At 41.1% G+C, this 144179-nt stretch overlaps 4 protein-coding genes and 1 long non-coding RNA gene across 21 annotated transcripts in view; 2 read left to right on the top strand and 3 right to left on the bottom strand.

Annotated features, from left to right (window-relative positions):
* PPP6C (protein phosphatase 6 catalytic subunit) overlaps positions 1-20482 on the bottom strand; it is a 28816-nt gene extending 8334 nt beyond the window's left edge. Inside the window, exons 1-2 of the mRNA XM_082467830.1 lie at positions 20275-20482; positions 4418-4513 (exon numbers count right to left, since the gene is read on the bottom strand). Of these exons, the coding sequence (XP_082323956.1) occupies positions 4418-4513; positions 20275-20349 (171 nt within the window). The 5' untranslated portion in view covers positions 20350-20482. The remainder of the gene's footprint in view (positions 1-4417; positions 4514-20274) is intronic.
* A 5069-nt stretch (positions 20483-25551) lies between these two features.
* On the top strand, positions 25552-45141 carry RABEPK (Rab9 effector protein with kelch motifs). 2 transcript variants are annotated; one of them, XM_082467820.1, is made up of 8 exons: positions 25552-25651; positions 26875-26939; positions 30056-30213; positions 34988-35140; positions 39307-39468; positions 42019-42168; positions 44401-44558; positions 44838-45141. In XM_082467820.1, exons 2-8 carry the CDS (start codon positions 26887-26889, stop codon positions 45120-45122), a joined length of 1119 nt encoding a protein of 372 aa, XP_082323946.1. In that variant the 5' UTR covers positions 25552-25651; positions 26875-26886; the 3' UTR covers positions 45123-45141. The 2 variants fall into 2 exon arrangements, with proteins under 2 accessions (XP_082323946.1, XP_082323947.1); XM_082467821.1 differs by lacking the exon at positions 34988-35140.
* Positions 45142-46307: 1166 nt separating this feature from the next.
* On the bottom strand, positions 46308-51059 carry HSPA5 (heat shock protein family A (Hsp70) member 5). 2 transcript variants are annotated; one of them, XM_082467767.1, is made up of 9 exons: positions 50948-51059; positions 50643-50865; positions 50318-50549; positions 49734-49871; positions 49310-49422; positions 48822-49212; positions 48453-48690; positions 47982-48149; positions 46308-47217 (listed from the first exon to the last, which is right to left on the bottom strand). In XM_082467767.1, the coding sequence occupies exons 2-9, from the start codon at positions 50765-50767 to the stop codon at positions 46655-46657; spliced, it is 1968 nt and encodes a 655-aa protein (XP_082323893.1). In that variant the 5' UTR covers positions 50768-50865; positions 50948-51059; the 3' UTR covers positions 46308-46654. The 2 variants fall into 2 exon arrangements, with proteins under 2 accessions (XP_082323893.1, XP_082323892.1); XM_082467766.1 differs by having other exon boundaries at positions 50643-51012.
* Positions 51060-61444: 10385 nt separating this feature from the next.
* Positions 61445-135427, top strand: GAPVD1 (GTPase activating protein and VPS9 domains 1). 15 transcript variants are annotated; one of them, XM_082467724.1, is made up of 27 exons: positions 61447-61614; positions 87638-87855; positions 88653-89496; positions 91032-91118; positions 93060-93194; positions 93341-93530; positions 95647-95727; positions 97192-97352; positions 99596-99725; positions 100822-100947; positions 102912-103085; positions 105314-105454; positions 106511-106645; positions 107109-107228; positions 110913-110990; positions 111120-111490; positions 114746-114833; positions 115822-115902; positions 119295-119417; positions 120632-120761; positions 122865-122974; positions 123668-123827; positions 124854-125041; positions 125876-126089; positions 128108-128180; positions 129452-129649; positions 131396-135427. In XM_082467724.1, exons 2-27 carry the CDS (start codon positions 87671-87673, stop codon positions 131534-131536), a joined length of 4464 nt encoding a protein of 1487 aa, XP_082323850.1. In that variant the 5' UTR covers positions 61447-61614; positions 87638-87670; the 3' UTR covers positions 131537-135427. The 15 variants fall into 15 exon arrangements, with proteins under 15 accessions (XP_082323846.1, XP_082323847.1, XP_082323848.1 ...); XM_082467725.1 differs by lacking the exon at positions 95647-95727 and adding an exon at positions 87343-87369 and having other exon boundaries at positions 119295-119486; XM_082467726.1 differs by lacking the exon at positions 95647-95727 and having other exon boundaries at positions 99596-99662; positions 119295-119486.
* Positions 61635-112992, bottom strand: LOC309663641. Its single transcript, XR_014265383.1, has 3 exons — positions 112869-112992; positions 77364-81031; positions 61635-77033 (listed from the first exon to the last, which is right to left on the bottom strand). It is a non-coding gene; the product is annotated as an uncharacterized lncRNA (long non-coding RNA).
* Positions 135428-144179: the final 8752 nt, after the last annotated feature.

Below are 144179 nucleotides of genomic sequence, written 5' to 3'. Positions count from 1 at the left end.
AAAAGCTGTATAACATAAAGAAAATGCATCATAGCATCATTTCTAATACCAGAAGAAACAACCTTCATGACTAACATAAGGGAATATTAATAAAGTATGATCTACTAATTCACAGACCTGAACCTTAGGCAGTCATAAATAATGATTATAATGGAAACTATGTAGCAAAGTGGGAAAATGCCTAGGGAAAAGGATGGAACACAAAACTATATCTCTAATATAATTATACAATATTGTTATGTAAAAATTGAGTATGTACACACTCAAAGTCAGGAAGGAAACATTAAAAAGTTTTATGAAACAATTGCTTCTATAAAAGTGTGGTGAAAGAGTGAGTGTCCTTAGACTTTACTACTGATGTCTGTAGAAACACATTCTTGAATAAAAGCTTTGTAAGTTTCCATTTAACTTATATATATTTAATGGATGATCAAAAATTCTGCCTTGGGGACCCATAGTTCCTACTCCACATTGGTAGTTTTTTCCAAAATTCTTTAATATAATAAATATTTACTGAAAACATATGCAGACAATTAACCTTGTCATACATTACTGGAAGCCCATCTCATTATTTCACAAATAATTTCTACCATCTATTGTATGTTTTTCATATCACACACACTCTGTAAATGTTCTCATTTTAAAACAAAACCAATCCCGAGAAGTGGATTTTATTCCATTGTTAGAGGCAAGGAAATAGTTGGCTAACTCAGCAGTTTTTAAATTTTCTGGTTTCAGGACCCACTCATAGTCTTAAAAATTACAGGTCCCCAAAAAGCTTTTGTTTATACGTTATATGAATCAGTATTAACCATATTAGAAATTTAAAGTGTAACACATACCTTCATACAGGTATGTGTTACAAAAGGGAGGAGAATTTTAATAACTTTTAGAGATAATGGTACATATTCTTCTTTTAATACATCAAAACTTGACAATAGGTCTCTTCTCAAACTCTGTTAGATAAGTTGGTCTAACACTTTGAGTGGGTAACACGCTGGTTATTTGGAAAATGGAAATGACATTTCTTTATACATCATCAAAAAAATATTTGTTAAATCATCAAAAAAATATTTGTTAATTTCATCACTCACCTCATCAGAAAAGTCTTTTAAGTATCAGAAGCTAGTAGCCTCATGGTGGTAAACTCAAATTTTCTAAAATTCCAATATTTCACTTGAAAACTCAAATTCTGTCATCAGCAACAAATAACGTCAATTGTTTTCCTTGAAGTGACTGGCTCACTTCGTTCACTTTTGCAAAACAGTTGCCAAATACCCGTAGTTTGTCATTCATTCTCTCAAGTAAAAACAGCGTTCCATTAAAAAAAAGAGGCTATTTCAGCAGGAGATGCAAAGAACTGCACAAGTACTTTTCTTTTGAGCAAACCATTTTTCTTTGATATGCAGTAGATGTGCTTTATGGGTACTTCCTATTTCATCAAGGGACTACTCAAAAGATGTTATCTACTGAGGGGTTAAGAGTGCCAATTAATATTACTGCTTCATCAAGGACATTCTTTTTTTTTTTTTTTTTTTTTTATAAATTTTTTTTTTTTTAATTAATTAATTTATTTATTTTTGGCTGTGTTGGGTCTTCGTTTCTGTGCGAGGGCTTTCTCTAGCTGCGGCAAGCGGGGGCCACTCTTCATCATGGTGCGCAGGCCTCTCACTATCGCGGCCTCTCTTGTTGCGGAGCACAAGCTCCAGACGCGCAGGCTCAGTTATTGTGGCTCACGGGCCTAGTTGCTCCGCGGCATGTGGGATCTTCCCAGACCAGGGCTCGAACCCGTGTCCCCTGCATTGGCAGGCAGACTCTCAACCACTGCGCCACCAGGGAAGCCCAAGGACATTCTTAAGTGATACTGGCATTTTATTTTACTGTACATGCATGCATGCTGGTGAAGAATACAATGACAACCAGCATAGGCTGGTGACACTCCCTTGATTCATGCTGAGGCACCAACAGTTTTACCCTCAGTTGATTTTGTGTCATCTTATAGACCTTCAAGGGTCCACAGGCCGTATTTAAAGAACAGAAGAGCTAGCAGAAATGGCTTCTTAAATAGCTGTTATGTACCCAAGCAGGACTTAACTTAAACCAAGCTCTGTCTGACACTGAAGTCTACAATCTCCTCACTAGATTATGCTGTTTCAATGCTTCTCAGCAACTATATGCTTGTCAACATTTCTTATGAGTTTATTTATACTCATAAACCAATCCTGCAATTCCAAAACTGGCCCAAGGGGAAGACAACTGTACAAGTCCCAAAAGATACACCTTACATTTGACTAGTCTGCAGACATTTAGAAGCTCCTCAAGTCCCATGCTTTTGATGAGCAATTGTTTTAAAGGGTCAAGTACAAGAGAAACACGGCTCAATCTGGTGGTAGTCTTAAAATAACATGGGCTGGGAGTTCCCTGGGGGCCTAGTGGTTAGGATTCCAGGCTTTCACTGATGTGGCCCAGGTTCAATCCCTGGTCAGGGAAGTGAGATCCCACAAGCCGTGCAGCCAAAAAATAAATAAATAAATAACATGGGCTATCGGGCACCCAAATGAGTTTCAAATCTCAGCTCTGTCCCTTAGTAGCTGTGCGAATTTGGGGTTAATTCCTCAATCTTTCAACACAGTTTCCTTCTCTACAAAATGATCCTACCTCATAGGAACTTAAAAAAAAAAATTGACATGCAATATGTGAAAAAGTACATTATTAACCTCAAAACACAAGATAAATGAAAGCAAGAATTGTACATTTGACTGAAGGTATATATATCAGTAGAAGTGCAAATTTATTATCTGAATTAATTTTAGCAGTTTGAAGTTGTGTCTAACTTCCTGACCTCTGATTATGACTATAATTCATATTATTAAAAAGTCTTGGGGAATTCCCTGGCAGTTCAGTAGTTAGGACTCTGCACTTTCACTGCCAAGGGCACGGGTTCGATCCCTGGTCGGGAACTAAGATCCCACAAGCCTCATGCTGTGGCCAATAAAAAACCTTGATAACACAGGTAACCCCTCAATTTTAATATTATAATCAAGGGAAAGCATTACTTGGTTTGTTCCAGCTTTTAGAAATATGTTAAGGCACTGCTTATATTAATATCCTTTATGTTAGCAAAATACAAATATTTATTATACTTTTGGAGAGAAGTTACATGGAAATTAAAAAGAACTCCTAAGGTCTACTTTAGAGAACTAGAATTTTAACAGATTAAATATGACATAGTGGGGGCCTCTATTTAGAAGCTGATAACATGCAGATGTCATTTATTATAACCTCACACATCCAGAGAACAGACTGAAAAACCAAAAAGAAAAGAACTAAGTAGTCAAAATAGAACTTTACGGGACATCCCTGCTGGTCCAGTGACTGAGAGTCCGCCTTCCAGTGCAGGGGACGTGAGTTCGATCCCTGGTCGGGGAACTAAGATCCCACAAGCCACGGGGCAACTAAGCCCGCATGCCGCAACTACTGAGCCTGCGCGCTCTAGAGCCCTAGTGCCGCGACTAGAGAGAAGCCGGCAACAAAGGGCCTGCGTGCTGCAACGGAGACCCAGGGCAGCCAAATTAAAAGAATAAAAAATATAACTTTACTCATGGAGCAGCCCTCAAACACAACCAAGCTATACACATTTCTGCTCCTTTAGGCAGTCATAGTTAAGGTCCTGTAGGAATTCATAAATACTATGTTGTTCACAAATATTATGTCTTATGGCCCCAATGCCATTGCATGCACAGAGCAGGCTATGAGTGCTCTGTTCAGCTTTCATTTCCCAGTAAAAAAGAAAAAACTACAAATACAGTTTTCTAACTAGGCTAAACGCTGACAGTAAGAGTCTAAAGATAAGGTGTACCCCTCCTGTCAATGCTCTGAAACTCTTAAAAACAAACACATAAAACCCTAGCAGATGAAAAAATGAACTGTCTTTCTCATCCCATTCCAGCACTGACTTGCTGTAAAATCATGCACCAATAATTTTATCTTTCTGAACTGCTGATATTCTCATTCCCGCTAAGGAAATGATAAATTTTCAATAAAATATGACATTAAGTGAATAGAACAGAAATGAACAGAATGAATAGAAAATTAGTGCCTAATACCAAAGCATCTCCTATCAATCATAATAACTATGAGCAGTCCACATTTGTATTTTATATCTCCCCCTGTCCACAGAGCAATAATGCTTCACTCTTCACTTTCTAAGTGTGATTTCAACAAAGTCCATGAATAATTTGACCACTGCTTTTATTCACTTTAACAGTAACCAGGAATCATTAATGTCACACAGGCTGAGGCACCCTAGCCAACCACCATTTTTTTTTTTTTTTTAATATTTTGCAGCACAACTGGAAACAGACATGGACTATGGACAGACAGTACAAAAGCTAAAAATATCCTCATGAAATTTTACCTGTCCGTGTATGTCTCCACACACTGTTACTGGTGTTGATACTGGCTGGACATTTGACTCTTCCAAGAGGAGGTCACAAACATAGTCACACAGCCGCTGTAAGAAGAGAAAATAAAATGCATCCTTTTATTACAATATTAAAACTAAAGACCACATGCAAAAAAGACAAGAACTAATCCGTGTATTGTTTCACAGGAAAGGAAACTATGATGATTCTGGGATTCGATTTCTGTCAGCTTTCACCTTCCTCTCACAATGCCTATTCCAAAATGCAAACTCCCTGGCTATACAGGTAATAGGTTCTAGAAGACAGAGAGCTTTGCAAGGAACTGTAAAATGATGTTTTTCAACAAAAAATGTAAAAGTCAATAATTTTAACAGGAAAAGGTTTTTATCTGCTAATTTTTAAAGTACATTGCAAACCACGCACTTATCAAATATGACCCAGCAATTGCATTCTTGGCAATGAAAATTTATGATCACGTAAAAACCTGTACACAAATGTCCATAGAAGCTTAATTCATAAAAGCCAAAAACTGGAAATAAATCAGGTGTCCTTCAACAGTGAATAGTTAAATTATGGTACATTCACACCATGGAATACTATTCAGCAATAAAGAGAAACAAACTATTGACACATGACAATCTATATAAATTTCAAGGGATTTATGCTGAGTGGGGAGAAAATAAAAACCCTATCCCAAAAGGTTATATACTGTATGATTCCATTTATACAACATTCTTGAAAAAAAAATTTATAGAAATGGAGACCAGATTAGTGATTGCCAAGGGTCTAGGAGGTAGGGGCAGCAGGAGGAAAGTGCGTATGGTTATAAAAAGGACAACATGTGGACTCCTTGGGGTGATGGAACTGTCTGTACCATGAATGTGGTATTAGATACATGAGACAGATATAACAATACTGCGTAGAACTAAATACACACACAAATGAGTACAAGTAAAACTGGAGAATTATGAACAAGATGGTGGAGTGTTTCAATGTCAATATCCTGGTTGTGGTATTTGTTCCACAAGACGTTACTACTAGAGAAAACTGGGTAAAGGGTACATGGGATCTCTTGGTATTATTTCTTACAATTGCATATAAATCTACAATTATCTCAAAACAGAAAGGTTAACAAAATTAATCGCAAAATGTAAATCTAAAATTTAAGAGTCACTCTACCTTTTAAAAAGAACTCTAGGGAAACTTCCCTGGTGGCGCAGTGGTTAAGAATCCGCCTGCCAATGCAGCAGATACGGGTTCGAGCCCTGGTCCAGGAAGATCCCACATGCTGTGGAGCAACAAAGCCCGTGAGCCATAATTACTGAGCCTGCACTCTAGAGTCCGCGTGCCACAACTGCTGAAGCCCATGCGCCTAGAGCCCGTGCTCTGCAACAAGAGAAGCCACTGCAACGAGAAGCCTGTGCACCGCAACAAAGAGTAGCCCCTGCTCGCCACAACTAGAGAAAGCCCACGCACAGCAACAAAGCCTGAACGCGGCCAAAAATAAATATAAATAAAGAATCTGCCTGCCAATGCAGGGGACACGGGTTCGAGCCCTGGTCTGGGAAGATCCCACATGTCGCGGAGCAACTAAGCCCATGCGCCACAACTACTGAGCCTCCGCTTTAGAGCCCACAAGCCACAACTACTGAAGCCCACGTGCCTAGAGCCCATGCTGCGCAACAAAGAGAAGCCACTGCAATGAGAAGCCTGTGCACCACAACAAAGAGTAGCCCCCGCTCACCGCAACTAGAGAAAGCCTGCATGCAGCAACGAAGACCCAACACAGCCAAAAATTAATTAATTAATTTAAAAAAAAGAACTCTAGGGACTTCCCTGGTGGTCCAGTGGGTAAGACTCCACGCTCCCAATGCAGGGGGCCCAGGTGTGATCCCTGGTCAGGGAACTAGATCCCACGCACATGCCACAACCAAGAGTTTGCATGCCGCAACTAAGAGTTCACATGCCACAACTAAGAAGTCCGCATGCCGCAAGTAAAGAAGTTTGCATGCCGCAACGAAGATCCAGCGTGCCGCAACGAAGATCCAGCGTGCCGCAACTGAGACCTGGCACAGCCAAAACAAATATTAAAAAAAAAAAAAAAAAAGAACTGGGGAGGAAATCTTCCTTCCGAGACCAATTGTACTATAGTCAGAGGCCCTACTAGATTTTATGAAGATCTGCCAAGAAAGGACAAATTAAACTACATGAGTATAATGAAATGATCTTAAACATTAATTAAGGAATCTAAATGCTACAATTTACTTAAATATATGAGAGACACACTTTAACAGTTATAGCTACAACACTTTACACAGAGGCAAGCATAGGAGAGAACTCACAATGGAAGGGGGAAGGAAGAGCAAGAAAAAAGTCCCTCCCCAAAAAATGAGGGGAAATCAAGCTGTTTAAAACATTTTCAAAATAAAAAGGTTTGCTCTTATTCCTAGGATAAGTTCCTGATCTTCAAATAGCACCTCAAAGGCAAGATCATCCTTTTAGCCTGGAGTCCTTCTGGCCCTGAGTAGCGAGCTCCTTCTGTGCTGAATTTCCTACAACCCTCAGATGCTTCAATAAACAATCCTTGGTCCAGATATATAATCCATCCATTATTTGTAAAAGGAACAGATACTGGTGAGTGAAACAATGTTTCTGAACTCAGAGCCTTAAGTTTATCATGAAAGATGGTCTCTAAGGTTCCTTCAGTTCCAGTTTGCATTTGTTTAAAAAAAAACAAAAACAAAAACAAAAAACCTCAGCTTTTTCCTTCCTATGTAGTGAAAAACTCAGTTCTTCCCTATTTTGTGCTTCTTTCCTATGTGTCTCCCTTACTAGTCGCACAGAACACACAGTTTTGACACTCCTGGTCACCAAATGTATGAAGGTTTTTTCTCCCTACAATATGCAATTCTCTGCAACACCAGTGGGGTATCCTACAATTTAACTCAATTCTGACATTATCTACCAGAGATACTGTCAGATCCCACAGGTTAAGGGCTCAGTCCCACAACTCTGCCCCCCCACCAACTCCCCTGCCAATATACACACACACTTCAGACACCAGTTGCAGGCCCAGGTTATCACCTGCGCTTCTAACAACCGGCTGTATATCAGAGGTTCCAAAGATCTCCTCCTTAGGTTTGAATAATTTGCTAGAGCAGCTCACAGAACTCAGGGAAACACCTGCATTTACCAGTTTACTAAAGGATGTGATAAAGGATACTGATGACTTCCAGATTTAAGAGATGTGTCGGGCAAGGTATGGGGAAAGGATGGAAACCACTGATCTTTTTACTATCACCATAGTTTTACCTTTTCTAGAATGTCATATAGTTGGAATCATACATACGTTGTCTTTTCAGGTTGGCTTCTTTCACGTAGTAATACGCATTTAAGCTTCCTTCATGTCTCTTCATGGCTTCATAGCTCATTTCTTTTTAGCGCTGAATAATATTCCATTATCTCAATGTACCAGTTTATTTAACCATTTGTCTACTGAAGGACATCTTGGTTGCTTTCAAATTTTGGCAATTATGAATAATGCTGCCATAAACATCTGTGTATAGGTTTTACAGCGGATGTTAAGTTTTCAACTCATCTGGATAAACACCAAGGAGCATGACTGCTACATCATATGGTAAGGGTGTTTAGTTTGGTAAGAAACTGCTAAATGATCTTCCAAAGTGGCTGTACTGGTCTGCATTCCCATCAACAATGAGTGAGAGTTTCCGTTTCTCTACAGTTTTGCCAGTGTTTGGTGCTGTCAGTGTTTTGGATTCTGGCCATTCTAATAGGTGTGTAGTGGTATTGCCTTGTTGTTGTTTTTTTTGGTTTTGTTTTGTTTTGGTTTTGGCCACACCACGCGGACTGTGAGATCTCAGTTCCCCGACCAGGGATTGAACCTGGGCCCTTGGCAGTGAAAGCAAGAGTCCTAACCACTGGACCGCTGGGGAATTCCCACCTTGTTTTAATTTGCATCTCCCTAATAACATATGATATGGAGCATGTTTTCATAGGCTTGTCATCTATATATTTTCTTTGCTGAGGTATCTGCTCAAGTCTTTGGCCCTTTTTTTTTTGGCTGCGTTGGGTCTTCATTGCTGTGCACGGGCTTTCTCTAGTTGCGGTGCGCAGGGGCTACTCTTCGTTGTGGTGCGAGGGCTTCTCATTGCGGTGGCTTCTCTTGTTGTGGAACACAGGCTCTAGGCATGCAGTCTTCAGTAGTTGCAGCACATGGGCTCAGTAGTTGTGGCACACGGGCTTAGCTGCTCTGCGGCATGTGGGATCTTCCCGGACCAGGGCTCGAACCCATGTCCCCTACATTGGCAGGCGGATTCTTAACCACTGCGCCACCAGGGAAGCCCCTTTGAACCATTTTTAATAGGGTTGTTTGTTTTCCTACTGCTGAGTTTTAAGAGTGTTTTGTTTATTCTGGATAAAAGTCCCTTATCAGACATCTCTTTCACAAATATTTTCTCCCAGTCCGTGGCTTGCCTTCTCATTCTCTTGAAAGCGTCTTTTGCAGAGCAAGGTTTTTTTTTGGTTTTTTAATTTTCTTTTTTTTTTTTTTTTTTGGCCGCGTGGCTTGTGGGATTTTAGTTCCCCGACCAGAGATCGAACCTGGGCCCTCAGCAGTGACAGTGTGAAATCCTAACCACTGGACCACCAAGGAATTCCCATGCAGAGCAAAGTTTTTAATTTTAATAAGCCCAGTGCTTCTCAATTATTTTTTCACGAGCAGTAGATTGTTTTGATTTGTCTGGGTTTTGTTTGGGGGACGGGAACGAGGAATATGTGGTGCTTGTTTAACAACTTCATTGAGATATAATTCACACATCGTAAAATTCACCCCTTTAATGTGTAAAATTCAGTGGTTTTCAGCTGTTCACTGTTGGGCAACCATCACCATAATCAATTTTAGAACATTCTCATCACCCCAGAAAGAAACTGTATACTCATTAGCACTCACCTCCCACCTCCCACAACCCCACCCCACAGCCCTGGGCAATCACTAGTCTGCTGTGTCTATGGATTTGTTCATTCTGGACATCTAGAAATGGTGCCTTTTGTGACTAGCTTCTTTCACTTAACATATGTTTTTAAAGTCCATCCACATTGTAACATGCATTATTTCTTTGTTCTTCTTTATAGTTGAATAATATTCCATTGTATGTATTTACCACATTTTGCTTATCCATTCATCAGCTGCTGAACATTTGGGTTGTTTCCACTATTTGGCTGTAAGAATTTGATTCTGACACACTAAATCTGCAATGCCTATCAGACTTCAAAGTGCCTAAGATGTGCTGTAAACAGCTGACCAAGTGAGTCCTGAATTCAAGGAAAAGGATCCAGGTTAGAGAGACCAATTTGGAGATTGTCAGGAAATATATACTTCAAGTCATGAGACTAGAAGAGACAACTAAAGTGGCTGCTTACAAATAGAGAAAAGGATAAGTTATAAAAATGAGTCTTAATACTTCACACAGAAGTTAGGGACAGAAGGAGAAACCAGCAAAAGGGACTGCTTGATGAAGTACAAAGGAAACCATGAGAGTGTGGTATTATGGAAGTCCGGTGAAGAAAATGTTTCAAAAGAGGAGTAATCAACTATGTTCAATACTGATGGAAGGGGCTTCCCTGGTGGCGCAGTGGTTAAGAATCCGCCTGCCAATGCAGGGGACATGGGTTCGAGCCCTGGTCCAGGGAGATCCCACATGCCATGGAGCAACTAAGCCCATGTGCAACAACTACTGAGCCTGCGCTCTAGAGCCCGCGAGCCACAACTACTGAACCCGCGTACCACAACTACTGAAGCCCACGCACCTAGAGCCCATGCTCCACAACCTGAGAAGCCACCACAATGAGAAGCCGACGCACCACAACGAAGAGCAGCCCCCGCTCGCCACAACTGGAGAAAGCCCGCGCGCAGCAAAGAAGACCCAACACAGCCAAAAATAAAAATAAATAAATAAATTTATAAAAAAACAAAAAACAAACATAGATGAATCTTGAAAACATCATGCTAAATAAGCCAGTCACAAAAGGCCACATAATATTTGGCCAGGGCTTCCCTGGTGGCGCAGTGGTTGGGAGTCCATCTGCCAATGCAGGGGACATGGGTTCGAGCCCTGGTCCGGGAGGATCCCACTGCCGCAGAGCAACTAAGCCCATGCGCCACAACTACTGAGCCTGTGCTCTGGAGTCCGCAAGCCCCAACTGCTGAGCCTGCGTGCCACAGCCACTGGGGCCTGTGCGCCTGGAGCCCGTGCTCTGCAACAAGCACCGCAATGTTAAGCCCACGCACCACAGCGAGGAGTGGCCCCCACTCGCCACAGCTGGAGAGAGCCCACGCGCAGCAATGAAGACCCAACGCAGCCAAAAATAAATAAATAAACAAACAAATTTATTTTTAAAAATATATATATATTGAGTTGGCCAAAAAGTTCCATAACACCTTATGGAAAAACCCGAAGGAACTTTTTAGCCAACTCAATATATGACTCAATTTATCTGAAATGCCTGGAATAGGCAAATCCATGAAGATATAAAATAGATTAATGGTTGCTTAGGGCTGGACTTTGAGGTAAGGGGTAATGGGGAGTTTCTGTTAATGGGTATAGTTTCTCTTTGGGATGATAAAAATGTTCTAACATTGATTATGGCAATGGTTGCACAACTCTGTAAATATATTAAAACACACTGGGGAAAAAACCCCACTGAATTATACACTTTAAAAATTAATTTTATGATATGTGAATTATATCTCATAAAACCGATATTTTTAAATTAATAATATATAGTACCTCTTTAAAAATAATAATTACCACGTTGACCAAAACCACTCAAATCTACTCCTTGTGGATAGAGGTAGCTGTCCTCCCAATCAATTTCAAAAGATCAGTGTTGTACAACATCCTCTTTCTATTATAATCCATTAGACCTGTGATATATAATTTATTATTTGTATAGTAATTAGCTCCCAAAGTTTACAATTACTATTTGCATTTTTTTTGCACCCTAACTCACTTCCATCTAGCTTAAGGGTAGTTCCAAAGAACAAATATGCCATGACTGGCCTGTATTTTTTTATAGTCTTTCATTACCACCTCCCTTCTCAGTCAGCCAGAAAAAAAGAGCACTACTTTTTTTAGGTTAGCCTCATAGAGCAGCAATTTATACTTTTAAATGTACTTTCTGAAACTATACAATTTTTAAAATAAAACAATATAGTGATGTTTTAAAGTACCTATCTCAGGACCTTACCCACCTTTCTTAGGTATAATGCCTTGCTCAATTAATATTTGCGATTTTTTTCAGGTACACTCACCAAACCTCCTCAAAGAGAATTCCACCAAGGTATCTGTAGAAGTGCTTTGCTGTAATTTGTCCAGGAGTGGGCAGAGTTTTCTGTTTGTTGCCAGGAGGCCTGCACTTGTCCCACCCACACTCTTTCAGATTGCACATCTTTTAAGAAGAGGCCTAACCTCCATCAGTGAAGGTCAGGGCCCATACCTAATATATTCTCTGACATAAGCATATATTGTTGATCTCGCCTCTTGCCCACTCTCAGTTACTTGTGAATTTGGGGGCTCCATCAAATTTGGTGTACACCCCTTTAAAGATCAATCATTAGTATGTTACCCAAACAAACCAACCTACTATAAACTCCACCATGAATTAAGCCAGACTGTCCTCTAGAGAGGGCTGTCCTCACCCTGCGTTACACTGCACTCCTTTCCCAATTGCTTTTTCCCAAATTGCACTTTAATGTCATACTATCAACCTGTAGTAAAGGACATTATAGGAAACAGTCCTCTACAGAGCTAGTCATTGCATGGACTATAAACAAGGTGCATAGGATGCTGTGATTAAATAGTTGCCTTCAAGGAGGACTGGGGGAGGAATGTCTCTTTGTTTCTTCCATCAGGGATAGATGTGATTTCCCTGAGAAGCTTACTTTTATCATCTTACAGACTCTGTAAATTTTTTTTAGTTGATCAGTTTCCATCTTTCTGTAGGCTCCTAGAAAGCTTAAGGCCTAATCTCAAAGAAGTAACCCAGTCATCATAGCTTTTATTTTATATGTACTATTCTTACTTTTCCTATTGGCTCCATCTTGGTTTCCTATCTTTATTTTCTTCTTGTCTCATTTTTCTTACTTATTCTGAATATAATTTATCTTGCTATATTGAATGCTTCTTTGTAAACCACTCTATATCCTTTTTAGAACAAAGTGAGTTATCATTTAACATTCTGAAACTAATCACAGCACAGATTCGTGAGGGACTCTATAGTTCTCATTTTGAGTGTTGCAGAATTTGCACCCACATATGACTGGCTCTCCTGGCCCATAATGCCTCCTGGACTGCAAGTCACTTCTGGTGACTGGCCCAAACCCCCAGTGCTGATCTGAAAGTAACAGGAGACCATTAGCTAAAGAACATCACTGTGAAACCCTACCAAAAGCCAGTGAGTGCCTAGCGAACCATGTAAACTACTTAGGCAACGTCTTCAACCCAAGGCCAGGCACGCTAACTTGAGTAAAGTTAACAGCTGCCTCCTATAACTGCCACTTCTGCAGTTCCAACAGAGGACTTAGAGCACTAAGCTTCTAAGCCAAAGCCACTGCCTCTCATCGCTCCAGTTCAGCAGCAGCTTACAAATTCATGTCAAGAACACATAAAAATAAGAAGTCTATGAAATCTCAGTACAAACTCTACATATGTCAGCCAACTACACACACAGTGGCCTCTCAGAGCCCAGTCTTGCCATGGGAGAGGCTCCTGCAAAGCCCTTCAAAGCTTTGTTTGCAGCTTGATTTGTAGGAAGCATGGTTTCTCTTTCTGCCCCAAAGCAGTCACTGAGGCAAGATTCTCAATCTTATCCCAAATATAGGGCAAACTACACCCATTTCTCCCCACGGTGCCTAATTAATTCCTAAGCCTTGAAAAAGTAGAGGTTCATGGACCCATTCTTAGGAGACCCTATTTCCCTTCTCTACCTTTTCCTCAAGATACTTGTTTACAGATCCACTCTATTCTCTGCTCCTGTCTCCCTGTTCTCTCTTGACCCTCAAACACACTGGGTTTTGAATTTCTGTAATTCTTCGTTTAGCTGATCTTGTTATCTGAAACATACTATTTCCTTTACTTACTTTTACATACTGGTATTTATAAAATCTCTTAAGAAATAAAAATCTATCTAAGATTATATTCTACACAGCCTCTGAATAGAGTCTCTACTATAACACAAATCCCTGGGAATGAAGAGTGGGAGCGGGAATCCAAGATGACAATGATATTCACATGCTAACAATCCAGAAGGAAATATCTGTACCTTCAGTAAAAACCAGAGTTTCTGAGCCCTGGCACTGCCGACAACTCTCTGTTGTGGGGGCTGCTGTCCTGTGCACTGTATGATGTTCAGCAACATCTGGCCTCTACACCCCCTAGATAGCTGCGAAAATCTACAAGTGTCTCCAGACATCGCCAAATATCCGCTCAGGGGGCAAAATCACCCCCAGCTGAGAACCACTGGTCTAGACCTTTCTCCTGAGTTTAACACTATTAGAACAATGGCTGGAGCACATTTGGTAATCAATAAATATTTGTTACCCAACAGATCTGTTTATCCAACAGTCTTCTGAACGTTTCTGCCTCAATGTCTTGACTTGGCAGCATCTCAAATTCAGTCTGGCCCAAACCAAACTCCCTTGTATGCCTTAATCTAGTTATTAGTATTTACTAAGTAATCCATGCCAGAAACTAAGAGATTACACTGAACTCTTCTCTCTCTCTCTCAAACCTAGACATAATCTGTCAACAGGTCCTATTATACCATCTTCATTTCCTTTTATACACCACAACCACTTGTCACTGGCTTACTTCAAAAGCTTTTATGTCACGTGGTCTATTGCTTCTATGACATTTTTGTCCCATTCCAATCCAAGGTCCATAATGCTGCTAGAAAATTCCAAAACCCGTCACTGTCCCCCTTAAAAACCTCTCAAGGACACTCCTCTGTCTACTATAGTGTTTCCCAAACTCCATTCAGATATCATCTTTGTGATTTTGTCATATTCTTACTACATACAACAGTGTACCTCTCTAATAGTTTTCTTTGAATCTACTTTTTAGTTAGCCATATTTTAAAAAAATCACAAAGCATGATTTGTTTTTCCCTAAAATATAAAAACATTTCAAAGTGTTTATACATGAACCATCTCAAAGATAAAAATCCAAGTTTATCAGCCTCGTCTTCCATGATTTGGTCTCTGCCTGGCTTCCCTGCACCACCTCGAGCCATACCAGACTACTTCAAGTTGACCAGCCATGTTCTTTCAGATTAAGCTATACCATTGCACACGGTATTTCTTCTGCTTCATGTTCTTTCCTTCCCATCTTGTCTACCTGAAAAAACTCTGCTCATCCTCTCATTGCTCCTCCTTTGTGAAACTATCTGTGGCTCCAGAGTTAGATGCTGCTTCTTCTATGTTCTCTGATATGCTGGACAGCTCTCTATTTTAGCACCTACCACACTATGCAATGATCATTTGTTTACCTCTCTATCTCCCCTACTATATTGAGAGCCCCTCAAAGACAGAGAGAAGTGCCAAATTCTATCTCTAGCATCCACAGGGAATAGTACTTGACACAGGAGACAGTTAAAGAAATGTCTGTTGTAAAGCAGTACGGTTTGATTCAACACACCTTAACTGAGTGTCTATCACATACAAGGCAGTGTTCTAAGACTGTGGAGAATACAAAAATAAACAAGATATGATCCTGGCCCTTAAAGAAGCTTGCAGTCTAATGGTGGAGACAGGCATATTTACTATCATACAAGACAGAACAATACAGTGGTAGTAAAATGGAACAAAAAGTGCTATGGGGCAAAGGTTAGTATAGAACAGAAAGAATGGAAAATATTTTTGGCCTTGCCAAACAGCTTGCGGAATCTTAGTTCCCAGACCAGATATTGAACCTGGGCCATGGCAGCGAAAGCACCGAGTCCTAACCACTGGACCACTAGGGAATTCCAGAATGGAAATTTTAAATAGCAAATAAATTCAGGTATATACTCTGCTGACTCACTGTGGCAAAAGTCACTTAAACCTCATCAAGTCCTGGCTCTGATATTTGTTCTGCCTATCACAGTGATAGAGTGGACATGAAGGTACTCTGAAAACTGTAAGTAGCTGTGTAAATTCTAACCATTACTAATAATTCTGACTGTGGAATCCAGGAGCCCTGTATGGAGAAAGTGACATCTGAGCTAGAGCTAAAAAGGGCATGGAGGGGAATTCCCTGTTGGTCCAGTGGTTAGGACTCTGCACTTTCACTGCTGTGGGCCCGGATTCGATCCCTGGTAGGGGAACTAAGATTCCACAAGCCATTTGGCGCAGCCAAAAAATAAATAAATAAATAAATAAAATTAAAAGGGGCATGAAGGGTATTGTATAGAGGAAGCGTAAGTGGTAGTTATGGATGTGAACCCTGGAGCCAGACTGCCTAGGTCTGAATGCAGCTCCTTCACTTACTTACTAGCTATATGCCTTTGAAAAGTTAATCTGCCTGTGCTTGAGATACCTGTCTGTAAAATGGGGCAAATGTTAGTACCCAACTCACACAGTATTAAATGACTTAATATTTGTGCTATATAAGTATTAAATAAGTAGGTAAAAGAAGGAGACTAAGCAGAAGGAAAGAAGCAGGGAAGTACAAGGCACACTGTCAGAAGAGAGCACTCTAATGTGCTCAGAATGGAAGGTAAAAAGAAAGGTGATTAAGTGGAAAAGTATGCTATTTGCCATCCTAAAAGGCTATTAACTGTATCAGAAAGAGCTCTGCACAAAGAGGCTTTCCAACTTAATTCAATGATTAGCTGGACATCCTCAGGCAGATCATAAACTCTACAAAGCTCAGTTCCCCCTCAGTAAAGTGAAAAGAATACAGAACTAGGCAAACTCTGATTCTCTCTCAGCTCTGAAATTCTAGAAAAGGGTCTGGGGAGTCATTAGAAGTGTGCATTGTCCCATAGGAAACCTACTACCACATGTAGCTATTGAGCACCTGAAATGTGGCTGATCCAAACTGGGATGTGTTGTAAATGTAAAACATATACCACATTTTGTAGACTTAATACAAAAAAAAAGACAAGGTATTATGTTAGTAATTTTATATTGATTGTATGTTGAAATTGGGTTAAATAAAATATTACTAAGATTGATTTCACCTGTTTCTTTTTACTTTAAAAAATTTAACAATTTGAGGCTCACATTTCTGAGCATTTTCTACTGGACAGCACTGCTACAGACTATTTTCAAAAGACCCAAGAGACTGTGACTCTGTAGCCAAAAAGACAAAATGCCAAGCATTATCACAAAGGGTGTCAGAAAGATTATGAATGAAAACACTGAAAAAACTATTCTATAGGCTTCCCTGGTGGCGCAGTGGTTGACAGTCTGCCTGCCAATGCGGGGGACGCGGGTTCGAGCCCTGGTCTGGGAGGATCCCACGTGCCGCGGAGCAGCTGGGCCCGTGGGCCACAACTACTGAGCCTGTGCGTCTGGAGCTTGTGCTCTGCCACAAGAGAGGCCGCGACAGTGAGAGGCCCGCGCACCGCGATGAAGAGTGGCCCCCGCTCGCCGCAACTAGAGAAAGCCCTCGCACAGAAACGAAGACCCAACACAGCCAAAAATAAATAAATAAATAAATAAATAAATAAATAAATAAATAAATAAATAAATAAATAGAATTTAAAAAACAAAACAAACAAAAAAAACTATTCTAGCCCTATAGAAAGCCACAGTCTGTCCCTAACTGCTGTACTGTGTTCATTTTTCCTTGAAATACCTAAAGAAAGATAATATACAAAACCAAACAACTCAGGTAAACAAAATGATCAGTAAGACAGGCAATAAGGTGAGTGACAAGACTAACAGGCTTCAAACCTAGAAGGCTCAAGACTACCATATATGAGAATCTATAAAATCAGATACAGGCTGAATAAGGAGGTACAAAATGCTCTTCACCAAGTCTTAGAAAAAAGCAAGGGAGAATTCTCTGAAGTTTTATGGAGGCATTTCAAACAGAGGTACAATTTTGCAGAGCAGTGGCCTTATATGAAAAACAGAGATGGCTCAGTGGCCTTATATGAAAAACAGAGATGGTTCAGACTAAACATAAAAGTGAGTTCCAAAAAAGATTACAGCAACTATCAATCCATGGAAGTGGTTACTTCTCCCTGTGCTGCATGTCTGAGGTAGACACTAGTATTCTCCCAACCCCTACCATGGAAACTGTCTTCAGTTCCTCAGTTAAAAAAAAAAAAAAAAACTGAACACCAACTCAGTGTGCAACTTCTTTACTTACATGGGACCTTTAAGAACTGTCAAAGAGATCAGACAATCTCCAAGTTACAGAACCTCTCCTATGACAAAATACGTTAAGTGTAAGTATTCAGCAAACCTGTCTTCCATCATTCATTCTTACATTTGGTCAGATATGGAATCTGTGTCTTCTATGATCCTCTCTGAAATTTTTTTAGTGGGTGAGAATCACACGAACTCTTTTTTAAGACATGTTACGCTTTGGTCCACTCACCTTCACATATCACCCTTATTCCTTCAAAACAGTTATGTACATTTGACCCAGGACTAGTGATTTGACCATTTCCAATTTAGATATAGAGAAATAATGATTAGATCTAGAACATCCTATGCATTTATTATTTTATTTAGTATCTCCAACTTCCAGTCAATTTAAAACACAGGTAAATTTCTGTCTATTTTTCTACCAGAACAAATCTTTTCCATAATGATCATTAAGTGGCCCCAATGATTTCTTTTCTTCCTTTGATAGAATATTTTATTTTGGCTTTAAAGCCTCAGAAAAAGTGCTCCTGGAATACTTTCTTGGCCTGCCTAATTTTAGTTTGCACCACATGCCAAGAGGGAGAAACAGAATTAAATTTCTTTAAATACACCAGAGATGCAGCAAAAGAAAATTAATCTGATAAAAACATTTCCAAGACAAAGAAGAAAAGCATCCACTTATATAGAAAAATTCAGAATTTTTTTTTCTAGTAGTTGGTCCAGGGTGGGGAAAAAAATTTACTAGGAAACAGATACACACTAAGTACAGTCCAATTGTGTTGCAAAGGGAAATGAAATGGTTTAATAACTATATTCTCTTAGGTTAGGAAGGAAATCTAATGTTTATCAAACTAAGAGGTCTAAAGAAAATCCAACTGATTTGTCTTTCAAATCATTTCAATATCCAATATCAAGATACATTTCATAATAAGCAATATTTTACTCATTATAAACACAAAGCTTAAAACTGCTTTACATATCCTAAAGAACAGAAAACTCCACATCAATTCACTGACATGCAAAAACCAACTTTAGTTTTCCAATGAACTGGGTCACAATGTTGCGTTTTTTTAAGGAAAAATCCTTGTTTCCTAAAAAGCCATATAGCAGAAAGAAGCTACAAAACTATCGTCACAAGAGCATGAAAGCTACTAATACTGGCTTTGTCCTCATTTTAATTAAATTATCCTGTTAAAAAGGGGAAAATGGACAAGAATGCCTCCCCTATAAAACAGCACATATAATTAACATACAAGTTAGTTACATTCACAACAGCTCCTGTGGCCTTAAACATTTTGCATACTGTTGACTGATGTTAAATATCAACTCCCTGTACCAAGAGATGGCAAAAGAAAAAACCAGTAATATCTTCCTTAAGAAAAAAAAATTCACGGACAAAAATAAATTGCTTTAAACCCACAGCTTAAAGAATAAAAAGAACTCAAAATTATCAACAGTTTACCCACTTACCACACAGCAAATCAAAGTTAATTGAACAAGAACAGGCACTACCACTAACCTGTAAACACTGCTAGTCACCTAAGCACTGGTTTTAACAAACGCATAGAAACACTTGTCAAAAAAGCAGTATCCCAAAGGCTTACATTTCTTTACTCTTACATTCATTCCTTTACCCAAACATAGGTTTACTGTTGCTAGGACTCTGCAGTACAAAGAACGACTCATTTCCTTTGGAAAACCAAAACAATGAAACCTTGAGCTAAGAAGAGACGGGGGGGGGGGGGGGAGCGGGGACAACTTAAAGGACAGAAACGTATTGGTGTTTATTGAGAGTCTGTTACTTTATCCACTTAAAACAGCTCAACGACGTGCTCGAAAACGGGTTCATATTGGAATGAGCAGAAGAAAACCAACACTCCTAAAAAGCAACTGGGAAAAGTCCTCGGGCAGCGGGACGACTTGACGTTCTCTCACCCTACCAGACCGCTAGGGCCCCCGCCTGCCCCTTCCCATCTCCATTCCTCAGTCACCTAAACCCACTGGGGCCGCGTTCCGGGAGCACGCTGCATTCCCTGTCAGACGCCGGCCTCCCCGCGCTCCTGTCACCGCTTCTGAGGGGATGACCGCTGCCACTGCCCGCGGGGGCTCGCGTCAGACTCCGAGACCCGGGGTCAGGGTGAGGGGAGAGGAGTCTTCTAAGCAAAGCCGTGAAGGCTCGAGCCCCGGGGCAGCCCCAAGGCCAGGACGGGCAACCCTGGGGCAGAGGCCGCGACATTCCTTGGGATCCCCGCCGAGGAATTCGGGATGGCATTCGGGGAACTCGGGCTCCCCCCGCTCCCCGCGTGACGCCAAGTCGGAACGAGTCGCCTCGCACCGCGTTAGGCCCTCCACCGTGACGGGACAGGACACCGCCGGGGGTCCCGCGGAGAGAGGAAGGGCGGGCCGGCGGGAGCCCTACTGCCGGAAGGGGGGGAGCCCCGAAAGCAGCGCTCCCGCCCCGGCCAGGCTCACCTTCAGGTCGTTCTCCGGCAGGTATTTGCACAGCCGCGCTATCTCCACATACTTGTCCAAGTCCAGGGGCGCCATTTTAGAAATAACAAGCCCCGACGGCAGCAGCGGCGTCCGCGGCTGTGCTAGCGGCGTCCGCGGCGGAGGCCGAAGCCGGAACCCTCCCTACGTCACGTCCGGCCCGTGAGACGCGTCTACGCAGCGGCGTAAAGCTTGACCCGATTTTCCCCGCTGCTTCGGCACGCCCCACGCTCTCTCCCGCGGAACACAGGCTGCAGGTCCCCAGAGGTCCCTGGGTCCAGGGAGCTGAAACTACTGAGACCCGTAGTTGTTTACCGTGGGGGGGTGCTGGGATTTGTAGTTTTCTATAGTGGCCAGCTACTCTTCTTTTCCTCCCCTTCCCTTCCTCTAGACTTTCACCTCTGAGGACCCAGCGCGGCTTTTCCGATGCAAAATGGCAAAGTAGGTGACACTAGCCATTCCCTGGTTTCTCACTCCGACTCTTGTAAGCATTCTCTCACCAGAATATCTTCACTTAAAAATTGGGTAAGCCTGGGGACTTCCCTGGCGGCCCAGTGGTTAAGACTATGCGCTTCCACTGCAGGGGGCACGGGTTCCTCCCTGGTCAGGGAACTAAGATCCCGCATGCTGCACGGTGGGGCCAAAAAAAAAAAGTTGGGTAGGCCTGGCCGTATAGTAACCTGTTTGCACCTTTCCAAGGCCTTAATAGAAACCTTGCCAAAACCCTTGGCAGAGATGTCAGGCTACCAACTTTCCAGCCTGGAAAGAAAGGAAACAAATATTAAAGCTCTTCTTAGGCCAGGCACTATACAAATGCTGTTTTTCTGTCTAATCCTCATAACGATTGATAGCAAAGGAAGGCTCAGAGAGGTTGAGTAACTTGCCCAGATCTCACAGGCTATAGGCAGGGGAGACAAGACTGGAATAGGTCTGGGTGGCTTAAGTCTACTTCAGTGCGTGTCCCATGAGGGCAGAGAGTTTTTTTGTTGTACCAAGAACAGGATCTGGTACTTAGCACACTTTCAACATTCCTTCACTCAACAGCTATTAATTGAACACTTAACTATATGCCAGGTACAGTTGTAGGTGATTAGGGTATTCTGCAAACAAAATAGAAGAAGATCCCTATCCTCAACCTGTAGCTATATTGCAGTAAAGGAGACAGAACATAAACCATTAAACAATAATATAGTAAATAACTGTAGAGTATATTAGAAAGTGGTGGGCTTCCCTGGTGGCACAGTGGTTAAGAATCCACCTGCCAAGGCAGGGGACACGGGTTCGAGCCCTGGTCCGGGAAGATTCCACATGCTGTGGAGCAACTAAGTCCGTGCACCATAACTACTGAGCCTGTGCTCTAGAGCCTGCGAGCCACAACTACTGAGCCCACGTGCCACAACTACTGAAGCCCGCACGCCTAGAGCCTGTGCTCCACAAAAAGAGAAGCCACTGCAATGAGAAGCCCATGCACCGCAACGAAGAGTAGCCCCCACTCGCCACAGCTAGAGGAAGCCTGCGCACAGCAGAGAAGACCCAATGCAGCCAAAAATAAATAAATAAAATAAATAAATTAAAAAATAAAAGTGGTAAGTGCTAGGGGGAAAAAAAACAGAGCAAGGGAGATGTAGTGATGCATGTTTAGGAATCAACAAGGAGGTGGGGGAGTTAGCCATGCAGTTACTTGAGACAAATTCTAGAGAGGAGCTGATGCAGAGGCCCTAAGATAAAAAGCATGTCTAGAATCTTTGGGAAATGGCAAGAAGATTAGTGTGGTTGGATCAAGGTGAGGGGAGTAGGAGAGGAGATGAGAGAAAAGAACACTGATTTTTACTTTCGATGTAATGGGGAATTATTGCCGAGTCTTGAGCAGAGAAGTAACATGATCTAACTCATTTTAAAAGGGTCGCTCTGGCTGCTGTGTAAGACTGTAGGAGGCAATGATTGCGGCTGAAAGACCGGTTAGGAGACGGTTATATAGTCCAATAGTAGCAGGTGCTCAGTAAATATTTGTTGTTCAAGTGACCCTGGACTGGATCCTCTGGCCCTAAAGTGTATTTTGACAACATGTGGCGAAACTTTATTGAGGTCTCTGGGTGATGTTCTTTGTATTATAACTGTTCTGTAAGTATGAAATTGTTTCAAAGTAAAATTAATTTTTAACAGTCTGTTGCAGAATGGTGCCCACAAGCATAGATTTCTTCATTTATTCAACGAATACCTATGATGTGAATGAGACAGATATGATCCCTGCCCTATGGTACTTACAATCTGATAACAAACATGTAAATGAGGAAAGAATTAATTACAAAGTATGATTAATGGCAAAAAAAGAGAAAAAAAGGGAAAGAAGGAGTGCTGTGAGTAAGAAAAATGGAGTAGAAGAGGCCTACTTTAGGTTGGCAACATAGTGGAGGTAAAGTGTGCAGACTCTAGCACCAAATGGCTAGAGTTCAAGCCCAGGCTCTACTACTCCCTGTGTGACTTTGGCAAAGTTACGTACCCTTTCTGTGCTCCAGTTTTCTCAGTTCCAATGTGGCGATAATAACAGTGCTTGCCTCATATGGAGATGATAAGAATACTTACCTTCTAGGCTTGTACTGAGGTTAAATAGAGTTAATATATGGAAAGGGTTTAAAACAATGTCATGTATAGTGAGTGCAGTGTGTTAGCTCTGAATATTGGGTGAGCAGAAAAGGCCTTTTTGAAGAGGTAACATTTAAGACTTTAGGGGGAAAAAAAAGTATAGGAATAATATGCTCAGAGTTTTTTGGAGGAAAAAAAACCCCAAATGAGGGAAAGATGCTATTGTTGTTTGATTTTTTTTTTTTACAGTCCTCTGAAAAACTGACAATTCACTTTTCATCTTTGAACCTCAGTAACTGGGAATTAATCCTATTCAAATATCGTCTCAGAATTGGGAAGGGAGACAAATAGGGAGATGGATATGAACATTCTTTACAAACAATAAAGTGCTTGAAAGGAAGGTGTCACCAGCATCATTGCTTCCCTTGCTGATAAGTCAGTGAACAGGTAGGTAATGAAGACAATCCCCTTCCAGTGAAAATAGGGGGCAGTCCTCACATTACCAAACTGTCTGGCAGTAAGAAGGTCCCTCCTGCAGACCCACCTCATTCAGTGAACCTCACTCTTGACATTCCCAGTTGGGTGAGTTCTTAGAAGAGATGATAGACACATTGGGTGGTGTGTTACAGAGACAGTGTATAGAGCTTGCTGACTGGAATATGTTCTTAGTCTTCCTCGCACGAAACAGGAGATCTGGGTTCCTGTTCTCCCATTTATGTGGGTTAGTCATTTTAACTTCTCTGGGCCTCAACTTCCAGTTTAAAAATAGATCTCCAAAGTTCTTTCCAGCACTTCCTGAAAAGTGATTTCCAGTCTAAAAGCATAGATCCCACAAGGAAAATTAGTTGCTATTTTGCCCACAAACCTCTTCCAATTTTTCTTGTTTATGTGCAACTCCAGCATGGCACCTTGAAATGGATTTAGCCTAAAGACACAGGGGGTGAGAGAGCATTCTGCATCTGTGAGCAGAAATCTCCGTCTAGATGCACATGGACGTATGGCAGAGCCAACCTGGCCTTAGTTTTCTTTCCTGAAAGAGAGCAGGAAACTCCTCTTTGGCAAACAGTCAGTGGAGATTTTTCCATTAACGTGGGAACTCACAAAGACTCCAGGTCTTTGGAATAGGATATGTGAGCAATAAAAAGAGCTACAGACTGCAAATTCCATCTTGTCAATAAATTTTTGTTACGGTTTCAAGTAGTGAAAAGATTTACCAAGTTCACCTTTCAGCTGTACTATCAAATCCTCTCAACTGCTCCCTCTTTGAGGTGGGTAATTACTATTCCCATTCTAGAGATGAAGAACCTAGAGCTCAGAGAGGGTGAACTTGCCAAATGTCAAGGTTAGATGGTTAGTGCAGGAGCCTGGATGTGAACCCAAGTATGTCTGTCTGCTTCCCACTCTGCTACCATAGCTCTGTGCAGCAGGCGCTCGTGTGGTTTCCTTCCTTAGCTGTTTCCTCCAATTCCTAGGATACAACAACTCAGCCCTCCTGATTGTGCGGTTCTCTGAAACATAGACATAGGTGAGCCAGCTCTCCATTTTCAGGAAAGCCACAGGGAACCTATGGTTATGAAGGAGACCACAGTAATGCAGATGAATACATCTCACTCAGGACTGGTGTCTAGAGTTCATTTACACCTAGGAATAGCATTACATTTTACATACAACCAGCTCTGCGCCAGTCACTGGGCACTAAGCAGTTTATATACATTAGCTCATGTATTCCCCACCATAACCTTGTGACATAAGTCTTATTAGCTCCATTTTACAGACCGGTGACACTGGGGCCCAGAGAAAAGTATCTTCCGCAAAAATAGACTTTCCTTGATGAACTTTTTATTCCTTGCACTTTTTACCAGCGTACCTAGTTATTTGTTTTTCTGTTTAATCTCTCTCTAGTTTGTAAACTCCAGGAGGCCAGGGGCCAGGTTTGGCTGGTTCAGCATAGTGCCTGCTATAGTTACAAACGCTAATTATGGAATAAGTCAGCTCTTTAGGGCGCCAAAGCTTGAACTGGCCTAAAGACTGCACAGGGGGACTTCCCTGGTAGTCCAGTGGTAAAGAATCCGCCATACAATGCAGGGGACGCAGGTTTGATCCCTGGTCAGGGAACTAAGATCCCACATGCAGCTAAGCCTGTGCGCCACGGCTACTGAGCCCGCGTGCCACAAACTATAGAGCCCATGCACCCTGGAGCCTGCACACCACAACTAGAGAGAAAAAACCCGCAGGCCACAACTAGAGAGAAGCACACGGGCCACAACTAAGATCCTCTGTGCCACAACTAAGACCCGACACAGCCAAAAATAAATTAATTAAAAAAAAAATAAGACTGCGCAGGGAAATTTCACACCTAGGAAAGCACCCTCAACTCTCCCTTTCAGAAACCATTCTAACAACCGCTGGAACTGAAAATATCCTAGCTCCTTTAAAGTAGCCCAAGGGATTTGGGTCACCTAACTGGATGCCCAACCTCTGGCATTTCGCTTGTAAGTCGTCTCCAAGTAGCTCTGGCTTACTTACTCAGCCGGGGAGGTAAGGCCCCAGGACGACCCGGCCAGTTCAGCTCTGGAGAAATACACAGCTGGGTCGAACCCGGGACGCTTGGACCCCCTCCCGGCTCCCTTCCAAGGGCGCGCCCTGGTGACCCGGCTCTGGGAGTGGAGAGCGGTTGGCCGCTGCGCTCTTCCGGGGTCTGGAGGAGGGGCGAAGGTCCAAGAACCGCCCCAATTGGGGCGGAGCCACGGCCCAGGACTGGCCTAAGCCGCCGCAGGTAATGCGGTCCGGAGGTGGGGGGGCTCCGGGACCCCGGTTTGAAGCGTTGCCGGGGTGGGGGTGGCTGGGGGGCCGCATCCTTTAAGGGAGTGGAGCTGGGCCGAGTGGAAAGCGCTCGGGAGACCTCCTCTGGCTCCGGCCCACCCACACTGACGGAAAGGAACCATCCTGTTCTCTCCTGACCCTGTCTCCTATCCCCTAGCGCTGCCAAGCGGGGATGGGACTGGGGGATGGACCTGGCAGGGGCGGCTGCTGGAAGTCTCGGTCCAGGTGAAGTTTACTTCACTGAGCTTTAGGCTTTGGGGACAGCAGTTAGTGGCTTAGGCTGAAGATTGGATTTATCCATTCACCTCCCAGAAATCTCATCCATTTTCTTTCTTCATTCACTCATCCCTCATTTCTACTCTATGCCGGGCCGCTTGGTTGGTTCTCTGAATGAATCCGAGAGGCCCAGCTCGCTTGGAATTTATTCTAGTGGCATTTAGTCTAGAATCTAGAGCGTTTTAAATAGATGATTACATTCAGGGTGATCCCTGCAATGACGACAGCTTAATAGATACCTTCAGGTAGAGAATAAAGTAACTTGAGGATGTAAGTGGAAAGCAACAAATCAGGGAAGGTTTCACTAAGGAGGGGACATTTGAACTGGGCTTTGGAGGTTGACTAGGAGTTTTCTAGTTGACCAGAAGGGAAGAGACATTTCAGGTAAGGGAAGCAGCACAGGATGCAAGTTATGAAAGGGCCTGGCATTTTAGGGGTACAAATATAGTAAGAACAGTTCAATATAGCAAGAAATTGTAGAGGTGAGTTCCTGAAAAGAAGATTGAGACCAGAAGGCTTTGAATGTCATGCTGAGGCCAGGATTTATCCTAGAGTTCAGTATTTCTTGGCCTTTTTAAATGTTGTCTTTTGATAAACATAACTACCTTATGACCTCTGAAAATTATTTTGATATATACCCCTTCCCCATGAAAACCATGGACACAGAAAACTTTAGGCAAAAAACAAAAAAACTCTGTAATTGGATTACGAAAGTTGTGTCATAGTTGCCTCCCAAATATAAGTTTATATCAAAAGGTTGGTAATGCTTATTCAAATTAATCAGGCCCTAGAAATTGGTACATCAACAGGAAAATTTTTAAAGAGGCAAGTAACCTGATTTGCTGTGTTTTTTAGGTAGAAGATAATTGTAAATGTCTAAAAAGTACCTTTCTTTCTTAGGCATAGGACACCATGAAGCAGCTGCCAGTCTTGGAGCCTGGAGACAAGCCCAGGAAAGCAACATGGTCCGTAAGGAAGGATTCAAACAGAGAAACACATGAGTTTTTTTTTCATTTATAAGTAGTTTACTAACATATTTGATCATCTATGAAAAAGGGTAGAGTTGAAACTGTCTGCAGTTTCTGGTAATTAGACTCAAACTGTCTGAGAAGATCTTCAGAGGAAAGGTAGTGGGGCAATAATTATCACAGAGCAGATGTTGATCTTATTAAAATCCATTTGCCAGGAAGAGTAAGGCACTGACCATCTGGCATCCTCAGCTCCAACACTGTGTCTTCCCCCAAGCTCTGACTCATTTTTAAGATTTTCAGGGAATTGGATTTGGATTAAACTGGCTTCACTATTTCTTGAGCGCTTGTTCAACCAACCCTTCGTTCAGCAACTAACACTGGCCTGACAGGGCCAGCCGCTGTGTAGGTGATGCAGGTACAAAGGTGAATAGTCTCAGTGTAGTGGGGGAACAGTGACCGGTGCTGAAGCAGGGCTCACAGAGGGCTGTAGAGAGGAGGCAATGCTTCTGCAGGAACTTGGAGGAGAGCCCCTGATCTGGCTTCCCTGTGTCCACTCTTGCTCTCTACGCATCATAAATCTGATCATGGCATTCCCTGGTTTAAAAACCTTTTGTGCCTCTCCATTGGTCTTAGGATAAAAACCAGAGTCCTTAAAATGGCCCACTGGGCCCTGCGTGATCTGTCCCTGCCTGTCTTTCCAACCTCAAGTCCCCTTAGTCAGCCTTTGTTATCTTTCTCTTCCTTTAACGTGGCTTGCACTGTCCCACTCAGGAACTGTATGTGCTGGTCCCTCTACCTGGATCATCCTTTCCCCCCATCTTTTGTCCCTCTCTTTGCCCAGCTAACTTCTACTCATACTTCAGATCTCAGTTCAAATGGGGCTCCTTCAGGAAGTCTTCTTTGACCACTCCTGTCCCCACCTACCTCCCCTTACAGGGTAGGGTCCCCCTGTGATATGTTCTCATACTATATATCCTGTACATATCCTGTACTCCTTTATAACACAACTGAAATGAAATGGATATTTGGAAATTAATCTGTCTAATGTTTTTCTTCCCAACTAGTCTGTCAGTGCTGTAAAGGCAGGGACTTCTTTTGTCTTATTCACCATGTAGCTGGATGGCTGTGAGCTCTTGAATAAGTCATTTAACCTTTCTAAGCCTCAGGTCCTGCGTTGTAAACCTCAGATGATGATAGTAGTACTGTCCCCAGAGGGGTTTTGTGCAAGTTAAGTGAATCCAGGGTTGTAGCGAAGTTAGCAGCATGCATGGTATGTGGTTAGTGGTCATGCAGGTGGTAATGTAGAATGTGTGAATCTGGACATCAGAAGAGAGATCTGGAAAAGAAATAGAGATTTGAAAGTCACTGATGAACATGTACAGTAGATGGGTGGTAATTGAAGCCATCAGTACATATAAAACTGATCAGGCAAGCAAACCTAGACCGAGAAGAAGAGAACCCATGAGGATTGGGAGAAAGCTGGAGGAAAAGGAGTCAGAGAAGGAAACAGAAAGTGCAGCCAGACAGGTGGATAGAGAACCAAAAGGAATGGGTGTGGGGAAGCCAGGGCAGGAGAAAGGTATGAGAAGGAGGGAAGAGCCAAGAGTACCACATGTCAGAGAGGTCAGATAAGACTGGGCCTGAAAAACAGCTACAGAGTTTCCTTTTCCAACCAGAAAGCTTGAAGAAGTGTGCTTTCTCAGTCAGCATTCAGAATAACTTTCCAGAGCAGAATGAATGGATCCTGTATTTGATTTTTTTTTAAATTAATTAATTTATTTATTTATTTTTGGCTATGTTGGGTCTTCATTTCTGTGCGAGGGCTTTCTCTAGTTGCGGCAATTGGGGGCCACTCTTCATCGCGGTGCGCGGGCCTCTCACTGTCGTGGCCTCTCTTGTTGCGGAGCACAGGCTCCAGACGCGCAGGCTCAGTAGTTGTGGTTCACGGGCCCAGTTGCTCCGTGGCATGTGGGATCCTCCCAGACCAGGGCTCGAACCCGTGTCCCCTGCATTGGCAGGCAGATTCTCAACTGCTGCGCCATCAGGGAAGCCCCTGTATTTGATTTTTCAAAGTCCTGGTTTTGGCTTCCATCAGGTCGAGCTTTATGAGTAATCTGGAAAAGCTCTTAAGAATCAGTGAATGGGGCTTCCCTGGTGGCGCAGTGGTTAAGAATCCGCCTGCCAATGCAGGGGACATGGGTTTGAGCCCTCGTCCAGGAAGATCCCACATGCCGCGGAGCAACTAGGCCCATGCGCCACAACTATTGAGCCTGCGCTCCAGAGCCCGCGAGCCACTACTCCTGAAGCCTGGACTCCTAGAGCCCGTGCTCTGCAACAGGAGAAGCCACTGCAATGAGAAGCCCGCGCACCGCAACGAAGAGTAGCCCCCGCTCACTGCAACCAGAGAAAGCCCACGCACAGCAACGAAGACCCAGTGCAGCCAAAAATAAACAAATTAAATTAAAGAAAAAAAAAAGAATCAGTGAATGATGGAGAATATTACATGGCAGAGGGAAGCATCACTGACTAGTGACAAGAGCTTTGGGGCTGTTCTCATGTGATTACACATAAAGCTCTAGCCATCATTAACTGAGTCCTTCCTGCCATGTTACAAGATTGCATCTCATTCTTCACAGCTGAGAACTATTGCTGTCTTCATTTTACAAATGAGGAAAACTAAGGTTCAGAAAGGTAAAGTGACTTCCAAAACGGCACACATCAAGAAAGCACTTGAACTGGGACTTGAACTAGGTCTGTCTGAATTTGCAAATCGTGTTCATAACTACCATCCTGTGCCAGGACACACCATTGGACATTTCTGGGTATCAGTTTCCCCCTCTACCAAATGGGGACAATTACTAGCCCAGGGCATCCCCACTAAGTTAATGTGAGATGAAAGTAGTGACAAAATTGAAAAGTCAAAGGTTATGTGCAAAGGGAAGGTACTGTTCATTAATTAGGAAAATGCTGCTTTGCTGGACATGATTTAAAATGACTGTGTATGTATAAGACCCTTCATTCTGGTGAGACTGTTCCATGAGGAATGCAAAGAACATACCGCTGCATTTATTCTCTGCTCAGGCCTCCTGAATATACCCTCCCTTTGGCAGGTACACCTTGACCCCGGTTGGAGACAGCCCCTGTGCTCGGGTTGGCCATAGCTGCTCATATTTGCCTCCTGTTGGTGATGCCGAGAGAGGGAAGGTCTTCATTGTTGGGGGAGCAGATCCAAACAGGAGCTTCTCAGATGTGCACACCATAGATCTGGGTAAGACCAACAGCTGTGGGGAATTCCCTGGCGGTCCAGTGGCTGGGACTCTGCATCTCCACTGCAGTTTGATCCCTGGTCGAGGAACTGGGATCCTGCATGCCACTCGGCGTGGCCAGAAAAAAGAAAGACCAGCAGCTGCGGAGCACACGCCCTATATGGCCAGAGAGCAGGGCTTTGTGCTGCCGGCCATGACCATTCCTAAGACTATCAGTTCAGACCAGACAGCAGGGTTTTCCTCTGAGAAAATGAACATCACTGAGAGGTCCCTAAGGTCTCAACAGACTCCAGGAATATATCCACCCAACCAAGACCTCCTTGATTTGGGGGAAAGAGTCCATATGGAGCCCTGGATAACCAGCCATTCATTCATCAACTATTTCTCTGGGAGGCATTGATGCCTCCACCTCTTCTATCCACGTAGCCAATTAATCACCAAATCCTAAATATCTCTTTTTTTTAAATTTTTTAATTTTTTTTTAAAATTTATTTTATTTATTATTTATTTTTGGCTGTGTTGGGTCTTCGCTGCTGCGTGCGGGCTTTTCTCTGGTTGCGGCGAGTGGGGGCTACTCTTCGTTGCGGTGCGCGGGCTTCTCACTGCGGTGGCTTCTCTTGTTGCGGAGCACGGGCTCTAGGCGCATGGGCTTCAGTAGTTGTGGTGCATGGGCTTCAGTAGTTGTGGCTCGCGGGCTCTAGAGCGCAGGCTCAGAAGTTGTGGCACACGGGCTTAGCTGCTCCGTGGCATGTGGGATCTTCCCGGACCAGGGCTCGAACCCGTGTCCCCTGCGTTGGCAGGTGGATTTGCACCCCCGGGGAAGCCCGATATCTCTTATTTTCATCCATGTCTGTCCACTTGCGCTGCTACTACTGTAGTCCAAGCATCATTATCTTTCAGCTAGACTGTTACAACAGCCTCCTCACTGGTCTGCCTGCTTCCAAGTTTACCTCCTGTACACTGCATTTTCCTTACTTAGCTGAGTATTTTCTAAAATATAAATCTGATCATGTCACTCCCCAATTTCAGGCTATCCCCAACTTCATTTCTTAGCTCCCCCAAACCCACACTTGCTCCGCTGAATATCCTTCAGTTCCTTGAACTCTTTTGGTCTCCAACCCTTTGCATATACAGTAAATCCCCTACATAAGAATGAGTTCTGTTCCAAGAGCTCATTCGTAAGTCCAATTTGTTCTTTTTTTTCCTTAATTTTTTATTTTTGGCTGAGTTGGGTTTTTTCATTGCTGCGCGTGGGCTGCACGTGGGCTTTCTCTAGTGGCGGCGAGCGGGGGCTGCTCTTCATTGCGGTGCACGGGCTTCTCACTGCGGTGGCTTCTCTTGTTGTGGAGCGCGGGCTCTAGGTGCACGGGCTTCAGCAGTTGTGGCTCGTGGACCTAGAGCGCAGGCTCAGTAGTTGTGGCGCACGGGTTCAGTTGCTCAACGGCATGTGGTATCCTCCTGGACCAGGGCTCGAACCCATGTCCCCTGAATTGGCAGGCGGATTCCTAACCACTCCGCCACCAAGGAAGCCAATCCAATTTGTTCTTAAGTCCGACAAAGTTAGCCTAGGTACCCAACTTTTATAGATAACGCCAGACATGTGAACAAACTTAAGTGATTTGGACATGCAAGTTTGCAACTCAAAGGTTCGTATGTAGGGGACTTACTGTATTGTTCCCTCTGCTTGGAAGGCTCTTCCTTTTCCTTATCATCTGGCTACTATTCATCTGTCGGATCCCAGTTAAATGACACTTTCATCAGGAACGTTGCCCTGATACATCTGCCACTAGTTTAGGACTAGTTTAGGCACTGCCACTGTAAAGGAGAGACTCTTCTGTTTTCCTTCTCTATTCCCATGACTTCTCTCAACACTAGTCTTCCGTACTTCCCTTCTGACTGACAGATGTGTGGGGATTTCCCCCCACACCAAATAATTCTGCAACACCAGCTGGACGTCCTACAACTCAGTTCAGTTCTACCTGGAATTAGCATCCGATTCCACAGGTGAAGGGCTCAGTCCACGAGACTCTCCCTGCTCCCCTTCAGATGCCAATCACAAGTCCACCTGTGCTTCTGACCGACCAACTATAAATGGGAGGTTCCCATGTCACCTGCCTCAGGTTCCATTAATTTGCTAGAGAGGCTCACAGAGTTCAGAAAATAGCCAGATAGAAGAGATGCATAGGGCAAAGTATGTGGGAAGAGGCACTTCGTGCCCTGTCCAGGTGCCCCACCTTTGCAATACCTCCATGAGTTCACCAACCTGGAAGCTCTTGCAACCCCTCCTTTTTTATGGAGGGATAATTGATTAAGTTATGACCATTGGTGATTGTCAACCCTCCGGCCCTCTCCTCTCCCCGGAGTTGGGGGTAGGGGGCACTGTCTGGGGCTGAAAAGTTCTAACCCTGTAATGTCATGGTTAGTTCCCCTGGCAACCAGCTCCCATCCTTAGGGGCTTTCCAAAAGTCACCTCATTAACATAAACTCAGGTGTGGTTGACAGGGGGTTTGTTATCAATAATAAAAGACACCTTTATCAGTCTTATCACTTAGGTCATCACAAGGATTTTCAGAGCTCTGTGCCTGGAAGAGATGAAGACCAAATATGTATTTCTTAGCGTAAATCACAATGACACAACCACTCTCTGTGTTTCCATAGTATCCTGTACTTTCCCATCTTTATCCCCCTTCACAGCCCTTTTCACATGTGATTGTTTGTTGTCTGTCTTCCCCACCAGAGTATAAGCTCCTTGGAAACAGGGAACATGGTTATAATGGCATGGTTATATTGCTTCTCATTGTATCCCCAGCCATTACCACAGTGCCTGGCGCAGAGTAGGTGCTTTATAAGTATTTGGATGAATGAATGAGCGACTACTATGTACCACACAATGGCAGAAGAAAATTGGTGTTTTGTTACATGTTTTTTTGGTTTTTTTTAAAGCTTTTTTTTTTTTTAATTATTAGCACCTTTAATTATTTATTTATTTATTTATTTATTTGTTGGGCTGTGTTGGGTCTTCGTTTCTGTGCAAGGGCTTCCTCTAGTTGCGGCAAGTGGGGGCCACTCTTCATCGCGGTGCGCAGGCCTCTCACTATCGCGGCCTCTCTTGTTGCGGAGCACAGGCTCCAGACGCGCAGGCTCAGTAATTGTGGCACACGGACTTAGTTGTTCCGCGGCATGTGGGATCTTCCCAGACCAGGGCTCGAACCCGTGTCCCCTGCATTGGCAGGCAGATTCTCAACCACTGCGCCACCAGGGAAGCCCTGTTACATGTTTTGTTAGGTCCGTGTGTAACGTTGCTGTCTACTGTTGTTTTTTTTAAAAAATAAATTTATTTATTTTATTTTATTTATTTTTGGGTGCGTTGGGTCTTCGTTGCTGCGCGTGGGCTTTGTCTAGTTGTGGTGAGCGGGGGCTACTCTTCGTTGCAGCGCGTGGGCTTCTCATTGAGGTGGCTTCTCTTGTTGTGGAGCACGGGCTCTAGGCGCGCAGGCTTCAGTAGTTGTGGTGCACGGGCTTAGTTGCTCTGCGGCATGTGGGATCTTCCTGGACCAGGGCTCGAACCCGTGTCCCCTGCATTGGCAGGCGGATTCTTAACCACTGCGCCACCAGAGATGCCCCTGTGTATTGTTTTGATCTCAGTTGTTTACTAACCAAATGTGCAGGAGAGTCTGCATGTAAAACTTGAAGTGGTTTGGCCTCTCTTGATAATCTTGGAAGATCTGACATCAGTACGCCTGTATGTCTACATGGTGACAGTTTTTTGTAACTGAGCTGCCACCTATCAGTGGGGCTCTCATTCTCCAATTTCCTCCAATCCTCTGTAGGCATTTGAATTTCTACACCCTGTACTAGGAAATCAAAGGTAAATTAAATCTCTTTCAGCTCTCAAGAAGCTTGCTGTCTAGTACAGTTACAATTCTGTCGTGACCTATTACTAGCTTTGTGACTCTGGCTAAACCACCTAAACCATCTGGGCTTCAGTGCCCCATAAAATAGGGATAATAACTTGCTTCACTTGGCACTTGTAATGATCTAACAAGATAATGCCTGTAAAGGTCATATGTAAGTGGTTTACTAATTAAAATAACTAATAAGTTAGGTATTAATAGTCTGTGAAATTGTTTTAGCCAGAAGTCATTTACTTGCAGGTAATAGAAACTCTCTTAAACCAGCAAAAAAAAAAGAAAGAAAGAGAATCCAAAGGCAGGAGATTTGGCCTAGCCTCAGGAGAGAGTGGAAGCAAGAATTAGAAAGCTGTCAAAAACCATCTACTTCCTCCCTCACTCTCTGTGGAGAGAGCTGCTTCTTTATGTAGATGTTTCATTCTTCTCTTCCCCATACTTTGGCTTTCTCTCCTTCTCCACACGTGGTAGAAGATGGCCACCCAAACCCAGAAATCTATTTGAATTCCAGATTCTTGGGAGAGAGGATCTGATTGGCCCATTTTGGGTCCAGTGACTACCTTTAACCCTATCAGCTAAGCCTAGAAAGTCAAGGTGTAGTACAACCAAGTCTCCTGGGATCTATCCCTGGGGTTGGGAGAGTGGGGACAGTTCCCGTAGAAGAGGGTTTATGGACGAGTCAGACGTCCCCCCCCCCAAAGTGTCTGATATAAAAATTTTTGGAGGTTGACCACATTCCCTTTAAGTGATCTGATGGTTGTTCACTTATGTTTTTGACCCTTTTCTCCTCAGTACCCTCCCCCAAGTTTGTTAACCAGTATAAGCCATTGGCAGCCCCAATCTAGGAACTGGGTGAAATGTTTTCTAGGAACACACCAGTGGGATTTAGCCACCTCGGAGGGCCTCTTGCCCCGGTACGAGCATGCCAGCTTTGTTCCCTCCTGCACACCTCACAGCATCTGGGTGTTTGGAGGTGCCGACCAGTCAGGAAATCGAAATTGCCTACAAGTTCTGAATCCTGGTAAGTAGCCAAAGGTTATTTATTTACCAAAATGAATAAATAAATCCAATTCCAATTCCTGTACCAAAGCCCATGTGGATTGTACTGACTAATCCATTTAACTTTGCTGACCTCATAGAAAATAGAAATTTTAACTTCTGGCAGAATCTGAAAATAATAGAATTACATTTTGTTTTCCTCGTAACGTGTACAAATTATCCATTTCTTAAAAGTCAAAGCTGGAAGAGACTTTAGAGAAAAGCTATGCCAAGTGGGCAACCCAGGTCTCACAAGGGGAAGTGACTTTCCTAAAGTCACCAGGGAGCCAGGGACTGGGGCAGGCTAGAACCCAAGTCACCTACAGCGGAGGTCTCAAATGGGGGCGATGGTGCCCCCCAGGGGACAGTTGGCCATGTCACACCTCGGGGCAGGGAATCAACTGGGTAGAGGCCAGAGACGCTGCCATACATCCTGTAATGCACAGGAAGGCCCCTCACAATAAAGAATTATATAGTCTAAAATGTCAGTAGTGCCAAAGTTAAGAAACCCTGATCTAGATCCTCCTAGTATGTTTCTTTTAGTCAAAAAGTGCAAAGCTCCTGACTAGTCTCACTGGCAGTTTTACCACAGAGGAAGCAGTTTGGGGACATCACTACTGCGAGGATGTTGCTGAACCACCCATGGGAGGTGGACCTGACTTTTTGTCAGTTAAAAACATTTTTTGTTGTTGTTTTTCTCTTTATAAATATAATTTATATTCATTGTAAAATATTTGAAAAGTGTAAATAAGTGGACAAAAGCCATCCACAATCCTGTGACCTAAGGCTATTAATAACAGTTCTGTGTACTTCCTTTCTGTCTTTTCTCTGCATTTTTATAAACCTGAGATCATCCTATTTCACCACTACGCTCTTGTATCTTTTTCTTTTTAATTTCATAATTAGCACAGAAATAATTCCCTATTAATAAGGCTTTGTTGAAATCATTTTTAATGGCTGCATCACACTTTTTTAAGATTTATTTATTTATTTATTTAATTTATTTTTGGCTGCATTGGGTCTTAGTTGCGGCACATGGGATCTTTCCTTGTGGTGCATGGGCTTCTCTCTAGTTGTGGCTTGTGGGCTTTCTCTCTCTAGTTGTGGCACTCAGGCTCCAGGGCGCATGGGCTCTGTAGTTTGCGGCACGCGGACTCTCTAGTTGAGGTGCAAGGGCTTAGTTGCCCCGTGGCATGTGGGATCTTAGTTCCCTGACCAGGGATCGAACCCGTGTCCCCTGCTTTGTAAGGTGGATTCTTTACCACTGGACCACCAGGGAAGTCCCTCAATTTTTATGACAATACCATAATTCCCCTGGTTTTTTTTTTTAACATATAGATTGTCTTCAGATTTTTATCATTATAAATAACAAAGCAGTGAGCATCTTTGTTCAGAAATCATTGACTGTATTTCAGATTATTGCCTTAGGGGCTTCCCTGGTGGCGCAGTGGTTAAGAATCCACCTGCCAGTGCAAGGTACACGGGTTCGAGCCCTGGTCCGGGAAGATCCCACATGCTGTGGAGCAGCTAAGCCCGTGCGCCACAACTACTGAGCCTGTGCTCTAGATCCCGCGAGCCACAACTACTGGGCCCGCTCACCACAACTACTGAAGCCCGCACACCTACAGCCCATGCTCTGCAACAAGAGAAGCCACCTCAGCGAGAAGCCTAGGCACCGCAACGAAGAGTAGACCCCGCTCGCTGCAAGTAGAGAAAGCCCACAGGCAGCAACGAAGACCCAAAACAGCCAAAAATAAATAAATAAAAAGAAAAAAAAGTTCTTCCATGTTTAAAAAAAAAAAAAATTATTGTCTTAGAACTCATGCCCAGAAATAAAAGAACTAGATAAAACACTGGACTTTAAGGCTTTTAGTACATGCTATCAAATTGCTCTCCAGAAGGATTTTTTTTTTAACTTTTTTTCTTTTTGGCTGCACTGCGTGGCTCGCGGAATCTCAGTTCCCCAACCAGGGATTGAACACAAGCCACGGCAGTGAAAGCCCAGAATCCTAACCACTAGACCACCAGGGAATTCCCTATCCAGAAAGATTTTTTTCAACTTATCCTCTCTCCAACTGTGTTTAATAGTTCTTGTTTCACTCCTGACCAGTATCGAATTTATCATTTTTAAGCACTGCTAATTTGATAGGCAAAAAAAACCCTTGTATCTAATTGTTTAAATATGCATTTTGTTAATTACTAGTAATCTGGACATTTTTCACAGAACAGTCAACTCTTGCCCAGTTCCCTCTATCGATAACAGATTTATTTTTACAACAGCTGGTCTTTGTCGTTTTGGGATAGTAACAGTTCCTACCTTGTTAAGTTTGGCAAGAATTTAAATTAACTCAAATCTGGCACATACTTAATGCTCAATAATTGTTGTTGTGGTTGATGTAGCTATGGTTCGACAGATGGAAATCAGTTTTAGATTGGATGGAGATCAGTTCCTTTGATTTTCAGTGATGGCATCTATTTAAATAAAATACAGTGAGAATTTGGAAAGCTTTTGTCAAAGGAATTGATTTTCCACCAGATCCTTTTTCTCTCCTAGAAAGTATAGTTTGACACCATGCCCAGGAAATATGAAAGATGTAAGTGAATCATTAGTTGCGTTTGTTACTAAGGCGAGTCACTCATCTGGCTTAGGACTCCTTTCGTATTATTTGTGCTAACGTTTGGCTTGGCAGCCACACCATCCCAGGATCTTCTGACCCTGGAGGTTGTGCCCCTTCTAACTCCCCCTAAAATCCAAAAGCTATCCAAGATCTGTAGCTATAGAGACAATTACGTTATGCTTTGTTTTGGGTTTTTTTTTTTTTTTTTTGGCCATGCAGCTTGCGGGTCTTAGTACCCCAATCAAGGATCGAACCCGTGCCCCCTGCGGTGGAAGCGTGGAATCTTAACCACTGGACCACCAGGGAAGTCCCCATTATGTTTTGGATATAGGCTGAGACTTGTTTGGTCTCCAGGCTCATGTTTTGAGTCCCACACATATTACACATGCTTCGTGCGCCACTTTGTATACTGAATGAAGACCTTTACAAAAGGCACAGAATTTCCCAGTCAAGAAATAATTCCTGGGAATTCCCTGGCACTTTCACTGCCGTGGGGTCAGGTTCAATCCCTGGTTGAGGAACTAACATCCCACAAGCCATGTGGCACGGGAGGGAGGGAGGAAGGGAGGGAGGAAGAATTCCTAGTGTGTTGTAGTGGAATAAGTACGGGAGTTTTGACAGATCTGTGTTCAGAGCCCTGCTCTACTACTCACCAACACTGTGACCTGGGAGAAAGGATTTAGACTTTCTGAGCTTCAGTTCCCTCATCTGCAAAGTGGAGATACTTTCCACCCGCCTCCCAGGGTTGACTGAGGATAGTGGGGATGGCAGAGTGCTCAGGGCAATGATTCTGCACAAGGGAGGTGCTCAGTTACTGCTTGTGTTTCTATAAAATTCATGCTTCATTCTGAAAAGAAATAAGCTTCTGTACACCTACCCACGTGGTGAAATTTTATTTTCAAGTCAGAAGAGTGGAAAATACATAGATCTTGGTGGTGTTGAAACAGAATTTGAATCCCAACTCAGCCATTTACTAGCCATGTAACCTTAAATGAGTGACTTAATCTGTCTCTGCTTCAATTCCTTATCTGTAAAATGGGGAAACTAGTATTTATTTAGCACTTACTGTGTAGTAGGGACAATTACTGCTACTACTGAAGCTGTAATAATATTGTCTACTTTCTTTTAGTGGCCACATATCCTGAGAAACTTGGCACATTTAGTTTCTTGCATCTAGTGGGAATGAATTTTAGCAGCTGTTGGGCTCCTCTGAATGGGCACAGGGCAGGGTAGTCAGTCATCAAAGGGGAGTAGGGTTCAGAGAGGATGTTTGAAGGCCTCCAAAAACAAACTGGCCTCATTCTTAATTGTACTTGTGGCTTTTCAATCTTGGGAATTTGGGTCTATCTGGACAAACTCTAAGTATTGCCCCCTACCCCTCCTTGAATTTGGTGGCATGAGATCCCCGCCTAGACCTACACTGTCCGCCTTAAGGATTGGGGTTTGCAAAATGACCTTGCCCAGCCCCAGAGCTGATGTCAGAGGCCCCTCAGCCTGGGTGTTTTAGATACCTACCTTCTCTGTGGACCAGAAACGAGGACTTGGACCACGCCAAAGGTGACCAGCCCACCCCCATCCCCAAGAACATTCCACACGTCATCGGCAACCATCGGAAACCAGCTGTATGTCTTTGGGGGCGGAGAGAGAGGCGCCCAGCCCGTGCAGGATGTGAAGCTGCATGTGTTTGATGCAAGTATGGACTCGGGGGAACCCTGGGGCTGCCACTTACCTGGTCAGGGTTATTACCCCGGCCTGCAGCTTACCCGATGAAGGAAGCAGAGGTTAGAAAATGACAACCTGGCTGTGTGTCTCACTTCTAGACTTCTTCAGTATATCTCTTAGCTGATATCTTCTACCCATAGCAAAATTTGCATTTAAAAAGGAATAATTGATCAATTTTATAAATCTAAACAGTATAGTTTATAAAGCAAAAAAGTAAAATGTTACCCCTTACACCTTTCCTTCCCACTCCCCAGACAGAGGTAAACACTGTTAGCCATTCCTAATGTCTACCTCCAGATTTTCCTGTGCAATTATAAATCATATGCACATGTGTTTATGAACATCTATGAATTTTCTATGGATTTTGAAATTATATAAAAACTTTAAAAAACACACATAGAATTATTAAATTATAAATGTTGGTCTGCCTCTTACTTTTGCAGGTCTAAGGGCAGATCTTAGTACTAGTCGAAAGTATAAACTTTGAAGCCATAGGACAGGGACTCAGGACCAGATCTGACATCTAGTTTCTGTATTACTTTAGACTAATTTCTTAATCTCTCTAGGCCTTAGTTTGCTGATGTGTAAAATAGAGATAGTAATAGTGCCTACCACAAAGAGTTGGAAAGATTAAATGAGATAATGTGATACAGTGCATAGCACAGTGCCTAACACATAGGAAGCACCTAATGAATAATCATTGTATTATCATTATTATTCCTTCATTTAATCACACATCATGGATCTTTCCTAAGTCAGAAATTTCCTTGCAAAGCATATCTTTGTGTGGGAATCCCTATTCATTCAGTCATTTTCCTATTGACTGACCTTTTTGCTGACAGTGTTACAGTGAATATATACATTAATTTCTGCACATGTTACAACAATTTAATATGGACTAGATGCTAAGGAGTGGAATTACGTAGAGTCAAAATGGTATGAACATTTAAAATTGTGAGACCTCTTGCCAAATTTTTGTCTAAGTAGTATTTATTTACATTTCTTCCTCTTACTAGTGGGCATTTATGAATAATACTTTACAAATAGCATGTGACAAAAATAATTTTCATGAGTGTTTTTGCAGCCTTTTTTGAGAAAAGGCAATAAGCAAAATTTCAAACTTACAAAGTTTAAATTAAGAATTAAGACACGTCACAGTATGACTTTATCCAGAAAGAATGGACTGTGTGATTCTTTTAAAGCGGTTTTAAAATTTTAAATAATATTGGTTTTGAATATATAAAACTGTAAGAGAAAAAAATATATACGTATATATATATATGTATATATATAAAATATACTATCACCCCAAAATTGTTAACATTTCAGTACAACTACGGTGTTTTTTTTTTAAATAGCAGAGATAATTCTAGGTGTACTATTTGTATCCTGTATTTTTCACTTAAGCATTTCCCCTGTAATCACAAAGTTTTTTTCAATGTTTTTAATGAATACATAGTATTCTATCATGACTGTAGCAATAACTCACCCATTCACCTGTTGATGGACTTAGGCTATTTCCAGTTCTTCTCCATTACAAACAACGCTGTGGTAAACATATTTAGGCATAAACTTTTTCTGATTATTTCAAATTGTATTCTTTGGAACTCTGGGGGCTCCTTGAACAACCTTCAGGCATGTCACAAATGGTAATTCAGAGATAACTTGTTTGGCAGGCTTTTGTCTCAGATAATTTTTGTAGCACTCCTTTAAGACTTATCTGGTATGTTGAAATGATTGATTTTCCTGAATTCTATATATGTACAATTTTGAAGATATGAAGGGTTTTCAACAGGTAAAATACATCTGCACTATTTGGATCATACCCATATTAATAACTCTCATGTATTGAGTACTTTCTCTGTGCCTGTGCTTTCCATACATTATCTCATTTAATCCACACTTCAACCCTGAGAGGTAGGTATTATCAGGTAGTTTCTCCTCATTTTACAACTACAGAAACTGAAGCTTATAGAATTAACTGGTGCAAGGCCACATAGTTATTCAGTGAAATAACCTGGTTTTAACTCCAAATCCCATCCTCTAACTATTATCCTATACAACCACTTCAGGAAGCCCTGCTAACTTTAAAAGTAGTCTATTTTTTTCCCCACCCTTCCAGCAAATCAATTAAGAATATTGTCTTAAAAAAGAGAAAACTCTGAAGGCCTGTCCCAGAAGAAGTAGACTCATTCTTTTTAACTCTGGGGCCGTTCTAGGTTGAAGAAACTTAAGGGAGGTCTTTTTTTGATTCAAAGCAAGAAGTGGTTCCTTAATGCCCAGTAGAAGGGGCAGGCATATTAGGCAGTGAATTCTCCAGCCCTGGATGTGTACCAGCAGAGGCTGTAAAGGCTGTGGACGGAGGGAGGCCTGGGTTGGGTTGGCAAGTTGCAGTGAATGACCCCCCAGGTCCCTCTCTGCTTGGAGCATCTCTGCTTGCTGGGAGGTGAGGCTTAGTTATATTTCTCGTGTTCTTTCTTCATAGCTTTGTCATCTAATGTCACTGAATTTATTTTTCTAGATACCCTGACCTGGTCACAACCAGAGACACTTGGAAAACCTCCATCCCCCCGGCATGGTCATGTGATGGTGGCAGCAGGGACAAAGCTCTTCATCCATGGAGGCTTGGCCGCGGACAATTTCTATGATGATCTCCATTGCATTGATATCAGTAAGTAGGGTGGAGAGCATGGGGGCTTGTCTGCTTAGGATTAAATAAAATATGCTTTGACTAGAGCCTTGCTCTTGACCAGCCAGCAGAATCTTCACTAGATTCTGTGAAATGTGGCCTGAATAATAATAAGAAATAACAATAAAAGCACGTATTTCTGTTTGCCATGTACCTACCCATTATTTCTTATCCTTCCAACAACCCTGCTCTTTCATTAAAATTCATTATGCTTTGTGTTTCCCGACTGGATTTCTTTCAAGCAATACCCGTTAACCCCATGGATAACTTCTAGAGTGTGTCTGGAGGTGGACAACCAGAACTGTCACGCTAAATTGTTAAAAACACTGAGAAAAGGAAAGTTAGGGATAACATGAGAATTGTCTTTAAGTGTCTGAAGGGCTGATGTGCCCTAGAGAGCCTGGACTCTTTCTGGATCATTCTTGCAGACTATGAGCTCCTTTAGGGCAGGGACTTCGTCTCTTTTTCCGCCAGTATATTTCCAGCATTGAGCACAGTGTCTGGCAGGTCGCGAGTGATGAGTGCATATCTGTTAAGAGTGGACAGATAGGGACTTCTTTGGCGGTCCAGTGGTTAAGACTCTGCACTTCCACTGCAGGGGGCATGGGTTCGATCCCTGGTTGGGGAACTAAGATCCTGTATGCCGCACAGTGCGGCCAAAAAAATTTAAAATATTAAAAAAAAAGTGGACAGATGAACAAATGAATATGTTCTGCGTTGCTCCAGACGACAGGAATTGGAACTATGGGCAGAATGCATGAGAACTGCTGTGCAGTGTATCGGGCTACCTTGCCAAACAATAGGTTCTCTGGTTTGGTGACATCTGAGGCCAGCTGACACTGGCTTGGATTCCTGCATTGCCTAGGATATTTGGCTGGACTGGGTGATTCTACCTTCCAACTCTGAGTTGCTGGACCCCTGCCTTGAACTGACAGATGGAAAATATCTTCACAGAAGCATTCCTTGCAAGCAGTCAAACAGAGTTTTAATGCTTATTTAGTTTTTTCTTTAAAACATTTTTTTTTAATTAAAAAAAATTTTTTTTGGCTGCATTGAGTTTTAGTTGCAGCACATGGGATCTTCATTGCAGCATGTGGGATCTTTCTTTGCAGCGCACGGGCTTCTCTCTAGTTGTGGCGTGTGGGTTTTCTCTTCTCTAGTTGTGATGCACAGCTCCAGAGAGCGTGGGCTCTGTAGTTTGCGGCACGGGGGCTCTCTAGTTGAGGCGCGCGAGCTCAGTAGTTGCGGCGCATGGGCTTAGTTGCATCACGGCACATGGGATCTTAGTTCCCTGACTAGGGATCAAACCTGCATCCCCTGCATTGGAAGGTGGATTCTTTACCACTGGACCACAAGGGAAGTCCCTTAATGCTTATTTTAAAAAAGAAAGTCCTTTTCTCTTGTGCAAGGAACTACTTCCTAACTATTTTTCCTCCTTTCCAACCCAGGTAGTTCTCTAAAACCTAAAATCCAGTGATATCCTGCCTCATTTAAATTCTTGTCTGAAAAGTTGCAACTACCTGCAGAAATAGGTTGGAAATAGGTGCTGAGGCAGCACGTTACAGCATAGAGAACACAGGTTTTGGAGTCAGACCTGAGTACAATTCTAGCTCTGCCACCTGCTAGCTGTGGGATCTCCGAGAAGCCTCTTTCTCTCTCTAATCCTATTTCTTCATCTTTAAGAAGAAAGAAGGTAGGCAGAAGTAATAGCAATTGCATACCGCTATTAAGAGAATGAAGTAAGCAAGATACTTAGTGTCTAGCCAGTACTCACAAAGTTGCTTTCTAAGGAACTGTATTTCAAACATGCACGTGTGTGCACATACAGGCATGCTTGCACACACAAAACACACACACACACACACACTTGGAACCTCACCTACTTCTGGGCTCCTAAATACTTAATGGTGATGGTCACCAAAGACCGGATCACATTCCTCAGTGTGCTCCAAAGACCACCCACATCAGAATCACCTGGGATGCTTGTTAAAATTATAGATCATTGAGCCCCTCCCTCCCTCCCTGGACTAGCCAAACAGAATTTCAGCTCCCCCAAGTGATTTTTGTGCACACCAAACCTTGCTATAGGATCTCTCAGAGCTCTCAGTGAATGAAGTTCAGTGATTGGTTTGCAAACTGCAGGAGTCTGACAGGTTAAGTTTGAAACCACAGTCTAGGCCATGTTGTACCTAAGCACTTTCTATCTCTTGGCAGGTGACATGAAGTGGCAGAAGCTAAGTCCCACTGGGGCAGCTCCCACAGGCTGTGCTGCCCACTCAGCTGTGGCTGTAGGAAAGCACCTGTATATCTTTGGAGGGATGACTCCCACTGGAGCCCTGGGCACAATGTACCAGTATCACATAGGTGAGCAGGTGTTGTTCGCTGTGGGTCTTTAAGCAAATGTGACCATTCTTTGAAAAGTATCACAATGCTTTGGTCTTTCATTTTGGTCCCTCCACATCTAAATCCGAAAGAATGACAACCAGACTTTTAGGGAATGACATCATCAAAGCAGTAACAGTGCCATTAGGGGTTTTTCCCTTTTATTTCCTGTTTCTGTTAGGGCTCAGGTGACACAGCACATCACAGAGCATTTCTGGAAGTTTAACACAGACCCTTTTTTTTTTTTTTTTTCCAAAATGGAAAAGCAGCATTGGACCTTGCTTAAATTTGATACTTTTCTACCCCCTGGACGATTGGACCATTCCATGTGTATCATTCCATGGCCAGTGACATGTACTTCTGAGAAAGAAGATTCAAATTCTTCCACTCTAAACTGTGCTGCCGAGAAAGGGGATTCCACTGAGAAAGGAGTAACCGAAGGTGGTGACTCTCGTGAAGAAAGTCAGACTGACACACTACTCTGTTTTGTGTTTGGTGGGATGAACACGGAAGGGGAAATCTATAATGATTGTATTGTGACTGTAGTTGATTAATAAAACTACATTTTTACTACTTTTAAATGTCAATTACTTTCAGAAAAGTTAAATGAAACCTTACTTGTTTCATACCTCCAATATCTTCTGCACTATATATCCCTTTGGCTTTTACCTACATTGGTAGGTAAAGAGATGAACTGGATAGCCCAGGGCAAAAACCTCTATTATATAAAGGGTTTTACCAGCAATACAACCCAGGTAACTGAGTAATAGATTGGCTGATTGTTAAGACTAGTAATCACAAAAATGTTGCAGAAATCCTAATTGCTAGATACAACAAGCAGCTGTAGAAATTAGGGAGTGGACATTCACAGGTTGAAGTGTTTTTAATATTCATTAGCTGCTCCTCAGAAAGAGGTGCAGACTGTTGGCTTTTGGTATTGAAAGCCACTGGGGACAGGGACAAAGACTGGCCCTTATCTGTCCCCACTACGCCCTATCCCACTGCACACAGCACTGCAGGTCATTTTTAACGTTTGTATGGACGTTGGCCTGAAGACCCTCTGTCCAAATGCTTTTGGGCAACGCAGCAGAGGTCCGGGCCTCAGAGTAAAACTATCACACTGTCAGGTCCGAGTTCCACAAGTTAACCTTTCAGCTGGTTGCCCATCTATAGAATACCTATCCTTGGGCTGAACTGGATTTCATGTTAGCATGATAGCCTGCCCTTTATTGAGCATACTTATTAAACTTTAGTAGGGCTAAATGTAGGTCACCATTCTAGATCCCACTCCTGTACCACTGAGATGGAGACTGACATAGCTGAGGTTCAAAAATACACCTTCACATTCTAAAATTATGAACTGAATCCAGGTGTGTAACGTTATCATCAGTGATCCATCACTCTATCAAATCTCAAAGGAATCCAAGCAGGTATAAAGCATCATCAGCAATAAAAAGCCACCAGAAGTTTTTGAAAGGTAAGGGGAAACAGGAAATTACAATCATGCTCAGGAAAAGTCCACTCTTGGGCACTGTAAGACGGCCCTTGCCTAGTTAAGGATATGGGTGAACCTCCCACCCCTTTTCTTAGATTAGGTTAGGCAGATTTCCAGAAATGACTGAATAAAAAAAAGTGTTTTCCTTACCTCAAAACGCCAAACACTCCCCTCAACCCGAGACTCTAACCTTAAAATAAATGACTAACCTAATTAGAAGCTTATCACAAAACTTAGACCAGTGTAAATAACAAACATTTATTGGTGTCACTTATGGTAGAAAAAAGTTCCTACACCAGATGCACATGACCCAATTGTTAAATAGAACATTTTCAAGGTGAACACAAATCCTAACCCAGCTTTTTTACCCACTTTTGATGATAGCCAATTCTTCCTCGCCCCCCACCCCGAGACATGTGAGCAACTGCTAATGAAAAGCAGTAAACAGCCACTTGGGCTATATAGCATTTTCAACTCCACTCCAAGGTGAAGATTCCAATTACATTCGAGACTTAAGTTCTCTCAATTTTCTCCTAACGAAAGTTCCTGAGTCCAGTTATTTACAATATTACAGCACTAGCAGAGCAGTGTCTACAACTCATCTTTGTCTGCTGGTTCCTCATCACCAGTTGGGGGAGGGCCTGCACTTCCATAGAGTTTGCTGATAATTGGCTGAACAATTTCTTCTAGCTCCTTCTTTTTAGCTTTGAAATCTTCAATGTCAGCATCTTGATGACTTTCCAGCCACTCAATCTTTTCTTCTACGGCTTTTTCCATGGTCTCCTTATCTTCAGAGGAAAGTTTACCTCCCAGCTTTTCTTTATCTCCAATCTGATTCTTTAGTGAGTAGGCATAGCTTTCCAACTCATTTCTGGTGTCAATGCGCTCCTTGAGCTTTTTGTCTTCCTCGGCAAACTTCTCAGCATCATTGACCATCCTTTCAATTTCTTCAGGTGTCAGGCGATTTTGGTCATTGGTAATTGTGATTTTATTTTTGTTGCCTGTACCTTTGTCTTCAGCTGTCACTCGAAGAATGCCATTCACATCTATCTCAAAGGTGACTTCAATCTGTGGAACCCCACGGGGAGCAGGAGGAATTCCAGTCAGATCAAAAGTTCCCAGAAGGTGATTGTCTTTCGTCAGGGGTCGTTCACCTAGAAGTCACACAAAAAAAAATTTGTTAGCTGTTACCGACAAACATTAGTACATCTGGATCCCTATGTTTCAGTCTGTTAGAGCCTGTAGTGTCAAGGGCACTCTATCAACCTAGAAGTGGGTCAGTGTTGGGAAAGGAACAGTGAGTTAAGTTACTAGTAACTCTTAATTGAATTTCATCTATTTTATAGCAGTATGAACCCTTTACTTGTTCTTGTATTTTAATATTTATTTTTTTAATTTATTTATTTGGCTGCGCCAGGTCTTAGCTGCGGCACGAGGGATCTTTTAGCTGTGGCATGCGAACTCTTAGTTTCAGCACGTGGGATCTAGTTCCCCGACCAGGGATTGAAACCGGGACCCCTGCATTGGGAGTGCAGAGTCTTAGCCACTGGACAACCAGGGAAGTCCTTCTTCTTGTATTTTTGAATTTACTGATTTTGGCCATACCGCGCAGCATGTGGGATCTTAGTTCCCCGACCAGGGATCAAACCTGTGCCCCCTGCAGTGGAAGCGTGGAGTCCTAACCACTGGACAGCCAGGGAATTCCCCCAGAAGGTATTTTTAATGGGAAAGAGTGCTAGATAGCTAGATAAGAAATACATTTTAGTACTGGCTCTACCAAACTCAACACTAGTTAAATTAGGGCCCTCCCACCTGAAAATAGCAGATATTTCTTTCCCTAGACATTTCAATGGAGTATGTTAAAAGAAGTCAAGCTCTTCATAAACATACCATGGTATTAACAAATGTAAGCAATTACCTTCATAGACCTTGATGGTAACAGTTGGCTGATTATCAGAGGCTGTAGAAAAGATCTGAGACTTCTTGGTGGGCACCACAGTGTTCCTTGGAATCAGTTTGGTCATGACACCTCCCACGGTTTCAATACCAAGTGTAAGGGGACATACATCAAGCAATACCAGATCACCTGCAAAGTTAAGTTAATAGAGCTAAGTTCTAATTCAGGAGTCACAGGAGCAATTCCAAGCAGACCCCACAAACAACACAACTTCATCTTCTCCATCTTGCCACTTGATTAGGTTCTATACAAAATCATTTAAGAAGCAATGAATTAAATATAGTTGCTAAGGATCTTGAGACTGTGCCAGGTCTTGATCTCACTGTACCCTTTACTAGCTGTGTGAGCTTGCTGCTCATAATCTATTGCTTTCTAAAGCAACAGCTAATTATACTCTGAAGCACTATGGAAGATGCTGTGACACTGACTTACCTGTATCTTGATCACCAGAGAGTACACCAGCCTGGACAGCAGCACCATACGCTACAGCCTCATCTGGGTTTATGCCACGGGATGGCTCCTTGCCATTGAAAAACTCTTTAACCAGTTGTTGAATCTTTGGGATTCGAGTAGAGCCACCAACAAGAACAATTTCATCAATATCAGACTTCTTTAAATCAGAATCCTCCAGCACTTTCTGGACAGGCTTCATGGTAGAACGGAACAGGTCCTAGAATAAGTGACAAATTACTGTGATGATGCCTGTCATACCCAGGTATAATCCAAATACCTAAATGCATTGTCCCAAACTCAGACAGTCTAACTAGATCTCATTAGCAAAGCAAAAAACAATGAACATACCATGTTTAGCTCTTCAAATTTGGCCCGAGTCAGGGTCTCAGAGAAGTCTTCTCCTTCATAGAAGGACTCAATTTCAATTCTTGCTTGATGTTGAGAAGACAGGGCCCGTTTGGCCTTTTCTACCTCACGCCGGAGTTTCTGCACAGCTCTGTTGTCTTTCCGAACATCTTTGCCAGTTTTCTTTTTGTAGAGCTTGATGAAGTGTTCCATGACACGCTGGTCAAAGTCTTCTCCACCCAAATGAGTATCTCCATTAGTGGCCACGACTTCAAAGACACCATTATCAATGGTGAGAAGAGACACGTCAAAGGTTCCACCACCCAAGTCAAACACCAGGATGTTCTTCTCCCCTTCCCTCTTATCCAGGCCATAAGCAATAGCAGCTGCTGTACTGTTAGGAGAATGAGAAAGAAAAAAAATAAATAACTTAGTTAAGTTTACCTTTCCCCATTTGGCAAATATGCCATATTTTTTAATTTAACACTTACGGCTCATTGATGATTCTCATAACATTCAACCCAGCGATAGTTCCAGCATCTTTGGTTGCCTGGCGTTGGGCATCATTGAAATAGGCTGGTACAGTAACAACTGCATGAGTAACCTAAAATGATAACAAAAGATAATTAAACATATTTTATCACACGGCTTAACCTTTATTTAAGTTACAGCCAAGCCATCGCTTTATTAAAATGGGTATAATATATAATTTTATACCCATGGATTTGCAAGCATTAAGTGATAACACATGAAAGGTGCTAGTATTTTGTTTGGCCTACAGTAAAGCACGCAAGTAATTAAAACTGATGCATGGATGTCATTCAGATTTTTAAAACGATGAAAAGCATCAACACAACACAATCAATCAAGAATAGTAATAATAAGACTGCTTGACGTTGTTCTAGAAATACTTACCTTCTTTCCCAAATAAGCCTCAGCAGTTTCCTTCATTTTAGTGAGAACCATGGCAGAAATTTCTTCAGGAGCAAATGTCTTTGTTTGCCCACCTCCAACATCAACTTGAATATACGGTTTAGTTTTCTTTTCAACTACCTATTTTAAAGAATAATTATTTTCAGACGTAGAAGCAATGACACTTTAAACTTTAAAAAGAGGAATGTCTGAGACCCACTTCTTCACCCACAGTTTGGTTTACTTTGGTCCTTTGGAGCTGAATATTCAACGGAAATACTTTAAGGAGTATAGGTGCCTGACAATTACAAGCCTCTTCAGTTTTAACCAGTCTCTTAATGCTAAACTACTGTGAACAGAGTAGTTACACATGAAATTTCTTTGCCAACGAACTTTCTTAAGTTCTGTAACACACTGAAACTATTAAATAAAAATTATAGATACACCACGTCTGTATCTTTTTTGCTTGTCTCTGCACTGTTTTTCAGTAACTTCTTAATCCTAAATACTCCCACCACCCCCCAACTTTCTTTTTTCTTTTCTTTTTTGTCTCACTTTCTATTTAGAAGAGAAAAACCAGGTCGAACCTTGAAAGGCAAGAACTTGATGTCCTGCTGCACAGACGGGTCGTTCCATGTACGGCCGATGAGCCGCTTGGCGTCGAAGACCGTGTTCTCAGGATTGGAGGTGAGCTGGTTCTTGGCTGCATCGCCGATCAGACGCTCCCCTTCAGGAGTGAAGGCCACATAAGACGGCGTGATGCGGTTGCCCTGATCGTTGGCGATGATCTCCACGCGGCCGTTCTTGAACACCCCGACGCTGACGGAAAAACCGAACAGAAGAAATCAGCGATACTCACGGCAGCCCAGGAGGCCACTCCCCATTCTCCCCTTTTCCACAAACCCCACTTACCAGGAGTACGTGGTGCCCAGGTCGATACCGACCACCGTGCCCACGTCCTCCTTCTTGTCCTCCTCCTCTGGCCGCGCCGCGCCGAGCAGCAGCAGCAGCACCGCAGCCACCAGGGAGAGCTTCATCTTGCCAGCACCGTCGTCCACTCACTCAGCAGGCAGGCAGGGTTTCGCAGGCAAACCAGCCACAGGCCGCAACACGAGAGCGCACCGAGGTGCCCGAGCTGAGGACGACACAGCCCGGGGTCAGGAGGAGCAGCGTACAAGGCGAAGGGCAGGTCCGGAACTGCAGGCCGCGGTACCTACCTCTCACACGCACCAAAACCCCAAATCGATGCGCCTGTGAGAGCTCAGTCAGCGTCAATCGCGCTGTTGCCTACTCCGCTTATATAACCTCCCTCCAGCCCCGTCGTGGAGGCTGCCGATTGGCGAAGGCCCTGCTCGTTGGAGGCCGCTGATTGGTCCAGGCCACCAAGCTGGCCGCTGCGGATTCGAAGCGGCCTCCTCCGCAGCTAACGTCACTGCGACGCCCCCTGGGCTGACTCATTGGCTGCTGGGCGCGCCCAACAGCCACCAATGGGAGGCAACATCCGCCCCATGCTCCGGCTCCATTGGTTTAGCAGCTGCCTGTCCGTGACGCGACTTCCCACTCCGAGGCGGTTTCCGTCGGTAACCGCTGAGGTCCCGCCTCCACGCTGGGCCCTAAGGGAGGCGGGAGCCAGTCCGGCGTGCCTGATTCCCCCGAGGCAGTGGGATCTGCGTCCCTTGCTTCTCCCCTACCCGCCCGCCTGCCCTTCCTCCCGAGGGAAGCGGCTCTTCCTCCTCCTCGCCTCCATCCCGTCCCAGGCAGGCAGGTATCAGCGTAGATGGTGTGATCACCTCAGAACAAATTTCTCTGCCCTTCACAGCCACTACGGGTACTAGAGTGTCCAAGCCCCAGGGCCTTCTGTTGCTCACCGGGCCGCAGCCCCCGACTGGGGCCTGGTCTGGGCACTGCCCGGCCGCGAGTCATGGCTCCTACTAGCCAGTTATGTCTCCCCGGCACCCCCTGCCCCGCTATCTTTGTCTATACCAGGCCTCTCCACATTGCCTTGCCCCACGGTAAGTCCCAGGGCAGGCCTGGCCAAAGTAATTGACTCCTAAGTAACTGACTCCGGAGTCCCCTCCCCATGTGGCAGCTCTCCCCTGAAGAGCTTACTAATGCCATCACTCCCACCCTGGGATGTATCATTTTTCTAGCTTGTCACCCCCTGTCTTTCCTCTCCCTGCCCATCATTTCCCACTGTGGATCAGATTATCATTTACAAGGCCTTCCTCATCCTTTTTGGATATGTTTTTACCTTCACTCCTTCTGGAAAAGGTCTGATCTGTGCTTAAACGCATTTGATGGACAAAGACGTCTTGATAATGCCTTACTCTTGTAGCAAAAAGTATAAAGGCTGCTATTTACTTCAGGCTTACTATATGCCAAGCATTAGTCTGTCTCCTGTGCCTTTTGGTCCTTACAGTTCAATACTTGGCATTTCCCATTTTACAGATGAGAAAATTGAAACCAAAAGAGATTAATTAACTAGCTTAAAGTCATAGAGCTGATAAGTGATGGAGTTAGGATATCCAAGTCAGCTTGACTCCGTAGCCAATGCTCTTAACAATTTTTAAAAATGAAGTTCATTTATTCAACAAATCTTTTTGGAGGACCTACTAGAGAAGGGCCAGAGGCCTGACACAAAATATTTTTGAGATGATTACAGAAAATTCATGGGACTTAATCATAGTCAGGAGCTAATGACTCTAGTATTTTTTGCACTTAATGTTTTCTTGAGATTCACTAGTATGAGCAATACTGTGTTCGAATAGCACTGAAACATCTTACACACAGTTGACTAAGATGCTGAGCCTAGGAGTCAGTACTCAAGAATTTTCCTATCTCCTTTAGTGCTCCTCAAGGTTATACTGGTGACTCAGAGTTGACTCCATTCTTACTACAGAAGTTGCATCATCCGTCTCTTTCAACAGGATTTGTATACTGCTGTAACACTGACCCTTCTTTAGGTTACATTAGTCCATTATCAAGATAGAAATCACCATTCCACCACATTACAGCTACGTATAATTTCAAGCAAATTTTCTGTATATATCATAGTCCATATCCATTAAAAACAGAGCTCTTAGTTTCAGCCTCACTCTTGATTGATGGAGTAACCTTTGCAACTCTACTTTTTCTGAGATTTAGAAAAGTAATATCTGGCTAACTGCTAAAGGGAATTGAGTATATTGGTGGTTGTAGTATCTTTTAAGCGTAAAGTATATTAGGTATGTTATATATTATAATATATTGCAAAGTGCAGTCATTTATGGATTGAATAGGAAAGTGCATAGATAAATCTAGTTTGCTGAATCGTAAATGCCAATAATAGTGTCAGTGCCAAGTTATCAATATTTAAATAAGTGCTAGACACTATGCTAAATGTTTTAAGTGCATTATCTCTTTTAATCCTTATGAAAACATTTTTTTAAACCTCTAATTTTAGGGCTAAGGAATCCGAAGCTCCAAGAGGCAAAGAAACTTGCCCGGGAGATCACACAGCTGAGAAGATATGGAGCCAGGATTTGAGCTTTGGCAGTTTAATTTTTAATTTCTGTAGTCTAGGTTGTCATCCTGAGCTTCAGGTTTAGAAGACTTACATATCGTTTTTAGGACATAGAGTAGTTACATAGTTTACAAGTATTTTGATATTGGGCGATAGACAAATGTAGAGTTTATCCAGTAATTTAAACCAGCTCATTTCACTTGTGCTCTTAGGGGTAAGAAAATAGATTTCTATTTCCCATCTGATCTCAGAAAGCTAAGCAGAGTTAGGACTGATTAGGATTGAATGTTATTTAGTCCCCAAATCTTCCTTTCTGAAAGGGAATTAAAGGCATAGAGCAAGAAGGAAAAGGAAAAGTCCTATGTAATTGACAAGTTGAATGTTGATTGACAGGTTGAAGTTCTGATAATTAAGAACTTTTCACATGCTTTGTTGGAGAGAATATTCAACTAAGAGATAGGGCCCATGACCATAGGCAAAAACAACCTCCCAGAACCTCAGTTTCTTCATCTATTGAATGTCGAGGATTTCTGTCCCTGCCTGTCTTAGTGGCTTGTTTCAAGGATCAAATGAGATACTGTATGGGAAAGTTGTAGAATAGTGGTAATGCTATTATTTATCATGTAAATATACTATGAAAATAAATTTTAGAAGCTCTTCAAGAAAACCACCTCTTGAGAGTGAATTTTCAAGATTACTTTCAATGGGAAATAATAAGTTTGGTGATTACACTGAATTTGACAAAGATTTTTGGAAATGCTTTGAAAAGTGCTACATCTAATTACTCTCTTGGGGACTTCCCTGGTGGTCCAGTGGGTGAGACTTTGCGCTCCCAATGTGAGGGGCCTGGGTTCCATTCCTGGTCAGAGAACTAGATCCCACATGCATGTCTCAACTAAAGATCCCGCGGCGAATATCCCACGGTGAAGATCCTGAATGCCGCAGCTAAGACCCAGGGCAGCCAAAATTAAAAAAAAAAAAAAAAAAATCTCTTATATTGGCCACAAAGATGTCTTTTTTATTAAGAGGCTGGGAATAATTCCTTAGCCTTCATTAAATAAGGGAGTGAAAGAAAAGTGTCTCCCTAATACCTGAGCTGGGAGTAATAGGAGGTATGAATCATGTAAGACTTTTTAGTACTTCTGAAAGTGCAATGTGCTATTCAATAAGTTTTTGTCTTCACTTTTAGAAAATGAATTTAATCATTAATAGAGAAACTTCCCCGCCCTTCCCCACACACAAAAGTAACAAACAGGGCTTCCGTGGTGGCGCAATGGTTAAGAATCCGCCTGCTAATGCAGGGGACATGGGTTCGAGCCCTAGTCCGGAAAGATCCCACATGCCGCGGAGCAACTAAGCCCATGCGCCACAACTACTGAGCCTGAGCTCTAGAGCCCGCGAGCCACAACTACTGAGCCCGCGTGCCGCAACTGCTGAAGCCCATGCGCCTAGAGCCCGTGCTCCACAACAAGAGAAGCCACCACAACGAGAAGCCCGCGCACCGCAACGAAGAGTAGCCCCCGCTCGCTGCAACTAGAGAAAGCCTGCGCGCAGCAACGAAGACCCAATGCGGCCAAAAATAAATAAATAAAATAAATAAATTTTAAAAAGAGTAACAATGCATTTTCTGTTCTTCACGTGTTTTTTTGGAGAAAGGTGTTTAGGAGGGCATGTTGTGTCAGTGTGATGGGAAAGATCATGGGGTTTGCAAGCATTAAAAACTGTGAGTTCCAGTTCTGGCACTAACTAGCTATGACTTAGGGCAAGTCACTTAATCTCTCTGAGGCTCTGTTTACTAGTATGTAAAATGGATATAATTCTGCCTCCTCACAAAACTATGATTAAGGTACTTGATTAATTGTAAAGCATTTTAATTTTATACATAAAATGTTAGTTTTAATTTTTCTTCTGTCTTAAGTTTTCCTTTGAAGTAAAATAAGCTACTGAGGATAAAGAGCTACCTCTATAGCTTCTGAGTGATAATATTTGATATATGTCTTAAATTTCTAAATTTTTAAAATAGGAAATATATATGCATGGTGTAAAATTCAATGGGTGCAATATACAATATACAGTGAAAGTAAGTTGGCCTGCCCACCCAGTCCCCAGCCCTGTTACCCTACACTAATGAAGGTTACCACTGTCACTACTTTCTTATGTTGCCTTCTAGAGATGTTTTCTTCATATGCAATGTGTATGTGTGTATCCCTGTTTTGTTTTTTAAATTTTTTTTATAGCCTCCCTGCTTCTTTTTTTTTTTATAATTAATTAATATATTTTTGGCTGCGTTGAGTCTTCATTGCTGTGCACGGGCTTTCTCTAGTTGAGGTGAGCGGGAGCTACTCTTCATTGCGGTGCGCGGGCTTCTCATTGCGGTGGCTTCTCTTGTTGCAGAGAACGGGCTCTAGGCCCATGGGCTTCAGTAGCTGTGGCTCGCGGGCTCTAGGGCACAGGCTCAGTAGTTGTGGCACACGGGCTTAGTTGCTCCGCGGCATGTGGGATCTTCCCGGACCAGGGCTCGAACCCATGTCCCCTGAATTGGCAGGCGGATTCTTAACCACTGCACCATCAGGGAACTCCAAGAAGATGTTGTTCTTAATTATCTTCTAAAAACTTATTTTTTTAAACCTGTCTCTTTTATATCTATATAATTCAATTGGAATTTATTGTTTAATATATGTGAGTTGTATATAGTGTGAGTAAAATTAATTTTTTCCCACATGGATACGCAATTGTCCCAGCACCATTCTTCATAGTAGTATTTTGTTAGCCTCTGTCTTAATTTCTATAGCTATATAGAGCTGGCCCTTGAACAACACAGGTTTGAACTGCATGGGTCCCCACGTGTTTTCAATAGGAAATACTACAGTACTACACAATCTGAGGTTGGTTGAATCTGTGGACGCAGAACTGTGGATACAGACGAACAACTGTAAGTTACATTCAGATTTTCTGCTATGCAGAGGGTTGGTTATTGCCCCTAACCCCACACATTGGTCAAGGGTCAACTGTAATAAATTTTGATATCTGGTAGGACAAGTCCTTCCTTCCACATTACTCTTCTTCAGGAGTGTTGTTGGCTAATCTTGGCGCTTTGTATTTCCATATAAATTTTAGAATTAGCTTATAAAGTTAGCAAAACAAAATTTATTAAGTAAAAAAAGCAGGTTACTCGATAGTATGAGAATACTATACCATTTATTTTTAAAATAAGCTTTACAAAGTATTAAGTTTCTATTTAACTTATTTCTGTATTCTAGAATTTCTTTAATTTGCATGAATTTGGCATTTAAAAATTTGTTATCAGGAGTAAACAATTTCCATTTTGAAATGACAATTTATGATTTATCAGTATGATGAAATATTATGTAGCCATTAACATTGTTGATATCTGATTTTCAAAGAGTATATAAATTGTAAGCATGTTACTTTTTTTGTCTATACCTTTTGTTATTAAAAAAATCTCTGTTTATCTATCAGGAGCTTAACAAGCTTGAAAAACTTTGAGAACTTAAAACCAAGTAATACAAGACAATGAAAAAAGTTGTCAGTGAAAGATGTAAAATATGATTACGTTAAAGATATTTCATACATTATAATTAGTCACGGGCTAAATTCAAATACAGGTAATGCACGAAAGCTTTATGCTCCATTAACATTACAGCTCCTATCAGTCTGGACATCCCTTGCACTGGTAGAAAAATAAGTTTTATAGTAGATTTCATTGGGCTGAAGTGTGAGTTGCATGATTTATGATCCTGTTCTACAGGAAATGATCCTCATTTCCAGTATTCTCAAGTTTTAGGCTTTTATCTGTTGTCCTCGATTTAGCCAATAACGTAAAATTCCTTGGCAGATGTTACAAAACCATACGACTATGTGAATACACTGCCTTAAATCATAAGCTCCATCAGCTTCATAGTAAATCGACCTCTGAGTATCACTATTTCTGAACCTGCCAGTGGGGGCCAGTGCAGGACAACCAAGGGCCCAGAGCATGGAGTAGGGCTGTGACTGGAATCTTGTCCTTTACTTTCAATTGGACTGTTTAAGTGCAAAAAGGACTTTATGAAGGATATTTTGTGCCACCTGTGTATAGGACAGCTTCCATGTCTGTCTCTCTGGATTTTCCAGAGGTTTAGAAAAATTTTCCCATTAAGAAATAACATATAGTTAATTCACATGTATTTTTTGTTATTCAAAATGTGATGAGTCAACCTAAATGTCCATCAACAGGGGATGCTAAATTAACTAGGGTAGATTGTACTATGGAAATATTGTGCAAGGTTCAAAACAATGAGGTAGATTTTTATGTATCTATATGGAAAGATGCCAGGATTTACTATTACATGAAAAAAGCGTTATAGAACGTGGAGCAGTATGTACAGTGTGATTCTATTTGGGTTAAACAACCCGCCACCAAATCTGGGCAGATACCTATCAAATTGACAAGAGTGGCTCCTGGATGGAATTGGGTGGGAATCAAGAGGAACTTTTGACTTATTTGTATTGTATACATTTTAAAAATTTTTATTATTTATTTATTTATTCTTAAAATTTTTATATTGGAGTATAGTTGATTTACAATATTGTGTTAGACTCAGATGTACAGCAAAGTGATTTAGTTATATGTATACATACATCTATTTTTTTTCAGATTATTTTCCCATATAGGTTTTTACACAGTATTGAGTAGAGTTCCCTGTGCTATACAGTAGGTCCTTGTTGATTATCTATTTTATATATAGTAGTGTGTATATGTTAATCCCAAACTCCTAGTTTATCCCTCCCCCCGACCTTTCCCCTTTGGTAACTGTAAGTTTGTTTTCTAAGTCTGTGAGTCTGTTTCCGTTTTGTAAATAAGTTCATTTGTATCATTTTTTAGATTCCACATTAAATGATATCATGATATTTGTCTTTCTCTGTATGACTTACTTCACTTAGTATGATATCTCTGGGTCCATCCATGTTGTGTATTGTATACATTTTTAAGAAAAAGAATTAATATATTACTTGTCAGATTGAAAATAAATTTTATAAAAGAAATGTAAGAAACAAAAAACGACTAAGTTAGCCTTTAGCATTGAATGTTTGCCTGCTGTTTGAGTTTGAACTATGTCAAAGCATAACATTTGTGTTTTGCTTTATGGTAAAAAGCTTTGACCTATATCCTTTGGCTTTATCCTCATAACAACCAGACGGGATAGATAGGGTTGGTGACGTTTCTGTTTTACAGTTGAAAATACAGTCTCAGGGACTTCCCTGGTGGTCCAGTAGGTAAGACTCCGAGCTCCCAGTGCAGGGGGCCCAGGTTCCATCCCTGGTTGGGGAACTAGATCCCACATGCGTGCCGCAACTAAAGAGCCAGACACCCTGTGTGCCGCAGCTAACACCCGGCACAGCCAAAACAAACAAATAAATATTTTTTAAATTTTTAAAAATAAATAAAAAAAGAAAATACAGTCTCAGAGTTCATTCTCTGCTGTACTGGTTTCTATCCATGTTATTGCTATATTTACGTATCACCTAGTTTATAATTTAATTGACTCAGATGAGACACTAAGATTAATCTTTGCACAAGCTGTAGCTATCTACACCCAAGTATGTACTGCTTCAAATTAATTCATTTCCCAAACTGTGTGCCAAATAGATTTAAAAAATTGCACATAGATGAAGTCCTTGTTTTTCTCCCTTTCATCTTGCTCTCTCTCTTCCTAATTTTTATTTCTTCCTGGATATGGCCCTGCTTTTCTTTCTGGTATGGTTTGCTCTCAATTAACTGTCGTATTTCTTTCCTAAGTATAGATGCATAATAACTTAAATGTTACTTTTCCCAGGGGCATGTGTTTTTTAATTAGGATCTCTTGAGGAACAGCCTCCAAATTCAAACGAATGCAGGTATTGGACTAGATGATCTCTGATACTCAGCTCTAACATCCAGGATTCAATGTTTCTAACACTAAAGATAACATTTCAGGGGGCTTTCACGGATGTGAGGAAAAAATATTTTTGTCCAGAAATACTTGCCAAAGACCCCCAAATCACTTGGCATAGCACCTGCTTTCTTGTCTTACCTCCAAGACTGGCTGTGCACAAATGAAGGAAAGAATATTAAAAAAAATTCTGAGTGTGTCACTCCTCTCTGCTTCTGTGGCAGAGTGGTCTGCAGAGTATGAGGTTGAGCGTGTGAAGAACTGAGCTCTGATCAAGATCTGGTATGAATTCTGTGACTATGGACAAGCAATTTCATATCCCTGTATGTCAAGGAAGGCTGAGTGATGTAGTGGAAAGAAAAAGGCTTTGGCCATGGTTTACTGTTTATTCATCCCATTCATTTTTTTTTTTTTAAAGAAGATATGTATTACATCCTAGGTAGTATGGCAGGTTCCAGAGAGACAGTGGTGAATAAGATGGGGTTCTCTGCCCTCAAGGAGTACTATTTATTGAGTGTATTTTCACCTCTTGAGTTCACTTTCCCCTGTGTAAAAGGCATTGAGAAAAATACTTCATATTCCACAAGAATTAACTGTTGTTGTGATCCATTGTTCTAATGTGCAGGTTGTGTTCCTTGGATGTGCTGGCTGGAAAAAAAGATTGAGAACAACTTACCTAGTTCAAGCTCTTCATTTGTGGGTTGACAGAGAAGGGCTCAGAACAACTAATTGACCATCCCAGTGCCCTTTTTACTTACTACACACAGTGTGGTTTCTTCACAACCCTCAAGAGCTTTTTGCAACTTTTGGGGCCCTTTCCTTTCCCCTTAACCTGGCCTGTGTGCTCCAGCCCACTTATAGTACTGTACTCAGTGTTAAGTGAGAGCAAATTGTGAATGCATTAATTTTGCTCAGGCTGGGTTCTTCCTTAGCAATCCTCACGTGCCATTTCTTTCTTCAAATCCAACCATTCAGTAACTCCCAAGTGTTACTTCCTTCTTAAAGGCATGGCCCCTCAATTTGATGAAGACTTTCGCCAGGAATCTGGAGCACTTTGTACCTTAGCTTATTATTATGATCCTTAATCTGTGTGAATTATCCTTTTACCCTAAATTGTAAACCATATCCTGTTGCTTTTTTCATTCCCTTGTTGCTTTGGACAATGTTTTATAACAGAGCTGAGGAATAATCTTTGATCTGATGGAATTCTTGATTCAGTTGAATGGCAATATGATAGCAATAATACCTGACCAGTTTACCATAGAATGCTCTTGTGGTAATAAAACAAGGCTATAAATCTGAGGCAAATTTGGACAATTTTTAAAGATAATACATCAAGGAGGATGACTGAATGGAAAGCAGTCTGGGAGCTGAATCAGATCTGAAATTGTTGCAAAACTGATGCCTTTTTTTTTTTTTTTTTTTTGGTCTGGAGACTCCTAGTGTTGGAGGATATAATCATCGTGTTCAATTTTTTGAAAGACTATCAAGTGGAAAACATTCTATATCGCTCCAGGCAGCATAACAACTAGCAATGGAAGTAAAAGGGAAGTAGATTTTGGTTCAGCAGAAGAACTTTCTAACATTTAACGCTGCCCAACAGTTGACCAGGCCTCCTTACTTAAGGAAGTGAGCACCCTGAAATTTGAACTGTTTGAAATAGAAGTTGGATGACTATCTGGCTGGAGTGTACAAGAGGGAATTCATGCCTGGGCCGGAGGTGGACTAATGATCTTTAAGCTGTCTTCCAATTCTAAGGTTTCTAGGACTGTTCAGCTCAGTTAACTTTATATTTCAATATATCTGAATTGTTTTTATAAAAAATTTTGTATTAGATAAATTGTCAATCGACCTAAAAAACTGTATGGTCAAGTAAAATTTGATAAAAGGAGTGGGAAATCAGGTTTAAGACTGAAAATACAGGTAACACAAAGGCAATTAATGACCCTTTTGACCGAAAGGAAGAAGAGGGGGGTGGGGGGGTGTGTGTTTCAAATGATGTGTTCTGGCCAAGTGACACTTGTTATCTAAAACATAAATGCTCTAAATTGTTTTACTTCACACATACTTGCTCAGCCGGATTATTCACATCCAGCAGTACCGTACGCGGAAGCAAGGGCGAGTGTTTGGTGAACAATTTTCCGGAAGCCGTTTCGCGGTACCCCAGCAGCTCAAGACGGCTCCAGCCTGCAGCGGACTTGGGTGGTAAAAGCGGAAGAAGCACCGCTGGCTGCCGGCCTGAACTACTAGTCCCAGGGGCCCGCGCGGCGCCGCGCACGCGCCATGGCGTGGCGGCAGCGCCGCCGCAGGACGCAGGGAAGCCAACTAGCGAGTGGTGGCGGCGGCGGCGGCGGCGGTGGCGGTGGCAGTTCGCCGCGAGAGCAACGGCTCCGAGGCCGAGTGGCGGTCCTGCGCAGACCTCGGTGCCCTCCTCCGCACGATCTTCTTGGTGAGTGCACGTCGCCGATCCAGCCTCGCGGAGTGCGCGGCTCCTTGCCTGGCGGCCGTGCTGCTTCGGCCTAGGGCCGCAGCCCGCGCTGACGGTGGGCCGCCGGGTCCAGCTGACCCCTGGGCCCTTCCCTGCAGTGAGGGGAGACGTGGGGGTGGGAGCACACGGTTAGGTCCAGGGGAGAGATGTGACGGCGCTCAGGGGCCAGGGCAGCCTGGGGCGGACTGGAGGGAGGGACGCGTGGGGGATGGGGTGGGAAGGGACAGGAGGACCGCGGGGTGGCTTCGGGTGAGAGGCAGAGGCGAGTGACCTGGCAGCCAGGGAACTGAGTATGGAAGGCGAGGAGGAGGTGGAATGTCTTCGGAGTGCCGCTGGTGAAGATGTCTTGCTTCGGAGACTCTTGACAAGCTGGACTCACGGGTCGGGCAGCCCACCTACCAAAAACGTACACACCATACTTGGCATCTTTCCACTTCCTGTTGGAGGTCTGTAAGTGAGGAGCCGTTGGTTGCTTCCATCTCCTTTCCTTCAATTTCGCCTTTTATTGACTGGCAAAATTTAAATGGGTGCTGGATAGGCAAATCATAGAAATGAACAGGGTTCTGTGTATACATCTGCGTAAAAACAGGGAGGCATGGTGGTATGTTCAGATGAGAGCTAGATCAAAGGAGAAATCAGTGTTTTTATTTTAAAATTTGTGGCAAAAATCAGTTAGAACAAGGTTTTGAACTAGAAAGGATTTTTAACCTGGGATTCACCAGTTGGTGGATAGAAATCAGGGGCTCCTTGAACTAGAATGGGGATAAAATCATGTCTTTATTTTTATTACCTGATAACTGTATTATCATTTCCTTCAATTATGAATATAAGCAACAAACCGCAGTAGAATTAGCAATGCCTGTGACTTTGTCACCAATAAAAATTACAGATATTTTTGTGTCATGTTTACAGTTGTTGCAGATATCTCAAAATATAATTTGTGATATACTCCAAGAAACATTTTAAAAATATGATTTATGCTTATAATTTTTTTGAATTATGGTATTACTGGATCCACTGTTAGATCTTGTTACTTAATGTGATAATAAAGGTGTACATATATTGCAATATCAGGGTGTTTTCATTGTTTTGCTAATATTCAGTATAATTAGTTTTTTTTGTAATCTCATATATTTAATTATGCATTTAAAAGCAATCTGAGAAGGGGTCCATAGGCTTTACCAGACTACCAAAGAGACCCATGGCACAAAAAGATTAAGAATTCCTGAAGTAGAAATAAGTTTTGGGGATCTGTAAGTCTGCCTGGAAGAATATTTTTCTCATTAGATAAGAAAAAAGTCAAGGCAGATAGGACGATAGTGTAGATGAAAGAGGGAATTTTGTAATCAGGGAAGTAAGAGAAAAGATTTGACTGGGATCAGAGTAATAGTTTTGAAAGATAGAATAGACCACAGATATTTCTTTCAGGGTACTGGGGCATCGGCAAAATAATCTGAGGAAGAAAGGGAAGTGAGTATTTTGGTCCTTAGATTTTTGTGTTAAGGCATCTCCTAGTTCCAAGTGATTGAAGGGGTTGAGCCCTCCAAGCTCTTGTATAAGCCTGTGAAAGAAAATTTTAGCATGTGCTGGTTTTCTTTAAGTCATGTAGATAGTGTGGCTTTTAAAGGGGTGAGGATAGTCTAATTTTTCTTTTTTTTTTTTGGCTGTGCCGTGTGCGGATTGTGGGATCTTAGTTCCCCAACTAGGGATCGAACCCCGGCCTTGGCAGTGAAAGTGCTGGACTGTCAGGGAAGTCCCCATCTATCCTTAAGTGAAAAACTGCAGGATCTCTCTTCAAGTATATTTTCCTATTGCCATTCTTCTTTTCATATATGATAGAAAGTAAATGTGCAGATTATAGAGTTGAAGAGTTGCTAAGTCATTTTCTTGAAATTCCATTTTAAATTCTTGTAGTTCAGCTTCATTTTGACATCAGACTTCTCACTGACAAATCACTTTTAACATTTTTTCAGAATATTCGTGATTTGAAATTTGCACCTGTTTGTAAAGCACCTGTCAACATCTTGTGTGAGATTTTTTTTTTTCCTCTAAAATAATAGCAGTAATGAAAAACCACTACGGCAGACTATTTCTGGAAAAGATTAAGGGGAGGGTATGGAGAATTGAAGAAGAGTATTTTGTGAAACAGATATTGGTGCCGAAGTAGTTTGTGTTGAATTAAACACACTGTATTACAAATCACTGCCTTGGTGAGGTCTTGCCTGATACTTTCTGGGTCCTTACACTGCCCCCTTGGTCATTCTTTCTCCCCTGCCCCTTTATTTTATTTATAGCACATATCTATCTGGCATATTATTTGTATATTTATTTTATACATAAAGGGTCAGGAAAATTTAGATTGGAGATACTACTACTGAATGAGAGAGTGGGAGACTGGGGAGTGCTATGTGGAGATGCCATTTGAACTGGACCTTCAGTCATAGATGTGATTAGCTGTAGGGATATTGGAGAAAGGCTTTAGGTGCGGGGAACAACTTGAACAAAGACAAGGATGGAGGAGTTTGTAAATCAAATAAACATCTAAGTCAGTCAGCTTGCCTCCCTCCCTCCCTCTCTCCCTCTCTCCTTCTCTCCTTCCATCCATCCATCCATCCATCCAGTGTGTTAGGTCTGTAAAAGGGAAAACGGGAGAAAAGATTATGTATAAAGGTGGCTTGGGACGAACAAAGGCAGAAAACTCTAGGCTCCCCAGGTGATAGTATGTGACCGTTTGCCTCCAGGTGGATCTCTCCCTCCCAGAGCCCACAACAGTGAAATTGCTCACAGGGAACCTGAATTCTATATACTGAAGAACCAGAGAGGCAGCCTGGGGAAATGAAAAGAGTCTGGGCTTTGGAGTCAAATAAATCTAGTTTTGAATTCCTTGTTTGCTGCATGATAGCTGAATGATCATGCAGTAAGTTATTTGACTTTTCTAAACCTGCTTCCTCAGTTGTAAAATGGAGGTGATAAATAGCTATCACACAGGATTAACTCCAAAAATAATAATATATGTAAAGCCTCAGTAACATGGCTTTCACTCAGTAGTTGGTAGTTATCTTTTGGTGTTCCAGCTTTCAACTTGGTTTCGTCCTTTTCCACCTTCATACCACATCCCTGACTTTAAAACAAGCGCTACTCTTCTGGTGCCTTCCTGGCCACTGTCACAGCGTTGTCACTTCCCACTTCACCCAGTTGGCTCCACTGTGAGTTTGTGAGCAGCTTTCCAGTGATGGCACTTAGCAATTTACCAGGTGATGCTGCCTGATAATGGCATTCTGGAAACGGCAACAATATGTATGAACTTTTATTTGGTGAAACTAACAGTACAAAATTTGTCACTCTTTAAACATGATGTGCTTTAGTTTAAATTGGTTTATTTGGAAAAAGTACCCCTGATATTTGCAGAAAATTGAAGCAAAAAGAAATATTCCCAAGTGTAAGATGTTTCACTTTTATTTATTATTATTATTTTTTTAGGAGTGAGTGTATTGGGGAGTTGGTTATACATTACGATTCTCCAAGATAAAGTATGATTTTGGGGGGGGGGCGGGTAAAAGTCTGATATAAGTGGAATCCTTCTTACTTGCTTTGGAAAGACCAAAAAAATTGAAAAAATTTTTTTCTTAAATGATTAAATTTTCCCCTTCAACTTTATGGTTTTTTCACCCACACATTTCCTTCTCTGGAATTAATTTTCTCTTAGGTAAGAAGGATTTCAGTTATGTATTTTTTTACATTTGAACTACCTAAACTTGTGTTTGCATAGAATTATTTGTGACCTTAACTCTTTAATCCTAATCAAGATATTTTCATTTGTAAAGGAACTAGGATCAATACTTTCTGTATTGTGTACACATTTTAGATGAAGCTTTAGACACTAAATTGTTTGATTTCTGGTTTTTAAAACTATAGATAATTAACATTTCCTTCTTTATGTTTACCTATATTTTCTGATTTTTTTAAGTATGTTTCAGTATGTATTATGATTTTGTAAAAATATTTTCAGAAGGGTAGTTCTTCATTGTTTCTAAGCTGAAACCCAGTTTTGAACTCTGCAATGCAAAGGTCAAAAGAAGTGGTGAATGTCTGTTGATACTTCAAGTTCTCATATTTAATATATATAAATGAACAGTTGAGCAAATGTTTAAAAAAAAATACAGACTTCTGAAGGGTCTCTATAATGTATTTTTTCTTTTTTTTTAAGTTTGAAGATGAACCAGATAATTGTTAAGTATTTATACCTGAAAGGAAAATATAACTTAATACTAACACTGTAATTAAATTATGTATATTAAGCCAAAATTATCTTCATATTCACCTTTTTTGTCAGCCATTTTAAGAAGATAAGCCTCTACATAAAACAAATGAAATATTGCCATTTGCAGCAACATGAGTGGACATAGAGAATATTGTACTTAGTGAAGTAAGTCAGAGAAAGACAAATATATGATATCACTTATATGTGGAATCTAAAAATAATGCAAATGACTCTATTTTCAAAACAGAAGCACACTTACAAATATAGAAAACAAACCTATGCTTACCAAAGGGGAAAGGGGATGGGGGGATAAATTAGGAGTATGGGATTAACAGATTCAAACTACTATACATAAAATAGATAAGCAACAAGGATTTACTGTATAGCACAGGGAATTATAGTCAATATCTTGTAATAACCTATAATGGAAAATAATCTGAAAAAAAGATTTATTTATCTAAATCACTTTGCTGTATACCTGAAACTAACACAATATTGTAAATCAACTATACTTCAATAAAAAGAAAAAAATATGTAAGGCTTTAAGCATACTGTAACTGTAAAAACAGGCAAGATGTCTGTTCATTAATCTAAGATGTCTGTCTGAAAAGGTGCTTGCTTGGTCTTGCTCCCATGTAATGCCTGTACACCCACGCAGGAGACTAGTGGGAAGCGTGTCGTCAAACATGTTCAGTTCTTCTTTTTTTTTCCCTTACCTAATTTATGTTTTCAGTTTATTTTCCGTGAATTTTTGAAAGGATTAATATTGGAAAATTTAAAGGACAAATTTAGTTGGGATATTAGCCTATTTCCTTTTTTTCAGGATCAGAACCAAATTATCTTCCCAAGCAATCTAAATTTTATCCAAATACATCTATTTTAAAAGTTTTTAGGACTTAGGCTAAAGTCATCTATTTTCAACCCACTTTGAACTGTCTCCTTTCATTTTCTAACGCAGAACTCTGACCCATTTCTTGATTTTACTTTCACTGTTTATAAATCCTGACTACCTGACAAAAATACATTAGGTCTAAAAGTCATAGCACTTAAGGCACAATTGCAAAATGTTTACAAATATGGATTTCTATGTCAGAAAAGCTTAGGAAAGAATAGATTAATTCTTTTTGCAGACTTTATTTCATCTTTACCTCCTTTAGAACCAAGGAATCTAACTTCGATTTCTCTAAAATAAAGTGCCTTTTAATATCTAATTATTCAAGGGTGTGGTGGGCCAACTTGGATTCTGATGGAACGTAACTTATTAAGTAAGTCTCCCTCTGAGTAAGTTTCTATTCCATCATTCCAAAACATCATAATAACAGTAATGACAGTAATTGCTAACATTTATTGACTTCTATTTATTTTTGAAAAGCTATTTAACTAACAAGATTTTCTTTTTTTTGTTCCAGAAGGTTCCTGTTAGGTAGAACACAGTGATAATAATGCTGTCTGAAGTTTGATAATAAATTTTTTTAAAAAATAAATAAATAAATATATTTTTAAAAACCCACAAACATCCAAAAGGAGGTATCAAATAAACAGTTGGATAGACACATAGATCAGTATCAAAAGATTGATAAAAGGAATGATGCAAAACATCTATGAACATTTTTGCACAATCATAATATAGAGGATAAAAACTGGACACACAAAACGACATTAACGATAGCCTGATCTAAAAAAAAAAAAAATGGTTATGAAGGAACCTAGGAGTAGCACAGATGTAGAGAATGGACTTGAGGACACGGGGAGTGGGAAGGGTAAGCTGGGACAAAGTGAGAGAGTGGCATGGACATATATACACTACCAAATGTAAAATAGATAGCTAGTGGGAAGCAGCCGCAGAGCACAGGGAGATCAGCTCCATGCTTTGTGACCACCTAGAGGGGTGGGATAGGGAGGGTGGGAGGGAGATGCAAGAGGGAGGAGATATGGGGATATATGTATATGTATAGCTGATTAACCTTGTTATAAAGCAGAAACTAACACACCATAAAGCAGAAACTAACACACCATAAATGTTTGTAATTTTATGAAGTACCATTCTGGTAAATGTGATGACATAGACATGTCAATCTGCTGTTTACATGCTTTCCTTAAATTTGAGGGTGTACCCTTGGATCTTGAAACAGGCTTTACCAGTATTACAGCTCAGCAAAAATGCAGCTGAAGCTCCAAGTTCTCTTTCTGCTCTTCTGTTTGGTAGTTTTGTATACCCACTGTATTTATGGAAGAAGCTAAGTTTACGCTGGGGACCAAAGCTTCCTCAAAGCATGTGGGTGGTGAAATCTTCCTCTCAAGAGTTCTAAGCGTCTTAGGTTTTTTTTTAACTATTTGGTTTATCTTGATCTCCAGATTTATATATGTCTTAGAGAGATGTCATTAGAGATTGTTGAATAAGAGGAAATTAGATTTGGTGGTATATAACTTCAGACTAATAAAATTAATGAAGGTTTAAATAATTATGAAAGTTCCTGATATGCATTTCCAGATTAGGTGGACATTTTTGTGTTATTTATTGCCTTTGGGGAAAAAAAAGGATATAATTTTAATACCATTGCAGTTCTCCTTGTTGGTGTGTAGCATGTTATTGTTGAATTATACCTAGAAATTAAGTACTGTGTCCTTTTTGTTGGACTTGAAAATTTCACATTTTTTATTATTCACAGAATTTGTCTGGTTTTGAGTGTTTAAGTAATTGTACTAGTAGATCTTTCAGCAGGGGAGCTCTTAGTGCCAAATTTTTATTATGTTTTCCTTTTTTAAAAAATTTAAATTACTAAAGTAATAAATGTTCTTTGTTAAAAAAAAAAAGAACAACTAAAAACAATGCAAAAATGAAAGCTTTTTTCCCCTGCATGTATATGCATATGCTATATGATTTGGATTTTTTCTTTTTTTCCCCCCCAAATTATAGTTAACACTTGTTCTTGCTAAGTGCTTTACATATGTTAACCTGTTAAACCCTCACAAACTTATGAACATACCCTACGAAGTAAGCTTCAATTTTACATCCATTTGCAGATGAAGAAAGCGAGGCAAGGAGAAGTAATTAGCCAAAGGTTGCTTAGCTAGTGAGCAGCAAAACCGAGATTTGAGCTCAAGTCGTCTTGATCTGGGGTTTGTGTTTTAACACCTGTACTGCCTCTGGGATCTTACCATGCATATCGTTCTGCAGTTTGCTTTCTTCACTTAGTGGTACGTGGTAGATACCTTTCCATGTACCTCTACCTCCTTCTTAATAATTACATAGTATTCCATGGTAGGGGTGTACCATAACTTACTTAATGTCTTTCAAGCTTAATCTTGTTTAACAGTCCCATTAGTAATGATTTCAAGTAATATTTTAAAAAGCCAAGGTTTTTGAATGGAATAGTGAGGATACATTAGTATTTACTAAGTAATGCATATTAGCTGTCCAAGTGTTTTGATATTCTGTCAGTTGTGTGGTCTAATAAAATCTGAGCTTAATCCAGAAGCCATTTATTATGCATGAATTTCACTATTTTTGTGGTTTGTCTTTTTTAGTTCTGGAAAATTAATTAATGTATTGGGGGTAAAATTGACATCTGTATTTTATTTATTCACTTTTGGTAGGGTCTGGAGTTTTGCTGTCATAACAAGAAGTCTTGTACTGTTAATTTGAACTTTGGATACTGTCTGGCTTTATATTATATACTTACATCTTCAAAGTAGTGTGCCTTTCAGTTCCCTGTACTTGTGCCGGGAATAGTTGGTACTAAGTCCATTCTTTTTTCCTACAATGTTTACTTTTGTTTCAAAAATACCAACTAAAGATATTAAAGTATCAGTTGTTTCCATTTTTTTTCCCCTCTCATGATATACGTTTCTTAATTGTGAGGAAATATCTTTTTTGGTACATTAATAATTATTTCAAACATGCTCCTTGGGAAGTTAGTAGATGTTTTCAACTTAAATTTAGTTACTGTTCTTCAGTCATTTTGGAACTAAGTTAGCAGCAGGTTGGCTGATTCCTAACTGGAGCATTGCTCGTCATCATTCGTCACTTATTTACTAATTTTTTAATAAATTCAGACATTGATTCAGCACCTGCTAAATGCCAGTTCCTCTGCCAAGTAATGGGGATACCAAGATGACTATGTCCCTACTTTAGGGAACTTGGAGTTTTGTTGAGAAAACAGCATTTTGTTGCAAATAGTCTATGAGAAAGTATCTGAGTCAAGAGATTGGTAAAGGCTTCTCAGTTTGAGCTGGGCCCTGCTGCCTATGTGGGGCTCAACTGACCACTAAAAGGAGTAGGCATAGGATTCTAAATAGAGGGTATGTGGAAATCCAGTCTGTGACAACGACTCAAAAGTGTCATTAGAATGTCATGTATCCCTATGAGAATGTGGGTCCCTCAGGAGCAGACCTTAACCTGTCCGGTTCCTCAGTGCTTAACACTTCGTAGGTGTTTAATAAACATTTTTTGAATGCATGAGTGAAGGATGTATGTTAAATGAAGCTTACTGTGCTTGTCTGTCCATTTTTTGGAAAAAGATGAGCTCATTATTTTTAATACCTAATGATTTTTAGAGTATGTAATTTAGCAAAACATAAAATGAATAAGAAACTATTCTTGCATTGGAGGAGGTAAGTCTTGTAAGGGGAAACACATTTAGGCAAATCATTGTAATTCAACATGATTATATTTATAAAAAAATATTTGCAAAGGACACCCATCTCTGGTATGAATTGGTTAGGTCCCTTAAAAGTGGTGGGTAATTAAAATAAATCTTCAAATTAAAATTATTTGATTGATAAAATACAGCTAACATTGTAGTAGGTCATTAAAAAATGGCAGTTATGTCCTTTTTTGCCCTATCACATTAGTATAAATAGTACATAAATACTATGATGAAATGTACCTGTTTAATGAACAAAAAAAGTAACTGACAGTTCTGTCAAGGTGTAGGCATCAGTATATAACAAAGTTAACCATGCTTAATCCTTGAGTAACATCATGATTTTTCCCAAATCTGCAAACTGCTTATACTATTGTTTATTTTAAATGTCTTTTTTTTTTTAAATTTGGACACCTTTAAAACTTTTTTTAAAGAAGCTTTATGTTATTACCATAATGAAAGGCTACCATCTCTTGCCCTAAATAGAAAGCAACTTGAATATAATAAAAACAAAGCAATGTTATAAAACCTAGCTTGCTACTGTTTGCAGAAGGTGCTGAGTTTGAGGCCTCTGTCTTTAATTAAAAGGAGAGATTAGCAAGTGTTAGGGAAGTGTTGAAGACAAATTGGCACCTTGCTTAGATTTTCTGCATGATGTAAATAGAAGAACTGAAAGAGACTTTAAAATGGGGTAACTTTCCCACTCAGTGTCATAAGGGAGGAAGGATGCACCCTGTTTGTTGTCAGGAGCAGTTCCCCCAGAGCTTCACAGAGGGAAGAGATTTGGGGGCCGGGCCTTAAAGGAGAAATCCGAGTTCACTTGAAGGTAAGGGAGATCTGAGCCTCTTAAGCCTAGATAATAGCATCTGCAAATGTTGGAGACTTTAGGATATAGTATGGCAGCAACATCTGATTTTGGGGAAGTGGAGAGATGGTGGGAGATGAGATAGGAGTTATAAAAAGAGGGATTTATGGTTGAGAGCTTGATACCCTGTAGCATATTGTTGACATTATCCTGTAAGCAGTGGAGAGTAGCATGACAAGGTTTGTGCTTTAGGAAGATTGCTTCAACAGTAGGAAGGAGAGACCAGGAAGCAGACTATTGAGATGATGAGACTCTAAATAGTTTGAAGGATTGGGAGGAAGATGATAATCTTGAATTTTCCGAACCTTCTCCAATAAAGGGCCATTTTAATCTTATGCGCTCCCACATTGGAAGAAGGCAGATGATATGCTAAGAGTATAGATCACTTTGACAATATTGGTTACTATCTGAGGTTACCTGCCCACAGAAAATCCCAGTTAGCTCATAGAGAAAGAGAGTGAGGTGACCAAGATGTTCTGGAACCAGTTAGGGAACTTGGATCTATTTGGAGATTCGTAGAGTGTAAATTATGGGAAGGGAATGGTACCCATAATTCCTTGTTTTTCCATTGAAAAACTGAATTCCAGAAAGATTATATTAATCACTAGAGATTATATAGCTAGTTTTGAGCTCATTGTATTTTACTTTAGAGTGCTATACCCAGAACTCTGTTAGTACATTTACATCTTTTTAAAAATGTTTATTTATTTATATATATATATATATATATATATATATATATGTGTTTTTTTGTTGGCTGCGTTGCGTTGGGTCTTCGTTGCTGTGTGCGGGCTTTCTCTAGTTGTGGCGAGCAGGGCTACTCTTCATCACAGTGCACAGGCTTCTCGTTGCGGTGGCTTCTGTGTTGTTGTGGAGCACGGGCTCTAGGTGCACAGGCTTCAGTAGTTGTGGTTCGCGGGCTCCAGGTGCACAGGCTTCAGTAGTTGTGGCTCGCGGGCTTAGTTGCTCCGCGGCATGTGGGATCTTCCCAGACCAGGGCTGGAACCTGTGTCCCCTGCATTGTCAGGCGGATTCTTAACCAGTGCACCACCAGGGAAATCCCACATTTAAGTCTTAAAAGATATTTTAGATAGGGACTTCCCTCCTGGTCGGGGAACTAGATTCCGCACACATGCCTCAACAAAGACCCAGTGCAGCCAAAATAAATAAATGAATACTAAAAAAAATTTTTAAAGAAAGATACTTTAGATAGCACCTGCTGTGTGTGTGTGTTTAATTATCAGGGTAATAATCTAGATTAGTCCCTAGTAACTTTTTCTAAACTTTCATATACCCTTTCTTTAGTAGAATTTAGGTCATTTAGTCCTGAAGTCCAACTAAACCTGACTTCCTCAGGCAGTTTGAAACTTTCCAAGAAAGAGGGAGTTGTCCAGCTACTGACTGACATATTAATAGTTGTTGAAAGAGTGGGGTGATTAGAAGAAGTAACCTTGACTGTAAATTAAAGCACTCACTCTTGGGAGGCAAATGGCTTGGTGGGTAAAAGCTGGGTGAACGAGATACACCTGGATTCTAGTCTCAGCTTTGCTAGTTATTAACTTGACCTTGGGAAAATAATTTAATTTCCTCAGTTTCCTCATCTGTAAAAAGTGGCTAAGAATACTTACCTTTCACGAGTGTTACACAGGTTAAATGAGAATGTCCATGTAAAGCACCTGGTTGGTGCCTAGTACATGACGAGCCTGAAATGCATGGCAGTTATTATTGTTTTTGTTTCCTAAGCACCCATATGCTTTACTACCACCAGTCAAAACTCTCCTCTTCAGGCTCAACCATTACTACTTATAATGGCTTTTTTTTTAAAGTTTGATATTAAATGGAAATTAATATAAAAACTGGCTTTTCTTAAACAATTCTGGCTAGGAAATATATTTGCCTTGCTTCAGTTGACCAGGATTTAGTGCAAAATGTAACATAGTTGTGGAAATTTTGTGTCAGGAAGTTTCTGTATTTCATTTCTGATCACAGTGAACTGAAAGATAAAATAGTCTTAGTGTGATAGTTTAAACATCGCAATGTGTTACCAGATATAAATGGGTTCTGGGACATCATGGGATAGCTGCTAATCCTTCTTCTAGATGGTGGTTGTTGGAGACTGATAAATTACAGTGTTCACATGCATTTCTCAAATTTGTATATTTTTTTCATACTGAAAAAAGTTGCTAAATTGGATGCTTGGTTTTAGAATTATGTTATTTATGTAATTTATTTATTTTTTGGCTTTGTTGGGTCTTCATTGCTGCGCGAGCGGGGGCTACTCTTTTTTGCGGTGCATGAGCTTTTCATTGCGGTGGCTTCTCTTGTTGTGGAGCACAGGCTCTAGATGTGCGGGCTTCAGTAGTTGTGGCATATGGGCTCAGTAGTTGTGGCTCGTGGGCTCTAGAGTTGTGGCACACGAGCTTAGTTGCTCCACGGCATGTGGGATCTTCCCGGACCAGGGATCAAACCTGTGTCCCCTGCATTGGCAGGCGGATTCTTAACCACTGCGCCACCAGGGAAGTCCCTGTTTATGTAATTTTAAAAATTTAAATAGACTTTACTTTTTAGAACAGTTTAATTTACAGAAAAACTGAGATGATAGAACAGGGAGTTACCATATACCCAGAATCAAGTGTCTGTTATTATTAACATCTCATATTGATGGCGCATTTGCTACAATTAGTGAGCCAGTATTGATAATTATTATTAACTAAAGCTCATACTTTATTCAGGTTTCCTTAGTTTTTTAAAAAAATGTTTTTATTATATTTTATTTTTAAATTTATTTTTGTCTGCGTTGGGTCTTTGTTGCTGCGCGTGGGCTTTCTTCTAGTTACCGCGAGTGGGGGCTGCTCTTCATTGCGTCGCGCGGGCTTACTCATTGCAGTGGCTTCTCTTGTTGCGGAGCATGGGCTCTAGGCGCGCGGGCTTCAGTAGTTGTGGCGTGCAGGCTTAGTAGTTTTGGCTCACAGGCCTAGTTGCTCTGCGGCATGTGGGATTGTCCCGGACCAGGGCTTGAACCCGTGTCCCCTGCATTGGCAGGCGGATTCTTAACCACTGTGCCACCAGGGAAGCCCTCAGATTTCCTTAGTTTTTACCTGATGTCTTTTTTCTGTTCCAGGATCTCATTCAGGATACCACGTTACATTTAGTTGTCATCATCTCTGTAATTTTTAACCGGATCATCTTAGACACATTAATTTATTTGCAAAGCATGCTTTATTCTCACATTTCAAAGCCATACCTGTGTGTGGCATATTATGTTACTAAAAATGCTCTTTGACTGAAGATAGTTGGTCTTTAATTTCACTTTTAATAAGCCTTTTACAAGTGTAGGTTTCATCATGTTAGCAAGTTGTCTGTCTCACCTCTTTAATTATGACTCTGATATTTCCCACTTATTTTCATGGAAGGGTTCGTTTTGGTCACTTCTGTCATGTGATGACATGGAGTATGTCTCATTGTGTCCTAGTGAAATGATGAAAATTACCCTACCTCTTTTTTTGGGTGGGTGGTACCTGCGCCGCACGGCTTGTGGGATCTTAGTTCCCCGACCAGGGATTGAAGCTGGGCCCTCTGCAGTGAAAGCACCGAGTCCTAACCACTGGCCTGCCAGGGAATTCCCTACCTTACCTCTTTTTAAAAAAAAAAAATTTATTTTTATTTTATCTTTGGCTGCGTCGGGTCTTAGTTGCGGCACGTGGGATCTTTTTTTTTAATTAATTTATTTTTGGCTGCTTTGGGTCTTCATTGCTGTGTGCGGGCTTTCTCTAGTTGCGGCGAGCAGGGTCTACTCTTTGTTGCAGTGCACAGGCTTCTCATTGCGGTGGCTTCTTGTGTTGTGGAGCTTGAGCTCTAGGCACGAGGGCTTCAGTAGTTGTGGCTCGCAGGCTGTAGAGCGCAGGCTCAGTAGTTGTGGTGCATGGGGTTAGTTGCTCCACAGCATGTGGGATCTTCCCGGACCAGGGATCAAACCCATGTCCCCAGCATTGGCAGGCGGATTCTTAACCACTGTGCCACCAGGGAAGTCCCTTGGGATGCTTTTAATTAGAAATTTTCATCAAAGAAAATATGAAACATGATTCTCATTCCATAAAACATTTGAAATAATTTCCCCCTACTTTAGAGTCCTTCTTTTGAGTCACAGGGGTTTGTTCAGGCATAGTTGCTAACATTTATAATATGTGTATCCTCCTTGAAACTTTTAATGTATTTTCTAATTCACACATTTCACCCTATCAGGTTGTGCTTCCTCTCCATGCTCTGTATTACAGTAGGTGTGCTTGCTTATCAGCAGTTGACAGGCTTTTTCTGTAAAAGGCCAGCTAGTAAATATTTTAGGCTTTGTGGGCCATATGGACTCTGGCAACTATCTAGCTATGCAGCATGAGAACAGCCACAGATAATACATAAACAAAGGGGCATGACTGTGTTCCAGTAAAACTTTATTTATACACGTAGGCAACTGGTCGAGTTTGGCCCACAGGCTGTAGTTTGCCAGCCTCTATACTGTTGTTGGAAGGATACAAAAACCCCATGTGCTTCACTCCTTCAACTAAAATCTCCCTGCTGGGCTCTCAGTGATAAGTCTTCATAACATGAGTTGAAAAGCTTAAAATCTGACTTGACATGTATGGGTATAATTGCTTTTATTTTTGTAGAAAATGTGGCAAGTGCAAGTGAGCTTTTAAGAATTTTATAGAATTTCAAAGTCCAATTTTTGACCACTCCAAAAAGAAATTATCTAACTTGGAAAATGCTGGCAAATTTCAGGGAAAAAAAATTTTATTATTGTGAAATGTGCCTAATGTTAATTTAAAAATCCTTTGATTTTACTTATGTTCTTTTTCTCAGAGCACCTTGCGACAGTGCAGTTAGCAAAGATATGTGAGAACTTCTTGTGTTTGGCCGTGGTATTGGGGGTTGGGGATACATAGGTCTAAGAGATGTTCTCATCCTTTGAGGGGACCCTTCATTCTTGCTGGAAGGACAAGATATAGACACTAAAGATGAAAATAGGGAATTCCCTGGCGGTCCAGTGGTTAGGACTTGGCGCTTTCACTGCTGAGGGCCTGGGTTCAGTCTCTGGTCGGGGAACTAAGATCCTGCAAGCTGAACACCTCGGCCAAAACAAAAAAAAAAAAGGTGAAAATAGAAATTAACAGTTCCAATTTAATGGTATGGATAAGCACTGCTTTAAGAGTTCAGAGTTGGGATTTATCACTGGGGGCAGACTATATGGTTGGGAAGGAAGGTTTTATTGAGCCAGGCCTTGGAAATTAGAAGGAGCAAATAAGGTGATATAAATATAAACATGAAGGTGAATTGAAAATTAAAATGAAAAGGCAGATTTGCTGGAACAGGAGGGTTCATATAGGGAAATAGTGTGAGATAGGACTGGAGGTGAGGTGTTAAGGCAAGGTTGGCCCTTAATCATTAGGTTAAGGAGTTTGGAAATTATCCGCTAAGAAGTAAGGAATAAATGTAAATTTTGAGCACTTTTGTTTTTCCTTTAAGTCTTCATGAAACTTCCACATAATATATTTAATGTTTTCAGTACGGTGTGCTTATTTTAATTAGCATCTATTGATAATTTCATAGTGTTTACCTCTTCTTTTTTTAATTTATTTATTTATTTATTTATTTATTTATTTATTTATTTATTTATTTACGGCTGTGTTGGGTCTTCGTTTCTGTACGAGGGCTTTTCTCTAGCTGCGGCAAGCGGGGGCCACTCTTCATCGCGGTGCGCCGGCCTCTCACTATCCCGGCCTCTCTTGTTGCGGAGCACAGGCTCCAGACGCGCAGGCTCAGTAATTGTGGCTCACGGGCCTAGTTGCTCCACGGCATGTGGGATCTTCCCAGACCAGGGCCCGAACCCGTGTCGCCTGCATTGGCAGGCAGATTCTCAACCACTGCGCCACCAGGGAAGCCCTACCTCTTCTTTTCCTGTCCATCAAAGACTACACCTCTGTTCCTCCTGTGTTATTTCTACCTCTGCTTATCATGTTTCTAACGTGAATAGGTTATTGAAATACCTCTTTTTCATTCATATATTCATTCAGCAAATGTGTACTACTGAATGCTCGTGATGTGACGGGTTCTATTCTAGTCAGTGTGAATAGGGCAGGGAAGAAATTAGGCAAAAATCCCTCCTCTTAGGGAGTTTACATTTTCTTGGGGAGATGGACAGTACATAAGATAAATAAGTGAAATGTATAATATGACTAGTGCTAACAAGAAAAACTAAAGCAGGGAGAGGTAGTATGTGTGTGTGGCAGGGCAGGGGTTGGAATTTTAGGTAGGGTGACCAAGAAAGACCTCATTGAAGAAGATGACTTTTTTTTTTTTAAACTTTTGGGTTTATTTATTTATTTATTTTTATTTTATTTATGGCTGTGTTGGGTCTTCGTTTCTGTGCGAGGGCTTTCTGTAGTTGCGGCAAGTGGGTGCCACTCTTCATCGCGGTGCACGGGCCTCTCATTATCACGGGCTCTCTTGTTGCAGAGCACAGGCTCCAGACGCGCAGGCTCAGTAATTGTGGCTCACGGGCCTAGTTGCTCCGCGGCATGTGGGATCTTCCCAGACCAGGGCTCGAACCCGTGTCCCCTGCATTGGCAGGCAGATTCTCAACCACTGCGCCACTAGGGAAGCCCCGAAGATGACTCTTGATAAGACCCAAAGGAAGTGAGAGACCTGGGTGGTGAGCAAGTACAAGGGTACTAGGGTGCAAGTATACCTGGCATGTTGGAGAATATGGCTGGAGCAGAGTGAATGAGGGATCTGGTAAGAGAGTGGTCGTATGTCCTTGTTTATGTCTCTTGTCTCGATGAAATTATTAATAGTGTCCGCTTTCACTCCCAGTAGTGTCCTAGTTTGGATGGTAAGTTGTATGGTCTTCTGGTAATAGGAGGTGAGGTCAGAGAGGTAGGGGGGATGGAGGCAGACCATGGAAAGCCAAGAAAAGAAGCTTTTGGAGGATTTTGAGCACAGGAGTGATGTGATTTGACTTCGGATTTCACAGGCCCACTCTGGCTGCTGTGTTGAGAGTAGGCTGAGAGCAAAAACTGAAGCAGGGAGCCTGAGGAACATCTCTTCTGATGCTTCAGTTTCCTCAGTGAAGTAGGAAGCAAGGAGCTGAGAATAAGGAGAGGGGAAGAGGCTGGAGATTTGAGGAGAGATGGTATGAATTAGTTGCCTGGGAGAGGGGGGGAGTGATGGATGGACTGGGGAAGTAATAGTGTGCGTATCATGCATCAGTAAGGGCTCGTATAGGGTTTGTGATCGTGAGTTTAAAGTGATATTTAGCATGGTTGTGTGTGTTGGTTTTCTCATACACAGGTATAAATTAGGAGTAGGCAGAACATTGTTTTTTTCTTTAAGATTTTTGGATGTGGACCATTTTTTTTTTAAGTCTTTATTGAATTTGTTACAATATTGCTTCTGTTTTGTTTTGGTTCTTTGGCCCTGAGGCCTGTGGGATTTAAGCTCCCCGACCAGGGATCAAACCCACACCCCCTGCATTGGAAGGCGAAGTCTTAACCACTGGATCGCCAGGGAAGTCCCGCATTGGATTTAACTGGGACTGAGGTTTAGTCAAGTGAGGGGGGCAAATTGAGAGTACATTCAGCCAGTGATCATAATGATTGACCATGGGGTTTATGCTAGCTGGGTAAGGAGGGAAGCAGAGACAGGAGGAGAGTGAAGGTTAGCAAAAAAGGTGGTAGGATTAATGGCTTGAAAGTCTTGGTAGGGTCAAATGATCATTGGAGTTTGGGGGTGTTGAAGGAAGGAGAGAGACTATAGTATATGATGGCAACAGGGGTGGGTAGTAGGTCATATAGTCTGATGAACTTGATTAAAGAAAGAAAATTTAGCAAGTTATCTAGTGTTCTGGGTTTATTTAAAATATCTTTTTAAAAAAAATAATTTATTTATTTATTTATTTATTTATTTTGGCTGTGCCGGGCCTCAGTTGTAGCACATGGGATCTTCATTGTGGCATGTGGACTTCTTAGTTGTGGCATGCATGCAGGATCTAGTTCCCCCACCAGGGATCAAACCCAGGCTCCCTGCATTGAGAGTGCAGAGTCTTACCCACTGGACCACCAGGGAAGTCCCCTTACGTAAAATATCTTTACGAGAATGTCTTTGAAGACATTTGGGACCACTGAAGGGTTTAGAAGGTGAGTTCTTACGTAGATCAGGTGGAGCATTACTTTCATGTGTTAATTTTTTTAAGTGAAGCTATATTTGAAGGTTTTAATTTCTGAATTGCATAAATTGGTTCATATTTTGCTATGTCATTGGAAACATTTTATGCATCCTATCTTGAACAGTATTTTGGTTGTAATTAGACTGTGAACTCCTTGAGATTAAGGGACCTGGCTACGTTCCAGCAAAAGTCAATAATGTATTTGTTGAATTAAATTGTATTAAGGCAGCAAGAAGGATACGGTTTGAGAATTTCTAAAGTATTTTCCTCTATCATTTTATAATTAAAAAATTCTAACATACAGAAACTGTTGAAGGGTAGTACAGTGATCACCATATACCCACCAACCAGATTCAACAGTGGTTTACATTTTGCTGCCTTTAAAAAATCTTTTAGTTTTTTTGAGCCATGTACAAGTGAGTTCCAGACATCCTAACAATTTACTTCTACGTACTTTAGTGTGCATCTCTTAAAAATAATTCACCTGTGTAACCACACGATTTCTGAGTCATTCTTGTAGAGATCAGGACTATAATAATAGTGTACTGGCTCTATCACCTCTCACCCCTGTGGCCTTATGTAAGTTACGTAATATCCCTGAGCCTCAGTTTCTTTTGTGGCAAAGTACCTGTCTCAGAGGGATGTTATGAAGATTAAGTGTGTAAAGTTCTTAGAACCATACCAGGCACAATTTTCAGTTTATAAAGTGTTTTCTCATACGATACGAAATTGTGGTGAATAACACCACCACCAACCCTTGTCACCAGAGTTGGAAACTTCTACCTCGCCTTCCCCATGTGTAGGTGTAAGCAAATCTTGTATTTTCTATCTCCAGTATCTCTCAAATTTGTCCTGTTCTTTCCATTGCCGCTGCAACATTTCTTTTTTTGTTTGTTTGTTTTTAACATCTTTATTGAAGTATAATTGCTTTACAATGGTGTGTTAGTTTCTGCTTTATAACAAAGTGAGTCAGTTATACATATACATATATTCCCATATCTCTTCCCTCTTGCGTCTCCCTCCCTCCCACCCTCCCTATCCCACCCCTCTAGGTGGTCATAAAGCACCAAGCTGATCTCCCTGTGCTATGCGGCTGCTTCCCACTAGCTATCTATTTTACATTTGGTAGTGTATATATGTCCATGCCACTCTCTCACTTTGTCCCAGCTTACCCTTCCCCCTCCCCGTGTCTTCAAGTCCATTCTCTAGTAGATCTGTGTCTTTATTCCCATCTTGCCCCTAGGTTCTTCATGACCATATATATATATTTTTTTAAGATTCCATATATATATGTTAGCATACGGTATTTGTTTTTCTCTTTCTGACTTACTTCACTCTGTATGACAGATTCTAGGTCCATCCACCTCACTACAAATAACTCAATTTCGTTTCTTTTTATAGCTGAGTAAATATTCCATTGTATATATGTGCCACATCTTCTTTATCCATTCATCTGTCGATGGACACTTAGGTTACTTCCATGTCCTGGCTATTGTAAATAGAGCTGCAATGAACATTGTGGTGCATGACTCTTTTTTTTTTTTTTGCATGATTCTTTTTGAATTATGGTTTTCTCAGGGTATATGCCCAGTAGTGGGTTTGCTGGGTCATATGGTAGTTCTATTTTCAGTTTCTTAAGGAACCTCCATACTGTTCTCCATAGTGGCTGTATCAGTTTACATTCCCACCAATAGTGCAAGAGGGTTCCCTTTTCTCCACACCCTCTCCAGCATTTATTGTTTGTAGATTTTTTGAGGATGGCCATTCTGACTGGTGTGAGATGATATCTCATTGTAGTTTTGATTTGCATTTCTCTAATGATTAATGATGTTGAGCATTTTTTCGTGTGTTTGTTGGCAATCTGTATATCTTCTTTGGAGAAATGTCTATTTAGGTCTTCTGCCCATTTTTGGATTGGGTTGTTTGTTTTTTTGATATTGAGCTTCATGAGCTGCTTGTAAATTTTGGAGATTAATCCTTTGTCAGTTGCTTCATTTGCAAATATTTTCTCCCATTCTGAGGGTTGTCTTTTCGTCTTGTTTATGGTTTCCTTTGCTGTGCAAGAGCTTTGAAGTTTCATTAGGTCCCATTTGTTTATTTTTGTTTTTATTTCCATTTCTCTAGGAGGTGGGTCAAAAAGGATCTTGCTGTGATTTATGTCATAGAGTGTTCTGCCTATGTTTTCCTCTAAGAGTTTGATAGTGTCTGGCCTTACATGTAGGTCTTTAATCCATTTTGAGTTTATTTTTGTGTATGGTGTTAGGGAGTGTTCTAATTTCATTCTTTTACATGTAGCTGTTCAGTTTTCCCAGCACCACTTATCTTTTCTCCATTGTATATTCTTGCCTCCTTTATCAAAGGTAAGGTGACCATATGTGCGTGGGTTTATCTCTGGGCTTTCTGTCCTGTTCCATTGATCTATATTTCTGTTTTTGTGCCAGTACCATACTGTCTTGATTACTGTAGCTTTGTAATATTGTCTGAAGTCAGAGAGCCTGTTTCCTCCTGCTCCATTTTTCTTTCTCAAGATTGCTTTGGCTATTCAGGGTCTTTTGTGTTTCCATACAAATTGTGAATTTTTTGTTCTAGTTCTGTGAAAAATGCCAGTGGTCTTGCCTATCAACAATTTCTTAGTCTTTCTAAATGTAGTTCCATCCAAACCACCTCATCTTTTTCCTTCCTGCCAAAGTTTATGTTCTCAAATGTAAATTTGTGTTAATCCGTTTAAATAAACTCTTTTCCCATCTCCTACAGTGCAAAGTCCCAGTTTCATTTATTTTTTTTAAATTAATTGATTTATTTATTTTTGGCTGTGTTGTGTCTTCGTTGCTGCGCGTGGGCTTTCTCTAGTTGCAGCGAGCGGGGGCTACTCTTCGTTGTGGTGCGCAGGTTTCTCATTGCGGTGGCTTGTTGCAGAGCATGGGCTCTAGGCATGCGGGCTTCAGTAGTTGTGGTTCATGGGCGGGCTCTAGAGCTCAGGCTCAGTAGTTGTGGAGCATGGGCTTAGTTGCTCCACGGCACGTGGGATCTTCCCGGACCAGGGATCGAACCTGTGACCCCTGCATTGGCAGGCGGATTCTTAACTGCTGTGCCATTAGGAAAGTCCAGTCCCAGTTTCTTAACACTGGCTTCTGTGTACCTTCGGTCTCTGTGGCCTTATCTCATTATATATTTCCTCCCCTACCCCCAGCCTCACTCTTAACATACACAACACATGCCCCCAGACTGTAGCAAGCCATGTGTAGTTCTCTGAATATACTGTGTCACACACTTCTGTGCCTTTGCTTGATTGGCTGCCTGTATCTGGAAGTCTACCCCTACCCATTATCCTCTTTATGTCTGGCAAATACTTATCCCCCACCCCCCATACTTGTCTTTTAAGACTAGGCACAGGTACCTAACTCCTCAGTCATTCCTTCTCTTTTGTCTGTACTCTACGTTGTACAGCCTTCATTCAGCCATAGTATTATACCCATAACATTTTGGGGCAGCCATCTGCTTGCGTGTCTGCCTTGTTCTATTAGATTAGGAAGTCCTTGAGGGCACATACTAGATTTTATCCTTTTTTTGTATCCCTAGTACCTAATATGTTTCTCATGCCAGGCACAAAATAAATGTAGATACTGTGTCCACATTTTATGGATGAAAAAACCCCTGAGGTTCAGAGAATATGCATTATATACCCAAGGTAACAGAACTAATTAATGAAGCATACAGATCTTTTTTTTAAAAATTTTTTGACGTGGACCATTTTTAAAGTCTTTATTGAATTTGTTACAGTATTACTTCTGTTTTATGTTTTGGGGTTTTGGCTGTGAGGCATGTGGGATCTTAGCGCCCTGACCAGGGATCGAACCTGCACCCCCTGCCCTGGACCACCAGGGAAGTCCCCAAAGCATACAGATCTTTAAGAGCCCATTTCAGTACTATTTTCATTAACTGTAATGTTTCTCATAGTTACAGCCATTTGTTCAGTGATTCTGTTCTTAGTCTGTGGATTTAGAGCCCCCTAGAGGATGTTAGAATTCCCTCATGGAAGTCTGCAAAGTCATACGTGTTTTCTTTAGGCTGAGTTAATAAGATTATATATGTATGTATGGCACCAATTTTTTTGAATGTACCCAGATGCTTTTGTGAGTTAATAGTGAATCATCTTGGTGAAGTAGACATATTTAAACCTTTTGAGAGGAAAGCACTCTGAGGGTTTTAATACAGGAGACTTGGAATAATAGCTTTGTATAGTTCGCTAGGGAATTGATAAGGTACAAGAAAGTTTTTAAAGCAGTTAAATTCAAGTTAGATGATAATATCTGAGACTTTTCTAGTCATCAGTAGTTCATTAAAATAAAAGAAAAAATTTTAATTTCTGAAATCAAACTTAATTAAAAATTGTTGAACCTATTTCTTTAAATAAGGTGGCTTTAAATATATTTCCATCTGCTACCATAATGTTCAACTCTTTTTTTTAGTCTTAGCACCAAAAATATTTATTTCATATATATGAACATATTTTCATTGGATCTGTAAACATATTGAGAGTTCTGTGAGCTAGGTTGTCACCTCTTTCAGAATCTGAATTCACTACAAATTGTATTTTATCAATTCCAAATAAATCCATTATGAATCTGATGGGCTGGGACAACTTTTTTTTTTCTAGCTTTATTGAACTATAATTGACATATAACATTGTGTAAGTTTGTCATATAATGATGATTTGGTACACATACATTGCAAAATGTTTACCACAGTAAGGTTAGTTAACACATCCTTCACCTCATGTAATTACCATTTTCTTGTTACTATGGTGAGAACATTTAAAGCTTTACTCTCATAGCAGCTTTTAAGTATATAATCATGTTTAATTCTTTTTAAAAAATTTTTATTGAAGTATAGTTGATTTACAATGTTGTGTTTAATTTCTGCTGTACAGCAAAGTGACTCAGTTATACATATATGTATCCTTTTTCATATTCTTTTTCATTATGGTTTATCACAGGATATTGAATATAGTTCCCTGTGCTATACAGTAGGACCTTGTTTATCCATCCTATATGTAATAGTTTGCATCTGCTAATCCCAAACTCCCAGTCCTTTCCTTCCCCACCCCTAATGTTTAATTCTTAATGAGAAGCATTTTTCTAACTTAATGACTGCTGCCTCGACACAATGTTGTATTCTGCTATTTGGCCCACAAGAGCTTCTGTTGCTGAGATAAAATGTTCGTGGGTCTGGCAGGCATTCTAGCTTCAAGGGTATAGCTTAAATAATAATGCTTTAAAATATGTGTGCTATTTTTATCAGTTTGTTTAGCTACTAGATAAACAAGAATTGTGTGATTTCATTCATTCCTTTGGCAAATACTTATTCAACTCCTGCTGTGAACCAAGCCCTCTCCTCAGCCCTGAAATTAAAGCAGTAAGTCGACAAAACAGACAAATCTTGGCCTTGGCAGCCCTTGCCTTTCAGTGGGGGAGCCATGCTCTAAGCATGATGAACATGCATGTAACAACAACGCGTGCTGGGTTGGGGCAAGTGCTTTAAAAAAAAAAAAAAAAGGCTAGAAGAGGGAATAGGAAGTGATATTTTCTGTTTTAGAATGATTTGTCTCAGAAGGCCTTTCTGAATAGACATTTGAGCAGAGACCTGAATGAAGTAAAGGCACCAGCCTTGCATAGGCATCTGGAGGAATAGCCTTCCAGAGAGAGGGTTCAGCAAATGCAGAGGCTTTGAGGAAGGGGCATGCTTGATCTGTTCAAGAGGAGGCCAGCGTGTCTGGAGCTGTGTGAGCAGGAGTTAGAATGGCAGGAGATGAGGTTGGAGGAATAGCAGGGTTAGATCGTGTGGGACTTTCAGATTTCATTCTAAGTGTAAAATAAGCCTTTGGACAGCTTCTAGTGGGGGAATAAAGTGGTCTGACTTAAATTTAAAGGATGTTCTATGCTATGTAGAGACTCCAGTAGTACAAGAAATGAAGCAGGAGTTCAGTTAGGAAGTAGTGGTTAGAGACCTTTGGGTGAGAGATGATGATGGAGGTGGTGAGATGTGTTTTGAAGAAAGAGTCAACAGGCTATGTTGATTGATTGCAGTGTGAAAGAGAGCAGGCAAGGAAAGTCCAGTGTTGATAAATAGACACGGGACTTTTTTTTTTTTTGTAATTGACAAGGAAATTTAGTTATTTCTGAGATATACATTTTAAAGTAATAACTAGAATTATGACTTATAACATTATACCAGAACATATAAGATTTTTAGAAATTTCATGTAATGTCTGAAACATTTATATTAACATATTTCCATACAAATAACCCAAAGCAAGTTTAGTATTAGTTGTTTTTTTGTTTGTTTGTTTGATTTTTTTTTTATACTGCAGGTTCTTATTAGTCATCAATTTCATACACATCAGTGTATACATGTCAATCCCAATCGCCCAATTCAGCACACCACCATCCCCACCCCACCATGGTTTTCCCCCCTTGGTGTCCACACATTTGTTGTCTACATCTGTGTCTCAACTACTGCCCTGCAAACCGGTTCATCTGTACCATTTTTCTAGGTTCCACATACATGCGTTAATAAACGATATTTGTTTTTCTCTTTTGGACTTACTTCACTCTGTATGACAGTCTTTAGATCCGTCCACGTCTCAACAAATGACTCAATTTTGTTCCTTTTTATGGCTGAGTAATATTCCATTGTATATATGTACCACATCTTCTTTATCCATTCATCTGTCCATGGGCATTTAGGTTGCTTCCATGACCTGGCTATTGTAAATAGTGCTGCAGTGAACATTGTGGTGCATGTGTCTTTTTGAATTATGGTTTTCTCTGGGTATATGCCCAGTAGTGGGATTGCTGGGTCATATGGTAATTCTATTTGTAGTTTTTTAAGGAACCTCCATACTGTTCTCCACAGTGGCTGTATCAATTTACATTCCCACCAACAGTGCAAGAGGGTTCCCTTTTCTCCACACCCTCTCCAGCATTTGTTGTTTGTAGATTTTCTGATGATGCCCATTCTAACTGGTGTGAGGTGATACCTCATTGTAGCTTTGATTTGCATTTCTCTAATAATTAGTGATGTTGAGCAGCTTTTCATGTGCTTCTTGGCTATCTGTATGTCTTCTTTGGAGAAATGTCTATTTAGGTCCTCTGCCCATTTTTTGATTGGGTTGTTTGTTTCTTTAATATTGAGCTGCATGAGCTCTTTATATATTTTGGAGATTAATCCTTTGTCCGTTGATTCGTTTGCAAATATTTTCTCCCATTCTGAGGGTTGTCTTTTCATCTTGTTTATGGTTTCCTTTGCTGTGCAAAAGCTTTGAAGTTTCATTAAGTCCCATTTGTTTATTTTTGTTTTTATTTCCATTACTCTAGCAGGTGGATCAAAAAAGGTCTTGCTGTGATTTATGTCAAAGAGTGTTCTTCCTATGTTTTCCTCTAAGAGTTTTATAATGTCCGGTCTTACATTTAGGTCTCTAATCCATTTTGAGTTTATTTTTGTGTATGGTGTTAGGGAGTGTTATAATTTCATTCTTTTACACGTAGCTGTCCAGTTTTCCCAGCACCACTTATTGAAGAGACTGTCTTTTCTCCATTATATATCTTTGCCTCCTTTGTCATAGATTAGTTGACCATAGGTACGTGGGTTTATCTTCGGGCTTTCTATCTTGTTCCATTGATCTATGTTTCTGTTTTTGTAGACACCGGACTTGAAGGATACATGCAAGGTATTTACAGTGGCTGCCTCTGAGCACTGGCCTTATTAAGAGCTTTTCTCTTTTTCTTCTTTTTTTTTTTTTGCTTATCTGTATTTATCAGTTTTTCTGTACTGAACCTGTAATGCTTCTGTTGTAAAATATATATATAGATAGATTATTTTAAAACTAGAGCTAACCATGATACTAAATGTAGCCTAATATTTAATGTGTTCTCCTACTCCCTTTGATTTTTGGAAAACAATTTAAGTGACATAAAAATTTTTTCTTTTTACTCTAGTGATCAGCCTTTGTACCTTCTCCACATTTGAAGATGGTGAAGCTAGATATTCATACTTTGGCCCATCACCTCAAGCAGGAACGCTTATATGTAAACTCTGAGAAACAGCTCATTCAGAGGCTCAATGCAGATGTACTTAAGACAGCTGAAAAGTTGTATCGTACAGCATGGATCGCTAAGCAACAGAGAATTAATTTGGATCGGCTTATTATAACCAGGTAAAGAAAAGGTTTTGAGGTCTTAAATGTTATGAACCACTATAATTCTGCTTATAGCAGTTAATAACTGCTAACTGCAAATAAACAAATCTATTTCCAACAAAGTGCATGGTTTAAGATATTTTAAATCAGCATCTCAATGGTGAGTCTTTGCTTATTTTGCTTAATTAACCTATTAACCTAAGCACAGTTGTAGAGAATTATAACTTAAGCATTAATATTTTATACCATACCAGTTAATTTTGTATCTTGGCACTATATAACATTTTATTATTGTAGAGAGTAAATTATCTTGTGTTCTGCTTTTCTCCTAATATTATTTAATATATACATTTTCATGTTTTGCTATTGTATATCTACTTTTCAGTTTTAGAAACCTCATTTTTCACTGTGTTAATACCTTATTGTTCTGTTGTTCCAAGAAGCAGTTTTTAAGTCTAGAAATAGTGGTGCTGTGGTATACTGTCGAGAAAAGAAGCCAGACATAGAAGAGTACATACCGTATGAGTCCATGTATATGAAGTTCAAAAAGAGGCAGGACTGATCTTCAATGATAGAAGTCAGAATAATGGTTATTTCTCAGTACTCTTCATTGAACCTGACTTAATATGAAGAATTTGTCCTACTTTTTGGTTTTGACTTTCTTTACACATTTAGATGCTGGTGGTCTAAAAGATTTTAGCAATTCTGAGTGATCTCATTGCCATGACCATCATCAACTCACATTTCCATGTTTTAGTATGGTATATTATTATTGTTGTTAATTTTATTATTTTGCTTGTTTGCTTGTTTTTTAGTGCTGAAGCTTCCCCTGCTGAATGTTGCCAACATGCCAAGATTTTGGAAGATACACAGTTTGTTGATGGGTATAAGCAGTTGGGATTTCAGGAGACTGCTTATGGAGAATTCTTAAGTCGATTAAGGGAAAATCCTCGTCTTATTGCCTCCTCTTTGGTTGCCGGAGAGAAACTTAATCAGGAGAACACACAAAGTGTTATTTACACAGTTTTTACCTCTCTCTATGGCAACTGCATTATGCAAGAAGATGAAAGCTACCTCCTTCAGGTGTTGAGATACTTGATTGAATTTGAACTTAAAGAAAGTGACAACCCCAGGCGACTTTTGAGGAGAGGAACTTGTGCCTTCAGCATCTTATTTAAACTTTTTTCTGAAGGACTGTTTTCTGCCAAACTTTTCCTCACAGCAACTTTACATGAGCCAATCATGCAGCTGCTTGTTGAAGATGAGGATCACCTGGAAACAGATCCAAACAAGCTAATTGAGAGGTTCTCCCCATCTCAACAGGAAAAACTCTTTGGAGAGAAAGGCTCAGATAGATTCAGGCAGAAGGTTCAAGAGATGGTGGATTCCAACGAGGCCAAACTAGTGGCTTTGGTGAACAAATTTATTGGTTATCTCAAACAGAACACATACTGCTTTCCACATAGTTTGAGATGGATTGTGTCACAGATGTACAAAACTCTCTCCTGTGTAGATAGACTGGAAGTTGGGGAGGTCAGAGCAATGTGTACTGACCTCCTGTTGGCCTGCTTCATTTGTCCTGCGGTTGTCAATCCAGAACAGTATGGAATAATTTCTGATGCTCCTATTAATGAGGTGGCAAGATTTAATCTGATGCAGGTATGCTTTTGCTAGGCATTCAGCTTAGAGTCAGTTGATGGGGCAGTGGGAGTGCAAACAGAAAATATGATGACATTATTCATATATTCTTACCATTCCTTTTCCCCAAACTGTCCTAAATATTTGCTTCTTACATTGTGTTGGTTTTTAAATGGAGTCCTCATACACTTGAATGTATAGTTGAATTTGATTTTCTAGAACAAGCCCTTACCCCTTTCCCATGATTTCAAAATCCAGAATGACTGAAAATTGAGTGTCTTTTATACTTCATTTGGTAACAAAACCTAACCTGAACTAACATGAGGCTATTTATAATTGTTAGTTATTCCATTTCATGTTCATGAGTATTCATGTTTTGCTGCAGGAATGTTAATGTATCTGATTATAGGAAGCCAGCCTAAATACTGGACATGTTACATGTATGCAGTAACCAACCTTTCTAAAATCTCCAAATTTTGAAATCTGAAACTCCTCTGGACCTAAAAGTTTCAGAAAGAGGATTTTTGGATCTATGTTAGTGCTTTTTTCCCTAATCATCTGAACTACTGAAATCGTGTTATTATTTCTTAAGGGATTCTTTTAATTATATCTTATCCCCAGAAATACTGTGAGGAAGAGACAGAGTTTATTTGGAATAGAATATGTCTTGTCTTTGGATGATTTTTTTTTTTAATGATAAGCTTTTTTTTCATGATCAGTTCTATCATATTGGGGTGTTTAGAAATTAACTATATAGGCATCCCTGAAATAAAAATTTTTTATCATCTCTGAAACACTAAATTTATTCTTATGATAATGTTGTTATAGTTTTATTTTTGTCATTCCATTGGAGGTTGAATCACATCTTTTCAAAATGAGTAAAAGGCGGGATTGTCCTAGGTATGAAGATGATGCTGTATGATAATAAGTTTCAGCAAAGTGTCTTTAGAGAGAGTGGAGTAACAGTTCACTTTTGGCAGTAAAGAACTGGCTCTGTGAATTAGTATTTACTTTCAAAACAGCTTATGTTCTGAAGGAATTCTTTGCTTTTAAGTATAGAACAAAAATTTACCTTGAGTACTTTATGAACTATAGGGAAAAGTACTTAATAATAACTTGAGATAGTTTGAGTCAGCTTTTACAAATTAATTAAATTTCTAAACACATGAAAAGTACAGCAGCAGAAACAAAGGTGTGTACCTTCATTTCCTAATGTTGTAGTAATGTGCATTAAAGACAAAGCAAAATTTCCTACTTATTCTTTATAACTCAATCTAAATGTAATAAAATATAGTAAAAGCTGACATAGACAAGATGCACATTTTATTTGGTATCCTATTTTGTATGCCTGGTCAGGTGGTGTGAATATTCTTTTTTTTTTTTTTTGAATTTTATTTTATTTATTTTGTTTATACAGCAGGTTCTTATTAGTTATCCCTTTAGTGTGTTAATATTCTTATGAAATAGATTTATAGAATGGAATGGAAGTGCTTTCACAGTGAGGACTGTGTAAGTGTCTACAGCCTATGTCTTCCCACCTCTGCTCTGGGTTGCAGGTTGGCCGCCTTTTGCAGCAATTAGCAATGACTGGCTCCGAAGAGGGAGATCCCCGAACAAAGAGCAGCCTTGGAAAATTTGACAAAGTAAGAGTGAATACTATGTCGTATGAAGTACTGTTGATAGAAAGTTCTGCTAAAGTATTAGTGAACCTAACTATTCTCCTTATTAAATCTTGTCCCTAGGTGATGTGTAAATTAAATACTCTTTTCAATTACCCTTGGTTTGGCTATAGAGGATACAGTGTTGGATCAGCAGCATTTAAAGGAAGATGTCATCTGTATAGCAGATTCACTTTGCTGTACAGCAGAAGCTAACAAAGCATTGTAAAGCAACTATACTCCAATAAAAATTAATTAAGAAAATAAAGGAAGGTGTCATCAAAGATTACTAATTCTCAAAAAATATGTATATAAACACCAATTATACTTCAATTAAAAAAAAAAGATTACTAATTCTCACTTATAGAAATGTTGAGGAGATGCCATTGTAATGAGAGCCAAAGAGCTATTAAGATTATTTTTAAAAGTTTGATTTAGGGCCTTCCCTGGTGGTGCAGTGGTTAAGAATCCACCTGCCAATGCAGGGGACATGGGTTTGAGCCCTGGTCCGAGAAGATCCCACATGCTGCGGAGCAACTAAGCCCATGCACCACAACTACTGAGCCTGCGCTCTAGAGCCCGTGTGCCACAACTACTGAAGCCCGCGCGCCTGGAGACTATGCTCCACAACAGGGGAAGCCACCGCAATGAGAAGCCCGCGCACTGCAATGAAGAGTAACCCCCGCTCACCACAACTAGAGAAAGCCTGCGTGCAGCAACAAAGACCCAACGTAGCCAAAAAATAAATAAAATTTAAAAAAAAACAAACAAAAACGTTTGATTTAAAAAAATTGTCACTAAATCAAGTCTGTGAATGTATGAATCAGCAATAAATGTATAATTTTAAGTGTATTTCATAAGTTAACATAGCATTGTTCAGTTGGTATAACTAAATAAAAATTTAAGGGACTTCCCTGGTGGTCGGTGGTTAAGACTCCACGCTCCCAATGCAGAGGGCGTGGGTTCGATCCCTGGTGGTGGAACTAGATGCTGCATGCCACAACTAAAGATCTCACGTGCTGCAGCTAAAAGATCCCACACGCCACAGTGAAGATTCCGTGTGCTGCAACTAAAGACCCGGCACAGCCAAATACATAAATAAATAAATATTTTAAAAAATAAAAAAAATTTAATTTATCATACTTTGAGTAGGCTGTACATTCAACATAAAATTCAAAGGTTAGATAGTGAAGTTTCCCTTCCACCTCTGATCTCTAACCTTCATTTCCTCCCTAAATGTTCTTCATGTTATCAATCTTTTGTGTGTCCTTCAAGAAGTCTGTATGTATACAAGCAAATTCCTAATATATTTTCCTAATTGTGAATGGTAGGACTGTGTGCACTGTCTGCCTCATGTTTGTTTCATATACCAGAATATCTTGGAGATTATTTTATATCAGTTCATAGAGAGTTTAATTTTTTTAAATGTTAGGTTTAATATAATTTTCAAGAAGAAAAACTTTCTACATGCTTGTCCACCTCAGTCAGAAATTTTGTTCCCTTTATTTATTTATTTTTAATAAATTTATTTATTTATTTATTTTTGGCTGCATTGGGTCTTGGTTGCTGCACGCAGGCTTTCTCTAGTTGCGGCGAGCGGGGGCTACTCTTCATTGCGGTGCGCGGGCTTCTCATTGTGGTGGCTTCTCTTGTTGCGGAGCATTGGCTCTAGGCACACGGGCTTCAGTAGTTGTGGCACGTGGGCTCAGTAGTTGTGGCTTGCGGGCTCTAGAGCGCAGGCTCAGTAGTTGTGGTGCACGGGCTTAGTTGCTCCACGGCATGTGGGATCTTCCCAGACCAGGGCTCAAACCCATGTCCCCTGCATTGGCAGGTGGATTCTTAACCACTGCACCACCAGGGAAGTCCCTGTTCCCTTACTTTAAAGAGGAAGTATTTCACTGTGATTTTTTTCTCCTGTTTCAACAGAGCTGTGTTGCTGCTTTCCTTGATGTGGTGATTGGAGGCCGTGCAGTGGAGACCCCGCCAATGTCCTCCGTTAATCTTCTGGAAGGGTTGAGCAGAACTGTAGTTTATATAACCTACAGTCAGCTTATTACTCTGGTAATGGCTTTATTCTTTAATAGGACTTTCTCAAAAGTCATTTATCTGAACATGGGCAGAGTCATAGATGAGTACATTGTGTGAGAAATATATATTGTGTTTGAAAAATTGATTTCATAAGCTAAATGTCCTTTTACTTTTGCCAGGTGAATTTTATGAAGAGTGTGATGTCTGGAGATCAACTGAGAGAAGATAGAATGGCTCTTGACAATTTATTGGCAAACCTACCCCAGGCAAAGCCAGGAAAAAGCAGCAGTTTGGAAATGACTCCCTACAGTACTCCTCAGCTGTCTCCAGCAACCACTCCAGCAAATAAAAAGAATCGATTGCCTATAGGTAAAGAGAATTTCTCATATTGAGGCTTTCCTTTAAATTTAATATTTCTTTCTTAGCCTTTGTTATTGCTTAGCATTTGGGAATATAGTTTTAAATAATTTGGAAAAGTTCTTCTCTTCATTTTTACTGGTGGTAATTCAATTTTTTTTGGCTGCCTTGGGTCTTTGTTGCTGCGTGAGGGCTTTCTCTAGTTGCGGCGAGTGGGGGCTACTCTTCAATGCGGTGGCTTCTCTTGTTGCGGAGCACGGGCTCTAGGTGCGTGAGCTTCAGTAGTTGTGGCTCACAGGCCCTAGAGCGCAGGCTCAGTAGTTGTGGCGCACGGGCGTAGTTGCTCTGCGGCATGTGGGATCTTCCTGGACTAGGGCTCGAACCTGTGTCCCCTGCATTGGCAGGCGGATTCTTAACCACTGCGCCACCAGAGAAGCCCAGGCTTTAGCTTTATCTAGACATACTTGTCATAATTAGTTGGAATCATGCCACTTACAATATACTTTGTTTACTGTAAGTCATCATTTGAATTATGTAGCCCTGTTCTTTCCACAGAGTTCTAAATAATATAATAAAATAATATTATTTTAGAAATTTCTATCAGTAAAGTTGAAAATATATAGTTATTATTTTTTCATTATTATTATTATTATTTTTATTAATTAATTTATTTATGGCTGTGTTGGGTCTTCGTTTCTGTGCGAGGGCTTTCTCCAGTTGTGGCAAGTGGGGGCCACTCTTCATCGCGGTGCGCAGGCCTCTCACTGTCGCCGCCTCTCTTGTTGCGGAGCACAGGCTCCAGACGCGCAGGCTCAGTAATTGTGGCTCACGGGCCCAGCTGCTCTACGGCATGTGGGATCTTCCCAGACCAGGGCTCGAACCCGTGTCCCCTGCATTGGCAGGCAGATTCTCAACCACTGCGCCACCATGGAAGCCCCTTTTCATTATTATCAATAGCCAGTCTTTTATTGACTGAGTTAAGATCTTTGTTATTTTATAAAATAAGGCAAAACTTCTGTTTTGTCAATTTTAAGAAATAGGTTTAATTAAGCCTTATTTCCTTAGTAAACATTTATCTATAATAAATCTATATAATCTGTAATGATATCTATATAAATCCACAAACAAATTAAGCATATGTATACTATGTACCAGGCACAGGGTAAGCATTTTCTAAATGTTCTTTCACATTTAATTCATGCAAAAAATCGACACAAAAAGTGGTCTGATCACTGTCCTGCAGGCAGGGCACTGTGTTCAACACTGGTGGTACAAAGACCCTTAAGTCATGCCCTTACACTTAGGTTAGTTGCTGATAGTCCAGTTGGGGAGAATGAGAAGAGACCAGTACCCTTCAGTGTACTGAGTGTCTGATGGAGATAAGCATAGAGGGTTATGGGGACACCTAACTCAGCGGTGTGGTGATGCTGTCAGGAGAAGATCCGGGAGCAGGTGAAAGCTGCACTTTCTCTTGGAGGATGAATGGAAGTTAGACAAAGTAAACAAGACACAGAGAGAGTGTTTAGACCAAGGGAGTAGAGTATTTTAGGGCCAACTTTTTAACGGTCATGAGGAGCTCAGCAGCAGTTAGTGGGCATGAATAGTTATTATATTTTATACATTCTGAAGAATGGGATTTCATTTTTAAACTCCCAGGAGCTGATTTGTTAAGAATTGTCAGTTTCTTAAAATTAATCTATCTTACTTTTAACATAATATGGAATAATATTATCAACAGGAATGTGGCATCATATTCTTCAAGTCTTTGGCTTTCATCATCTCAAAATGTCAATTTTCAGAATTAAAAATAGAAAAAAAAAAAGAAACTTGACATTCAATGATTTTTAATATTATAGGCTATTAGCACTTTTTTAACATGAAGAAATAAATGACTTTTGGAAAAACCAGAGATTTTTTTTCCCATGATTCACTCGTATTCTTTCGTTTCTTTTCATCCAGAGTGTCATTCATTAAATAAGAGTATAATGGAAAGTAAATTTCAGATGTTTGCCCAGTATTATTTTGTATAGTCATGTGACCTAGTCATTGAACTTATTTCATATTTTAAAAAATGTGTCCATTATTCAGAGGGTTGATTTTCTTTCTGTTTAATGCTTTCGCAACCCAGGACAACAGTTCGCAGCCATAACTGCCTGGGGTTCCTTAGCCACCAATCTTACTGCTCATATTACTCTAGTAACCCCTTTTGGTGGGTAATAGGCTGTTCCTTTTCTTATGTAACTTCTATTTAAGAAATAGTTTATGAAATTTTGCTCCATGTGCATGTTGCTTTTGCTTTATGTAAATTGGTACATGAATTTTGATTACTTGCATTTTTATAAATTATGAAGTTTGTTCCTTAAGATTCACGTAGTTGTTCATAAAGTTGAAGTTAAGTTTACAATTCAAGAGAAGACAGTGAGGGTCAGCAAAGAGAGGTGTAAGTGAACCTGTTTTAGACTTTTGGAAGTTGATGTGTGCTTTGAGTTTTGAAAGTAAGAGTGATTGATGAACTGATCTACAGCATTGTGGAGAGAACATGATTGTTTATAGTTCTGTCTTCAAGTAGGTCAGCTTTCACCGAAACTGAAGTTGAAAGACTTTTATTATAATTGACTGTTTGTGCTTCATGTCTGCACTTTTATTTGCCCTGAAAGAGTATCTATTTAGTATTCTGGATGTATTGAATCTTATTGTCCTCTGACAAAAACCTGACACTTATCACAGAGGACTAAAGTTCATAGAGAAATTGTCACAAGCTATCTAAATCTTTCAGTTTCCAAAAGTTCTTGTAAGGGAATTCCCTGGCCGTCCAGTGGTTGGGACTCTGTGCTTTCACTACCGAGGGCCCGGGTTCGATCCTTGTTGGGGAACTAAGATCCCACAGGCCGCTCAGTGCAGCCAAAAAACAAAACAAACAAACAAACAAACACAAAAACCCACCAAAAACAAAAGTTCTTGTAAGATCTATAGGATGGATTACTTTAGAAAAAGGTATTACTTATATACTTATAAGTAGGGGAAAAACACCCCCAAGTAATTAGATCCTTCATTAATTTAGAATGTTCCCATAAAGCAGAAAGGAAACTTATATTCAAACAAAGAGAACTCTTCTGCATCTTTAGGAAGAGGTTAATACATTTCAGGAAAAACTGTGTTTTCAAAAACTGATTCTGGTTTTGTCAGCAGTTGCCAACGTGTATAACTTTTTATGGCTATCAGATTTCTATATGAAATTTTCTAATGCTTTTAAGTTTAGTTATTAGTATGGGAGACCTGTGTCAGTTAAATCATTTTGTAGGAGAAATAGTTGAAGATATTATACCTTGAAAAGATAAGGAATAAAGTAATGCTTTTCTTGTCACTCCCAAGTCTTAAATTGATGGGGACGTGTTTGCTGTTCTGCAGGTGTAAACTGTGTGTCACTCCCTGCCAGGTGAACGTGGATCATTGTTTCTGTTGATCAGTTTTGAAGGAGAATTTGTATTAGTCATTAGTAGAGTAGCTGGGAAATATGGGTTGTTTTTTCTTTTTTAATTCATATTCTCACCACTCTTTTTTTGTGCATGTGCAAATGTTCTACATTAATAGAAAATATATTTTTGTATTAATGTGCCATTTTCTTCATTTTGTCTTTTTCTGTAAATTATCTTACTTGAAATTTTTTTATTAGCAACTCGGAGCAGAAGCCGCACCAATGTTCTAATGGACTTACATATGGACCATGAAGGATCAGCTCAAGAAACCATCCAGGAAGTGCAGCCAGAAGAGGTGTTGGTCATTTCCTTAGGAACAGGTCCCCAGCTTACTCCAGGGATGATGTCAGAAAATGAGGTATGACTGTATTGTTACACTTAACTTGTAGCTATTACTGTTAAGAACTTCAGATTCTTTTCTTCTCAGTAAAGGTCCCTTGCTTCTATAAATCAGTATACATTTAACAAATATTTTTCATTATCTTCAGTGGGTCTGCCGTGATACCCCATCAAATGCTCAACTCCCTATGAACAGTTCTGGAGGTCCTTCACATTAATAAGCCTGTGGCACTGTAGTTGGTAACCAGATCCATACCAAAAGGAATTTTCCTAATAGTAGTAGAAGAGGCAGGGAGCCAGGAAACTGTGTGATGGAGATTGAGGAGACTTCTACAGTGACCTGTAGGAAATATTTTATGTTTCTTTTCTTTTTAATGATATAGTAGTGGTATTCCTGCTTTAAAGAGCCAAACAGTATTTAGAAATAATTTCTGTTCTTTGGCTGGTTGGGAAGAAACGGAAGAGATAATTGAAAGGAAAACTAAGTAAAATATTTTAAGGAAATGGGGTTGGGGATATGAGAATCAGTTTTAAGATATTTGTAAACAGAAGAGCTTGGGACAGAAGCAAGAGGAAAGAAGTTTTGACTCTAAACATAGGAGCCTCTTCTCATAGATTGTGACCTCTTGAGAAAGAAGCATTTTCTTACCTTCAGCAGTGCCTGCTTATTATTCGACAAAGCCTATTCCTGGCCTGGGAAGAAGGGACCAGTTATAGTGGTTGATACAGTGATGATGGTGTTTGATTAAGCGGCGTGACTTGTAGGAAAGAGGACCGTCAAAATCCACAACCCTGTCCCCCCACACACATTCAAAGTGAATAAGCTGGCAAAAACTGTCAGAATCAGCTTTTTAGGAACTCTAGAATGTAATAAACTTGTGGCAACCAGGAGAATGCTTAATGAGGAAAAGAACTGCTGTGTTTCAGTAAGAGAGTCTGTGGCATTTTACTCCCCCTGTTACCGTCCCCCGACCCCCACCCCAGTGGCAGCCTCGAAGACAGCCGCCAGCATTCCTGTGCAGGGAAATATCTAGACTGTGGTATGATCCTTTTTGTTTTCGTTAATTCATACCACTCTTGAGGCCTTTAGATGGATTTTTCCTGAAGATTCATTGCACATTGCTCACTCTGATGAGTGTGAAGGTTCAAGTTATCTTAAAAATACAAAATGTAAAATCTTTATGTCTGCATTTAATTTCAAGCAAATAGGGAAAAGATTCTATTTTAAAATGACCTTTTAAAAGCATCACATGAGTAAATATATAGAGCCATTAGAAAACCTTTAATTTACTTACTTAAATGCGGAGTCAAAACAGCACCTTAAGGGTTTGTTGTTTTTTTTTTTGGCTTTGTGTTGTTTTTTCCTTTTAATTGAGGACACTGTTCTTCACATTCCAGCAGCAGCCTAGGAACCCAGTGGCTGTGAGTTCAAGTTCCAGGTGTGCTTAATACATGCTGTGACATCCAGCAAAGCACTCAGTTCTTCATTAAGTTGGAGATACACATACAGAGCTGAGTTATGAGGTTTGTGGGGAGTGAGAAGTAATTGTTATTTGGAAATCATCTAACAGATAGAAAGCTCTGTAAAAAGGCAATCCGCTCTAAGCTAGATGTGGCATAGAAGTCATACTTCGGCTTCTGGTATGGACTTTGTGGCTGTGTGTATGGTGATCAAGTGGAGGTTCTAACTAGGCTGATTAATTCTGGTGCCTACAGAATAATTTGTTTACACGTTTTTTTCCTATTAATTAGTTTATTAACTTTTAGAAAAATGCACACAAAATTAATAGGTCACTTTACTGTGCCAAATGCACATAATGTGCATCTTTTTATTTAATCCTCAACAACTCCATGGCATATATACTGTTACTATCACCATTTTATAGATGAAGAAGATGAGGCTCAGAGAGCTTAAAAAACTTATCCAAGTTTACATAGTTGGCCCATGGCAGAACTGGGAGGACCAGACTGCTGAGTCTGAAGCCTCCGACTCCTGCAATCCTAATCATTGCTCATCGATGTCCAATTGCCTGTTCAGTTGCTGAAACTGGTAGGGTGATGGAAAGACATAGGTTCAGTTCTTCTAACTGGTACACTTTTATCCCAGGGATACTTAAAAACTTGATTGGAGCCCTATAAATGGGTTTTCAGTTAAAAATGATAATTTAATATTAAGATGAACTTAAATATGCATTTGCCATGGTTTGTTTTCTTATCAGTAATCTCTCAGTTGTGATAAACTAATGGCATTTTATTTTTCAGGTCCTAAACATGCAGCTTTCAGATGGAGGACAAGGAGATGTCCCTGTCGATGAAAACAAACTCCACGGTAAACCTGATAAAACCTTGCGCTTTTCCCTCTGCAGTGATAATCTGGAAGGAATATCTGAAGGTGAAGGGTTACTTCATTCGAGGAGTTGTGTGATTCAAGTAATATTTTGTTTTGTGTTCTTTAAAGGAGCCTTAAAAATTACAATTATGCCACCTGTGCCTCTCACTGAGGAGAGTAATGAAGTTTTCCTCTAATGATCTTGAACAGTTGGCTGTAAAGATTGTTTCTTTGAATAAAATTGAGATTGCACAAGACCTTTGGTCACATAAAATGGAGACGATCTAAGTCTGCATTGAAACTTGAATAATACCAAGTTTTATTTCACTAGTATTAACATATACCAAAGCTTGTAGAGCTCCTTTAGAGGGATATAATGCATGTCTAAATGGAAAAAAATGGACTCACTAGTATTTCAGGGTGTTGTGTATACTGCTAATGTTTTAATGAAGCAGAAAGATACAATGGAAGTAGGATAGGAATAAAAAAGAAAATTAAAAGGCAAGATTGTAAAGTGAGAATATGTTACTCCATGTGCTAGGACAAGCTTTTTTAATGAAAAAGTTTCAATTTGACTAACATTTTAAAATAAACATAAATGGTAATAACTTTTCCTTTATTTCTCACTTTTGAAAACATAAGTAGTGTACATTCATTCTAGAAAATGAAGGAAAAATTGAACCATCTGTGACCTTACCATTCTATTAATAACAGTTAACATTTTGGTTTTTTTATAGCAAAATTAGTCTTACGCTGTTTTGTAACCTTTTTTTGTTTAACAATATAACAGTAACATTTCCCTTTGTAATTTAGCATTCTTAAATAACATGGTTTTTAATGGCTATTTTCTTTAAGTTCAAATGGGCATTTATCATAATTTATTTAAACATTCTTCTGTGATTACACATGTAGATTGCTTTCACTTTTCAGACATTGTAAGAAGCACTGCAACAAGCGACCTTAGGTGAATTTTTGATTAGTTCCTTAGGATAAGTCTCTAAAAGCAGAATTTCTGGCTTAAAGGGCGTGTTTATTTATAGTGTAACAGCATTAAAAGCACTTTAATCAGTCTTTTTAGTCTCTTATCAAGGCATGAAAAATTACATGGTGGCTCATGACTGTCAAAAAAAGCTCACTCACAATATAAATGTTTCTCTAGGTCCTTCAAATCGTTCTAATTCAGTATCCTCACTAGACCTGGAAGGGGAATCTGTTTCAGAACTTGGAGCAGGACCTTCTGGGAGTAATGGAGTTGAAGCTCTACAGCTGTTAGAGCATGAGCAAGGTAAAGTGAGGTTGAATTCAGCTGTTCAAGCAGCAAAGAATTTACCTGGTTGCAGAATAAACAATCTGTTTCCGTGTAAGTTGGCTGTGTTCAGTTGATTATGTAATGACCATTAAACTTGCATTTACTCATAGTTCCTTCAGTTCTTAAAAATGTGTTTAGTTGGCAATTCCCTGGCGGTCCAGTGGTTAGGACTCAGCAGTTTCACTGCGGTGGCCCAGATTCAGTCCCTGGTTGGGGAACCAAGATCCTGCAAGCCTCGCGGCTCGGCCAAAAAAAAAAAAAAAAAAAATGTGTTTAGTTTGCTAAGTGGATTATTCAGGCTAAAATTACATAGAATAATTAAAATGAATTGCTTGAATTCTGTAATATTTGGTATTTCAATTCTGTAATATTAAATTTTTAAGGGATACTAAGATAAATACTCAGAGCTCAAGGAACTTAGAATAGGGAGAGAATGGTACACAAATGATTAAAATTATCATAAAAGTGCTTTGGCAGTTCTGAGTGAGAAATACATGTGGTTGAAAGTGTAGGGAAAAGCTTATTGGGAGAAAATAATAACCTCAAAGCCTGGCTGGCATTGCATTGGCTGAAACTAGAGATATTCTAGGTGAAGGAATAGTAGTATCAGCAAGTCAGGGAGGTGGGAAGCCATAGTACTTACTCAGGAACTGTCAAGTAGGGTAATAGGGTGAGGTAAGGACGAAAAGTGGATGGATCCCTTTTGTGCTTTAGGAAGATTAATATGAAAAAGTCCTTTGGATTTGTTCATTTAAAGATCAGTGGTGGCTTTCACAGGAATGTTGGGGGCAGATGCCCTCAACTGGATTTGAGGCAGTGACTTTAGTGTGTATAAAAATCACCTGGGGAGTTAGAGGGAAAAAAAAAAAAAAGGCATTTCCCATGTCTCATTTCTAGAAATCCTGGATCAGTCTATTTTTGGAAAGGAAAAGAGTATTGCCAATTGGGTTATGTGTGGGGTGAATAAAAGTAATGCTGTGTTTTACAGTTTGTCACTGTATTATTTAGGATTAAAATTTCTGCAGATAACAGAAACCTAAAATTGTATTAGCTTAAGGTAGAAAGAACATCGCCTCTTTAACAAGCCCTCCAGGTGATTCTGATATGGGTGCTTGGCAGTCTACACTCGTGAAATACTAGGTTAAGAAGTGAGTGGGGACTTCCCTGGTGGTCCAGTGGTTAAGGCTTCGCGTTTTTTGTTTTTTTGTTTTTTGGTATGGGTTTATCTGTTAATTATTGCCACAATAATGCTACGTAACAAACCACCCCAAAACTTGGTGCCTTAAAACAGTAAACATTTATTTTTGCTCTCAAGTCTGTGGGTCAGCCAGGTGGTGGTTCTGATTTGGACCGGGCTCATTCATGCATCTCTCATCATCAGTGGTTGAGTAGGGAGCTCTGCTAATCTTAGCTGGGGGTCTGGTGGTCACTGGGCAGCTGGCTCATCTAGGATGACCTTTGCTTTGTTCCATGTGGTTCCTCATCCTCCAGCAGACTGGTTTCATCTTGTCCTCATGAGAGAACCAAGGATGAGAGAGAGCAGAGGTGTTTCTAAGGTCTCTCTTGAGGCCTAACCTCACAACTGGCACACTTCCTCCTTACCTTTTGGACAAAGCAAGGAACCAGGCCTGTGCAAATTCAGAGAAAGGGGAATATATCCCAATTCTTGACCAAAGTCACACTCTAGAGGACAGGGAGACAACTGATTGCATGGATGGCCCCAGTTAATTTACTGGAACGGGGAGGACATATGCAGAGCTCAGTTCAGAGAGGGAAAGAGTACATCCGTGAGGGAATAATTCAGTGTTTTAGTACTATGTGCTGAGTGTTAATGTTAAAATATGTAACTTGAAGTTCAAAGACAAAAAGGTCTTTAAAGTTGATATAAAAAATGATAGCTGTGCTACCATTTTTTAAGTGCTTAATTTTGTTTTTGATAGCTACAACCCAGGATAATCTCGATGATAAGCTAAGGAAGTTTGAAATTCGTGACATGATGGGACTGACAGATGATAGGGATATATCAGAAACAGTGAGTGAGACGTGGAGTACAGATGTCTTGGGAAGTGATTTTGACCCTAACATTGATGAAGATCGCTTGCAAGAAATCGCAGGTAACTGCTATTTAATGTCCCTGGAAGATTGCTGTTTATTCGTATCCACCCACCCCTCATGGGAGGGAACTTCAGTGCTCTGACAAACATGGTGTGTATGTTAGCAGTAACTGGGAAACTGAGGTAATTGTATGTGACAAGGCATTTGTGTATTTCTTTTTTCTTTATTTAAATATAGGTACTATTTTCCCCTGTCTACATTTAAGTGCCCCTCCCCCTGCAAAAAAGAAAAAGCAGTCTTTTGAATCAACTTCTTGTCAATTCTTGTTTGCAGAGCATAGTATATGCGTTCTTAGTCTATGATTAGCATATTCTTCTTTTGAGACTAAACACCTTGCCTTAACATGAAAATTCTTACAGGTTATAGCCATAAAATCTTTCAGAATAATATGATACTGAGATTCTCTAAAAACCGAATTTACTTCTGGAAGGTTTAATTCAGTTCCAAAGAATGACCAGTTTTTTCTTTTTTTTTTTTTTTTTTTTTTTTTAGTAACACTAATCTTCATTTATCAATTTCCCCCCTCCTTTTCCTTTTTTAATTAATTAATTTATTTATTTTTGGGTGTGTTGGGTCTTCGTTTCTGTGCGAGGGCTTTCTCCAGTTCCAGCGAGCGGGGTCCACTCTTCATCGCGGTGTGCGGGCCTCTCACTGTCACGGCCTCTCTTGTTGCGGAGCACGGGCTCCAGACGCGCAGGCTCAGTAGTCGTGGCTCACGGGCCTAGCCGCTCTGCGGCATGTGGGATCTTCCCAGACCAGGGCTCGAACCCGTGTCCCCTGCATTGGCAGGCAGACTCTCAACTACTGCCCCACCAGGGAAGCCCATTCTTTTTTTTTTTATATCAAGTTTATCGAGATACAATTTACATATGTTAAAAGTTACCCTTTCTAGGATATTGTTCTGTCTGTTCTGAAAGATTCATACAGTCTTGTAATCACCATCTTTATTTTCTTTTTAAATCATGGAACATTTCAAACAAATATAAGAGAGAACAGTATAATGAACACCATGTACCCATCACTCAGCTTCAACAATTACACATACATACATGGCCAGTTTTGTTTCATCTCTTCTCCCACCTTGTTATCCCCTCCCCCAATTATGTAATCACAGGTTAATCAGGCAGGTTCCAGACATTATTTTATTTGTAATTATTTCATGATGCATCTTTATTTTCTAAATTTTTAAATTTAATTTTTATTTTATATTGGAGTATAGTTGATTTATCAGTACAGTGTTGTCTTAGTTTCAGGTGTATAGCAAAGCGATTCAGTTATATATATATCCATTCTTTTTCAGATTTGTTCCCCATATAGGTTATTACAGAGCACTGAGCAGAGTTTCCTCTGCTGTACAGTAGGTCCCTGTTGACCATCTATTCCATATATGGCAGTATGCATATGCCAATCCCAAACTCCTAATTTATCCCTCCCCCCATCTTTCCCCCTTGGTAACCATGACGTATCTTTAAAAGGTACCTTTTACCAGTTTTTCCAAAGGTTCTTCATCTACTGAAATAAAATTGTTCTTTTATTAGGTTTAATCGGAAGTAGTGGAGCATTCTGAACTTGAGTATTTTTAACACAGGTGTACAATAATGTTTAATCTTTCTATTTGTATTTTTAAGTAGTGTAAATAGATTTCTCAATTGGTTTTGCATTATTTTGTTCCAGATGTCAAAGTACAATAGTATTTTTCCTGGCAGTGAGCTGTATTTGGGCAATAAGCTGTATTTGCGGTTGAATGAGTGCTGCAGAGGAGATGTGTGTTTTCCTGCAAATATATTTTATTGCTCTGAATATGTGGCTGATGTGCCAGAAGAAAACATATTTGGCCAGTATAACTTTCTATGGTTAAATGTCTCTGTTTGAGTGTTTTTAATCCCTAAAGGACTATAAATATTAGAGAGATGTTAGGGACATGTAAAATTTGCTAAAAAATCAAATTGAAAGCTAGTTGAAATGACTTGTCCTAATGATCTGTGTTTTCTCGATGGAGACTAAGGTGAACAGTAGGAAACTGATGAAAAGGAGCTTGTGTTATTGTGACCAAAGTGGGAAATTTATGTTTTTAGTGGTGTTATTGATTGAAATTAGTCTTCCCTTGTCTTCTTTCTTGTGAGTAGAGTAGAGAGATTTTGTTAGCTTAGTGTTTGGCTTTTTTCCATCATCACTGCTCTTTCCCTGAGGACGTTTGTTAACCCTTTACTCCCCACTGGTTATACAGGTGCAGCAGCAGAGAACATGTTAGGCAGTTTACTGTGCCTGCCAGGTTCAGGGTCAGTGCTTCTTGACCCCTGCACTGGTTCTACCATATCAGAGACAACAAGCGAAGCTTGGAGTGTAGAGGTATTGCCAAGTGACTCAGGTTAGTATGCTGTCATTGTTTGCTTTTTGATTTGCACAGAAATTTTAAATGTAAGGTATCCTAATTTCTATATTATGTACATTTTGTCAGATATACGTTTGACAAGTATGAGGCCATCACATTGCTAAGAATTTCAAATGGAAAATTAGGGTATTTTCTGTCCATCAAGAAAAAAATGCAGTGTTGGATGGCATAGGCTAAGATGGCAGGTGCTTTCTGACTCTGTTCACTTATCTTGGAAGCAATCGTTAGTAACTCATCAGGATTCTATGTGGGACATTGAGTTCAGTATCTCCCACTAACTTAACACAACTACTCTGAGTGGTTGGATGCCTGGTAAGCATGTTTAGATTTGGAGAACTTGACCCAAAGATACCTAATGTATTTTTGAAATGCATTGACATTGAGGCTCTGGAATCCTGAGAATTATTTTGTGCAGGATTATTATAAACATATATAAAGTATTTTGTACTTTCTCTTATGTATTGCATTTCTGCTTTTTTTCTGATTATGAATATAAATCCTTGTCTTCAACTAAATGTCAACTACCAGAATGCAAATATAAGTAACTATATATCTGAATTACCTTCTTTTTGATCACTTGGCTCAAGAATAATGAAACAATCTTGGTATGTGTTTTTTAATGTTACCACATTCAGACATGCTAACCTTTACATAAGGAGACAGTAGGATTAGCTCAGTATTGAACATCCATAGGAGTTATTTTTTAGAAAGTGGTTGATTTAATGCTAAGCTGTTCTGTATTCTCTTGTTTAGTTTACTTGTTAACCAATAGAATACTCTATGAGATTAGTGATCTGGAAGCAGAGTTTTCATCTGTGCACAGTGAACTGGCACATGTAGGATGAAAATCACAACCTAGACCTCTTTAACACTTGATCTAACTAACTTTGCTAACTGGCCCAGACTTAAAAGTCTACCAGTCTACACTGGTTTCATTCATGCCCTGGTAGCTTTTTTCTTCTGGGTTGCAAAAGCTGAAACTGTGATGTGCTAGTAGAATCACTAATGTGATACCTCACTTTTTCTGTTTAGAGGCCCCAGATCTAAAGCAGGAGGAGCGACTACAAGAACTGGAGAGCTGTTCAGGACTGGGTAGCACATCTGATGATACGGATGTCAGGGAGGTCAGTTCCCGCCCCAGCACACCAGGCCTCAGTGTTGTGTCGGGTATGTCTGGCTTGTTTTAAGGAATAAGGATTTGAAGGTGTGTTCCCACCTCCCCATTTATAAAGTTGATAGCAAAGAGATGTATTTTATTTAAGATATGAGTAATTTCCAGGAAACAGTTATTTCTGTGGGACCTGACATCTATGAGAAGTTAATGTGTGCCGTTATAGAGCCTGTCAAAGTAGTTGACAAATGGTCTGTGTGTGTTCCCTCTATAACTCTATCTGTTCTTGGTAGCCTCTGCTACTGTATTTAGACACTGCATGATAATTCTGATTATGTTGTACAAATCAAGGTAAATATATTTAAGCAATTGTACAATAAAGGATATAATACCAAACAACTCACATGTAAAGAACTGAGACACAAAAAATGTGAGAATATATACATTTCTCCAAAATTCATATACTTTTTATGTGGTTATTTTGTTCTTGCTGTTTATTTTTTACCATTTTTTTTAAAGGCATAAGTGCAACCTCTGAGGATATTCCCAATAAGATTGAAGACCTGAGATCTGAGTGCAGCTCTGATTTTGGGGGTAAAGATTCTGTCACTAGTCCAGACATGGATGAAGCAACTCATGGTAAGAAGGGGAAGTGAGAATGACTTTTAGAAATGATCACATCCATGGCTGAAACTGGCAGCCTTTAACACATTGCTGGTGATGGTATCAACTGTTGCAGCACTTCAGGGTGTAGTTTGGCAATATGTGTGTAAGGCCTTAAAATAAGGTTCACATGCTAAATTTGGTTCAGTTAGCCCACTTTAGGAATCAGTCATAAGGAAACAGTTCATGTATGGAGAAAGTCTTATGCACAAAGATGTTCTTCATAATATTTATATTGGCGGAAAATTAGAACCAACCTAAGAACTGAAAAATAGAATGGCTAAGTGAATTTTGATGTAACCACTTATTAGAACTTATACAGCTATTTTTTAAATGCTTTAAAGAATATGAAATAACTTGGAGAAATACCTAGAACATAATACCACTTGGAAATTTTATTTTTAAAGAATTTTATATATAAGATAATAAAATGTTAAAAAACCTATCCTAAAGAAAGCACTGAGAAGAAGTACCAGAGTGCTAGTAAGTAGTGGTTTTATATATTGGGTACTGGGTTTGAAGTACTTTTTTTGTTTTGTTTTTTACATTTTTGTTTATTCTAAACCGAAGTTTTTTATCCTCAACACTATGGACATTTTGAGCCAGGTAACTCTTTGTTGTGGGGGCCTGTCCTGTGCATTGTAGGCTGTCGAGCAGCATCTCTGGCCTCTGTCAGAAGCACACCATCCCCCTCCCTCTCGTGCAGTGATGAAAACTAAAAATGTCCCCAGACATTGCCAAATTATCCCTTAGGGGGCAAAATAGCCCCAGCTGAGAACCACTGTTCTAAACCAGCAGTTTTCAAGTGTAGTGTCCATGGACCACTGAGGGCCCTTAAGACATTTCTGGGGGCTGGGGAGGTATGAGGGCAAAACTGTTTTCACAATAATAAAAGGTAATTGTCCCTTCTACCATATTGACGTTGCAAAGGTGGGTAAATTTGCTGAGGCCTTAGCATGAAGCAAGGCAGTGGCACCAGACAAGACTAGCGGTCACTGTATTCTTCTCTCACAGTTTAAAAAAAAAAAAAAAATTTTACTTATGAATGTCTTTGATGAAGCGGTAGAAATTATTTAATGCTATATCTCAACCCTTGAGTACCCATCTATCTAATATTGTGAAGGAATAGGAAGTACCCCTAACGCATTTCTGCTGCATTCTGAAATACGATGAAGTGTCTCAAGGAAAAGCACTTATATGATTGAGTTGAGAGCTAACTAAGTAGCTGTTTTTTTTTCTTGTTTGTTTTTCATGAAACACCATTTTTACTTGAAAGAATGACAAACTGTAGTTATTCATGCTTGGATATTTAGCAGGCATTTCTTGAAAATTAACAAAATGAGCCTGTCATTTCAAGGAAAACAACTGACAGGACAGAGTTTGTTACTAATGATAAAATCCAAGCTTTCAGATAAAAATTAGAATTTTGGACAACTCGTGTCTACCTCCACGAGCTTGACAGCTTCCTGCTATTTAAAAACTTTTCTGGTGAGATTGGTGGTGATATCAAGAATGTCATTTTTTTGATGTTATGTGATGAAATGTGTCAATATTTGGAAGATCTGCATATCTAATTGAACCAGTATTTTCCAGATGATCAATGTATGATGTTACAAAATCATGCTTGGGTAAAAGATCCATTCAAAGTGCAAGACAGACCAATTAAATTTTAATGTAACAGAGTACAAAAAGTTCACTGATTTGGTTTCAGATTCCAAATGGTTTAAAAAACTACTACTTAGCAAGATTTGGTAGAGTATCAAAGAATAATATCCACAGTTTTCTGAAAAGGCTGTTAAAATGTTGTCTCTTTTCTACCTGCATATCTTTGTGAGATCAGCTTTTCTTTATATATACTTTAACCAAAACAACATGTGCAACAGATTGAAAGCAGAAGCAGATATGAGAATCTAGCTGTGTTCTATAAAGTTATACATTGAAGGAACTTGCAAAAATGTAGACGTGTCACTCTTCTGGTTTATTATTTTGGAAAATATAATTATTTTTCATTTAAAAGGGTTATTTGTGTTACCATTTAATAAGTATATGTAAATGAATTAACATAAAATTTTAATATAAAATTTATTAAAAGTTTAAAATTTTTATTTATATATTCTTTTCAGTTTTAATTTTTAATATGGTAAATATCATTAGATTTAACCAACATAAGTAAGCTTTTAGGGTCAAAAAATTTTAAGAATGTAAAAGTGTCCTAAGGCCAAAATTTTGAGAACTGATATTCTAAGCTATCTTTCATAATGATACACTATTTCTAATTTTTAAAAATGAAGGTAATTATAAGACACAGAACAAAAGGAAAATCAAATGGCAAAATAGTACTATTATTCATTATCAAAAAAGAGCTCAGGCTTCCCTGGTGGTGCAGTGGTTGGGAATCCGCCTGCCAATGCAGGGGACACGGGTTCGAGCCCTGGTCTGGGAGGATCCCACATGCCGCGGAGCAGCTGGGCCCGTGAGCCACAACTACTGAGCCTGCGCGTCTGGAGCCTGTGCCCCGCAACGGGAGAGGCCGCGACAGTGAGAGGCCCGCGCACCGCGACGAAGAGTGGCCCCCGCTCGCCGCAACTGGAGAAAGCCCTCGCACAGAAACGAAGACCCAACACAGCCAAAAATAAATAAATAAATAAATAAATTTATTTAAAAAAAAAAAAACAGAGCTCAGACTCAGAAAGTTTAGAGGAATGGTTTCTTTTATATATTTGTAAGTTTTAGTCTCTGCATATTTTAATATCTCTGATTTGGGTTGTTAGACATATGCTAGAGGAGTCATCTTTTACTGTGTAGTTTTAAAATATTGTACTTTAGAAGTTCAGGTTTGTTTTGTAGTGTAATGTAGTATTACTCATTTTTAAAATTTATTTATTAATTTATTTATTGACTGCATTGGGTCTTCATTGCTGCGCGAGGGCTTTCTCTAGTTGCGGCGAGCAGGGCCTACTCTTCGATGCGGTGTGCGGGCTTCTCGTTGCAGTGGCTTCTCTTGTTGTGGCTCTAGGCGCGCAGGCTTCAGTAGTTGCGGCACACAGGCTCAGTAGTTGTGGCGCATGGGCTTAGTTGCTCCACAGCATGTGGGATCTCCCCGGACCAGGGCTCGAACCCGTGTCCCCTGCATTGGTAGGCGGATTCTTAACCACTGCACCACCAGGGAAGTCCCGTATTACTCATTTTTGTTATGAGTTCTCTTATAAATTGTCTTTTGCTGAGAGCAATATTAGAATTTCAAATTTTACAACTTTTTATTTATAATCCTTCTATAGGTAGTATTGCCCCTATTTTTATAGGTGGAGGGAAGGTGAGATTCAGGGAACTTGTGACATTCTGAAAATTTTGATGATTTACATCTTCTGGCTCTGCTCTTTGCATTAACCATAGTACAGTTTGGCCATTAGAAGTAATAGGCAGTGGATGCTAGACTACTTAAATGTAATTAAAATCCATGTAAATATGTACATAAAAACATAAAATGAATTTGAGGTAAGCAGAATACGCTATTTATTAGATCATGTTTTTTCTGATATGCCCCTCAAGTTGTAATTGGTCAAAATGGAAGACTGTGGAGGAGAGCCTTTTTCACAGTGTTGAAACTCCTACTGAGTCATGAGTTCTGACTTGGTCACACAGTTTGCCCATCTCTTTTAGGTGCCCACCAGCTGACCTCTCCTCCTTCTCAGTCAGAGTCTCTCCTTGCCATGTTTGATCCACTGTCTTCACATGAAGGTAAAGTAGTCAGATGAACTTTTTGACTCTTGTTTTATCATGGACAGAAGAACAAAACCAAAACCCTTTGTTCATGCCTTTGTTGGACTTTGTTGTGTCTCAGCTGCAGACTTTTTTTCTGTGTTCCAGGGGCTTCTGCTGTAGTAAGGCCAAAGGTTCACTATGCCAGGCCATCGCATCCACCACCAGATCCCCCAATCCTGGAAGGAGCTGCAGGAGGAAACGAGGCCAGGTTGCCAAACTTCGGTTCCCATGTCTTAACTCCAGCTGAGATGGAGGCATTTAAGCAAAGGCATTCTTACCCTGAGAGATTAGTTCGCAGCAGGAGCTCTGATATAGTGTCTTCTGTCCGGCGACCTATGAGTGACCCCAGCTGGAACCGACGTCCGGGGAATGAAGAGCGAGAACTCCCCCAAGCCGCAGCCGTTGGTGCTACTTCTTTGGTGGCTGCACCTCATTCATCATCTTCATCCCCGAGTAAGGACTCCTCAAGAGGAGAGGTATGGGACGCAGGCCTTGTAGAAGAACTTGCTAATTACGGTCAGCTTTAGTGTTCCATCTGCCTAGTTCTCTTGATACCTGAAATTAATGCGGAATATAAGAATCTACGATGAAGGGTGGACAGTAGTCATGATTAAAGGTGATTTGTCAGTCCTATATGTCCATGACCGTAACCCATAAAAAGCCTTTACTTTGGTTTTGTAATAATGTATCTTGCATTTTTATAATACTTTTAACTTTCCTCCAAGCAATTTCGTATCTCATTTAAACCTCACAGTTTCCTTCAGAAATGGTTAGAGGAAGTACTTTTTTTCTTTTTTTTCCAATGCGTTATTATTTTTAATTTTGAAACAATCACAGAGTTACTAAAAAGTTGGAAGTAGATACAAAGAACCTCCCCTGCAACCATGTGAGAGTAAGTTGCCAACCTGATGCTCCAATGCTCCGTCACCTATGAATACTTTAGTGTAAGTTTCCTACAAGCAAGCACCTTCCCCTACACGTCATAGTGCAACCATCAACATCAGGAAATTAAAATTCATACATTAATAATAATGTAGCAATACATTAATGATAATTTTCATACCCCGTTCATGTGTCCCCTGTTGTCCCAGTAACATACTTTATAGTGAAAGGGTCCCATTCAAAATCACATCTTGTATTTAGTTGTCATGTCTTTTTAGTCTTTTTTTTCTTTCTTTTTGGCTGCGTTGGGTCTTCATTGTTGCGCGTGGGCTTTCTCTAGTTGAAGTGAGCCGGAGCTTCTCTTTGTTGTGGAGCATGGGCTCTAGGCACGCGGGCTTCAGTAGTTGTGGCATGCAGCCTCAGTAGTTGTGGCTCGCGGGCTCTAGAGCGCAGACTCGGTAGTTGTGGCGCACGGGCTTAGTTGCTCCGTGGCATGTGGGATCTTCCCAGACCAGGGCTCGAACCTGTGTCCCCTGCATTGGCAGGCGGATTCTTAACCACTGCACCACCAAGGAAGTCCCTTTAGTCTCTTTCAATCTAGGACATTTCCTCAGTTTCTCCTTGACTTTCATGACCTTTATACTCTTCTTTAAAAATTTATTTATTTATTTATTTATTTTTGGCTGTGTTGGGTCTTCGTTGTTGTGCGCGGGCTTTCTCTAGTTGCAGTGAGCGGGGGCTGCTCTTCGTTGTGGTGCATGGGCTTCTCATTGTGGTGGCTTCTCTTGTCGCGGAGCACAGGCTCTAGGCGTGCAGGCTTCAGTAGTTGCAGCATGCGGGCTCAGTAGTTGTGGTGCACGGGCTTAGTTGCTCTGCGGCATGTGGGATCTTCCCGGACCAGGGCTCGAACCCGTGTCCCCTGCATTGGTAGGTGGATTCTTAACCACTGCGCCACCAAGGAAGTCCCTATACTTTTTTTTTTTTTTTTAAACATCTTTATTGAAGTATAATTGCCTTACAATGGTGTGTTAGCTTCTGCTTTATAACAAAGTGAATCAGTTATACATATACAATATGTTCCCATTTCTCTTCCCTCTTGCAGTCCCTATACTCTTGAAAGTTACAGGCGTTATTTTCTAGAATGTCCCTCAATTTGGGTCTGCTTGATATTTTCTCATGATTAGATTCAGGTTTTTCATCTTAGGCAGGAATATCACTACAGTGACACTGTGTTCATTTCACTGCATGCTACCAGGTAGCACACAATTTAAATTTGTCCCACTACTCTGGTGTTCACTTGGATCGTTTGATGAAGGTGTTGTCTGCCAGATTTCACTACTGTAAGTTACTCTTTTCCCCTTTGTAATTAATAAGTATTTCCGGGAGGAGAGAGGACGTTGAAAATATGTAAATATCCTGTTCTTTCTCAAATTTTAAATTTATCCACTTATTAATCATATCTATGGTCTCATGATTTTCTGTTTTTAGTCAATGGGTTTGTTACGGCCATTTATTTTGAAGCCCAGTTGTCCCTGATTTGGCCAGTGGTCACCCCTTCAAGCTGGCTCCTGTGTTCTTTTGACATTTGGGTATCTTTCTTTGAGTATCTCTCTGCTTTCTGGAACAAAATGTTATAAGCTTATATTGTATTGTGTCTGCTTTAGTCCTGGAATCAGCCATTTCTCCAAGGAGCCCTTGTTCCTTTTAGTAGAAAATGGTTTTTAGAAATCAGGATCTGGCTATTAGGTGTGCTCTTTGCTGTAGGGGTGTAGCTGCTCCCAGGGCCTCTCAGTTGACAGAGCTAGGGAGAGAAAGTGTGTGTGTGTGTGTATGTGTGTGTGTGTGTACATGCACATTTACATGTGTATTTATTTCTATATCTTTCTCTTTATATGTATAGAACCATTTCCAGTCTAAAAACAACAGAATTCATTTCATCTTCCTTCCATTCCATATTTGCAGTTCCCTTCTCCAGCAGTGAGAAAACTGCTTTCATTATTCTTCATGTATGTACTTATTTGATCAGTCCCCCTGTATGTAATCAATATCCCATTCCCACCGCTAAACCCTCCCTGGATGCCATTCCTCTGCTTAGGTTCTGATATCCCATTCACATGGATGCCCTTAGAGAAGGTATTTTTAGTTCCAGTTTTGTAGATGAAAAAACAGAAATAAAATGATGTGTCTAAAGTCACATGATAGGTTAGTAAAGGAATTACAGTCCCTGCCTTTTGACATGTGGTCTTAATAATAACTCATTATAATTGGTGATCAAAACATGAACTTTGAAGTTGGTCAGATCTAGGTTTGAGTCCCAGCTGTGCCCCATACAGTCTGTATAACTTTGGGAAGATGAGGAGATAACCTTCTTTAGCCTCATATTTCTCATCTATAAAGAGGGCTTAAAATAGTATTTATCTCTTAAGGCTACTGTGAAGTTTAAATGAGATAATATATGTCCTTACGTTCAGTGTTTGGCACACAGTACATACGTAATTTTATTATTAATGTTACTGCTACCATCTCTACTACCCCTCTAGATTTTATGTGCATTGCATTTACTCATCCCATATGAATATTTATTGAGTGCCTACTCTATGCTAGACTCTGTATTAAGCTTTTGGTTTACTGACAGTAATGAGATAGTGCCTACCCTCAAGTGATCCCTCATAGTCTGGTGCTTGAAAGGTATACATCCCTGTTCCAGAAGTTGCCTGTACAACAATAAGAACAGTTTTGCTTTGAAGAAAAACTAGTGGTTTTTGTATTTCACAGACTAACTAAAATCCTTTTCATAGTAATTTATCCTGCTGTCCAACTCCAAATAAAGCATCAAACTTTTTCTACAGACTGAAGAACGCAAAGATAGCGATGATGAGAAATCAGACAGGAACAGACCTTGGTGGAGAAAGCGTTTTGTTTCTGCCATGCCCAAAGGTAATTTTATAAAATATCAGAATGTGATATCAGCAACAAGAAGTAAAGCCCCAAAATCTCTTTCAGAGAGCCAAAATCTGACCTCCTCCGTGAGGCCTGTGGGGCCTCAGTTTCTTGCTGTTTTGAGGGTATGGAAAATGATTTCACTCAGGTGAATGCTAAGGTACAGCTTTGGAAGTGACAGTTCCTGTTCTTTGCAGGAAGTGGCAGTGGTTTTATAAATGAAAGTCAGGCAGGTCACGGTTGTTTAAATATCATATACCATTGAAGTTAAATATATAGGACTTTTGACACATGTATTGCTAATAATTATTTCAGGAAAAAGGGATGCTATTAGTAAACAAACATTGAAAATTTATCCTTTATATTCCTGGAATAAACTTAAGCTTCTTATGTTTATGTTCATTGAGAATGATAATACTCTGAATATTAGTGTTTATTCTGGAATGCAGTTGTGTAGAATTGTTTGCTTTTCTTGTGAATAGCCTGACATCATACCAGTAGGTATTGAAATTTGAGTTGGCAAAAGCATCTCTTCCAGGAAGGAGAGATGATGCAGGATTAGAGGGAAGAGCTTCTTCCAAAGGCCTCTTCTCGGCACTGTGGTGCTCAGGAGCTGAGGAGTGCTGCTTTCACGCCAGACTCAAGCCCACTTCAGGAGGAGAGACTGAGGCTCAGAGCTTTGAACGTGTTGTGTTTTGAGCAGAGGTTAAGAGGCAGTGGTTTTGATTCAGTCCCAATAGATTCCTGTTAAATCATTCTTCCTGTGACAGATGACCCCAAAGCAGATTCTGGAAGCTTCTTTAAGAACCTTCAATGCTATTTTAAGAATGATTGTCAGTTGACACTCGGGATTTCTTAGCTTTTAAACTTTTCACCTTCCTTCCACTTAGAAATGTTGGCACACCAGTTAACTCCAGAATGACTGCTGTCTTCCGAGTAGTGCAGTATGTTATATGTCACACTACTGACTTTATTTAATTTCCAGCTCCTATACCATTTAGAAAGAAAGAAAAACAAGAAAAAGACAAAGATGATCTGGGGCCTGACAGATTCTCAACACTCACAGGTTTGTAGACCCATGGACTTCCTGGCTCCTTCATTCCCAGAGCACATATTTCATGACACTTTTTCTTGGGTGCCGTAAGCGTTGCCTTCTTAGAAGAGCGTGTCTGTGTGTGTACAGTGGGGAGCGTGTTCTTCATGGCTCTGTGGTCTCCAGTTGGCGGCCACAGTGAGTCTCAGTGCGCTCTTCCTGCAGACCGCCACCACCATCATCATCCTCATTATCATAACGTCCGTGTACGATGAGGCCCCTGACCCTGAGCCTCTAGGCACCCTGGAACCCGACATCTTAGTGGGGTGATGACACACAGTGCCTTTTAGGAAAGCGTGGTGATGGTTTTAGTGCTATGCATGCCATATCTTTGGATCATTGATTGAATAGTTTTCTTTAATGTTGATCGTAGAATTCTAAATTTATTTCCATCTATAGTTCTTGATTATTCAGGATCATTGTGAAATTCTATTTTACCTAATCATTTCCTTTTTTCGTGATAAGTGTTCAAACAATATCGTAAATTTATAAACTTTACCAATTTTTTACAGCTTGAATCACTTTAACGTTGCTATCTGACCCAAGGAAAATACAACTAGGGGTTGGGTTCTTACCTCATTCAGCATTTGTATTTTTGCAGCTTCTTTTTGGCATATCATGAATGAACACCCTAAAAGGAAAAGGTATGAGAGGTAGTGTTGATGACCCAACCTTGAGTTTGATAGCTGTACACTGTCTCCAGTGACTGAAGGACGTCTAGAGGGAAATTAATTTCTCACCTCTCTTTTTCTTGTCTTGATTTTAAATTATGTTATCCTGCTAAGGTAAAATGAAGACTTTCATTTAAAAAGGGGATAGGTTTCAAAAGAACATCCTCCTCCGAGAGCCCAGTGTAGTACAGGTAGAACCCCATCTCAGTACACAGTTATTGTCATGTCTAGTTCTAAAATAAATGTAGACGTTTCCATGTCCTAGTGTGCATCCCTGTTTATTTGATGAGGTGACTTTCCTGGAATAAAGGGTTTTAAACAGCAGGAGCTGTGCTTTCAGGCCAGGTTTCCTGCTGAGAGCAGTCAAACCTATCTCATTCCGTCAACAAATGCTTGTTGAACATCTGACTCATGCCAGGCACTGTGCTAAGTGTGGTAGGTGTTCAGTCAAATCACACATGACTCTTGTTCTTTAGGGACTTACAGCCTGATTGAGAAGCAGTGGAAAGGCATCCTTTCGGCAAGATTTTTATGTTTTCTTACCATGCTCCTGGCTTTAGAACACCACCACCGTTCACAGAGTAGAATGCTCTTAATAAAATCTCAGGTTTTCAAAATGTTGAATTAATAACTTTGGAGAAGTTATAAATTATTTTTTTACTCGTGTCTTTAGGCAATATATTTTTCTTAGTCCTTGGTGCCTAAACTGTAAGCTAAGTAGAGTAAGTTTTTTTCCATAAGATATTTCATTTTGTTTGTGTTTGATTCAAGCAGTTTAGCTTCCCTACTGGTGCAGAAATTTCTACCCACTCCTAATTAATGACCCAAAGAAAAGTATCATTAAATCAGTTTTTTTAAATGTTATGAGAGGGAATTTCTTAACAGTCTGTCCATAATCTCGCCGCCTTAATTTTCTTTTTTTCATGTTCTCTCCCAATCTTTCCTTATCTATACATGGCTTTTCATGATGAAATCAGAGTGTGTATGTAACTTTGTATTCTTTTACCGCATGTTATTTCATAAACCCTGTCCCAATTTCTGCTTGACATAGTTAGTTTTTTAATAATTTTTATTGGCTCTGAGATCATCTTTCGTTATTTTATTGCAGTGTGAACATTCTCTTGCTTTTCGATATTTAAATTGTATCCATTTTTTTTTTACTATGAAAATACTGCTCACAGCTTTGTATATATAGCATTTTTTGTATATTTTAATTATTGTCCTCAGATAAAATTTTTAAGAACGGTGTTACAGAAATAAAAGTTATAAGCAACGTTATTGCTTTCACTACGTTTAACCCTTTTTTAGAGCCCTCAACAGCACTCAAAACCAATAGCAAAAAAAAGATTTTGTAATGATAAAGGTTTTATCAGTTTACATTTTGAAGAAGATCAGATTTTATTAGGACTCTATTATCATGCATGCAAACATCATTTTAGCAGAAAGATTATATTATTTTGGAAATCGTTGCTCCCTACAGTTTACCACAATTTTACAGAGACACAAACACTAAATATTTTTTTCATGGAAATAAAAGAAGAGCCTATGAGCATACTACTTAACCTCCTTCTACCTTGATTTCTTCTTCTTAAAAATGGGGGTGATAGTAGTACCTCCATGTAGGGTTGTTACGATGATTAATTGAGATCATTCATATAAGGTGTTTAGCACAGTTCCTGGCACGTGGTACATGCTCAATAAATGTTAGCTGCTGTTAATATTAGCTGCTATTAACACGTACACATATATAAATTCTAGTGATTTTTATCTGTTTTAAGACTTTTTAAAAAATGGGATACTACCAGAATGTAGACATTACCTGCTTGGCCTAGATCTGTCTCAGGAGTTTGCATTTCACTATGGAACTATATTTTGTCCCATAGATCTGTAGCACTTCTTTGCTTTGTTAACTGTTAATTAGTGACTCTGCCATCTGACTCCAAGAAAACATTTTGATATGCTGATTTTGCTGACCGGATAGTGGGCCAGTCAGTAACCAGTGCTGCACCTGTGACTGTGATAAGCTTTTCCTCTGTGCACCCCAGGTAGAATTCTGGCACGCCCCAACAGTGTCTAGATTCTCTAGGAGTGCCTCTGACACCATTGCACGCACAAAAGTGCTCTAATCCAGCAGCTGTACTGTCATGGTGAGATTTAGTAAGATGGAATATGAATATCTGAAGTTTCCAAATGTGGTGTAGCGAGGGAAATTTATGAAGGAAGAGTGGAGGAAGACATTTTAAAAATATTATTTAAAAGGGTTTAATTTGAAGTTTGAGTACTTTTTTTCCTCCTTCAGCACAGAGATGTCTGAATAAATGAAGTCTGCATATAAAAGTGCAGTGTTGGAAGTCCTGGTAGCATGAATTGATAATAACAGTGATTTGAGTGTAAACACTTTAGAAACCCATCATCCATTCAGTCTGCACTGAACTTTTTGACACTGTCATGCAGAATTCTGGCGATGATGAGAAAGTGGAGTAATCCTCCCAATTTCGCGCTTTGGCGAGGCTCTCAGACCTGGAAATGGGATGAGTAGGCGGCTGCACGGTGCCTCTTATAACACTGAGATATGTGCTCTTTTAAGTCTTACCTCCTAATCCGCCTTGGGGATTATGCTACTGGTGTCGTACTAACATCAGAGTGGGCGCAAACCAAGGGGAGCTAATCCTCACCCTCTCCTTTCCCCTGCAGATGACCCGAGCCCTAGACTCAGTGCACAAGCTCAGGTTGCTGAGGATATTCTGGACAAATACAGGAATGCCATTAAACGAACCAGTCCCAGTGAAGGAGCACTGGCAAACTACGAAAGTGCAGGTGATAATCATGGTAAAGAATGGAATAGTAACTTTCGTATCACAGTGATAAAGGTGGTCCGAATTAAAGGTAACCTTGTAATAGCTACTTTTGAAGAGTTGTCAGAAAAATATGGTACAGTTCCCAAGATAAATTAGAGTGTCTCTGGAAGAATCTCTGATAAACTGGTAACATGAGTTGACTCAGGGGGGGCACTCATAGGGAGCCTGAGAGGAGAACTTCCTACATTTTTTTTTTTAATTTATATTTATGTTGGTTGTGCCGGGTCTTAGTCGCGGCACGAGGGATCTTTGTTGCGGCACGTGGACTTCTTAGTTGTGGCATGCGGACTCTTAGTTGCAGCACGCGGGATCTAGTTCCCCGACCAGGGATCGAATCTGGCCTCCCGGAGTCTTACCCACTGGACGACCAGGGAAGTCCCATCCTACACTTTTTTGTTGGTTTTTGAAAAGTTTTAAAATAACAGAGAAGTTGAAGGAATAGTACAGTGAAAGTCTATATTCCATCTACCTAGACTTATCAGTTGCTAACATTTTGTCACATTTTCTGTATATTTTTTTTTCCTGAGGCATTTGAAACTATCTCCTAAGAATAAAGATATTTTTTCTACATAGACACAGTATCTTTATTACACTAGAGAACTTTTATTTCTTTTGATTTTATACAGGCATGTATTAACTAAATTGATTAATTAAAAACATAAAAACAACCGTGGGAACCACAGGTCTGTCCTGGCTGCGTTTGTGAGTTTGTACCCAGCTCATTCTCAGGCAGTGAGAGCAGCCCTGGTAATGAGGACCGGAGACCTCAGTGTGGCCTGGCCAAGGGGTTCACAGCCAGCTGTTGTCTGACTGGGCAGGATTCCATGTCTGTAAAATGAGGGTGTTATGTGAAATGATTTTTGAGGCCCCTTTTAGCTGTGTGGTTCAGTAATCATGATTACAGAGTATTATCTTTACTAAGTTAATAAAGACTTTCATTGTTTTAGATTAGGATTCAGATAAGAAGTAAAACTGTTTTCAACAACTGCTCTCTTGATATATTATCATTGCAATAATTTAAGTGTTTGAAGTTCCTTTTTTCCTTTTTCTTTTAAAGAACTCTTGTTGGAAGGCACAAGTTAATTTATTGTTGAGTTGCTCTGAATACCTACCAGTGCCAGAATGTTCCAGATTAACCTGCTTATCCTTTTGGGGGGGCTGGGTTTTGTTTAGAAGTTATGGGTGATGGTGAAAGTGCACACGATTCGCCTCGTGACGAAACCCTGCAAAACATCTCAGCTGACGATCTCCCAGATTCTGCGAGCCAAGCCGCCCACCCTCAGGATTCAGCTTTCTCTTACAGGTATTTCTTTTATAGGATTTAGGACCTTTGGGTTTGAACTTTTCATCACCATTGCAGTCACTTCAAGTCAGGTGTTTCACTGAGTCACTTAATAAGTGTGTAAAGCAGAGAGATAAGAATGAAATACTATTCACTGAGAAGACTTTGCTTCCCTTTTGGATGTCATACATCAAAGGCTTTAATTCAGGGATTGAAAACAAAAACAAGAAAACCTCATATGCTCACAGGGGCCACATAAGTAATTTATTTATTTTATTTATTTATTTATGGCTGCATTGGGTCTTTGTTGCTGCGCGTGGGCTTTCTCTAGTTGCGGCGAGTGGGGGCTACTCTTCGTTGCAGTGCGCGGGCTTCTCATTGTGGCGGCTTCTCTTGTTGCGGAGCACAGGCTCTAGGCTCACGGGCTTCAGTAGTTGTGGCATGCAGGCTTCAGTAGTTGTGGCTCGAGGGCTCTAGAGTGCAGGCTCCGTAGTTGTGGCGCATGGGCTTAGTTGCTCTGCGGCATGTGGGATCTTCCCGGACCAGGGCTTGAACCCCTGTCTCCTGCATTGGCAGGGGGATTCTTAACCACTGTGCCGCCAGGGAAGCCCCACATGAGTAATTTAAATGGAACAGTGGCAGTGCCTGTGCCTGTGTAGAATTCTCAGCTCTGTGTGTGAGAGGTGCTAGGGCAGGACTGAGGTAGAAGGAGGGTCTGCTGCAGAGTTGTTGAATGACCCACTGTCCCCAGTAAGCCTACTGGAGCCCTCCCAGTTTGTCATTCTCCTCATTACCTGGGCAGGTCTCTCCATTTCTAACAGGGCTTGAGAAAGAAAATGACTTTAGGAGCCTGAAAAATTTGCTTTTGTTTCATAGGGTACCTGTGTTTTTCTAGACGTGGATTATCACTTTTAAAGCACTGATCATCCATCCTTCTCTCTGTTTTTATCTCTGACTTTGCCTCTGTCTTTCTCTCTCTGTTTTTAAACTTTTTATTTTAGAAGTTTTCAGGTATGTACAAAAATGGAAGAGTACAGTGATGTGCCTGTTACCCAGATTTAACAGTTACTAATACGTGGCCCATATTGTTTCATGTTTACCTCCTCCCCGAGTTAATTTAAAGAGACTCTAAGCAGCATATCATTTTATTTTATTTATTTACTTTTATTGAGGTATAGTTGATATATAATATTATATAAGTTTCAGGGGTACAACACAGTGATTCACAATTTTTAAAGATTTAAATTTTTATTTTCCAGCCACGACTTGACTGTTATATAGATTCGGAGTCTCTGCAAAGCAGGCAAATATTACATTTGTTTGGGTTGATTTGTAAGTTACTCGTTTTAGAGGAAACAAACCAATAAGGAAGGACTCAGAACTAGTCAGATGAGGTGGACAAGTGATAACCCTGCAGGAGGAGCAAACTCTGGCTTGTTCTCGGAGGTGTTTCGACTCCTTTTTTTGGATGGCAGCCTTGGACGCTCTGAAGAAGCTCTGGTCCACGCCCTACATTCCCCTCCCAGTATGAAGGGCTGCCCTGTTGTGGAGGGTGACGCGTTACCGAAGGGTGCTCTGCCTGGTGGTGGCAGGTGGTTCAGTGGCGGAAGTTGAAAAGAAGCAGGTTTTGGCTCAACACAAAGTTTCAAGCAGCAAGGCAACAGAAAGAGCTTCTTGTCGGGGGTCAGCTTGTCTTGTGGCAGGATCAACACTTCTCAAGAGATGTGGTAGAAGGCTTCCTAAGTGTGGGTGGTGAGATGGATATGATGACTTATGCTGATTCCCTCCCAGCTCGGGCGTAATCCAGCTTTGACTCTCCTCGTAGTGCTTAGCATAGAACTCAGCGTATGTTAGAAGGTCAAAAAGGATTTGTTTGATTCTGGTGACTTTACCGAATGGTCCTTGCCCAGAGCACTTTTGCAGCCTTGCACCTCAGTTAACTAGAAAGCCCACTCCTTAAGTGAGGTGTCAGTAAGTTGAAAATTCTCTTTTATTTATGACCACTTGAAACATTTGAGTCCTGACGTGGTAGGCTATTGATTTGTATAGTAAATATGATAATAGTTCATAAATTATGACCATATGTGGACAAAGAAATTAATGTATCTTCAACTCATTCTTCAGAGATGCAAAAAAGAAACTGAGGCTTGCTCTTTGTTCTGCGGATTCTGTTGCTTTCCCAGTGCTCACCCATTCAACAAGGAATGGTTTACCAGACCATACAGACCCAGAAGGTAAGTTGCTGCCTGATAGTTTATTTTTTCCTATATTTATACGTTGAACCATATGAAATTGCCAGTTTTCAACTGTATTTAAACTATACAGCAGGGCTTCCCTGGTGGCGCAGTGGTTAAGAATCCGCCTGCCAATGCAGGGGACACGGGTTCAAGCCCTGGTCCGGGAAGATCCCCCATGCCGCGGAGCAACTAAGCCCGTGTGCCACAACTACCGAGCCTGCGCTCTAGAGCCCACGAGCCACAACTGCTGAGTCCGTGAGCCACAACTACTGAAGCCCGCGCACCTAGAGCCTGTGCTCTGTGACAAGAGAAGCCACCACAATGAGAAGCCCTAGCACTGCAATGAAGAGTAGCCCCTGCTCACCACAACTAGAGAAAGCCCGCACGCAGCAACGAAGACCCAACATAGCCAAAAATAAATAAATAAAACAAATAAATTTATTTAAAAAATAAAAATAAAAAAATAAACTCTACAGCAGTTCTGTACAGTTCAATGTAATATATTTATATTAGCTATCAGTTAAGGGCACTTTGATTACTGATGGCTCATTAAAATGTTCTCTGATTGATACTGCTTAGTTCTACTGATACAAGCATAATTGACATCCCAAAGGCTGAGGGATGACCTTCAGTTTATGAAAAGCCTGTGGAAATTCTCAACAATAACAGAATTTTTATTTTTTTATTTAGACAATGAAATTGTCTGCTTCCTAAAAGTTCAAATAGCTGAAGCAATTAATTTACAAGATAAAAACTTAATGGCTCAACTTCAAGAAACAATGCGTTGTGTGTGCCGCTTTGATAACAGGACTTGTAGGAAACTACTGGCTTCTATCGCCGAGGACTATAGGTAATTACACCCCACATGTTTCACTTATACACCTCTTTTCAGCTGCAAGTATTTTCTTCTCGGTCCTTGTTTCAGAAATGAATCGAGGCTCACCACAAAGTGCTTGGCTATGTTTACCTGGATGTAGATTTCCAAGGAATACATTTGGATATTTAGTCTGGAAATGTAGTTATAAATGAGCAGCTCTTCCTAACAGAGTGCAGTTTACTTCAGCTTTGCCCCATCTTTAGCGGAGGGGGCGCCAGGATAACTAGGATATCATTTCCCTTTTCTGGAGGGATAGAAAAGACTGCTTCCTTGGACCAGGGAAGCAGGTGTAGGTCTCGGAATCACTACCCTTTGTCTGTTGCCAGTCCCTTGCTGACATTAAAACGTAGTTGAGAAGCTTAGGAAGTAAAGAGGCTTAGGGAATGGGTGCTCTAATGATTGCTACGTTTAGACTATAAGCAAATAATTAGTGGTATGTTTAATGATCTAGCAGTATATTAACCTGTATTTTGTGGTTATTTTAGTCATTGTAGCAATCAACTTCCTGTTAAGTGTGAGGTTCTACCAGCATGGAGACTGCTCCAAAATAACAGACCAACGATGCAAAGGAACTTAGTAACGTTTAGGGAATTAGGGGGCTGAGCGTTCAGCCCAGCAGGTGATTTTCTTGACACACATGCAGAATAGTTCTGTTTCTTTCTCTTTTTTTTAAATTGTAGTTGATTTACAATGTTATATTAGTTTCAGGTGTACAACATAGTGATTCGCTTTTTTTTATAGATTATACTCGATTTAAAGTTGTTATAAAACATTGGTTCTATTCCCTGTGCTGTACATTACATCCTTGCATCTGGTTCTGTTTCTCGATCTGGAGCATAATGAGTCCTCAGGATGGTTGTCTGCAGCCTGACATGCTAATTTGTAAAACCAAAGTCTTCGAAGTAGTTTTTTCATTTAAGGAAAAATCAGGACTCTTAGTCTCCAAAGAAAGTGTGCACCATGTATGTCTGATGTCCTGCAGAGCATATTTCCTTTTAGGAAAAGGGCCCCCTATATTGCTTACCTCACTCGTTGTCGACAAGGACTGCAGACCACGCAGGCTCACCTGGAAAGGCTACTACAAAGGGTTTTGCGGGACAAAGAGGTGGCCAATCGATACTTCACCACTGTCTGTGTGAGGTTGCTGCTTGAGAGCAAAGAAAAGAAGATCAGGGAATTCATTCAAGGTAACTAGAGACCTTTAGGTTAAGCTGTATGTTATTGGGAAGATTTGGGAATTTTTCTTTTGCTGCTTTTTTTGAGTATCTACCTGTCTAAGAGCAGTTCCTTAAATTAGCAATTATTTCTTAGTTATTAAACCTTGATGTCAAACCAATAAATTCCATGTTTATCCTGGATTGAATATCTATAGTTTATTAAAAAGTTGGGAGAATTACAAAGTTTGGGAGCCACACAATTTTTCTTTCTTTTTTTAAAAAACAAAGCATAGGGCTTCCCTGGTGGCGCAGTGGTTGAGAATCTGCCTGCTAATGCAGGGAACACGGGTTCGAGCCCTGGTCTGGGAGGATCCCACATGCCGCGGAGCGGCTGGGCCCGTGAGCCACGATTACTGAGCCTGCGTGTCTGGAGCCTGTGCTCCGCAACAAGAGAGGCCGCGATAGTGAGAGGCCCGCGCACGGCGATGAGGAGTGGCCCCCACTTGCCACAACTGGTGGAGGCCCTCGCACAGAGACGAAGACCCAACATAGCCATAAATTAAAAATAAATAAATAAATAAAAATTAAAAAAAATAAAAATAAAAGTTAAAAAAAAAAAACAAAAAAAAACAAAGCATATCTTTTTGTAACAAACCTCTTGTTCTTAAACTTCTACATATTTCTTACCGTTCTCCTGTTTTTAATGATTTGGCTACATTATCTCCCAAAATAAACCATGCCCAGATGCTTTTGGCTTTAAGAGCATGGTATCTGCATAGCTAGTGGATTAAAATGAATTCTAATAATTTCCTATTTGAAATTATTCAAATACTGTATTTTAAAAATCATTGTTTTACATTGGAGACTTTCAGAAACTCACAGCAGCTGATGATAAGACTGCTCAGGTGGAAGATTTTCTGCAGTTCCTTTACGGCGCCATGGCCCAGGATGTCATATGGCAGAACGCGAGTGAGGAGCAGCTTCAGGATGCTCAGCTCGCCATTGAGCGAAGTGTGATGAATCGGATCTTCAAACTTGCCTTCTACCCTAATCAGGACGGGGACATACTCCGTGACCAGTGAGTGCTTCTAAGTGTAACGGCCTGTGTTGGACTGAGTAGGAATATAGCAGCCAACCTCGTTATTTTAAACAAGCTGTACGTGAGGCTTAGTATCTGAGTAGTAAAGGAAAAAATACATGTTACCTTTTTTCACCAGAGTTATCAGAAAGAAGGAAAATGCTCTATTTTCAGAGATGTGGGGAATCAGGCTGGAGGGTGTATAAATTGGTACGGCCTTTGTGGAAGGCACTGCTGTTTACTCTGCCTCAGCTAGCTGTTCTTCCCTTCTTTCTTCTGTCTACTCTTATCCTTCAGATCTTGGCTCAGACATCACTTCCTCGGGGAAATGTTTCCTGGCCTTTCTGACTAGGTTAAATGCCCTGTCAGCGCTCCCTCAGGCCTGGATACCTTTCTTTAGCACTTGCCACAGTTGCAGTTTTACATTTGTTGGAGGCATGGTTTCTCAAGCTGGCACTACTGACACTTTGGGCCAGATAACTCTTTGAAGTGGGAGGCTGTCCTGGGCATTGTGTAGGGCATTTAGCAGCATCCCTGGCCTCTACATGCTACAGGCCAGTAGTACCCTGCCAGCTGTGAGAACCAAGAGTGTCTCCAGACATTGCCAGATGTCCCCTGGGGGCAGAATCGCCCCTGTTCCTGACCACTGGTTTGTGTGGTCGTTGGATGAATGCCTGTGTCCCCCACTGGATTGCTGCCTCCTTGAGAGCAGGAGCGTGACGCTTTTACTCATCACTCCATCGGGGCGTCAAGCACAGAGCACGACTTCTGTTACAATATATGCTTATGATGTGTTTGGAATGAAAAGTTATATATTTGAAAATCAAAATATCTGGAATTGCATGGTATATGAATTATATCTCAATAAAGCCTATTTTTAAAAGTAAGCCTAAAAAAATTAATCTTGAAAAAAAAAATCTGGAATGATAACAGTGGTTATTTTGGGGTCGTGAGGCTATGGATGACTTAGCTTTTTTTTTTCCTCTTCTGCATTTTCTTGACCACTGCTTTATGATGCTGTTTCTGCCCCAAGCATGTTGAGATGGCCACCGTGCCCCCCAGCAGTGACATTGGCTCTCTGGGTGACTCTCAAGGGCCCATGTAATAGGACCTCAGGGTGGGGCATTGGTGGTTTCCGTAAGATTTTTTTTTTTCATGGAAATTTTACGATATTGTATGTATATTTGAGAAAGTTCACTTTCCTGCAGATGGGTTAGGCTTGTTCCAACCTGCCTCTCTCGCTTGTTCATAGTCTCAGAGGCTTTTTACCCCTCCCCAGGTTTCTGTGTGGAATTTGCCAAATGGGCCCTGTTTTCTTTCCAGAGCACCAGTGTTTGGCTTCCATAGTGGGATGAGGAATGGGGACATTCAAACTGTACTTACTGCAAAGAGCACCTTTGAAGCAGGTTCTTCCTACCCTCTCTTCCGTGGTGTTTCTGTGGGTTTGTAGAGTGGAGAGTTAACCCTGTGTTCTGGAAAGAACACTGGAAGTCAGGAGAGCTGGGTTTAGCCTCTGCTCCTAACCACTGTGTGGCCTTAGGCACGTCCTTCTCCTTTTTAAGCCTAGTTATTATCATCTCTGAAATGAGACGTGGAGTGTCCTCAGAGTCCCTTCTCTTGTCTAAGCATCTCTGATCTTTGGTTTCTGACCCCTGATCCCTCTACTTCCTCTCAGCCTATTTACCAATTAGTCGTCCAGTTAGCTTCTAGGCTAAGGGCTCCTCTGCTTTCTCCCTTGGAATGCTGTCCTTCCTAGTCCGGGAAAGGAGGGCTTCTCTACTCTTCTCCCTGCATCCCCTTGGCTCACTCAGCATTTCTAAGCAGATCCTAAATATGAGATTTTTTTTTTGACAAGACAGAGTACTTATAGCTAAGAGATAGTCTCAACTCTATTTGTAATCTGTATCTAGAAGTAAGTCTAAAACGTTTTAAATGTTTTGAAAAAAACCAATTACGACTATCTGTGTACCTTATTTTCTGAAATATATATTTACTTATGTATTTTTGGGGGTTTTCAGAGTTCTTCATGAACATATTCAGAGATTGTCTAAAGTAGTGACTGCAAATCACAGAGCTCTTCAGATACCAGAGGTAATACAGGTTTATATAGTGTGGGTGGTATTATTTAATTAAAAATTGCTTGGTGTACCATGTGCATGTTACCAGTTTTTCAAAGAAGCAGAATGTAATAAGTTGTACAACACCACTTGCACTAGATGCAATTTGGCCTAACTGTAAAGTTCTCAAAGGTCCTTCCACGGATTAAGATCCCCTGGCATGGGAAGGGACCTTAGTAGTGGAGAGGAGGGAGGGCCAGCGTGGAGGAGCCGCTGCCCTGACGCCAGCCGCTGCAGGCGGGGCTTCCTGTCCAGAGCTCTGCTCCTCCTGGGGCAGCAGTGCTCTGCACTGATGCTTTTATAGGCACGTTTCTGCAGGAAGGTCCCATACGAAGAAGGGATCCGGTGGTACTTCGAAGAGTGTGAAAACTACTGTCCAGGAGAGGGAATTGAATCTGAATGTGACCTCAAAATTACCTTTTAGTTATTGATATTAGCGTTTTTATCTGTCATACAACTCTTACAAAATCTGAAAATAGGAACGTTTTAGGTATACGAGTTTTCTGGTTGTTTTATTAAAATCCAAACATTAAGGGGACTTCCCTGGCAGTCCAGTGGTTAAGACTCTGTGCTCCCAATGCAGGGGGCACGGGTTCATCCCTGGTCGGGGAACTAAAATCCTGCATGCCGCATGGCGTGACCAAAAAATAATAATAATAAAATCCAAACATAAATTGGCATACAATTTTTAATTGTCTTCGATTTCTAGAACTACTGCAACAAAGGTACATATTAATTTTTAAAGTATCTTAAAAGTAGCTTGCTTGTGCTTTTGGAATCAGCTACAATACAGAGATAAGTTCCATTCTAGCTCTGTAAGAAAGATAATTGTTTGAAATTTTATGAGTTCTAGGTTCTGTGTTATCATATGCCTCTATTAATATATATCTGGGTGGTTTTTTTGTGGGGGGCCACGCCAGGGGCTTGTGGGATCTTAGTTCCCCAACCAGGGATCAAACCCAGGCCCGTGGCAGTGGGAGCACAGAGTCCTAACCAATGGACTGCCAGGGAATTCCCCTGGGTGGTTTTATTTTAAAATGCAAAGCAAATAATTTAAAAGTTTAAAAGTTAAGCTTCAATCCTAAGCGGGAGGACGGGGAGGAATCGCAATTTGGTTTTACTGGAAAAAGGGAGAGGCAACAACCTTACCCTTCGGCCTCCTGACATGGAGGTTGCTCTGGTCGCTGCACGTAGTTGCCGTTTGATCCAAGATCTGTCTGACTGTCTCTGTGTTGTCTCACTTAGGTTTATCTTCGGGAGGCACCGTGGCCATCTGCACAGTCAGAAATCAGGACAATAAGTGCTTACAAGACGCCCCGGGACAAAGTGCAGTGCATCCTGAGAATGTGCTCCACGATCATGAACCTCCTGAGCCTGGCCAACGAGGACTCCGTCCCAGGAGCCGATGACTTCGTCCCTGTTTTGGTTTTTGTGTTGATAAAGGTGGGTCCTTCACTACCGTTAGCGAGAAGAGTTTATTTGGTGTCCTGAGTCGGGTGGTGCAGATGTCACCAGATGTTAGAGACCTTGGCTCTTTTACAAGTTTCAAGCTCTGTGTTACCCAGAAAGGAAGTATCTAATGTCAAGTTTTGTTCTGTCCAGAAGTTAGGATTTTCAAAAGAAAGGAAGGGAGGACTAGATTCCTAGAACATTTTCAGCTTTTAAAGCAGTGCCTGAAGGTCTTGGTTGGAACTCAGTAGGTAATTACTGAATGAATGAATAAATGAATGAATGAGGGCAAGTTCTTTTTATCATGTTTGGTTTTTGTTTTGTTTTTTTAAATAAATTTATTTATTTGTTTTTGGCTGCGTTGGGTTTTTGTTGCTGCACGTGGGCTTTCTCTAGTTGTGTTGAGCGGGGGCTACTCTTTGTTGCGGTGCGCAGGCTTCTCATTGCTGTGGCTTCTCTTGTTGCGGAGCACGAGCTATAGGCGTGCGGGCTTAGTTGCTCCGAGGCATATGGGATCTTCCCGGACCAGGGCTCGAGCCCATGTCCCCTGCATTGGCAAAGCAGATTCTTAACCACTGCGCCACCAGGGAAGTCCCTATCATGTTTCTACCATCTTCTTTCTCATTGAATTCTTCATAGTACTTATCACATAAACTACTACATTTACCAATCATCTTTCTCCTCTTTTAGCCTCATATTTTGTAATTGTACCATATTATTTTTAAAAGTACTGACATTTCTTTTCCTTTTTTGACTTTAAAGTTTCATCATTTAAACGGTTTATTTTGAACATTTTGGTCGGGGGGTGGGGAACCATATGGTTTGGGTGCACACAACCACCAAATAACTGCATCACGCATGTGTTCCAGTCAGCTCAGCCCTCTGTTGATGTCTAAAGTATATTTGACATATAGCTTACTAATTGTTAATGTTTGCAGTATTTCTGCAACCTGAACTCTTAGCTCAGAGTCAGAACCTGTAGGATCAGTGTGTGATCAGCCTTCATAACTTTTCCTGTTGCCCATTGCTCCTCTCTCTTCCACAGGTGATGTGTTTAGTCTCTACGCAGAGCCAGTTTAAGCTCCTTTGAAGGAGCAGGGCTTAGCCTGTCCTCCTAACTTAACACACCTGTGTCCTTTCTCTCCACATGAAGGTGAAAAAGCAGGAAATGTTCTGTGTTACCTCTTGCAGCAGAGGACATACTCTCTTTTTTAGTTTTTTTTTTCACGGCTGATTCTATCTGGACTTAACTAACCAGGTATAACTCAATTTGCCTACAGCATTTCTTCCTTATCTAACATTCTGAAATCCTGGGATGTTGAGTAAATCCACTGGGATTAGTTCAGCTTCTTTAAGGACCAGGGAGGTCAAGTGCTTTGTTAGGATAGAAAGCTCTAGATAGTTCAGCTAGGATTAGAACCTGAGTAGCCTTTCCAATACTGTTGCTACTCATAGTAGCTAGGGTTTACAAATTAGTTCCAGAAAGGATTTGGGGGATTATTTTCAAAAAGACTGGTATCTCTCTCTCTTTTTTTTTTTTTTTGCTGCACCGTGCAGCACGTGGGATGTGGGATCTTAGTTCCCTAACCAGGGATCGAACATGCCCCCCCTGCAGTGGAAGCATGGAAACAAGACTGGTATCTCTCTCCACAGAAAAACATTTGAAGATGTTACCGTAAATGATATTTGCAGGGCTATACAGCTGAGTAACTGACTCTCCTTTATTTTTCGCTTCTCTAGGCAAATCCGCCCTGTTTGCTGTCCACTGTTCAGTACATCAGTAGCTTTTATGCCAGCTGTCTGTCTGGAGAGGAGTCTTATTGGTGGATGCAGTTCACAGCAGCAGTTGAATTCATTAAGACTATCGATGACCGAAAGTAACCAAGACCAAGGCCCACCAAGGCAGCAGACTGTTAGGGGGGCATACGGATCTCTTAGAAAATGTACCAGCTGCTTTGAAGGCTGAAGATTGTTTTTGTATAATATTGTACAGTGTTGAGACCTTTTAAAACAGATCTTTACTAAACAGATTAATGAGCTAACAAGCAGGTTCTCTTTTCTTTGGGCTCTTTTCCTTTCTGAGTTGCATATTTCATTAATTTCTTGTCCCCAAGTAGAGACTAGTACTGCAAAAAGGGACCACATTTTTCAGGTATTTTGAAATACTGAAAAAAACAGAATCTCCTAGAAAATTCCTAGATTTCTGTTTATGGATACCCATTCTTTCTTTTCATTAAAAAAAAAAGAGAGAGAGAGAGAATAGTACACCTCTTTTAAGATGCTGTCTAATCTTATATGCATCTAATGGGAGGAAAATACCAGTTGCACTGAGGATTATAATAGTGGTGACATTAGTGGCATTATCTATAAATATACTCACCTAAATTGAAAAGCTAAGAAGGAAATGTAAATATAATATATATTTATATTTGATGTAATATGGACATCTTCAGATTCTAATAAACAAGGAATATTGCTGATAGTAGGTTGTCATGTACCCTCTTGTAAAATGGTTTCCTTGACAAAATTTAAGCTGAGCTTAAAAGCAAAAGGCGAACAAATACACAGAAGTATTTATTAAAGTGTAATACAGTTTATTGAACTTTCTAGGTGTGGAATTTGATGCACAGGGCTGCCTTTGATGAAGGGTATAGAAATCACTGAGTACATCACTTAGACATTTCTCACCATGGACGTCTTTGAGCCCGCAGTAGGAGGTAGACTCTTTAATTGCCATACATTACATACAAAGGAACAGTAGATATCTAATACGTTCTTGTGGTACTTCTCATCTGAAATGCTAAATATAGTGTAGAAACCCCAGACAGAACTCCTTACAAACCTTTAACTGTAATATATTTTTGATGATGATTCACATTGAATGCACATACCAGGAATTCAGTGAATGTCATTTTATTAAAAACTAATTTGTATTGTCTGCTCTAGTGATACAAGTTTTACTAGTGATAAACTATTTTAATCAACCGTACTATTCTTATGGGAAAAAAATCTATTTTGGCAGGTTTCTGTGCCTTTGTTTCCCTCTTCTGAACAAAAGTATGTGTTTCTGTATTTTGGTTTGATTGTATGTTGATAATTAATCAGGAATGGGTTTTGGTGTCTGAGAAACTGGCCAAGGAAGCCCACCAAAGCTTCAAGCACAAGTCTTATACATAGGTCATCACTAACTGGTTTCACTTTTTATGTTTCCTAAACATGTTTAGCTTCTATTATAAAACTTGGTCCCTTTGAGGGAACTTTGAGTCTCTTGTTGCTGGCAGCATTTCCAGGCATTTTTAACGGAACTGTGACCAACAGCCTTGAGCAGATGAGTACAGAGGCTGTCTCCTCCATCTCTCCAGGAACTCTGTGCTCCATTGTTCCTAGAGAAGCTGGGTTTTCTTTATGCCTCGACCTCTTGTTCCTTTATTCTAAAATGCCGAGATAACAAGTTGCATAGGAGTGTGGGATGTGGTTTCTGCCTTTTAGGGGGAGATCAAAATTAAAGTAGTACTAAAAAAATGTCCTCTGAATGTTGGATCAAGAAATCTGTGTACAGAGTCGTGTGCTTCATGGGTTGTAACTGTCAAGCTTGTCTAGGTCTTAGAAGTCAAATCCCATCATAAATACTTTACAAGGCAAACAAACTGTCTATCACGATTTCTAAGGCCTAGGGGGAGTTTAGCATTTGATTCAATAAATGTTAAGTCAATAGAAGACTTGGAATAGTTGAAATTCATTGTTTTGGGATTTAACTCATAGGTCAATGAGAGATTTCTCTCCCCCATGATGGTTACTAACTCTAGTCCATGTTGTCACTGTGGAAATAAATATGAAGATGTGGACATTGCACAGGGCTCTTTCCTGTGACGGAGAAGGTGGTGAGTTTGGGGTGGTGGGTTTGTATCTTGTGGAGGCAGGAGATTGGGCTCTGCAGTGCTTGAGACAGTGGTGAGGGTAGGACCCCAGGGATTTGGCATCAGAGTTACACCTGAGGCAGGTGGTGGCAGAGAAGCACAGCCCAGCTCTCTAAGCTGTTTTCCTCTGGAAACCTGTCAGGAGTAAGGACCACTTCAGCATTGACCATCGCTGGTTTAATTTCATGACAGCGTTTATTATAGTGTTGATTTCTGAGTTTAGGAATTGGTAACTGTCTGCATGGCAGTGGTGGGGTGTGAGATAGGGAGTAATTTGATTTTGCTCTTTCAGGAAAGAGGAATAGTCGTTCTTTAGATGTTTCTTATCACACTTCCTCCCGGTACATAGTTTATATGAAGGATTGTGCAAAAGTATAAAATCACATATAGGAAACATTCGGTAGCCACCGATTATTACATGGAATTTACAAAGGTAAAAAATGTTAAATGTTCACCGAAATCTTGTGGAATTGTCTAATGAAAAATCAGTTTATATTTTGTATTAATACTCTGCTTCTGGAGACAAGTAATAGAAATACAGATTGAAGATTGTCCTTGTAAAATTACTATTTTTTAAATCTAGTAAACATTTTGTTTTCTTTCTCTACTTTAGGTCAAGTCTCAGCCACAGTTACTGATTTCTCCTGCTTTTTCTTTTTAAAAACCTGCTTAGGAAAGCCTTTTTTATACAGATATGAAATCGCTGTAAGAGGATTAGGCTTTGTGAAGGATCGAAAGTAGATGTGGATGTGATGCATGGTTTTTCTTTCCCTGTGGTGTCCTGGAAGCCTTTAATGTAGACTTTCAACATACATGTTCCTGAGATGCATAAGTGAGAGAACAAAAACCCGCGCCAGACCGTGAGGAGGCCGCACTCTGGCCACGAGAAGCTGTAGCTGACCGCGTGCCATTCGGCACCGTTTCCCCGTTGCCTACCATGGGAATTCCATGGGCCAAGTGAAGGTCAATGTTGTGAAGTTGTAACACTTCCTCTCTCTGATGAGATTGAGTGTGAAAAAGGAAAGTAGGAACACACTTGCTCAAAATTGTTAATGGATTGCGTAGCAGTGATAGAAACGTTAGTGGACTCAGCTTCCTCCATTTATGTGTGTCCCAGACTTTCTCTTCCCTCCCCATTCCTGCTTTATTTCTTAAGGAAAAGTCTGCCTCTTTTTAGTTCTTTTAACTCTAGTAAGTTTATTCTATGTGTAATTGCCATACTTTGGGGGGCGGGGGGTGGGGGGGTGGGAGTCAGAAACAGTCCTGAAGCTCAAAGAATTTTCTGTGAGTAGATGAATAGCGATGAGATATTTGAGATACTTTGAATGCCAAAATGCTTGAGAATGTTGCCAGATTAATAATCATTTAATATATTTTAGAGTGTAGGTTACCCAAGGAGTAGGGTGACCGGGAATAGCTTTATTACTCTTGAGAATACTTGGAGAAAGGAAGATACAGTTTGCTTCAGCATCAAGGTAGGTGCGGTTGAGCTGTGGGGTCACCACGGAGCCGCGTGTCCTACAGGCCTGTGCTCAGTGCAGGTTAACTTCACGAGAGAGGAAGTCCTCTACACTTGGTTAATGGCAGACAGTGTGGGCAGGGGCCACACGCCTTAAGAATTCACCTCTGCTGAGTTGATATTCTGTCTTGTCTACTGTATTCTTGTGCTTCACCTGTATTAAAAAGCTTTGTACTGCCTCTCCTCTTGAAACTGATAAAACCTTATATAAGCCTCGGCTAATGAGCTTGCACCATCTTGTATATGTACAGGAAACCCATCCTGTCTCCTAATGTGATTACTCATGTATGATATCATTGTGTAAAATTGATTAAAAAGGGAGAGCAGTTGAATCCATTGGGTTTTATGTTTCCATCATCTATTTTGTATTCAGAAGCGTTTCTGAAAATTTCTTTGACTTCTCAGATATTACTGATGTTCTCCATGAATTCACACTTGTCTTTTTCATCTGAACATCTAAGGGTATTTGTTAAGTGCAGTACAGGAAGGAATTAGAATCATCCAGCAGTTACTAAAGAGATGGTGAACATTTACTCCTTTAACCCGGTTCCCGTCTGACCCCTGTATTTGGTAGCTGTTCATCAGCCTTAGTTCTGAGCGCAGAAGTTCTAATCATGGTAGTCACTGAAGCCTTTATTAATCTCAGCTGAGGGGAGTTTCTGTTAGCCAAGGAGCCCTTGTCTCAGAGGCAAGCTCACTCCACTCGCTGGTGGAAAAGCGCTTTCCCCATATTGATCGCACTTCATTTGGAAGGGAACACTTAAAAATTGGATTAGGGCTCAGTTTTCAGTCAGTCTGTTCAGTATTAAAATTAATACTGTGACTTGCCTAGAACTGAAAATAGAATTCAACTTTTCTTGCCAACTTGGAATTACCTATGTCACCTGGACTCTTGTTATATTTGTGCCCACTCAATGCTCTCTCTAAGTAACTGGCTCTGCAGCTTTTCCCAGAGGATGCAGAGCTAGTGATGGTGTTTAGCTAGGCGTCCCTGCAGTGCTGCCTGTAATACGTGTCAGGATGCTGGAAAGTGAAATCAGGTCGGAAGCTCCTTCTGGCTGTAATGTGTCCTCTACCTAGAGATTGAAGTATTCATTGAAAAGCTTTTGCTTCAGTCATTTCATTCCAGAAGAATCCTACTCCATCTTCTTAGGGTATCAAAATGCAGTACATAGACTTTAAAAAAAATTGATCCAAGAGTCTGGAAAATCTCTGGTTGTGGGGATCCAGGAAACATCTTCCACATTTTGTGCTAAAATGGAAAAAGCTCTCAGTTCCCAGTCATTGAACATGCTGTAGACAGTGAACATGAAAACCATGGTAATCTTATCTCTGTTAACTAGGAATTCAGCATATTGCTGGCCAAAAACATTAAATTTTATGCTCCTGTGAAAAAAAGAGTATCCAGTGTGATTTTTTAAAATAGAACATTTCACTTCAGCTCTCCTTAGCCCTCCTAGTTTGTAGTTTTGACAAAACTTTTGTTACCGAGGCTGTTGGTTAATATACATAACTGCTCATGTTTCATATCAATAATTCCTGGTGAGTTCAGTCCAAGGGATCTATCTGATCTGACTCACTCTGACCAAATGAATTATAACCTTTGGGGGTGGCACCCAAAACAGGTCCATTATTAAGTGCCCTAGGGAGTTCTAGAAACCATTGTTTTCCAGACTTCACTGTTGAGAATCACCTGGTACTCTTGTTGGTAAATCAGAATCCATAGGGGATGGGACAGGAATCTTTCAACAAGTACTCCAGGTGACTTATTCTCACGGAAGTTTAAGGAGCACCATGAGTCAGCATTTCACAAAGTATGGACCAGTGGACCACCTGCACCGTCCACCTGGGGATGATAAACTGCCAACTCATTATCCCACCCCAGGCCCATTGAATCAATTTTGGGAGAAAAGCCTGGGAAAAAAATCTGCATGCCTAGCAAACTCCCCTTCTGACTCTGATGCTCACTAAAATTTGTGATCTGTGGAAAAGGTGTTCAGTTCCTAAAGGCTTAGTTAGCTCCACGTCCCCAAGAGGTCTGAGGGAAGAAGTCCCTTTTAAAGGATAAAGGACGTGGCATCCAGTCCATATCCTGTAATGACAGTTTTTTTTTTTTTTAATTTGCTTAAATCTAAATATTATCTGTATTGATAATCTGTCTGGTTATGCAAAAACTCTTTCCCAAACCTCAAACTACTAAACATCTGATAATCCTGGTGTTCAAATTTCTGTATGAAAACTTATTTGTCTAATCTTCCTCATTGTTTTAGCTTTTAACATGGCTGTTTCATTTCTGTTGTGTTTAGTTTCCATTCATAAGTGGTGTCCCATGTAAAATAACAGCCTTGGTTCCAGCAGCCTCTGGCCTCCAAGTGGAATTTTGCCCCCGAAGGGCAGCCTGGCCTGCCCCCTGCTGAAAGTGAGAGAACCTGTAAGCAGCGAGCTTCCCCTCCTATTTCTGGTCCCCTCAGTCGCTATGTGGGTTCCAACTCCTCCCTCTTGCCTGCTGACTTTTTGATCAGTAACAATCCGTTTTCCTTGTTGTGGCTGTGATGGTGACAGTTGAGGCTGAGTCTGCTGCAGCTTAGGGGTAGCAAGCTGGGAGTGAGCCAGCCCGGTGGGGAGGAAAACTGGAAGGAGGTGCGTGCGTAAGAAAATACCAGGCGATAGGAAGGGGAGGTGCTAAGACCATCATCCTACTAGCACAGTGTCACGGTGATGCCCAGAAACACCTCCTCCACAGCAAAGCTGGGCCACACCAATGAGACTAAAGAAGTGTTTTCCCTTTCTGGATCACTCTTACCACTTATTGGAAAGCCACAAGTTTCAAGTGGTGTGTGGTTGTAACACCAGGTCCAGGGGCCTGAAGATGGTTCTAATCTTAGATCTGCCACTAACCAGGTCTAAGGCAAATGAAAACCTCTTTGAAGGGCTTTTTCTGAGTTGGGCTTTATTACCTCACCCATGTGATCCTAGACATCCAGTCTTGGTGAATATATACGTATATATGTACCCATACATATGGATGTATGAATATGTATATGCATATATGTACGTGTATACGTGTGTGTATATATACACACACGTGTATATGTATGTGTGTGTATATATATACACACACACATATATATATGGTTTTGAAGTATTTCTCCCATGCTAGCATTTAACTGAGGGATGTAGTAAACTTCAGTGACACTGCAGAAGTTGCCAGAAGGACCATGGGTGTTTGGAAGCCCTGATGGAAGAGGCTGCCCAGTGAGCTGACTCAGGGAGGGACTTGAGACTCCAGCCAGTGAACACAAATTTAGGCACCAAGCTTCTTTCTAATCTGGTTTAATGAACTTGAATCAGGACTGATGTATTACGGGTGACAAGACACAGGCCGGGTAACCCTGGAGTGGCACTCCTCTCCGACATCAGCCAGCAGAGCAGAGGGGCAGCACTGGCGCTGCCTCAAGATATCCCAGGAACACACGAACCACCTGTGAGCACAGAAACCACTCCACCTGTTTTTAACTAAAAGGTTCCCTTGTGCGCTTACGTCTATGCTGCTGTGATCATGAATAATAAAAACAGTGACACAGTTTCTGAAACTTCCCTTTATACTGTTGACTGAAAAAAAACACAGCATGAGAGCTGTGAGTCCAGTTTTGTTTGGGGACTTAACTAAGGAGACAGCTGTCAAATAGCTCTGAGGAACTGCTCTGAAGAGTAAGGGCAAGGTCAGTATATATATGATTTTGGTGGAAGGGGTACGTGCAATCAAGCACACATCTCGGCAGAAGGTTGCTGCTAGTCAGGAGAAGCGAATGTCTCCATCAGTGATTTTAATGCTTTTCTAGGTATGAGAAGATGCAAGAAATTGGGTTCATAAACTTTTCTCCTGAAACTACCTGAAGGCCTGTTCTGCCAGTTTTCCCAGAGCACAGAGTGCCTCATTCCTGGTCTCCACCCTGAAATCCTTTCAGGGCTGTGCTGAAGGTCAGCGACTGCAGTGGCTAGTGACCTAATCCTTATAGAACCAGATGGCGAGTGACTTTTTAGTTGTCAGTACCCTTCTGGATTTGGATATTTCAATCCTTAAGTGCCCTACCCCATCCTGCTTCTCCGGTTCCGCACTGCCCCCAATCCCTGGATCGCTCACACACCCCCTGGAGAGTCCACTGAGGAAGCATCTCCAACGTGCTCACTACCACAGCTTTTTCTCACCTCCATTATCACAATGACCCCCTGACTGGTTTCCATGCCTCCCTTCCCCCACCCCTTACCCCTTTCTCCTGGAGTTAGTCAAGTCTGATCAGATTCCTCTTCTGCCCAAAAGCTTTTCCTTCCTATTTTGTTTCCAATCTGGATTTTCATCCTTATGCCTCTGTCCCTTCTTCCCCTCCAGCTCCACTCTTACCCCTCAAACCTCTCATCTTTACCCCAAAGTACATCATGCTTTGCCTGCATCACCTACAAATTGGCACTTGCCGTCTACCTCTACAAGGATCAAATTATGAGCCGCTGCAGCTGCTGACCTTCAACACCTCCTGAAAGGAGTTCAGGGTGGAGGTCAGGAATGAGGCACTCTGTGCTCTGGGAAAAAACTGGCAGAACAGGTCTTCAGATAGTTAGATATTTTCAGGAGATGATTTTATGAGCCCAATTCTTGTATCTCCTCGTATCTAGAAAAGCACTAAAATCCTTCCTGGTGACGTCTGCTCCTCGTGACTAGTAGTAACCTTCATGAGACTAGCGGAAACCTTCTGCAAAAAATATGTGCTTGATTGCATGCACTCCCCCTTCACCAAAATCACATATATACTGACCTTCTCCCCCTACATCTTTGGAGCAGTTTCTCAGAGCTATCTGAAATGCTGTCTCCCAGGCTATGGTCCTCATTTTGCCCCCAATAAAACTTAACTCACAACTCTCACGTTGTGCATTTTTTTTTTTTTTTTTTCCGGTCGACGCCTGCCTCTGAGCCTCTGCCTTTGCTGACGCCTCTGCTTTCAACACTCCCTAACCACCTTCTCCTCCAGCCTCCAATGGCTCCCTGGGGAGGAAGACTCCCCAGACGCCGCCATCCTCCCCGTTCTCTCCAAGGAGGCTCATCCCCTCTACGCTTCTCTACCACGTAGTGCTCCCTCTGGAGCCTGTGCTCTCTTTGGGGACGTCCAACCCCAAATGGCAGGTGTCCCCAAATGTCTGCAGACGGGGGTGGGTGAGAAGCCAGACAGTAGCCCTTGGATCCGGGATTCCACTCTCTTTTCCTCCCCAATTCGGCCCCTCCCGGGACAGGGGCTCTCCCTCCCCTACCTTCATGTGGTCCGGGGCCGGGAGCTCTTCATGTCCTCGGGGAAGAAGACACTGCGCCCCAGGCCTTCCATCTCCACCGGGGAGTTGGAGGTGGGTGCAGGCTCGCGGCAGCCCCTCCCCGCCGCTCGCGCGTGTGTCCAGCCCGGGCCCCCTCCCGCGGGCCGCCGCCCTGCTGGGACCACGCATCCCCGGTGGGAGCGGCCGGGTCACCGAGGTGGTCCCTGCTCAGACCCGAGCTGGATAAAGAGCTTGGCACCCAGCGAAGTGCGGGCACGGCGGCGCCAAGTCCCTGGCGGCGGGAGCTTGGGGGGGGTCAGGCTGGCCGCCCAGGATGCCCGGGTTGTCCAGCTCCAGCCGGCCCGCAGGTCTGGCGACTGCAGGACCCTTGGCGGGGCCTCGACGGCTCCTCCTGCGTCCCGTGTTGCGCTCGGGGCCGCAGGCTGCCCCCGGGGAGCCGGGGCTGGGGTCATGCCCTTCCTACCCCTCTTAGCAGTCCAGATCCCGGCGCCAGGTGGGGACCGAGGATGTGCCACACTGTCGCCTGTCAGGTGTCTGCTCCCCACCCCTTATGAAGCACAGGGCGGGGATGGAGGATCCCAGGTGCCCTGCGGAGCCCGGCGGCAGCAGCCCTGAATCAGGCCGCGTGTGGTTGTCTGTTTGCACTGCCTCCCCATCCTCTTTGTTCCGCAGGCAGGGGTTAATCCTACTCTGTGAAGGAGTAGGATTAATTGTTATCCCTATTTATTTATTACTTTAGGTGGGGTCTACAAACTGGTGTCCTCTGGGGGCAACAGTACCATGTTCAGTAGGAAATCCTGGGATTTGAACCCAGGGCAGCATGGGTTCTTCCCCAGGGGCAGCCCGGAGGTTCCGGGGGTGGTGAGAGAGGGCTGTGGCTGGACCTTGCTGTGTCCTGAGTTGACGTCTGGACAGGCCAGTTGCGAAGCCCCTGCTTTGCTGTTGCTTGGGTGACATCTTGTGGACAAGGACGGTACAAACCATTGGTGGCAAAGGCCGCGGCGTGCAGGCCCCTCTCAGGCCTCTCTGGAGGAGGCGTCAGACTCCTGGACCCAGAAGCCCCAACCAGCCCCCCTTAATCGGGCCTTTCACTGAACTCTTTACTAGGACAGCTCTAGGTGGCCCCAAGACTCACCTGTGTCCCCCGCTCTAGACACACAAATACACCAGGTTTGTCTTGGCTCACCCCTTGTTGGGGCAAATAATAACCATTATTATAGCAACCTAATGACAAGGTTATTATTCCCATTTTACAGATGAGACAGCAGCCCCGAGTCAATGAGTAACCAAGGCAGGACTTGAGCCCAGCTCTGTCAGGCTCCAGCACCTCGCCGGACACAGGGCTGAGAACTGCGGGGGTCCTTGCACCCCACTCTCCAGGGAGGTTCTGCTGAGGGGGAACGTATTATTGGTCAGGAATGCCTTGAGTTTGGGGAACGTTTTCAGGTGCCAGGCACAGAGCTGTGTGATTTACGCATGTCGCCTCACAGAACCCTCACCTGTGAGCTGGGTAACATTATGAGCCCCATGTTACAGATGAGGAATCTGAGGCTCAGAGAGGTAAAGTGGCTCATCCAAAGCCACACAGAAAATAAATGGCAGAGTCAAGATCTGATCCAGGTCTAGAGGATTCCTGAGTCCTTATTTTTAGCTACTATGCTTCTTTGCAAAATAGCATTCTCATAGGACTATGGGGGAATCATATAAAGCGGGAGTGGACGGAGCTTTGCAAACTGTAGAGGATGGTGCCCCTGATGGTGCATTATTATCCTGATCCTGGTGTGCACTTCCCCGTGTGTGTGTGAGCCCCTTGAGGGCAGGGCTGGACGCCTATGGCATCCCGGTACCCAGCACGGAGCCTGGCACCCAGTGGGCACCAGCAGGTTAGACAGAATTAGAATCTCGGGAGCAGGGAAGGCCCACTTCCCCACCCACCCCTACATGGCCCAGGTCCACTTCCTAGTGTTCAAGGCCAAGGCAAGGATAGTCAGTCTCTACCTCCTGATTCACTTCATTCAGAGGAAGGGGTGACCTTCTCTTCCTCCTTTGTTGTAATAGGCTGGCACCTGGACTCCCATGCAGGGCCCAGAGGGGAGAGGGCTTTGTTGCCGGAGATCCCTCGCGGCCCCGGAGAAAGCAGCAGGGCAGGCGGAATATGAATGTGCCTGTGAACGCAGAGGAACAGATGAGAGAGAGCCTCCAGGTGACTGGGTGGAGAGGACCCACCGGGCCAGCCGCCTCCTCTCTGCGCACAGATTGAGCCCATGATGAAGATGAATGGAAACCCCTTTGCTGGAAAATGTGCAGGCAATCAAGACGGCTACCTGTGCCGAAGGGCCCTCCCACCAGCTCCGCGCAGGGAAATGTTAGGATTTGGAATTTCAGCACCAGCCACGTGGTTAGCACAGAAGGCCGGCAAAATTCATGATAAGCAGCCCCAATTACAGGATAGATGATACAGGACGCCTGTTAGCTTGGCAGGAATTTGTGGACTCAAATAGCGGCTGCGGGTGGGTGTCAGGCAGCGCCTGCAAACAGAAGACACCTTGCACAAAGAAAGGCAGCCCACGTTGGTGAGGACCCTGGCCCCAGCGTGGACCCCTCAACAAGGTGGTCGTCACGACCAGAAGCCTTTCCTGAGAGCAGCTTTGGGGTTTTGAAAGTCTGGATGGGGGTGAAGCGGGGAGATGATTTTGTGGGTTATCTAGCATTTGCTGATGAAAACAAACTGAACTGGTAGCTTCCAAATTCCACACTGGGAGGCAGGGCTGATGAGGACACTGTGTCTTCGTCTTTCCGTGCTGAAAAATCCCAATTTTTCTCAATTTGTCCACTGCAGAGCAATGTGTGATCATTCGGTCACACGCACCTTGGACCAGGAAGAAAGGTTTGCCTGGTGTATTAATATTGTCGACCAGATTGCAGGGGGCATGTTTAACTCACTTCAGGTGCTCTAGAAGCATTCGCACAATGGATCAGCTAATTACAAATCATGCCTATTTATTCATTAAACAGGGCCTGGGGGAAATTCAAAGAGGCAACACTGTCTTTACTTCATTCAATTTGCAGTCTGTGATTAAACGGAACACAGCTGCAAGACTCCAGAAATGCTGCCTAATATCTGCCTTTTTCAGACGGACCTGGTTCAGAAGGACCTCTTCTCTGGGGGCCATTTCCACCCTCAAGTGGGGCCTTGTCATCATTCCTCAGCTCTTCAGACGCTCACCAGCTGCTTGTGACTCCGGGCAAGTCCCAGCACGAGCCCATGACTCAGTTCCCTCATCTGTAAAGTGGGTTCGTGATCTTCTGGCTGTCGGGATGGGTGTTCAGTGGCTCTTCCAGGCCCCAGACAGTAGCTGGATGGTGCGGGTTCCTTCCCTGCCCTCCTCCTCTGCCCCCTGCTCTGCCCCCTACACTCCTGGGCTGTCATTAAGAAGGAGGCCCCAGGGTCACCCAGACAGCCCTTGACAAGGAAAATCTGCCTGCTGCTACCCTGGGGACCCAGCACAGAGCCCAGCACCCAGGGACTGTTTGTTCAGCGCTGGATGGGACTGGCCTGATGTCTCCTGTCCATGACCCTGGGCATCCAGGTGTCCCTCTGGGATAATGCTATGGACCGTCTCAGTTTGCCCAGGGCTGTGGGCTTTCCCGGGATGTGGGGTTTTTAAACTAAAACAGGGACAGTCAGTCACTCTGCTCTCAGAGCCCCCATGAAACTCTCCTTTTCCAAGTTCCCTAAAATAAACAAAAACTTGAGCTAACTTTACCT

The sequence above is a fragment of the Balaenoptera physalus genome (genome assembly GCF_965194825.1).
Source record: "Balaenoptera physalus genome assembly, chromosome: 7".
Classification (NCBI taxonomy): domain Eukaryota; kingdom Metazoa; phylum Chordata; class Mammalia; order Artiodactyla; family Balaenopteridae; genus Balaenoptera; species Balaenoptera physalus.
This window is presented reverse-complemented; position numbering and strand designations above follow the sequence as displayed.

Coding starts and splice junctions, on each gene's coding strand:
- RABEPK (XM_082467820.1), top strand. CDS start 26,887: ATGAAGCAGCTGCCAGTCTTGGAGCCTGGAGACAAGCCCAGGAAAGCA. Junction 26,940..30,055: donor AAGCCCAGGAAAGCAACATG/GTCCGTAAGGAA, acceptor TCCCTTTGGCAG/GTACACCTTGACCCCGGTTG. Junction 30,214..34,987: donor TGTGCACACCATAGATCTGG/GTAAGACCAACA, acceptor AATGTTTTCTAG/GAACACACCAGTGGGATTTA.
- HSPA5 (XM_082467767.1), bottom strand. CDS start 50,767: ATGAAGCTCTCCCTGGTGGCTGCGGTGCTGCTGCTGCTGCTCGGCGCG. Junction 49,423..49,733: donor AGGCTTATTTGGGAAAGAAG/GTAAGTATTTCT, acceptor TTATCATTTTAG/GTTACTCATGCAGTTGTTAC. Junction 48,150..48,452: donor CTCTGGTGATCAAGATACAG/GTAAGTCAGTGT, acceptor TTAACTTTGCAG/GTGATCTGGTATTGCTTGAT.
- GAPVD1 (XM_082467724.1), top strand. CDS start 87,671: ATGGTGAAGCTAGATATTCATACTTTGGCCCATCACCTCAAGCAGGAA. Junction 87,856..88,652: donor GATCGGCTTATTATAACCAG/GTAAAGAAAAGG, acceptor CTTGTTTTTTAG/TGCTGAAGCTTCCCCTGCTG. Junction 89,497..91,031: donor CAAGATTTAATCTGATGCAG/GTATGCTTTTGC, acceptor TCTGGGTTGCAG/GTTGGCCGCCTTTTGCAGCA.